The sequence below is a fragment of the Zonotrichia leucophrys genome, chromosome 2, assembly GCF_028769735.1.
Source record: "Zonotrichia leucophrys gambelii isolate GWCS_2022_RI chromosome 2, RI_Zleu_2.0, whole genome shotgun sequence".
NCBI classification, from domain to species: domain Eukaryota; kingdom Metazoa; phylum Chordata; class Aves; order Passeriformes; family Passerellidae; genus Zonotrichia; species Zonotrichia leucophrys.
The window spans coordinates 43,921,955-44,066,133 of NC_088171.1; the positions used below are offsets into that span (position 1 = coordinate 43,921,955).

General features: G+C 37.9%; 3 protein-coding genes across 19 annotated transcripts in view; 2 read left to right on the forward strand and 1 right to left on the reverse strand.

Moving 5' to 3' along the window:
• Positions 1-14,948: 14,948 nt before the first annotated feature.
• On the forward strand, positions 14,949-77,499 carry ATP2C1 (ATPase secretory pathway Ca2+ transporting 1). 8 transcript variants are annotated; one of them, XM_064704771.1, is made up of 28 exons: positions 32,505-32,595; positions 33,126-33,354; positions 46,989-47,099; positions 48,010-48,126; positions 49,685-49,774; positions 52,523-52,558; positions 53,465-53,526; positions 53,881-53,989; positions 55,726-55,881; positions 56,442-56,510; positions 57,213-57,288; positions 57,787-57,853; positions 58,906-59,030; positions 60,258-60,355; positions 61,778-61,873; positions 61,984-62,073; positions 62,795-62,899; positions 64,566-64,722; positions 66,020-66,190; positions 67,179-67,276; positions 68,820-68,870; positions 69,648-69,814; positions 71,398-71,466; positions 73,149-73,265; positions 74,027-74,174; positions 74,798-74,893; positions 75,686-75,827; positions 76,668-77,499. In XM_064704771.1, exons 3-28 carry the CDS (start codon positions 47,031-47,033, stop codon positions 76,802-76,804), a joined length of 2,718 nt encoding a protein of 905 aa, XP_064560841.1. In that variant the 5' UTR covers positions 32,505-32,595; positions 33,126-33,354; positions 46,989-47,030; the 3' UTR covers positions 76,805-77,499. The 8 variants fall into 8 exon arrangements, with proteins under 8 accessions (XP_064560835.1, XP_064560842.1, XP_064560841.1 ...); XM_064704767.1 differs by having other exon boundaries at positions 32,506-32,595; positions 33,126-33,276; XM_064704769.1 differs by having other exon boundaries at positions 32,563-32,595; positions 33,108-33,276.
• A 3,843-nt stretch (positions 77,500-81,342) lies between these two features.
• ASTE1 (asteroid homolog 1) lies at positions 81,343-86,460 on the reverse strand. The gene is made up of 4 exons (XM_064704773.1): positions 85,133-86,460; positions 83,364-83,574; positions 82,111-82,306; positions 81,343-81,856 (listed from the first exon to the last, which is right to left on the reverse strand). Exons 1-4 carry the CDS (start codon positions 86,450-86,452, stop codon positions 81,562-81,564), a joined length of 2,022 nt encoding a protein of 673 aa, XP_064560843.1. The 5' UTR covers positions 86,453-86,460; the 3' UTR covers positions 81,343-81,561.
• Positions 86,461-86,550: 90 nt separating this feature from the next.
• The window catches only part of NEK11 (NIMA related kinase 11), an 82,126-nt gene continuing 24,497 nt past the window's right edge, over positions 86,551-144,179 (forward strand). Inside the window, exons 1-13 of one of the 10 annotated variants that reach the window (XM_064704775.1) lie at positions 86,551-86,855; positions 89,988-90,243; positions 103,755-103,920; positions 108,954-109,072; positions 113,753-113,817; positions 114,284-114,410; positions 120,557-120,706; positions 120,789-120,867; positions 121,370-121,455; positions 125,245-125,364; positions 126,961-127,054; positions 127,912-128,047; positions 143,030-143,154. In XM_064704775.1, the coding sequence (XP_064560845.1) occupies positions 90,074-90,243; positions 103,755-103,920; positions 108,954-109,072; positions 113,753-113,817; positions 114,284-114,410; positions 120,557-120,706; positions 120,789-120,867; positions 121,370-121,455; positions 125,245-125,364; positions 126,961-127,054; positions 127,912-128,047; positions 143,030-143,154 (1,437 nt within the window). In that variant the 5' untranslated portion in view covers positions 86,551-86,855; positions 89,988-90,073. Of the gene's footprint in view, positions 86,856-89,987; positions 90,244-95,643; positions 95,759-95,894; positions 96,062-96,313; positions 96,438-99,493; positions 99,593-103,754; positions 103,921-108,953; positions 109,073-113,752; positions 113,818-114,283; positions 114,411-120,556; positions 120,707-120,788; positions 120,868-121,369; positions 121,456-125,244; positions 125,365-126,960; positions 127,055-127,911; positions 128,048-143,029; positions 143,155-144,179 lie in introns of those variants that run through there. The other 9 variants (XM_064704776.1, XM_064704777.1, XM_064704779.1 and 6 more) reach the window with 9 other exon arrangements.

Here is a 144,179-nt window from a genome sequence, read left to right on the forward strand (position 1 = left end):
TTATGCTTAACATCTAATTAGCCCATGGTGTCAAGGCTAACATGGTAACTCTGTAGGCCAGACATTTCTCATGGAGAGTAAGGAATTATTTAAAACCATCATTAGGAGCTACAAGGTCTTGAAAATAGAAATTCTGTTCACTTTATCTATGACTTTAGATAACTGTGCTACAGTATTCCTTCCAATTTAGTGCTCATTTCTGGAGTTACTAGGTAAAATAACAAGCTGACATCTGTACTGTATCATATGCTTGATTACCTGTATGCAGAGAATGGCAAAGAACCATTTCAGATAACCAAGTGATTTAATGCTTGAGGGAATTTCCAATAGAATTAATCAGCATCTCGGGACTTCAAACTGTTTGCTTAAGAAGGATGCTTGGTTAATTGAGGTTCACAAACTAAGGTTACATAGAATGCAGAGCAACTTTTAGTAGGCCTTGAAGTGTTGCAATGAAGGGTGTTTCAGAGGATTTTTTGAAAAAAAAAATTTTCACATCTAATAATTTGCCTCTTAGTTCTCCTAATTACTAGCCATTTGATTATCTTTCTTATTGTGTAGGCGAAACTTATCTTAGAAAAAATTATCTTCCTTTTTTATACAAAACAAGGAGTAAAAGTTGGGCCTTACCTACATACAGAAAAACTGAGTAAAAAGTCTGTTTACACTGTTAAGCTACCAGCGCAAACTGAAATGTTTACTGCTGCTGTCTGTAGCCTGTTCATCCAAATTTCATTATTTCAGTGACCTTTCTTGTGGCAGCTGTGTGTAATGTTTGTAAAAGCAAATTTGAGACAAGGGATTTGTCTATATATTCTCATTTGCTTCTACCTGTTTTATTTCTGATGAAAGGTTCTGATTGACAAATTAAGTGTAATTGCTTTAAAAAACAGCCTTGATACATGCTGCCTTACAACTAATACTTTATGAGGTGTTTGTGAACTTGGAGTCAGTATAAATGTCAACATGGGAAATATATTTAATCTTTCTGCACAGCTTCTTTTATCAACCTTTTCCTCAACTATTAACAAATAGCTGATAAAGCCCTCAGGGGAACTTACTGTGACACATACTGAAATTGGTTTGCCCACCGTAGCCCTCCTCTTGCCTGGTGGAAGGTTAATGCTTTAAATTGGTCAGAGAGTTTGAGAAGATGGACTAATTCAGGAGCAGTTACACAAGTGATAAGAGGTCTGACCTCGTCCCACCATCTGGTATGGAATTAGAAGGCAACTCATTTCTCTGGAAATAAGACCTCTCTCCTGATGCTGGGGTGAATTTTGTGATTTGCTAATTTAGATCAATGGCTCAGCTGCTCCAGATGGAAATTCTGACTCACAGCCAGTGGGGCTGCAGGTAAAGTGAGGGTAAAACGTTTCCCACCCATCTGCAAGCTCCAGAGGAATGCTGAAACTTGGTGAATGCTATTCCTGACAAATTCCTGGCACTATTCCTTTAAAAAGACTGTGTTAAAATCCTTCTCTCATAAAATTGATAAGAGCATTTCCATTATTTTCAGTAGAATCAGAATTTTGTGCTGAAGAGGAAGAAATGTAATTTCAGAGTGACTTCCTTGAAAGTAGAGACTATATGATTTACCTAGGAAATTATTTTTCTAGTGCCTGGGAATTTCTGTTTTTCATTTTGGTCAAAATTGCTCTGTTGACAATGTTTATTCATGACATATTACACTATGGGATAGTCTTTGTTTGCTGTGTTTACCTGACAAAAGTGACTCAGTGGGACAATTGTGCTCTTGAGTAAATTACATTTAGGGTAGAATGTTTGAATTGTCCTTTGGCTGAAAGAGCATGGGTGTGCTGCTGATTGTTGTTCATTCTGGCCATTTTTGAACTTAAAAGGTGCTGAGGAGTGCTTCAGCTCTGGAAATACATATGCTTTTGAGGAAAAAAAAGGATAATATTGGAAATGACCTTTTTATTGGAGTTTTGTGACCTAGAAATTCTTAAATATTGCAAGAGTGACAAGTGTTTTCCAGTGAATTTATGGCCATGTTCACAAATGGCATCCTTCACAATGTTATAGGAGGTACTCTGGATTTACATAGAATTGTTTAAGTTGGAAAAGACCTTTAAGATCAAGTCCAGCCATTGCAGACCTGTGCAGGAGCTGTAGAAAGTAAAGCCTTTTATTTGCAGCCAAGATGTAACATGTGCCATGCTCTTGTAAAATGCCTGTTTTCCCTTCTAGTGTCCCCTTCAGCTTTTGGTAGAGAGGATCAGAGCTGAATCAAAGAATGGAAGTAAGGCTTGGTTTTCATGCTTTTCTCAGAAAAGGCATGTGGTAAACATGCATTTTGTTATGTCCACTGTATGTCCACTTCTATGCCACTTACATGTGACCTGTATGTACATAACCACCACTGGACAAAATACATGAGGTAATTTTGCAGCTCAGCTAGTTTTCCTAGTTAAAGGCTGGAATCTAGGGCAGTGAGCAGAAAGGGTTTTTATATATGACTGTTCCCTCATCACTATGCAGTGAATCAGTGGTAACAAAATCCACTTTACAGAACATGATGTTCATTTCATCCCAGTGGCCATGATGTGGCTGACTGGGTACGTGGACTTAAAGATCCTCTTACCCTTGTGTGAGATTTGGCCTGTGTTTTTGGCTGCCTGAGATTCGTATCTGATGAGTAGACAGCTCCTTGCAAATGCATCAGATAAATTATGCACAAACACTCTCTCTTAGGCAAAAAAACCCCAGATCCAAATGCTGCTTTCCTTTCCCCCAAAAGTGCTTGTTTCCATCCACACAATCTTTCCTATCTCACACAGTACATTTATTTTATTTCCATTAATAGGCACTCTGTGCACTCATTTCATCAAGGGAATGAAATAACCCAGTACTGTTGAATGAAATACTGATACTGTAGAAATAAATGCAGATGTTTTCTATATGCAGGCTTCCCAGATGGTTAATTGACAGTCTATACAAATGTTATTTTCTGGCACTGTTAATAATTTTTTTTTGTGATTTTTGTCATAATCCATTTATTTCCAGAATCTATCATTGCATTGACAGCAGGGAGTACAGTGTGCTTTTTGTAAAGTCAGTGTGAAGATTGTTATTTAAAGCAGAGTCCAAGGCTTACGAAGAAGATATCCCAGGAGGTGATAAGGGAAATTGCATTGAGACAACAGAGCAGGAGGTTAGCTTCCTACGCTCTGGAGCAGCAAGATATGAGGAGCAAAACAGAGCAGTAGTAAATCCCAGGGTAATGGCATCATGTTATTTCATGGAATGCCATGGAAAAAACAAATGGAAGGAGAATAGTAATGTCTTACACATGCACTGTGAACATCTATAGGCAAATTCAGTGACCCATGAGCTGAAGATGGGTTTTAAACAGAAAAATGGGGGAAGAGAGGGGTAAGAGACCCTGCTAGCTCCAGTTGTGACTCCACTAACTCCACTAGAAACCCTGTCTTGCAATGATCTCCTGAGAGTATGCAATGCAACTCTTCATTTTCCCACCCAGAACCCATAGCAGCTCAAAGGCTCAAGAGCAATGTTCTGTGTACAGGAAGCCCTCAAGATGACTCCTGACAGAGAGCACCTGAAATGGAATCTTGAGGAAAATGGAGTCTTCATTTTTCTTCAGTGTTTTAAAGCCAGCAGAACACCTGGCATCAGCTTTCTGCATCAGATAGGGGTCTCTTGGATATCTGCATCAGATATCATCTCTTACAAGATAAGCTGCTGTTGGGGAACAGCAACAGCCTGGAGGTGCTCCGAGCAGCTCGGGGTAGGCTGGGAACACACAGTATGTGCCACCTTAAGCTGGGCCTTGTGGCATTTACTCCCAGCTAACTTTGCCAACAAGCTCTCATGCTCGATCCCTGAATATTTTTCTTGGTGTTACAGGGTTTCCTGCACTTCAAAAGACAATGCAACCAAGGCATAATAGCAGAGCATCCTCATCCCATTACACATTCCCATTGCAGAGACGTGGGGAAAAGTCCCTGTCTTTGACAGCATCAGAGGATGAGAGCATTCTGCTGATGTCTTGATCTGTCCCAGCTCTGCAGTGTTATTTTTGAAATTTCCCATACTCCATAGAGTAAGTGAGCATTTCCCAGTTATATGCTGCACTGAATATCCCAAATACAGTGACTGTAAGGTAATTTTCTTTTCTGACTGACAAATTGTGTACTGTTGCTCTATCATGGAACCTTGACTGAGTCTGGAAACAGCATTTGAGCATATTTGGTGTATTGTATTGATCAAATTGGAGAGAAAGCCAGAGAAGGCGTTCTCCATAGAAACACAAGGTTACAGTGAGAACACTGAGTCCTCTTTTGGTGATAAATGGCACTGACACTGTGATTGCTCTGCTCTTGTAGTCTCTGGAGGTGTCTCTATGCAATAAATTTTTTACTAACATGCCCCTTGCTTTCCTTTTTTAATCTGCTCAACATTTTGGCTGCCAGATTTTACGTAAGTGAAACACACTATATCATTTTTTCCAAGAGTAGCTTTCCTAATATCTCTAAGCCCAAAATTTTATATTTGCATATGAGCACAGTAGTATCAAATCATTCAAAGCAATTGATGCTTCTAGATCAAGGTCTGTTCTCAGTTACCAGTAAGAATTCAGCAGTGATTTAGCTACACATATTTATAGTTTCTGCTTTTTAGAGTTATTCATAAAGGAATTCAACAGCCAGAGGAATGATAAGAAGGGGAGCTCATTGCTATAGAATGCTGTGGGCAATTTATGGGCTCTTAGAGGAATTAGAGAAATTAATGCACAAAAAATTAATCTGGGCTGCCACATATAAAGACACCCCTCCTGATGCTAGAACTCTGTGACCTGGAGATTGCTGGAAGCTGATGAAGGTACCTGGGGGAAGCAATGCTGTGTGCCTGCTCTGCTCTCAAGGCAGTGTGTGTGCATCTGCTAAAAGCCCTTGCAGGAAGAAGCCCTCAGGGGACACATCCTCTGAGTGGGTACGGCTGCTCTTGTGAACTGCTTCTGGCAAAGGGTGAGACCTGCAAAGAGTGCCCCCAGAACCGTGACCTGTGGTACAGGAACACAGCAGTAACACAGCAGCACTCCTTCTGTCTGGCAGAAATGGATGAGGACAGTCTCTGCCTCCTGTCAGGGCCCTGAGGGCACCCTCTGCCCCTCCTGGGGGTTTGACACAGCTAGTGCCCTGTGACACAGCTGCTGGTCTTAGGGAGAAAGTAGGTAGGACTCAGTGAGGTCTTTCTTCACCTGCCACTCACACAGGATCTGGTTTTAGGCTCAGGCTCTGGGTCCTCGGGTCCCAGCCAGTCTGCATTGCAGCTGCATTATGGCCATGCCCAGGCTTGGCTGGGGACCCTCCTGATGGGCTGTCCCTGACCCATGAATTGGCTTCCCAGCCTGACCCCAGACCTACCCCATCAGCCATGGACTTGCTGGGCCTGGTTTGCCCCCTTCCAGCCTGCCCTGCTCCCTCCATGAGGGCAGTGAGATGAGCACTGGCTGGTGGGGCCATTCCCAGTGGCTCACAGCTACCCACCTCTCACTCAGGAACTCCCTCCCTTGCTGTGCCACGCCAGTAGCCCACTCTGGGCTGCCATGACCAAGTTGTTGACCCAGTCTGTGATCCATTGTAGGTGATGAAAAGTTGGTGTTTTGCTCCCCTCTGGTTTTTACGCACCTTTAGCTGTGGGGCACAGGCACACCCTCCAGCTTGCCTTTTGTCAAGTGAATCTGGTACATTTGGTCCCACACACTGGGAGAAAAAGTAACATGTCTGACAGTAATATGCTTGATCATGCAGCACCATGATCTTATAATTTAATTACATCTTTACAGAGATTTTCTTACAAGAATTTATAAGGTTGAAGATTACCATGCTAAACACAAAGGTTAAGGGTATTTATGGGCATGGCTGCTCAATAAATTTCAGTAATAATTGTAAGGTGACTCAGGCAAGTTTTGCCTAGAGTTTCTAGAAGTTTGTGAGGGGGTCCTTTTGACTTCAAACAGACAAAGATTATAAAATGGCCTGGGCTGAAACATGGCTTATGGCTCACTTGTAGTCATAAGCTAGGATAATGAAGATAACTCCAGCTACCAACAGTTTGTGTATCAACATAGGCAGTGTTCAGAGTGAGAGAAGTTAATAACACAGCAAACTCTGCAGCTGGGATCTGTTAATCTAATTTGCCTCATGAGACAGAAAATAGGTTGCAGGTTTTCTATTCCTGCCTTCCTTCCTTGAGAATTCATTGGCAGAGGAAGCCAGTGTCAAACAGCCCTGACAAATTATCATTTCTGTGCACAAAACACATAATTCAGGTTTCATCATCCTTTCCTGTCAACAAGTTTCAGTCTGTTGGGGAATGATCATTTCTATGTTAGCTTCTGCCTCTGCTGCACTTGAACCATGTTCAAGCTCAGGATGATAAATACATATAGCAAATAATTTAGACAAATTGCCTCCCTGGTAAATCATCAACTTAAATTAACAAAACTTTAAAACATTTAGTATTGCATCTACTCTGTGATTTTTGTTTTAATAAAAAATCCATTTATTTATCTCTTCAATATGTCACATTTCTGTTTCACCCTCTCTATAAATGTGATGCTTTTTTACTCAAACATTTGGAACACTTTTCCTGTCTTTTCATAGCTTCACCTCATTGGGCCTAACCTCAGAACCTTGAGTTTCTCTCAGGCTGATCAACTGATGTTTCATCCCTTTTATTTTTCTAAGGAGTTAGTTGGGGATTTTCTCTCTAAGTAACTACATGTTGATTCATTTGTCTGTTTATTAATTTTATTTCTATTTGTTTTTGCATCTGTATCTTCCCCTTGTGTTTTAGGTCAAAGGCATTATAAATTAATTCACAATTCTTTCCTTGCCTGCCAGAATAACTGCTTATAAAAGTCTGGTTTCTAATTCCTTAGAGTTGAAGAGGGACCTTTGCCCTGAAGCATACAGTTTGATATCCCAGTCTGCACCCTTTCTAATGAATGCTCCCATTATATACTTACATGTTCAATCTTCTTTTTAATCTGAGTAACATTTGACCCCTGAGATGACATGCAGGAAAAAGAATTCCACATTTTAATCACTTCCTATTTTATTCAAAAGAAAATCTATTAAAAAAACCAGACTTCCTTCCTGTGTTTCAGATGGGCTGTACCTAGTTCTTCCACAGTCTTTCATTTCCCTCTGTGTCTGTCTCCTTCCGGCTCTAAACAGTTTGCATCTTTTGAGTCTTTCTTCGTATAAAAGCTTTTGTAGGACTATTCATGATCACTGTCTGTCTCATGTCTTTCCATTCCTGCAGCTGGTTTTTGTGACATGATGATACATCTGGCTATGGGTGCTCTCAAGACACATCCTTGATTTGTAAAACAGAAAATAATACAGCCCTCTATTATTCTCTAGGCACACTTTTTTGATCATCTGTGCATAATGGGAGCAATAGCTTCTTCTTGATGTCTTTAAAGTGACTGTATATCATCTGCACTAGAGATCCAGGCTATCCAAAACTGACAGATAATTCAATCCTAAAATAATTTTTGGAGTGTGTACAAGGCAGAAAGAAGAGATTGACACGTAGCTACTAGGAAGAGTGTCCTTTGATATATAAACAGATAAAGTCTAAACCAGACATAATTTTTCAGAATCCATTTTCTGAATGTCTTTTTTACTTTCAAATACCATTCTTCAAGTCAGATGTTTGCCAATTTACAACATGAAATTCAGAGCCTGTTGGGCAAGCTTTTATTCTAAACTATCATGCTGGTTCTTCCTTTTAGCTGCATGTAGGTTTCCAACACATTCTTCTTTTAGTCTGATCAATAGATAAATGAATTGCCCTTAGAGACAGATATTTTAAAATGGAATCTTTTATAAAATAGGGTATGGGGGTTTTTTTCAGTAGATGCTAAGAAGCTGAATTATTAATTGCACCTGGAGTTTCAGGTCCTCAGCAATTGGTCCTTACTCTCCACCAGCTTTCAAATGACATATATGCTTTCAATTAGATCCTTTACGTCCTGTCAGTGGCAGGATTCACATTCTCCACTGTAGGATAAGGCACATTTCATGCACTCACATCATCTCCTCTCCTTGCTTGCTTAACTCACATGCCTCAAATCTGAGATCTTCACAGAGACAAGAGGAAAAAAAATATAGAATTACCTAGCAGTAATCTCCTTAAATCATATTCTAGGCTAGGTGTTTTAAGTGAGAGGAAGGGAACCTAAGGTGAGCTCTTATAAAGCTGATATTGCAATCCCTTTCCTTTCCTCCTCTGTGGTATGTAGTATTTCTGTAAGAGAAATGTTCCTAGGGGAACATTTGGAAGGGCCTTGGAAAAGAATTACAGACCATGAGAAGATGGGGAAAAAAGGTCAGTTATTTTTATTTCTCAATTGTTGAATTATCTTGAGAATGGTAGGTACATTCAAAAAGAGAAAAGGTTTTGCATAGGTATGAAGTCACAAGAAAATACAGCAGAAGAAATTGTGCAAGAAGTTTGAGGAGTAAAGTTAAATTGTGAGAAGGGGCTACTTTCACTTGAGTGAAGAGACTCCATACTTTCAAGGAAAAAGTTGTATGCCAAATCTGGCAGAATTCATTTGAATTTCCATGTTATCTTTCCCTAGTCTGATGAGGGGAATATTTTGAAAAGCTAATGCTAGGTGTTTAAAAGTGAATTGCTGGAATCAGGCTTAGTTTGAGAAAGACTTTCCCATTTTCCTACAGTCTCTTATGGGGCTCTTAGCACATATAAGTCTTGTAACCCTAAGTACACTTGCAGATCTAGTCCTTAGTGTCCAGGATGCAATTTCTGTAGAGCTTGTAGTTGAACAGGAGAGAGTTTTCTCAGTAATCTGACCTTGTGTGTCTCTGATTATACCTTAAATGAGTGCTCTTGTTTAGAACCTGGACTGTGCTGTAAGTATTCTCCACCTTAAGCAAACCTCTAGGGGAAGTGCTTTGGCTTAGGGCTCTTCTGAGTAAGATATGGAAACTGTTCAGATGAGTCCTCTTAGAAGGTGGAAGAGTTGTGTGAGAAAAGGAAACTAAGGAGTAAAGGCCCTCTTCTTCCACCCTTCAGGCACTTTCTGCTTGCTAGGAGCTTAGCGGGTTTTTGGATGGGCTGCTACCTGCTTTCGAGTGTTTGAAGGCAAACTTGAGGATACGCTATAGGAACTTGAGGATATAATGCCAACAATGCTATAGGAAAATTAACTGGGCTAGACAGATGAGACTGTGGTGATGTAATGAGTTAAAGCTTGGGTGAGAGGGTAGAGGTGAGAAAAAGCTCAGCTGGCTGCCAGGTTCACAAGCAGTGAACTTCCACCAGGCCTTTCTAGCCCCACAGCTCTGTGAGGCACCCAAAACTAACCCACAGTTCATCAGTGCAGCGAAAAAGAGGTTTTCATGCTCCTTTGAGGCATGTGTGAATAATTAGTTGAACTTTTTTGTTCAGACTAAGTTAATAAGCTGCAGTATATTATGTGTTTAATAGACAAGTGAAAACACAGTGGATTTCTGTTATCTAACTCTACCATGGCTTCTTGTTGCTATGTGTGGGAAGTTCCTTCAGGAAGGATTTGGAAGGAAAAAGCCCTTCTCAACTTCATAAACCTGTAACGTGAATAGAGAATTGCCAGGGCTACAATGTCAGGATAATTAACAATGAAACACCAGTGGTGAGGGAGCTATCAAATGGGATATCTCTGAATCAGTATCGGGTCTGGTATTAATTAATGAAAGCACTAATTAAGGTTTCTATTAAACAATCTGGAAGAGAAAATGAAGCATGCATTGATCAAATTTGTAGAGGCTAGGCTGAAACTACAGAATGATTGATCAAGAGATTTTAGAGCAAGAGGCAAATTTTAAATAGGGTGTGATTTTAATTTAGATAAATTTAAACAATGCACTAGAGGGTGACACTTAATAAAATGGAAGGCTGCTGATTAGAGCTCATTAACGCGAAGAACTAGGAAAGTGGGTAACAAATGGGGCCCAAATCCTAATACCATGGAGCTTTAAAAAGACAAATAGCTTTCCTGGCTGTGCAGAGAGTAAAAGGTAGGTCATTTGTAGGACAGTGGCTATAAGAATATCTATTCTGTGTTTCTAGTGTGGCAATATGGATATAAAACTTCAGCCTGTTATCCATGGGAAATTAACTCTTTGATTGTGACCTCAAGGTTGGCCATTAAAGGAATGAAGTTTTTGAATGCAGTGCTGGGCTGATAGATCTGTGTACACGGCCTCTGAGAGGTACGTGAGCACAGTGTGTTCCATTGACAGCCACCTCTCAGCCGTGTGACACCTGCTCACACACCCTGCTTATGATCCATTGACTTCTGATGCATTCCTTTACTTGGCACAATGCAACGGGAGGAAACTGCTTTGGTCAGGGAAAATGCAGCAGGACATAAGTGTAGAAGTCTCAGCCTCTGTCTATCATCTTATCAACCTCTTCCTTCCTGTTCCTGCAAAACTGAATATTTGACATTATCTTCTGACTGGGCAGGGTAAATCAGGTGAACACGAAGAGCATTTCCAGGAAAAGAAGTTTTGAGAACTGGGTGCTGGGTTTTGAGCTTTGTTTTACAGCTGGGGTCTCTCTTTTCTTAGAGTGACATCATCTAGATTGAAGCCCTGGTACAGTAGAAGTACCATTGCAGCAAGTTGCCTCTCATGACTTTGTATTCTTGGGAAATAAGGAAGAAAAGGGGGAAGCAAACTGCTTCATGCATGCTTGGGAGAGGTAGAAAAAAATTTTGATAATACTTCAGCATCTAGGAGGAATTATGGACCAGTTATCTGGTCCAACAGTTTCAAGTAAGCTGCTGGCAACCAAAGACTTGTAGTATATGTAGTTATTTGATGTCTGTGTGAATGCCTCTACACAAGAGTGCTGTATTATGCTTGAGAAGCATTCTGGAAACTCAGCCGAATTTTCTTGCAATGAAAGGAAATATTTTTTGGCACTGTACCAGCAATGAATCTATATATTTGGGAATCAGTTTACTGGTGACATTTCTTTAACTGTATCTTCTTTCTTTAAAAAGCACTTACTTTTATGCAGAATTAATGATGCCATTTGCATATCCTTAGGGTTTTTTTTATAGTAATAGCTTATAATTGCACAGAATCACAGAACAGCTGAGGTTGGAAGGGACTCCTTGGAGATGGTGTAGTACAATGCCATGCTCAAGCAAAGTCAGAAAGAGCAGACTGCTCAGGACTGATTGCAAGGCTTTGAACTAGTCAAAAGTTGAAGACTCCCACAACCTTTCTAGCATCAGGTTTCAGTGCTTCATCACAGTAACAGTGGTTTAATAAAAAAATAATTATATTTAGGTGGAACTTACTGCATTTCAGTTTCTGCCCATTTCTTCCAGTCCTTTCACAGGGCACTGCTGAGAAGTCAAGCTCCTCCTCCTTCATTTCAGCCTCTCAGGTATTTATTTATATTAAGAAGATCCCCCCTGAGCCTGCCCTTCTCCAGACTAAATAGTCACAGCTCTCTGTTTCTCCTCCCATAATAGATATTCCAGTCCCTAATTATCTTCATGGCTCTTTTCTGGACATGCTCCAGTATCATCATGTCTTTTTTTGGACTCGGGAGACTGTTACTGGACATGGAACTAAAACTGAAGCATTAAAATCCTAGAAAATATAAATTAGTGATGCATATCAGAGTTTGCATTATTCCAAATTTAAAAAAAAAATAAGGAACTGGATCAAGTTTTAACTAGAATTACTAGAATTGAACTAATAAATCCTGCTCAAAAATACAGAAAATCAGATTAGCTGAAAATGTTGGACTAAAATGTTGGACAAACTTTGCCAGAGTTATTGTTACTTATCAAAGCAATGAGGTGGGGGGAGATGGAGGAAGAAGCAAAATCTTATTCTGACAGTACACAAAGCCAAAATGCAATACTTCCTTTATACATACAGGATATGCTTCAAGCACCTAAATTTTCTGGGGATAGAGGTTTCCTGGGGATAGAGGAACTTTGCAATGAAAGGCTTTAGAATGCAAACATGTCTGGCTGAGATATCAAGATAGTTAGAGAAGACAATTAAACAGCTCATAATGAGCAAGAATTACCTGCTGCTGCCTGTCCTGCTGCCAGCAGCTTGCACTGAGTAGTAGGACAAAGTCTGTGTTTGTTCACCAGCTCCTAAATGTGTTTTCAGGGTGGGAGTATTGTGTACATAAGTAGTACCTACATCTATATAATCATACACATATACCTATTCAAATGCATGCATATTTCTGTTTTGGTGCAGGCTTTCTTCACTCCGTGAAAAGAGAATTATTTGCTACTATTATAGGGGATCTGGATGCTGTTTGTGGATTTTGGCTGCTAGTGATATATTTTATTACTGTCATTAGAGAAGCTTATAATACAGGGCAGGGGTTGTCTAAGTGCTGTGTGGGAGATGCTCAATTCACCTTGACTGATACCACAAGAATTAGTTGAACAAATAGGTTAGTGCTGATTAGTTGATACTGGATAGTTGCCAGGCTGGAGCTGAGAAGTTTAGCCTCTGTTGTTTTGAAACAGTTTGCTGTTTTCTGAGCACACAATAGATCATTATTTTAGTATAAATTCAATGCATTCCTTGGCAGAGTCAAAATGTTTAAATTTCTACCATTTTCTTTTAAACAGATCATGGCATGAGAAGTGAGGGCATTTCTTTGGTAAAAACACAGGGTACAACAAGAAACTGTTCTTTCAGGTGTCAGAACATGTTTGGAAATTTTGTCACATTATTTTGCACCAGAGAAAGGAGACTTTTTCACTACAACTCTTAAACTAAAACATTCTGACAGCTGATACTGTTTGTTGAACACCTGTCTTTGCTTTTCTTGGCCTGTTATTGCTTTTCTTAAACAGGGTGGAGGGCAGAAGAACATTTGTGATATGTACCCACTGACTTACTCTTGACAGTGCAAATATTTCCTAGTTAAGAAACCTTTCTCTCTGTTTCAATAAAGACTTTAGGTGCTAATCAAGGAAATGCAGAATTCTGATATTTGCCAAGGTATGGCTCAACCAGGTGATGTTGTCCACACTTGTGAGGCTCCATCCATCTGGATTATTGCAGATGTCTCCCTTTGTGCTCCCTAAGCACCCATATGGAGCACAGAAGGGGTAAGTGTACAGGTGCCTGCTGAAACACTGTTCTTAGGCCAATCTGAAACAAGCCTATGGTCCTCTGTTCCTCTGAAAGAGCTTGGTCATGCACTTCAGAACTTTGCAAAGAAGCAACTTCAGCCTGGTCTGATTTTGCAGGGAATGGCATAAACATAACACTGTGATTTTAGGTAAAAGTCTGAGGTTATACCAAACAAATATGTCCTAATATATGTAATTTTAAAGGAATCACTGCAGCAAAGTGGAGCTCAGTGTTTTTCCCTGCTTCACTATTTTATGCCTGTGGCTTGTGTTTTTCCTTTTTCTATTCTTGTCCTTCTGTTTGTGGGGATCCTGGCTTAGGAGAGCAATTAAAATTCCCATGCTACGATGTGTCACTGATCTTTGTAACATCCTCCTGGCTTCACAGTAACGAGCGCACTTGGCAATTTACAGTGCTGACAACTCCAGTTTTCTTTCTCTGCTGCTCAGGTGGTCAGAATCACACAAGTGCCAACAAATTTTAAAAAGCACAGGAACAGTGATTCTGACTCAGCAGGGCTTTGTACCAAAGTGAGGGCAGGAGAGGTATTGTGCCGAGAGCCCAAAATTGGCTGGCATTTCTGGATAGGAAGTGAAACAGGAAGATCACCTTGTAAGCAGGCTTGGTGCCATCCAAACAGATGGGCTGAAATATAAGCAGCCAAACAGTCATTTAGGAACACAAAAAGGATTTGTTGAAGACACATTTCCAAGCATGAAATGTCAGAATGTTTGCCTCTGTCAAGCAGCAAACCTGAAGGGAGGGATATGTGCAAGTAGTGTGGGATGAGTTAACACTGAAAACAAACATGTAAATCTGTCCTGGATTCTTTCCTGGATGCATTGAAAGATTTTTTGTAGCTGTGAGACCTGAAAAGGAGGAGTGGAAGAAGAGTCCTGCAAAGCAGTATTATTTCCCTACCATATGGATTACTTTCCACAAACTGCTGACAAGGTAAAGAAATTATTTCTTTTGCCTCCCACAAATGTTGATGTGCAGGAGGCACATAACATTCTCTGGCTGGTTAGTCTTTAGCAGCTGTATTTAATAGCTTCAGGATAAATTCTGTAGCACTATCCAAGATGTAAATAATACAATCATAGAATGGCCTGGATAAGGACTGACCTTAAAATAATTTATTATGCACAGAGAAATACCTTAGGAAAGACTTAAAAAACTTGGAGTTGTAGTGAGGACTGAATTGCTTTATTGTAATAAGAACCCAGCTCTGTGACTTCTCTGCATAAAAGGTCAACAGCAACAACAGAGGGAGGAAGACATCCACCCAAACTTCCATAACTCTGAAACTCAAGAACTTAGGATGATAATTGATGGAAATGTGCTTTGCTGTTTTTCCATCCACTACAAAAGCCAGACAAATACTTGTCTGCTGATCGAAAGTGCAAAGTAGAGAAGGGGTCATAAAGACAAATGTAATAACTTGAAAGGAAATGAGTTTGCAGGTAAGATTCAAGGCAAAGCCCCTGGTTGCAAGCTAAGCTTTATTTGAGCTTGTGCTGTTATACTCTGTAACTGGTGCCTTGCAGTTCCAGTTTAGAAAGCGGGGAATGAACGAAAGCATTAATCTGACTGAAATCCACATAACAGGATTGTGTGTGAAACAAAAGTGAAACCAGACAGTGCAGTCAGTGAAATACAGCTTGAGGAGGAGGGGTGAATGTGCTGGAAACAGCAGTTTTCTATCCTCTTTACTGCAGCTGAACAAGCTTTAAGAGGCATCAGGCATTAGGGGGACTAGGAGAAATGAGGAGCTGGTTACTGTTATATGATTTTGCAGCAGAATGTTCTTACCAGAAGTAGAGCTATTTGAGCAGGCTGCCAGGGAAATGATTTGCATTTGGTAGAACTGCCCCTCAGTTCTTGCAGCTCACACTGCCCTTGTGGCACTTTAACACTAGTCATTTGTTGGAGGCTCTGCATTTGATGTTTTGATTTTCACCAGTTGCTCTGCAGAAAAGGATTGTGCAACAGTCGAGGACTACGAGTCTTTGGGAAGAGGAGGAAAACATGCATTCAGAACTACAAACAGGGAAGCAGTAAGAGAAGTTGCCTAAATTATGGATAATCTGCTGCATAAATCTGTCTTCTCCTGTTTCATAAAGCTTCCTATCCATGCATTTTGGAAACTTATATCGACAGTGAAAGCCAAGAGGATTCAAGAAAAGGTAAAAGCAAATTAAAAAAAGCACTACTTCAGTTGTAACCCTGGGGGTGATCTAGCCATATCTTAAAGGGGAGGATCACAAGTTTAGCTGCTCTGCTTTCTAAATGTCAGTATCTGCGAGTAATGGTTCTATTTAGGATTTTATGAGAGCACTGTGAATTTGAAAAAAATTTCTCTGAGAACAAATAATTTTTGATTCCGAGTAAATTGCTGGAGACTTAAAGCATTGAGACCATGAAGCTTTAAGTAGTCATTACCTGCCTCTTGAAGATCACAGAAGCCCATCTTTCACTGCTGTCATGAGCTGTTTTCAGTGTAATTCCAGTTCATCTTGAACCACTCATCTCCCTACTAGCTGTGTAAAAAAAATTGTTAAACTTCCTTATATTTAACATAGCCTTGAATCATTGAATCAGCTTGTTATGATAAGGGGGGTATATTTGACAAAATGAATTTCTAAATAGGTATATAAAATAAATAAAAAAATAAACCAGACTTTCCCTCTTTTAACTATTTTCTAAGCCATAAGCTTTACGCTCTGCTGTTCTCTGTTCTGTAAAGGCTTTATCTTTTCTAAGAGATTTTCATTCTTCTAAAATCAGGTGTAGGCATTGGTCAGTATTTTGGCCCTTTGTCATGTAAATCTGTGTTAAATAAAAGGTTGCAGTCTTGTCAGTAGGGCTTGTAACCTGAATTCTTAAATGTTTTGGTAGATCATGATTTCTTAACTTAAATGCAACATGAATATCCTTAAGAGAACTGAATTGTAATCTGAGGCTGCTGCTGTTTCACAAGGAAATGGAAGCTGTTTTGCATGGGCGGGGGGAGAAGGGGTGAGTCTGGAATGAGGCCGTCTCTGATGAGTTACTGTTCCTTTTCATCCAATATGTGCTGGATATTAAGCTGTGTGATGACCATTCAGAAGAATAAGAGCTATAACAAGAACTGAAATTCTGCATTCCTTCGAAACAGTTAAACTTCTTTGTTCTCTGTGTGCTAAATTATGCTGAATAGCATACTTCTCCAAATCAGAGGTCATCAGGCAAAGAAAGACACATTCCTTTGCCATGATATAGTTTGGAAATAAAAAGTGCCAGGGCTGTAACTGGCAGGGGGTGGGTGGGAGGGAAATCTGCTTTTCCTGTTTTGGTACAGTAATGTTCATTATTTTCTTTCTTGCTCCTAATGTTTTTACAATGGCTAACAGCTCAAGCACTACATGCTTAAAGAAACATCGTGTTCATTCTCCTTGGGTTTGTCAGATGTTGGCAGGGCTGATACTCACCACATAGTAACACTTGCTGCTTTGACTCTACAAACACAGAGTGCAGTTTTGCTCTGGAAGCTGCCCTGCATGGTGTTGAAAATAAGCTCTTTATTTCTGAGGATCACAGTCTTTTATTTAGCAGGGTAAGTCCTTGGGATGGTTTGCTTAACACTGACTGAATGTCTTTTAAAAAACGTTACCAGTAGATAAATGTATTTTTCTTTGAGGGTTTTTGTTGTTTTCTCACTATTCACCATTTTCTGATCTCAGTGGGCATTAAATTTGGGTTCCAGAGAGCTTAGCACATTCTAACTGTGCTATTGTCATGTTCTGTTCTGATAGATTTTGTCTCATGCACACAGTGGTGCTTGTCCAGTCACAGAGGCAAAAATCATAAGCAAAGGATGCATGCAGGGCTAGTTGGCTAATAACTTTTGAATTGTTCAAGATTTATCCTGACAGCTGAACTTCAGAGGATGCACAGGCCAGATGTAACTTAAACATTCATTGGTGGAATTGAATGAGAGAATTAGAGATTGAATTACAGAACTACCTGTAACATGATGTTAAATTTAATCATTCTGCCTGCATAAGGATGTGAATATCCTTAGTGCAATATACTTCTGTCACTGCTGCTTCCACTGCTGGAAGAAATCCATTTAATCAAAACAAGCATTGATGTGGTTATTAGCATGTTAGTCCTGAGACAAAAAGCTTTATCAATATAAAATGAACTGAATGTGGTGCTACTATTCATTCTCTTTACATTGCTTGATATTGTGCACTGAATGTAATGAGGCTTGTTGAAGAACTGCTGTTCACTGTGGTGTTCCAGAAAAGCTATGCATCCTAGGAGACCTGTTCTCTGATCAAACATTTTAAATGAAATACAACATTAAAATAAGTGTAATGGCTACAATCTGAGGTTAGCTTTGCATGCTCACTTTAATGAGTTGCAATTTCCTCTGGAAACTGACAACTAAAACATCCTGTTTACCAGTTGCTTGGAAACTGATCATCAGTAAGAGCATTAGACATCAAATATCTCAGTAAAAACTAAAGCTGGGAAATAAATGTGTATTGTTCAGAAACTATAGATTCTGGAAATTACCAGGGCTTTTCATGAAGTCCAAGACATAAACAGAAGATAAGAAGGACGTGTTATAGATAAGAACATCCAGACTTATACTAAGAAGGATAAACTTGCTTGCTTCAATTATTAAACCATTCAATATGGTTTAAGAAGACTATTTCAAAACTGGCAGTGTATTAAATGTTTCTTTTCTTGGATCAACTTCTGGAATCATTCCTGACTGACCACACAAGGCCCAGGAGCATGGACTTCAGGGAGTATGAGTATGATCCAATAATGGAATTATTTATGATCTTTGAGGTTCTTCTCTTATTTTTAATTCAAACTTGAATGTTTTAAAGCAAAGAAATCTGAAAGCTTTTTAACAAGCCTTATAGAAACGGTATGCAAATGTGTTTTGTGGCTGCATGGTAAGAGTTTGAGAGCAAGTGACATTTTAACAGCACAGTTGAGTTTAGGAGGTAATTCTGGTTAAATGAGGCTTTTATCTAGACCTCTATAGCTTTTTCTTAGGAGAATATGTATTTTTTAAGAGCAATTCTTATCTAATTCTATACATTGAATTTTTCCATTAAAATGATTATGATTAAGTTCTTGGAAGGTGTGAGGTTTTTAATATTAATTCAATCTGAGTAAGGAAATGAAACATGCCACTTATTTTCCTGTCAAACATAAAAGGCCTATTATTTCAACATGTTTAAGTGGCCTCTCTGCTTAGATAAAAAACAATAGAAGGCATGTATGTGGCTTATTTAATGGTGTTTATGCTGGCAGGATTATCTTCTTTCCTTGAAAAAAAATTTCAATTCATTTGGCAAAACAAGAAATTATTTTCTTTTGCCTTTGTTGCTAGTTAGAGTATATCTCATTAACATTTGAGGAAATTACTTTTCAAGAGTATTGCAAGGTTACCTCTTTCCAAAACATGACCATAAAACATAGACTTCCTGTTGAAAATTCCAGCTGGACTCAGATAAAATCTTTTCCTGATGGAAACTACAGGATGCTTTTTTCATTCACAATCAGTCTCCAAAGAGTGTGTGACCAACGCTAAAGGAAATGGAAGAACCAACATTTTGTGCAGAGAAACCACCATCTTTCCTCCTGAATCCCAGCAGAAAATAGACATTTCTTATATCCTTTCCAGCCAATATTTCTTTAGAATTATTGCTCAGCCACACACCAGCCACAAGATGAATGCTAAAGTAATTTCTCTAGCTATTAATTCATGCATAAGAGTGATACCATCAATGAGGTTCTATACAGGAGAATTAACAGATGGGGCTTTGTCCTTTTGGGAACCTACCAAATGAGCTTTGGGAGCTCAGAACTGAGGCAGCACAGAGTGATTTGCACATCGTGCTTGGCATTGAGAGTATGTTTCTTTAACAATTAACACAACTGCTCTGGCACAATCCTTGTTAGCCTCTTTTCTGAAGCAAGTGAACTGTATATCTGCCCCTTTCCCCCAGTAACTGCAGAACTCCTGGATAGAGACTCTCAAAGAGGTGAAACACCCACACGCTTAATGAAAATGAGGCTGGTTGGTAAGAGGGGAGGCATCCTATTAAAGTGCCTTTAAGAGCAGCATTACATCAATGAGATCACGCAGGGGAGAATAATCAGCAGTACTTTGTGTGCTGGAAAAGCTCCCACCAGGTGTTTGCACCTCTCAAATATTGAAAAGAATAATTCCCAAAGCCTATCCTGGAGAGGGTAACTGAGAACATCCTTTACTCCTGTCTCTGGTAGTGGCTGATTGCTGCAGCTCAGGCAGTTTATAATTCAGTCAACCAGAGGACATCAGACTGCTGGAGCCCAGGAGGGACATTCCCCTAGTCATGAGAGAGCTATTGCCATTAGAACATATTTGTCTTTCTCAAGTTTTCCAATCAAATTAATTTTAAAAGCAGTGGCTGAATTGAGAATAGAATTAGAAAATAGCATCTGTGCTGAGTGGCATTAGGCTTCCTTTCCTTCAAATCTCTGTTGTAACTGTGATAGGCAGGATTTGTAGGTCCTTCTAAGGTCTGAGTAGGAGCAGTGTACAGATCCTCTTGTGAGGATGTTCTCCTAACAGAGCTTATCAGATGCTTGCTTGTTTAGTGCATTGTTATTTTGCCTTATCTTTAGTTTTTCCCCAAAATGGCAACTCTGTTCAAGTCAAGGTCTTATCTCAAAGCAGCTGAGGATTTAACACGATCTTTGAGGAAGACACAAAGGATGGGTCTTTAATCAAGGAGAAAAAAGCTCACAGGCTGCATGCAAATAGGATATAAAGTTTCAATCTGTATTTAACATCTGGAATAATTTATCTGTTGTCAGCCCATACTCTGAAATTGTGGTTAGAAATGCTTATAAAAGACTCTATATAGATGAAATAGAAGTTATAGTCCTTGTGCACAGTTTACAGGTGGAAGGTCTCTGTTACATATGCAGTCAGACTAAAATAAATAATTCCTTACAGCTTTAAAATCTACATTAGTTGAGTCAAATTGGCATTGTTCAACTTTGTCTGTAAAGGTAGTTGTTGCATGCCAAGCAACATTGGTTTAACTGAATCTGGCATATGTTTGACACACAATTCCTGAAATTATAGGACTACAGGCATTTTAAAGTACACATTTCATGTGGCAATTTAAGACTTTTGCAAGAATCAGCTCTTCCAAGTGGGAAAGACTTGAGACATCTAGTTAGTTAGCCTGGAGAAGAGATACTGAGGATGCAGCTAAAGGGTCTGAACAGGACATGACTTCATCCAGTGAAAGATCTGGCAGCTTTTGCTGGAATAGCTGGCACTTGGTCTCTGCTCTGAGATGAACAATACCTCAGATTCCACACAGGTTAACCTCTAGCTGGAAGTGATGCTGCCTCTTAGTGTGGAGAGCTGTCTCTCTCAGCAGAGATGGCATCTGTGGCTGCTGGTGTTGTAACAGTGATAATACTTTTATTATGGCTCTGATAGTTCAAGTGCTACTGCTGGCTTACAAAAAAAAAAAAAAAAAAGGAAGAAAAGAGAGAGGCACTCTGGCTTTGTTTTGCTTTTCTAAAGATTTCTCTATCTAAAGAGACATTTGGTGCAGGGGCCTCAGGTTCACAGTGTAAGTTCTCTATGAAATACATGGGTATTACAAATGACATAGTACTTCTCTACTAGGACAGCTAAGAAATCTGTATAGCTATTAATGAAAAGTTATTTGTAATGGATCTATCATGTCTAGTTAATTTTGTTTACAACAGTGGTATTTTTACTTGTTGGTAAGTAAAAACTAATGTATATGTTAAATTTAAGATGACACTTTAAAAATGCTGCTTGCTTTAAATGACTAAGGCACTCTGATTTTTGTGGTTAAACAGAGGCTTGACTAATTTTCCTAATGAAACATTTTCTCTCTTTTCTCTTATTTGTGTTCTGAAGCATAAAAAGCTCTGAGTGCTGTGTATCCCTGGGATGTGGTATCTCCACAATCTAAAATACTGGATTCTCTGGGGCTGATGGATATTATGTTGTTTAATATTTTATGCTTATATCCATTGTGTCAAAACAATTACTAACAGTTCCTTGCAGCTCACAAATTCATTTGGAAAACTCTGAAATTTCTGATAGAGATGGGTAGCTTAGGTGTGTTCTTTGTCACATTAGGCTCTCCTAAGCTCACTTAAATCAATGTTGGAGAGACTGCATCAGAACAAATCCCCATTTGGTCCAATTTGGCTTTGTGCTAGACTTTCTCCTGTAGTCATATAGAAATCCCTGTCAGGACTCTATGAAATTTTCCAAGGATGTATAGATTCTTCATTTTTTTACTCAAAGCAGATTTTTTATTTGAATTATGATCAGTGGCATCAAAGCTTGAATGTTTAGCCTTTTCAGATAAACATCTTTGTTGAATCACCGTCTCATATTTCAGTCATAGGCTGGGTCTCCACTGCTTTGTGTCAGACATGACCAGACATTTTTTCAAGCATATGCTATGTCTACCTATAAAGACACATTTTAAGATCAGCAGGTTTTGGTGTTGCCATAAGAAACCAGCAACTAATATAAACCACTTGAAGAAACCACTAGGCTAAGCAAGGATCCTAATCACAAGGCACTGAGCTTCTGCCTTTTTCACAAAAGCAAGAAGGAGCTGTTTTCCAAACAGAAATCATAGAACTTATCTCGCTGCTGATGGACTGTGGCAGCTCTTGCCTAATGGTTTATTCAAATTCTTATTTTAATATGTTGTAGAAGTACTAATCTAAATGGTCAATGCTCATTTATTTTTGGAGTCTAAGTTTGAGATGATCTTCTGAAGAAATCTTACACCACTGACATTTTAAATAGGATTGTAGTACATTTCCTGAAATACTGTTTTTAATTTAGGCACTTTTTGAGACACAGGTATCACATCAATCAAACAGGGCCAGGTTGGATGTGGCTCTGAGCAACCTGGCCTAGTGAAAGTGTCCCTACCATGGTAGGGAGGTTGGAACCAGATGATGTTTATGGTCCCTTCCAACCCAAACCATTCTGAGTTTTGACAATTCTTCACTCAGGCCAGTTATCAAGAGTGAATGGTGCTGCTGACAGGTGTTGTTTGGGAAGGGAGGGGAGTGGGGCAGGCTGACTGCCACTCCTCAAATCTAGTGAAATGAAAAACCTCAACAGAATACTGTGCAGTAGAAAGCTTATTCTCTCTTTAATCCTTAAGCTCAACTATTACAGCTTTATTTAAATAACTGGCAGAACAGTACATGTAAACACAAGTATGCCAAGGATTGAAAACCAAGAGAAAAAAATTGAAAACTAAGATATATTCAATTACTGAAGCTTTATTTGATTACAAATGAAACAAATTATTTGTAACTAAAAGAAAAATCTGTTTTATCCCACTGTTTCCTCTCTTTTTCATATAAGAATATGTCTGCCAGATAAAGATGGATTAGATTTAATTTTTGGAGCCTTCATGTTAGCATTTCTAATGTCATGAAAAGACAAGGAACCCAACAAAGCAGCAAAGCTTAGGGAGCATTTAAAGTTCTGAGACAGTCAAACAAAACAGATGCTTGGTTCCTGTTTTCCTAACTGAATTTCCTCGGCTGTGCCCTATCAAATTAGCTTCTTGTATCATCAGATGTACTGACCATGTGCTACTGTGAAGAGTTATTGTGCTCATGAGCACTCAGTAACATGTATTTATTTATGTTTCTCCCCAGGAAATTAGACAGAAATATAGCAGCGCTACTTTTAAAGCATATTTTAAAAATAATCAGAGCAGAAACTGCTCAAGAGGCATTAAAAAGGCCCAGGTGAAAATGTTTTTGAGTGTTAGAAATTCCAGGATTGTCAATCACAACCCTTACAAAAATGAATTACCCTTTCAAATTCTGATTTCCTTTCACAGAAATTTCATTTGGCCTTTCTATTCAAGTTTTGAGGTTCATGCCTTCAAGATTTTCTATTCAACTAAAAGGATTAGAAGCTTTTTTTCAGCACAGGCAAACTTCTTTGATATAATGGCACCGTTCCACAAACCAGCTTGTAATATCAAACAATACAATATTAAAGCCCAGGAACTACAAAAGCCTAAACACAGAGAGTTATAGGCATCAGGCTTTGGGTTGTGACCTTCCCCTGGCATTCATGCCATGTCAAAGCCTCTTTATAGCGTTTGCTTTGCATCCACAGGAAGTTTGTTATAGGCAGCAACAGCCTAGGCCCAGCCCTGAAGACAAAGCAGGGAACCTGAATTAGTAAAAAGCAATCTCAATAATAGTGGTTGTTTTTCATAGTAACACAAGGTATTTTCACCGAGGGCTAAAATGAAATAATATTTGCAGCCATCCTATGTATAGGACTCAGAAGTGCTGGCATTGCTGCTGGAAACTTTTAAACCTGACCAAATTTCATGTAGCTGCTCCTTCAGTTACAGTGCTGCAAAAGGCTCTGTGTTTGGGCAGGGCTAATTTCACATGGAAGGACAGGATATCATGCCACAGCTATTTTAAAGGGTTGCTTGGAATTACTGTCACCAATGACTAGGCTACTTCAAAATCATTAAAAAAAAAAATATATATATATATATATAAAGAGCTTTGTTTAAAGAGAAGTGCTTGTGAAGCTTGCATTGCATACCTGCAATAAATCTGAAACTCATCAGAAAATATTTGCTACGAGGTTCCCATTGGGATCAGAAGCCATTGTGTGCAGAGTTGCAAGAATGAAGTCGCTAGTTTTTTTTCTTCAGCCTGGATGTACTTCTTTAGGTGACCTAGGGCTTGGTGAAGGAAGTAGTGGTATTCCTTTTGCTACAAACTGCAAAAGGAAATGCTGTTTTAGAAGTTTTGGCAAGAATGAAAATGGACTTTATTTTTCCTCACCAATTTTCAGCTTCTCTGCCACAGTTCTGCATTCTTAGTGCTTTGACCCTAGAAGCAGTATCTTGATTACACTTTGTAGGATGTAACAGCTGAATTGATGCAAAGCTTAATTTATTCAAACCTAGCTCTCTCTCTTTAGATATTGCAGTGAGGCTATGGTTTCGGATAAAACAGACTTTATAAATAGGAAAAACTGCAACACTAAGGTTAGTTTATTCTACATCCTTTATAATCTGTCCCTGGAAGAGAAAAGCAGCATCACTGTACATAAAGGTTGAAGATGTGAGGCTGTAAACAACCAAAGATCAAATTTTCAAAAAGGAAAAACAATTTGGAGTGAAAATTGTGGGAGACATGAAAGATGAATTCTTAAAAACACCTGGCTTACTGAAATCTGTATCTAATGAGGAAAATACTCCAGGAGTCCTGTTTTGCAACTCCAAGAGAAGCAAAATAATGATTTTGGTTCTCAATGCATACACACGAAAGTAATTTCTGATTAATCCATGTCGCTACTACAATGTCAGAGGCTCCCAATGATTGTTTTGTTTTGTTTTTTCTCTCCATGGATGATTTTCCACAGGTGAATGACTGATGAATCAGAAAGATTTACATCTTGGTATCATTTTATTTCTGCAAATTAAATAAGTCATAGATATATGGCTGGATAGATTTATTATTTGGTAGAACATAATAATAGATAAATTAATGATAAGCAGATTTAGGATTACGTAAATCATAGATATAATAGAAATCACATAAATATAAAATGTACAATATATTGATGTGATGTGTGGTAGATATGTTCTCATAACAGTATCTTAATACAACCTAAGATAATCTTCTGACCTTAAATTTATTACATGACATATGAAAGAAGCAGGATAAAAACCATGCCTCTCATTAGATAACAAAATATTCTGGTCAAGTTTTAAATAGTATATAGGAAGTTCAGGGTAAAAATTTACTTTTAGCCTGAACTTCAAAGAAGAAACAAGATTTTTGCTGATTTATCACTACCAGTTTCTGTACTCTAATTATAGAGTTGTATCCTCAGAACTCCTCAACAGATCCAGATTAGGCTATAGGCCCTCAAAGATGTAATGGGAACTGCCCAATTTTTTTTCTGAATGAGAAATGGTTTTTTTTTTCCTTACTTCTGAATAGGCAGCTGTCATGCTGAATTGTACTGAATGTCCCCACTAGCCAGATGGTGGGGAGGAGGGCCTACGATACGAGTTTCAACTCTTTTTAAATTAAATCCTCCTCTGGTGCTTCTTGGCTTGCTGCAGATGCACAGAATGCAGCTGACGTTGGCTGCTGAATTACTGGGAGACAGAGGGGCACCTCAGGGCCCTTTCAACCTTCCCATTGCAACAGGCCGCTGGAATAAACTCCCAATTTGTATGATATAGCTGTGGGCCTTGTCCCTCCCATATCCACTCCTGTCGCTTTCAGCTGGGGCTGTATCCAGCCTTTGGAGATGCATGAACTGAACATGTGATCTATTATTTAGAGTCAGGCTACTAAACATGGTGATGCTGCTGGGTAATATTTTAGCACCTCTTTTCAAGGCAGACAGGAGCCTTCTGTGAAATGTGTGTTTGTGTTTTAATTCCCTTGTGCTGAAGATTGATATTCATTAGCAGTGGTATGGAGACACTCTTGAGCATTTGCTCCCACCTCCACTTTGTCCTAGCACAAGCTTGTGTATTTGGATAGGGAATGAGGTCAGAACAACCTTGTTAAATTTGGGTACTTTTTCTAAGTGTACTTTACTAAGTTTCTAAATTTTACATAACCTGTGTGTGCAGTTTTTATTCCTCCCCCTGCAGTCTTATTGTTAACTTCGACTAAGAAAGCATCTGAATATGGATTTAGTCTTCCAGTTCACCAGTTGGGTCTATCTTGAAGTTAAGGGTTTCTACAATAGAGCATGTAGTTGCAATAGAAGCACATTACATGAACTGCTTTTATCAGTAATCTATACCAGCTTTAAAAATGTGACTTCAGATCACTCTTTTTAAGACATAAGGGAGGAAAAAATCCTCTGTATTTTTGACTCCATTTACATGAAAGTTTTAGTAATACTAAAAATAAAGAGGTATATGGGCTCTCTGGTAAAACAAAAGTTTGTAACTAGTTCCTCCCAACCTGAAAAGCTGCCACATGCTTTCACTTGATAACATTTTTTGGCTCTGAGTCTGAATAAAATTTCAGAGCCCAACATATTATGCTTAAGTGTGTTATCAAACAAATCATCATATTCTTGCCAGGAGCCAAAATCTTATAACTATGTAAACATCTGTTTATTAACTGCCAGCTCCTCACTGAGTATTACCTTTGCCCTGTTTTGCTCTCACCCATAGTCTTGAAGAAGAATTCCCAAGAGAGTCTTGGCAAGCTTACTTGTCTGTAATATATGCAGCATTCCTGAAATTCTTGGCACATTAACCTTGAATCAATTCAAATGAAATTCAAACTTTGCTGTTGCTGTGGTTTTTTTAGCTGTTTATAGTTTCATTGTTGAAATGTCTTTATTCTCCACCACAGACAACTTGCTATAACGTAACTGAAATAATTTATAAGTAACTGTGGTGCCTTCTTTGCCATGTAATAAATTGCAGTAATCCTTTAGAAGGACATAGGGAAGAGTTTTCCACCTTCTGCTCTATTCAGGCCACAACATGATGGTAGCTGCAGCTGGCAATGCAGAGGAGTGGAGTCTTTGTCCTGTAGTACACATCCTCACAAGGCATTTTGCCTGCCTCAGCCAAGACTTCCAATAGTAACTTGCTTCACAGCATATTCCAATTACAGAGCACATGTTTCTTGGCTGTCTTTTAGAGGCAATGTGAAACCAGATCTTTACTTCACAAAATGTCTCTGGAAACGTGAAGCCTCCAGTAGATAGGATAGAGGCACCTGTGAGAGCTTCCACATTAGCAGTGAAACTTCTACTGGAGTAGTTAGCTTTGAAAACAGTCACTGAGGGGAAAACAGAAAGAAAATAGCTGAAGATCTCTGTGAGTCATTAATAAAGGGAAGGGAAACCTCTCTGGAAAATGTGCAATTAATATTTTTAACTATTTCAAAGTAGTTCAGCTGAAGGAAGAAAATAGCAGGTGAATATTAAATATGTGTGTGAGATGGAAGGTATTAAGGAAGAAAAGTATGGAAGATGAAATGCAGGTTTGAGATAAGTTGAGTGCTATGGTCTGAAAATGAATTAACTTTCTTTGCCTGAAGGATAGATTAAACCTGATTTTCTTGAATGCTCTGAGTATACATTCACACCAGCTCAAACTGATTAAAGGTTTTAATCCTGTCACTGTTTTACACTGCCTTCCTCCACTAGTTCTGGGAGTTCAGCAGTAGAGCCTTTCTTGAGGCAGGCTTTCTTCTTGGCTAGATCAGTCCTCCTGAGCTGGGTTATCAAGAGAGGAAAATGTCAGGGCCAATGCAGAACTTGGCACCAGCAGAAGGGCAATCACAGAAGCCTGATTTTATGTCAAATTAAAATGCTGTGATGCTGTACCCCTTCTCTGAATGTAGAATATTGGTAGGGATGCTGCTTAGGGATGGGATGACACGGTTAAATTCAAGTGCTTTAAAAATCAGTGAAATATAATTTAAGACTCCCATAAACCAAAGTTCTTTAATTAGCATAATTGCACAGTGTCAAGACAGGGCTGAGCTAAGGTAATTTGAAATTGTAGTTATGTTTCTTACATCCTAACATGCTCAGAATTATAAAATTAAATGAGCACTTATTTCCTCTGGGAAAACTGTATAATTTTTCTTCTTTTAAGCTTGAACTGATTTTATACGCACACACACACACACACACAACATTTGGAGATGAGGTGATTGCTTCTATCTGCTATCAGCTGAAAAGCATGGATGGAAAGGATGTGGAGATGAAATCTGCAACAGGCTTTACAAATGATGTGCCATTTAAAGCATGTAAATGAGAAGCTCCAGTATCATTGCTCCCCTGTCCTGACTCCAGTCATACCAGAACTCTGGAGAGGATTGTAAAAGCACCGGTGAGATTTTGACTTCCAGATGAAAGACAACAAAAAATCAGATTAAATCAAATGGAAGTCCATCTTACCAGAAACCAGTTTTCTTCTTCCATGAAAGCTAATTTATGATCAGTGTATTGAGGGATGTTTAAGTTATAGCTAAAGCAAAGCAAGCAAGCAGTGGAGAAGCCTTTTTTGACAGAAGGATCATATACTAGCCCTTTCTGACCCAAACTGAACTCCTATAGAAAGCTTTGTCTATATTAAAATATTATCAATGATATGACTCTGAAAATGTCACTTATTATAATGTATAAATAAATTCCTATGAGATTAACAAAATTTGTAATAGATTTCAGTAGCATTACTCAACTCTGACAAACTTTAAACAAATGCATCTTGAGAAGGATACTATAAAACAGTATTTTAAAAGAATTTGGAAGCTCACTTCGGAGCAACAAGTATTTCAAATGCTGTCATGGTCTGAAAAGTAACTTCAACAAAATTCTCTGCAATAAATCTCTAATCTGTGAACCATACAGTTATAGGTATCCTTGTTATGTTTAAAATACATTTTGCTGCTTTTGGTAGTGTTGTAGCACATGGGAGCCATTGAGATGAAGCTGAATTGATCAAGATCTCAAAGACTAAACCAAATTTGAAGTTCAGCTTGCATATAAACAAACTGCAAGTTAAGGCCTATCTGTTTTATGTCATTAGAGTGAATTCTCCCTTTTTTGCTTCCAAGTGATTGATGGTACTTCCTGGAATATAATGTATTTACTACTTTTTAATTTTTCCAAGCTTTCCAGAGGCCTTTGATTCTTCTGAAGAAATAGAAAAGCAGCTAAAAACAGTGTTTTGGTTGCTTCTAGATTCATACAGAAGTTATGTATGCTTTTTTACAGCTGCCTGTTATAAAACCCAACAAGTCATCAAAACCTAGACAACCAGTTCCATTTATCAAATCATTAGTTTTTAGCCCTGAAAGCCTAAGGAAGAAGAGAAAGTACTGAAGGCAGGAGTACCATGGACCCCATACCTCTTCTACCCTTTTGGCTGTGCCAGAACAACCACTTCTGATTTAGACAAGTCTGTATTCACTCATGTGTTGGGTTATTCCAGACATGAATCAGTTCCCACATGAATTCAGGTGTGGGTCAGTTTGGTGTTGCGGGTCTGAAATAATCTACTGGCTGCCTGCTGCTGACAGACACTTACAGAAGGCGAAGTCTGACTTGGCCATGGAGAGGAGGTAAATTATGAGAATTTCATGGGGAAAAAGACAGGGAGGGGATGGGGTAGTGGTGGTGGTTGGGTGGCAGGAACCCATTTTTGTTGATGCAGAACACTAAGGTGGTGCTGTGTGGCATTGAGACCTGGTAATGCAGCAAGAGAAGGAGAATGCCTTTGGCAGGAGGCTGCCTAAGTTGCCATTGAATGCTCATGAAACTCTGCTCTCCTGAATGTAAACCTATTTCCACAAGGTTTGCTTGCATTTATGAAGTATTATCATGACTGTGAACTAGAAAGAGAAAATGCTAACAACCACAAGTATTCAGTCTTTTCCATCCCAAACCTATCAGTACAGCATATCCTTTCAAGTAGTTTTTTAAAAAAGAGATTCTAACTCCTTAAGGAGTTAAAGGACTGTTTGTGTACATTTTTCTGGTTTGTACACGTATTTTCACTGGAATGATTCTGTTTGGGCTAGACATATTTGTTTACTGGAAATTAGGAGGAGCATTTCATTGCAAGATTTTTTTTTTAAGATTAAAAGAAATAAAACAATTACTGTAGTTTGTGAGTACAAGTGGCTATGACAGGTTACTGTAAGCCAAGCCTGTTTTTAATTTCAGACTTATCTCTACAATCATATTTTAATAATGTGTTTTGGTTTGCCAAATAATGCCTTTGCCACACACTTTAATGAGTCTTCCTGAAGATATTAAGGCTGTCCTAATACTCTTGTGAATCAAGCTCACATTAAGGACGGGATTTTTGAAGAAACAGTTACCAGCAGTTGTAAATAAAATACTTAGAGTTTTTTTTATTAAACAGCCCCTGTCTGCATGTGTGGAATATAGCAGAAACTGTAATATGATTTTCAAGGATGGATACAGTCCCTGTATAATGCTGAAGTGGCACTTCCCAGCTGCCTGGCAGCATCACGGGCTGTAATATTGGTAGATGTACATAATGTGAAAGAGATTAAACCTCAAAGATTAAACTTTTTCAGTTGTTTCTATAGAGTAGGACTTGCTTTTGACTTCTTTTCTTGTGAGATACCTGAACACAGAATGTTTCTTAGTATGCAGACTTTGTCACAGATATTTAGGTCTCATTTGTGAACAATCTCAGTAATGTTCAGGAATTCCCACTCTTCTCTCCCAAACTTTTCACAATGTAAAGAAGTCCAAACATGTTGTGCATGTAGACAGTATTAGGACCAACAAGTTTTGGTTTTTCTCCATGAAATATTTACCTAAGTTTTAATATTTAATGACAGCATATGATATTGAAAGCAAGACCTACCTGTTTTAACAAAGTAACTAAATGGTTATTTTTTTTTTGTTGGCTGCATCAGTTTTGTGTTGAAACTGTAGCATTTTAACTGTGAGCATGCCATGAGTGTCTTGGAAGGGTTCTTAGTTTGCTTTCACACAAATTAACAGAAGTGCTGTCTCGGAGGAGTCACTGCTCCTTGTAGTGGGATACTTCAAGGAGTAACCATGGAGATAGTCAAGTAACGTGGCAACTACACGGGGCAGGTCAGAAATTATGTACTAGGTAATCTCAAACTATTAACCTGCCTGTTGTCATCTTAATTTCCTGAATGCAAATATCTGGAGGCTTTACTTTAGGGCAACATTTCTAACTCAACTTCTCAAAATATATTGACAAATCTATATTGGACTAGCACTCAACATTATCTTCAAAAGAAGCAAGGATGCTCTTTAGCTTCAAGGGGCATGCTATTATGGGTTGTGAGATTCATTTGAAATGCTAAAATTCAGTTCTGTTAAATGCTGCTTATGAACTGACAAAGACTGAGTTTGGTTTCTTCTGCTGCTAAAGAAAAACAAAGCCAAGGTGACAGATCGTTAATCATGAGATGTCAATGCAAGTGCTTTTTTCAGACCATGTTGTCACTGCTCCTTTAGAAATGGGGTGTAAAGCCTACAATTAGCATGTCTTCATTAGATTTTGACCTTGAAATCTGAAAGGTATTTTGTTCTTACTGGTAGTGTACATCATACCTTAAATTAAAATGAATCATCTGAGTGGAAGTTACTTTTACTTAAAAACTTCCCCAGCCGAAGAGTTCAGCAGTGCAACTATAGTTTCAAATAATACTCCTTTGGTGCCAAGATGAACATAATTGAGGTGATAAAGCATTTTTTCCCCCCAGAATTCAACTAGTTATTAGGGTTGGTGGCTCCATAATTGGTAGCTAAAAGCTACCTTTAAAATAGTTACCTGATGTGTTTTAAGATTTTTTTATTGAGTTGATTTTTTTTTCTGCTAACATTTACATCCTATGTTTTGCTAACATATGATAATGTGGTGGTGCAAAACCAAGCGAGGCTGCCAGCCTAGCCTGGCTGTACTGTAACTCTAATAGGAGCTACCTAAAGCCTTAAGATGACTCTGGGGAAATTCCCATTATTAGGAAAAAAAAAATCACTTTTAGGGCAATCAGGTGTTCGAATAGGCTGCCAAGGCAGGTTGTGGAGACACCATCTCTGAAAGTGTTGAAAAGGGGTCTGGATTTGGCAGTGAGTGTTACGGTTTAGTGGTTTAGGGATCTTAGTGGCAGTGCAGGGTGCACAGTTGGACTGGATAATCTTAAAGGCCTTTCTTTTCCAGCCTTGACGATTCTGATTCTACTCCATGTGCGTGACCCCGGTTTGCATGGGAGGGCGGCAGAGCAGCGCTCTGAGGCGGCCGGGACTGACGGGGTTGTTTTCCCACGCCAGGAGGGCCGGGTTTGGCTGCCGGCGCTGGCGCGGGGCCCGGCGGGGCCGAGGGCACGGGCCGGGCCTCTCAGCGCAGCCCGCGGCTCCGCGCTCCCCGCGCCGGCCGCTCAACGCCGCCTCCGGATCCGCCTTCTCGCGGCACCGTGCGGCTGCTGCCCGGCCAGGGGCGAGGTGGGCACCGGGCGGGCGCTTCCATGGCTCCCTGCGGGGGCTGGGCGTTCACACGCGTTCATTTTCAACCGCGGTGCCGCTCGGCTCCCGCAGCCTGCGGGGCTGCCTGGCGCTGCAGGTGAAACCGCTGCACCGTGCGGGGGTACCGGGGACCGGTACCGCGCGGGCGCTGCCTGCGGGGGCGCGGGCGGCGGGCGTGTGTGGGCTCCGCCCGCCCTTCCGCCGCGGCGCCCCGCCCCGTCCGCCGCCTCTGCCCGCGGAAGTGAGCGGAGCGGGGATGCGGCCGCGCCGCCCCGGCACTCCGAGGTGAGAGGCGCGGCCGGGCGCTGGGGCCGGGGCGGCGAGCGAGCCGGAGCCGCCGCTTGCGCCTCCGTGCGCTGCCCCAGCCGCCTCCCCCGCGCTGCCCCGCGGCCTGCGCTACGGTGCGGGCGGGGCCGGGCGGCCGAGGGGGCTGCGGGCGGGGGGCGCTTCGGGCAGGCAACGCTTCCCTTCGCCGCTCCGCTGTCTCCCTCCTGGCGCCGAGGATGCGGGTGCGGGCAGAGCGGGGAAGGGGGGGGTTACTTGGGGTGAGGGTTTATTTTTAGGAGCGAACGCCCCTCCCCGGGCGGGACGAGGCTGTTGGAGGCGCTGGTGGCGAGGGGGAAGCGGCGGCGCTGCTCCTCCGTGTTGCTGGAGCTGCTGGGCGGCTAATCCTAATCCTCATCCTCGGTGGTCTCTGACAGCTCTGCGGGCTCTCTGGGTGTGCGTGTGCTGCTCTGCGCTGGGCAGCCTATACGGCTTTTTTTTTTTTTTTTTTAATGATTTTTTTCCTCTTTTAGCGTTGGTTTCTCTTGCAGATGTTGCTGCAGGTGGGGGCAAAGGGAGCACTGTGATTGCCTGGGATCTTGGGGCATTTCTCTCTTCACCTTTCCGCTCCCGCTCCAGCGCTGCTGTTGCTAAAGACTTTTGTAACTATCGACTCAAGTACAATTTCGATGGAAAATGAAGGTAAAGGTCTCATCAGAGTCACTGACTTCATTGGAGCTAAGAGGATTTTTGCATGCAATTTGGTGACAACTCCTACTGGTGCGTGTGTATGTTATGTTTTACCGTTCCAGGGGTTCGCAGGGTTGCTCTCGTGTGCTAATCTTGTGGTAGGGATTTTGATCTGCATTTCGAGGTTTTAAGATTTGTAGCATCATCGTTTTCCGTTATTTGTGCTGCTGCTTGTTGAAGTGTCAGAGAGATTTTATTCTCTCTTCATATACAAAGTATTTATTGTGCGTTTTAGTGCTCCGTGCGTTTGGAATAGAATTATTTTATTTAGGCAGAAGCTTTTTAGCATTAGTTGCTTGGTATTTTCTTAGATTATACGATTCTCTTAAATTTTTATTTCAGGGTGAGATTGAGGAGCATTAGTTGCATTTTTTGTTGAAATATTTTTTGTATTTATATGTTCTTGAAAATTGCTCAAATTTGCTCTCTTGGACAGTATTTAATTAAAAAGTGATACTGAAGTTTTGAGTACTGAAAAAAGTTGCTCTATTATGCTTTCCCCTTCTTGTCTAGTTTGGAAATTACTTAATCTGGGGAGTTATTTCAGTTTTCTCCTGTTGGCCTTCAATTTATGCTCTGGGAACCTTGAAAGCCCCTTTGCACTGTGACAGTGACTATGAACTTTATGGATTTGTTTTTTTTTTCATTTTGTATGTTTCTCTTTCTGTTTGACTCTGTGTGTTGAAAATCTCTAAAATTTATTTTTATTACCATTTGTATAAGGGAAGAACTATTGATATCCCCCCCCCCCTTATGTCATCACTATTCTCTGAAAATGGGTGGGGATTTAGGTGGCTTCTGGATTTGCTCTGCTACAGGTTGTTACATGACATGTTAGATGTCCCTTTTTCTCCCACCCCTCTCTGAAAAGAGGAGGGTTTTTTTAATTGTTTGACTTAAATGAAGAACTGAATTGAGATTGAGGGCTAGACCTAAGTTATTTTTTATTATTGGATATTTTCCTGTTTTGAATTATGGTTGTCGTGGATGCCTGGAAAGTTGTGTCAGTTGTGAAGTCTAACCCATATTGAAAACTGTGTATGTAGGTTGCTATCATCTGACATTTCAGAATTTTCTTCTAACTTTAAAATCATGTTATAATATTTTAAATTCTACTGATCATGGCCTCCAGCTGGGTATTTGTAAGAAGAGCATGGACCTTGTTAGGTAGCAGGAAATTTGAAGTGCACAGAGCACCTCCAGAAGATTGGCCTTTGTTTTCAGAGGCTGGATAGCTGACAGAAGTGGGGTCAGTGCCTTTGCATTTCTGTCACTGTTGCAAGGGAAAGGGTTTTGAATGGGCAACGCCCAGGAGGGGGGGAAGGCAAGCAGAGATAATACCGCTGAATAGAATCACACTTAAGGGGAAAAAAGTATCTGTGTGCCAAAACCCCAATGGTAGAAGGACTTTTAATGCCTTACAGTTCTGTTGCCAAATAAACAGTGTATCATAGATGGAGTGCACAGTCAAGTTGTGTGTGATAGTGTGGCTCTGTGTTCTGTTCTTCCAAATGCACAAAGATGACATTTCTTATGGAATAAATGAACTATACATAAAAATTAGTGTTATTTCTATGATAGAAATAATACTAAAAAAGGCTTTGGCTAGGGAAAGATACTTTAAAATATGATCAGATGCATATTTCAAAGGCAGAAATAAAGGCTGGGGTTTAGTGAGGGTTTTCAAAATGGGGTAGGCTTATGAGGGTAGGAGAAAATGATGTATGATAAAAAGACTGAAGTGGTTCTTTGAACACATGAATTACTTCTTCTCCACTATTTCTTCTCCCATATCCCTTCATCTCATAATTAATTGAGTCTCCAGATGGGCATGGATATTTACAACTGTGTACTGTCTGTTTTGGTGTTCTTGGTATTTCTGAGCCCTTCTTTTTCTATCACTGTGACATTTTGAGGCAGCTAGACACCAACAGCTTTCGTATTGGAACTTCCCAGCACTCTTGATGTTCTTTAATGTATTTTTTCCTGGCTGCAGCTGAAAAATCTTTGTAATCTTGTATAACAAAGATTGCATTTAGAATATTTTTAAGCTTTTTTTTTTCCCTCAAGTATGTGTTTGGAAAGTCTTTTAGGTTTGGATATTGAACAAGAGATGGCAGATTGTAGGGTTTTTTTCCCTCCTGTATTTGAATGAATATTCAAGATGGGGAAGTGATGAGATGGTTAAGAAATGTGATGTTTTTCAGTGTTAATTCAATACTCATAAGCAGTATTATGTGTTTCTGTCCAGACTAATTGATGTCTTGTCCCAAGACACTGTGGTTCCCGTTTCTTGTGTTGGATTGCTTGAACTTCCACAAAAGTTCATGTTTCTCATGGTAAATGGGGAAGAGAGGACTTCCCATCATAGGAAGACTTCTGCTTGATCATAAGCCTATGATTTAGAGGAATGATGTTTGTATTTCCATTTGGAAAGAGTGAATTTTGTGGCTTCTTTCCGTAAGAGGAGCTTTTTCTTAAACTGTAGGGAGTTAAGGAAATCTTGCATAGACAAGACATAATTTTGTAAATTTTGGATCTTTCCATTGAGACCTCTAGGCCATTTGAAGTAATTTTTTTGTAATGTTTTCTAAAATTTTTTTCTTTCTCTTATCAACATCTTGTAGATTGTGATTTAGGCTGTTAGTTTGAATCAGGATTACCTTGTAGAAGTCTGCCTTTTAGCAGAAAAATAAAGAACAGGTTTCATAGACTTTGAGCTTCTTTGAGGTCAGACCATGACCACAAATACAAATTGTTAAACAGGAGTCCTGTTTTGTTTTCAAGGCCTTTAGGTAGGATTTATTTCCATATCATTAAGACCTGAATGGAAGAGGTCAAAGTAACATTTTTCTGCAAAAAAGATTTTCCCAAAATCATATGGAAGGTTGGTACAAAAAATCAGACGAGACTTGCTGCATGTAATAAAACATTGTGTGGCGATTCAGAAATCCTCTTTACTCCTCATTGTTTTGAGTCCTAGTTAGTTTTAGCTAATCTTCAAAGATGATGGTTAACCTCAACCTATGGTCCATAGTAATTTTAGGATAATTTTGATGATTGGATGAATAGGGAGATGTAAGTGAAGACTGTTTTATTTCTTAGAAAAGGGTATTTTAGTTTTTCATAAAATCCTGACAGATCAGTAATTTTTGTCTTGTGCTGGAAGTTGCTGTGAAGTGCGGTTGAATTTCCTAGTGAGTTTCATGGGTGGTGGTTTTTAGTTTTGTTGGGTTTTTTTAAATGACAAAATTGGGTTTAGTTGCTAAGCTATCAGATTGAAGATCAGTGAATAGATTTTGGGTTTTGGGGGCAGTGAGTTTTAGCCCCCTGGACTGGCTCATCACGGATTAGGCAGCTCTAAGTCCTAAGGAAGGGGTGGAGCTGTGTACATGCCACAGACAACAGAGGGGGGAGGGATGCCTGCGGCAGCAGGGGCTTGAAAACAAATTAAATGGTTCCAGAGTGGCATCATCAGTTGTTCATTAAGTAATATCCGAAATAATCAGATTCAAATTTGCAATACGTTGAAATTTACAATACCAATGTGATGGAAAATGTTGGGAGGTTCTGAAATGGACTTGGTGTTACCACAGCAGTTCAAGTTCCTTTGGGAATGCAGATGATTTCTAAACAAATTAGTAGGTGAAACAAAAAATTTTATGTCCATTGGTTACAGTTTTTTACTATCTACAGCTTGTAGAAAGCTAGAAACTAATACTTCACACTTATGTTGGCACAAGTTACATCTTTTGAAATTGGAGGTTAAGGTGAGAGAGGAGAATTTTTCTCTTTGAAAAAAAAAAAGTGTGAGTTTTTACTCAAGACCAATTCTATTCCTATATTTAAACAGTACTTTGATAACTTAAGTAACTGCTAAATTATTATAGCTTAGAATTAATATGCATTAGAAACATGTATTTCCTTTTTAAATGAACAGTCAGAGTAACCTTTTAATCTGTTTGGTTGATGGAGCATTTGATAGTTTTAGCCTTTTCTTTCCCCTTTTTTCCCCATGCAGGTAACTTGGAAATGTTAATGTGTAATAACCTAGAAGTGATTTAACATGGTGTCACTTTGAGTTCAGATGTTGCAGAATGTATGTTTAGTTATTTTGCTCCCTTTGTAACTTCTTTACTTGCAGAGTCTATGGTATATATAATCTCATGGTGATGCAGGAGGAGCACTGCTGTAAGGAAAATGCAAACAAAATTAAAAGAGAAACGTTTTTTCTTGTTTTTTTTTTTTTTTTTTTTGGTGAAGAGTGACACACATGCAGTGATTTTGAGCATCTTGGGGTGCTTTTCTGTAGGATTGAATAAAAGGGTCTCCTTTATAGCTGAAAAAAGATCCTGCTTCTGAGCTGTGTTCCTGCACTAGTGTTGTGTTGTCTCTCATGGTTGTTGAGTTTGTCTGCCTTGCAGGCTTGGCAGAAGGTCAGCCCAGCCCTTCCTTCCCCTTGCCCTTGTTGGGCAGCTTTCTTGAGCTGGAAAATTGGATGTGTTCATGAAGTGTTCGGGTAATGTGGAAAAAGGTGGGGGACAGGAGTGAGACCTGTTAGCTTGACTCAGTTCCTGACATAATCACGGCTTCCATTCAGTATCTATTCACCCACAGACCATGGTGGAATTTTGCAAGAGTGGCATAAGTTAATAAATAGATTTTTAATTGTGAGATCTGCTTTTGATCTAGGGTAAGAGTTCAGATGATTCCTAATTGACATTGGGTGATAAAACTGACATTTGCAGTGTGGCTTGTAGAAGGCAGAAGGAATGATAAAGTTACAATGCAGAGAAGAGAGAGAAAACAAAATGCAGTAATCAAGGTATAAATTAGGGACAAGCATCTGTTTCTAGTTATTTGTTTTGTAAACATTCTGCTCCAAACAATTAGAAAGGATAAAATGGATAATGGGTTAACAGATGCCACCTACAGAATCTTTTAAAGAGGCTTCTAAAATATTTTTAAATCAAAAATTTTCTGCATGCATAGTTCACAAAAAAAAGGAAGAAGCATTGTGAATACACTGTTGCTGCTTTCTTGATACTAATCATAAGAAAATTTATTACCATAAGTGGAGTAATTATGCATTGAGTTATATTTGCATTTAAATTGACACTGACAGTAGTTTGGTCCTGAGAACTGTGGTAAACAGTAAGTTCAGTATTTTTTTACTTAGAAATTTATTTTATTGCATTATGAAGAGAGTGCATAGCTGTCAAAGATATAATCAACTGTGGGATCTTGAAGCTTCATTATTTTAAACAAATACTGAGGGAATATTTGTATTGCTGTTTTTGCTCAATGCCAGTACATGGCAACTAGATTCTGCATGTCATGGATACATTAACAGCACATCACAGGGTGATAAAGCTCTTCATTTTAGTGTTTGCCATTCAAGTGCCATCCTTGATTCAGAGAAGCTCAGCACTTCAGAGTGTTATGAGATACAAGCAGGCTTTTGGAGAGCAGCCATATGATCTTATTTCTAAGCTTAAATGTTCTCTTCTGGAAAGTCAGTGACTCTCTGGCAAGATAAATGACTGGTACTTAGACCCCAAGTTTTTTGGCCTTTAACTTGTAAAGGGCTTCCAGTGAATCAGGATTTAACCTGAAGCAGGAGCTATTTAGAGTCAAATGAGGTATGGCCAGCAGGGCTCTCTTCCTTGGTTGCTGAGTTTCTGACCTGATAAGCTTTGCTTTCATCGTGGCACTGGCATTGATTTGCTAATTTGGTGCGTGCTTTGGATTGTTTGTCTTTTGTTCTTCTGATTAGTAGGTAATGACAAATGTAAGAAATGTCCAAGCAGGCTTTTCCAGTGTTCAAGGAGTTTTTTTGAACAGGAAGATTGAAAACTGAATATTTTGGCCAACCAACTATAGATAGGTCAGGTGTGTTTGTCAATGCCTTTGTGGTAAAGCTGATGCCATCTCCAGTCTCTCAGCAATGAGGCTTTAAACCCACTGTAGTACATCCTCGAGAGTATGCATAAATGCTCTAAATGGTAAATCTTTTGTAGAAATGAAATAGAAAATGAGTTCGGCATTCTTAAGTTTCCCTGTATTGTACATTAAATAAGCCAAAGGAAGATAAAGTGGTGTGGGAGGTTTAGATAGATTTTTTTTTTTTTGCCATTACTCTGACAGCCAACAGCACTGCAGTCAGGTTGAGGTATGATTATTTTTGTGAAATGTTTTCTCTAGCTAGAGAGAGGGCAGTTGTCACTCACAGGGTTTGCAAGATTACCACACAGTGTATGCCGTGATTACAGCAAACTGCCCATCTTTACTCTTTGCTGGTAGCCTCAGTTGAACTAGATGTCCTACTTTGTTTGTTAAATTAAAGAAGACATGGGGAAACATGCTGAAAGAGTAAAATGTATTCCAGGTATGGAGACATGTTTTTCAGAGAGTGTTCTTGGACAGTATTTTTAGGACTTGAGAATAGTTCTTGAGGCTATTGTAGAGTTAATAAATTGCATGATAAATGGATCATCTTAGTCTTTATTACACTGCCTGAAGTAGATGGGGTTGGGGAAAGGTCGCTTAAATATTTTATGACTTTTAAGGTAGGACAAATGTTGAGATTTAAAATGGTCAGTGCCAGTATTTGATTTCTGTTTCTTATTTGATCAGAAATGCCAAAGTTGTGTGTCAAAGAGTATGGTTCTGCATTATGGTTGTCTCTTGGCCTTTGTGAAAGTCCTGAGCACTGCTGAAGTGGTACTGGGATATGAGGCAGGGGTCTTTTCAGGGTTACAGAGCAGCTTACCAGGTATTTCTCATAATTTGGGTGTTTATATTTCTTTGGTTAATGGGTGGTGTCTTGCCCTTTTTCTATAAAGTATTATGAAATGACACACAATAGCAAGGGTCTGAAAACTGTGACCTCCCAGGATAAAATTACTCTGCAAGGAGAACTCATTAATGCAAATCAGTGTTTTTCTTTCCTTCTGGCTTTTTTAGAGTCAGAACTTTTCTGTGTGAACTTCCTTTGATGTGGGGGCTCCTGGTAAATGTTCCTGTTGAATAGGAACAATTTTTTTTTTTTTGACTGTTAGAATACAGGACTGCTGCAGCTGTTTCCCCAGAAGTGAAAAATCATCACTCTTTTCCAGAGGAGTACATTCAGTAAAAGATAGTAGACAGTAACTTCAAAGCCTTCAAAAAGTATTTCTTTTTCTGAGCAAACAGTGCCTGGTAGAAAACAAGAGGCTCATTAGTTTGCAGACTTCAGTCTTTCATGGGGTGGGAAGGGACAGCTCTTTGCAGTGACAAGCAAAACATTCTTTTTGCAAATTGGTCGTGGGTGGGTGTTTGTGTCAAATAAGTGTTGGCCCTTCTTGTTCTGAAAGCCTTATTTCCCAAAGAGGTGTGTGTCAGGGTTTAATGCTCTCTGAGCAGGTTCTTTTGCAACCCGCATAAGGAGGGTGCAACATTGAATATTTGGGCAACAAAACAGGTGAAGGTCTGAAGCACAAGTCTCACAAGAAGCTCTGAAGCACAAGTCTCACAAGAAGCAGCTGAGGGAGCTGGGGTTTAGTCTGGAGAAAAGGAGGAGGAGAGGGGACCAGATTGCCCTCTAGAACTGCCCAAAAGGAGGAAGTAACCAGGTGTGGGTTGGTCTCTTCTCTCAGGCAACTCATGACAGGACAAGAGGACATATCCTCAAGTCATGCCTAGAGGAGGTTTAGCTTGGACATTAGAAGGAATTTCTTCCCAGAAAGGGTGATTAGACACTGGAATGGACTATCCAGGGAGGTGGTGGAGTCACTGTCCCTGGAGGTGTTTAAGGAAAGACTGGATGTGGCACTCAGTGCCATGGTCTAGTCACCATGGTGCTATTTGGCCATTGGGCCCTGATCTCAGAGGTCTTTTCCAGCCTAATTGATTCTGTGATATCAAATGTGTGTGTTTGAAGATACTTGATGTTGTGGGCTTTTTGATTTAGCAGAAGGACACATGCATATGATGTTTACAGTACATTTTATAAGTATAGTTTGTAATTAGCAAAATGTAGGCATTTCAGTACACAGTTCAGTTGCAGTACCAATGTGATTCCCATTTCCTGTCTCTGTAATATGTGCACCATTGTCATGCTGGGCATCCCTCGTCACCAGAAAGGATCATGTGGGTTGAGACTCCATCTGGTGCTCCTGAAATTTTGTGGTTCAGTGCATGTGGTCACTAAACAATGTGAGCCTGACCAGCATGGGGGGGATGCAAACTCAGACATTAGCATTCTTTTGATGAAATTGGGGAGAACCATTCACACCACCAGTTGATCCACTCAGCTGACTGAGGTGTTGATGCAAAGCAAAGGCCACCCTCCTGTCCCACTGTGTAGAGGCCAAGTCACCCTCTTTGCAACAGCAGTGGTTTGTCACACCCTGTGTTATTTCCTGAGCTTCGTGGGCGCCTCAGCCTCGCTCATCTCCTACAAGCCTTCTGTTACAGGGCTCTGTGGTCAGTCACTGTACTTGAGTAGAGTTTGAGGCTCATTTGAGAAGTTGCTGGCCAATCACAGTTGGTCTTCATGATTTAATCACACACAAGGTACAAACAGTCTGTAAAGATATAGCCTTTCTCAAGATATCTTCCAATTTTATGCACATAATTTAAGTATAAATAAATTAGTTCAAAAGCCAAGAATAGGACAGTAAAATCAGAGTTTACTTAAGGTAAATATGTAGCTTGACTGCATTTATAGTTTGTGGACTTGATTGCACTGAGTTTTATTTATTTTATTAGTCTCTGTGTACCACACTCAGCTGCTTCTGCCTGCTTTTTCTGCTAGCAGTACTGGGTAATTTCTCTGGAGATTTAATTCCTGTTAAAATCTGGTGGAGTCTCACAGATAAAATCGAGTCATTGTCGCAACCATGTTGAGTATTGCTGGTTTCAGAATGGTGTGAGGGCTCTTTGTGTGCTCCTGTCTGCCTTATCTCTGTTTTTGGAATCCTGCTATTGCTTCAGGGGCTTGCTTCTGGCTGTACAGTTGGTCTAGGATTTACTGTAACTATTAAGTGTGCCTAATGCCTTTTTTTTTTTGTGTGTGTGCTTGGCTTTTTGTGTCTTGTCATCACTTGGCCGTGGTTCTGTGGCTGGGACTTGTATTGAGGTTCCAGAAGCACTTTGCCTTCTGAACAAGAGGGGGAGGGAAAGATGGCATAAACATCTAGTGAGATGGGTATTTTTAAGGGCATTGTTTGCTAGTGACTCTGTGGAATCACTGTTGTGATGCTGAGCAATGATCTATTGAAATAGAGAGCTTGATAGCTTAAGAGAGATAAGATAGTTCTGCTTTAAAGAAGGCAGTTAAAAATGTGCATCTCCAAAACCTCTAGCCACAATGTCCTAATCAGCAGGAGAGGAGTGATTGTTCATATCTGATGGAACTGACAGAAAAAAAAGGATTGCTTCCATTCTGGGTAGTCTTTTCCTTAAAGATGCATTTGGCAGCCAAGAGTCTTTGCCTAGTGGGAACTGTGTGTCCAAAGTCTGTGTGCATCCACAGGAGAGTCAGATCTTTGTGCCATTGACATCTAGTTATCTCTAGTTCTGGGTGTTTTCAGGATTCCAGACAGTGCTGAAGAACACTTGGTATTTAAGTATCTTACTGCATGCATGGGTGTCTGTGTTGCCCCTGTGCACCTATTATCCACACTCTGGATGGTACAGACTTGGAGAAGAACATGCTTTGTAGGATCTGAGCTTTTTAAACCTTTCAGTGTATATCACACACAGCTTGATCATACAGAAAGTTCAGGAAATGGGAAGCTTGTATGTTTTAGTCTGGTGTTCAGTGAAAGACCTTTTATTTTGTTGAGCACTACTGGTTTTTTTTAGTATGGGGAAGGCAGATAAAAAAAGAAAACTAATTCTTACCGTGCATGAGGAAGTCCTTATTCTTTTGGGATCCCAGTAAAGAAAGGCATGAAAAGCAGATCACTACTAATAACTGAGAAAAAGCAATAGCAAGGTATAAAATCATCTGCCCTTTCTGATGCTGGGGATCCTGAGATGATACAGCTTTGGAAAGATCTCTGGTCAGGGCATAGCACATGTAGATCTTGTTTGCTCATTGTTCATTAGTACTGTTATGGGGTTTTACAGTACAGTCATCCATCCCTGATGGTAGTTAAATCTGGAATCAGAGCTTTGAAGTGTCCCATGGACAAAGTGCTCTAATATCCTTACCTCATTAATAAACCTGCAGTTCCTGAGCAAGGTGCCTGTAATATTTCAAGTGGGAAAGACCGCACACTGTACACATACTTAAAATGAAATGCACATTGATTAGTTACACATTGATTAGGTGGACATTCATTAATTGTGCTATTGATTGGACACAGCATGACTCAGTAACGATCACACGGTATCTGTGATAATCACGTACCTGAATGTGGGTCACTGACTGCTCACACAGTAATAATCTTACAGGCAGATCATTACAAATGAGTTGAAAGGTCTTTGCAGTACTTGTATGGCTTGAAAGGGGTTCACTTTTACAGGGATTGATGGGACAGATTCAGACAGATTTAAGTGAGCTGTTCAGATGGACCTGAAGATTCAGAAGGAATCTCAAATAATTAGAATTTCTTTCAATACCTCAACTTAAATTTCATTTTTTTGTGAACATCGGGGATTTTTTTTCATTTTTGTGGTTCTCTATAGTTTTGTTTCTCAACTACCTTTGTGTTTCATACTTGTAGGTCAGTTGAGGAGCTTTATATAACATTTGGAGGGCTTTATATTAGCTAATTAGCCAAAGTGTTCTGGTCACCAGTTTGTCTAAAAATAGATTTTGCTATGAGGGTGTTCTAGATTTTTAGACTGCTCTTGGTGAATATGGGTCCTTTCATTTTCTGAGCAAGAAGAGCTGAAATTGCCCTTAAAATAATTGTGAAAATATACTGATGTCAATGAGCCCTACTGATGGATAATGGACTCATCCTGCTAAGCTTAGAAAAGCAATGGTAGAGGTAAGCTGTTGGTACTTCATATTGGTCATGGTAGAAGGAAGTTAGGTAGGCTCTTGTAGCCTATGAGAAGGAAGAAACACTAACACATTGCTGTTAACTAGTTGACTAGATTTTTCTTCAGAGAAAACAGAAGGGAACTCTGAATTTCTGGTAGTCTAAGCCTTCCAGGCAAATTTGTATTTATTTTGATAAACATCCTTTGGTCACAGTTCCATGGTCGTATGATTGATGCGTATTTCTTGGCCTAGAAATGATGCTGTGTACCTTGGAAGTGGTCCAAGAAAAGCCCTTCCTGAGGCAGTGGTGTATTTTTGTTAGTTAGCATCCTGCTGCTTTGTTCCTTGGTGGAATCAGCTGCAAGTGGGGAATGGAAAGCTGTAGACATAGAAACCTCAGTAGTGATGTATGTGCTGCCTGTATCCAATACCTGACATTGGCCAGCATAATTTCTTAGTCCATATTTTCTTTATCCATAAAAAAACTTGGCCTGCAATGAAATACTGGACTATTTTAAGGTATCAGCCGATGAATGATGGAAAATTAATTGCAGCATAGGATGGAAAGAAAATCTGCTCTATGTGGGTTGTCTCCAACCCAGAGCACTGTGGTTCTGGGAATAGCTTCTGTTGGGTACCTTAAAGGGTGTTGTGGAGGCCCAGATCTCTGGTGGGCAGCAGTGCAAAGGGCTGCAGAGAGCACTTGCCAACAGAATAGAATAAATAGTTTTTCTAGTTTTGTGGAAGTAAAAGATGCATACGAACAGCAAAATCATTTGTTTGAATACAGTTACTGTGGTCCAGCAGATAGCAAGCACAGCTGTTTTTCATACCTAAATCTGTTGGTGTAACACACTTTATATTTTGTGAGGGGAATAGTGATTGATTTCTCATTGGCTAAGCAATTGAAATTTAATTTGTGTCAGGGTTAGACATTTGAAGCTGTTCTTTTCAGAACTACAAATGTAGTTTAATCTCTAAAGATTGTAGAGGGTTTTTAGAAATTAGATGAGGATCCATGCAGAATTATTGTACTATGTGTAATTCTGCTCTGGTGAAAGAAGCTGGTTATAAAAAGACTTTCTGAGCCTTTCTCTTTCTGATTCTATATCAGATTTTCTCTGTAGATTTTTCCACCACATACAGAGCAGCGTTCTTTGTAAAAGGGGGAGATAATGTGAGTGAAATACATTCAATATGACTGGCTTTTTTCAGTCTATCACAAAAAGGTTGTCAAAATAAGCTTTGTTGTTGCACTGTAGTTCCGTGCTAATGAAAATTTATTTTGAAAATAAATCTGGTCTCTGAGAGAGCCTTAACATTTCTGTTTAAGAATATTTAAATTCTTAAAATAATGTTTAAAAACATTATTATTATATTATAATATTATTATTCCTGAAGCCCTTATTGATAATATTAGAGAAATGACCAGTTATGTGTCTTTTTTGGAGTTGTTGTTTGTGTTTAGCAGTGATGTCAGTTGTTACAAGGAAAAAGATTTTTCTCAGCACTAAAATTTGTAATGGCTGTCAGTTCATTTCTGCCTGCCCTTACTGGGAAGGCGTGGTTGCTCAGCATTTTTGTTGAGCATGTGGAATCACTTTGGTCAAAGTCATATGTTTGTGGGCTTGTTTTGGAGCAGCACTTGGGCTTAAGAGTTTTCTGCCCAAAACTGGTGTTTGGTAGCTACAAAGAAAATGAGCTACAATAGTAGAGTACATGGCCAACAGCATGCAATACTGAAAACGAAGATTGCCATACCTTTTCTGGGACATAAACTGCTGGAATCTCTTAATGTGTTGTCATCTTTAGGTACTTGTGTGTTAAGTCTCAGCACCCATGGAGGAGTTATATACAATGCAGTAATTATTTACTAAAGCATAAACCTGCCAGTTGAAATTCTCTGCAAGTACAATGTGAAAGCCATTTCTGTGGTCTGCATGTTTGCATGTTAGGTCTCTTCCAGTTAATGGTGGGGGGATGTGTGTGCAGCATCAAGTGTTAATTGTGGGCGCAGTGAGACAGTCAGCAGGAAAAGAAGAGTATTAACCCAGCTTCTCATGTAAACAAAAATCAGAAACACTGAAGTTTCATTGAATATCAAAGCAGTGCTGAGCTATGCAATCAATGTTGCTATTGTGTTTTTCTGCCGTTCACAAAATTTTAGCTTCCTAAAATTACAGAAAACATTACTTTTTATAGCATTGATTTGAAACTTTTGTACTGTAGTCAAATTTTATGGCTTCACTTACATCTGTACTCTTGTTTGAGGTTTTCTTACTGGTGTTTCTCCTTTGTTGATGTACAAGAAAATGTAGATAGGCCTGCTTAGAGCACCTTCATTAATGACTAGAAAGTAGGAGCAGGAAGTGAAATTTATCTGGGCTGACTTTCTGACTGGATCTCGATGATAATGAGCTAAAGGATTATTAAGGTATTTTGCTGTTAGGATCTTTTCCATCAGTGAACATATGACAGAAATTACGGTTCTCACGTGCATGCCCTGGGTTTTATTATTGCAGGTGGTAACTGCATGAAAATAAGATAAGTTGTAGATTTTTAAAATGCAATGTTTATAAAAAACTGCCTTTGAATGGTATAAATACTTAATTGTTCTGGCATGTGTTGTTTAAAATAAAACATTAGCACTCTCCTTCCCTTCAGACTTTGGTTTTGTTTCTAGGTTGCACGTCTTCAAAAAATCCCTGATGGTGACAATGAGACAATGATTCCTGTACTGTCTTCAAAAAAAGCAAGTGAATTGCCAGTTGATGAAGTAGCAAGTATTCTGCAAGTAAGTAAATTTTTCATATCAAAAGAATGTACTGATGCTAGCAAGCAATATGTTTGATATTTCTTAAGGGCAGATCTTGCAATTGAATGTTGATGCATTATCATGCAGTTTCGTGTTAGCTATTACCTGCTTCTAAAAGCAAGATGATTTTTAAATTGTTACTAGAAATGCTTTAATCTCTTAATATTAAAAAAAATTCAGACATTTGCAGGAGGAGTGAGATTGAATTTGAAAATGTTTGGATTTGTCTGCTTTGAACATTGCAATTTGTTAATAAAAATCCTAGAGTCAATCTTGCTATAAAATTCTATCCTGAGTTTTTCTTTTTGTATTGCTTCTATTTCCCTAAGGAATCTTTAATGTTCTTAATTTATTTTGGTAGCCTCCATCTTAAGTGGAGAAACAGGACTGAGAAAGCTACCCACTGACAGATTTATGAACCATTCAATCTGGGTTAATTTTCATGATGGATGGTCTTTTTTCATTTTCTGTATGCTTGGCTGTTTGAGGAGTACACCATGATGAATGTTGGTCACTGACAACTCGAGATTTTGAAGCTATTGCAGTCATTTGGCTGAGTCACTGAACTCCTGCCATAACCCTCGAGAGTCTGAAGGATGCCCACAGTTTGGTTTGTTGTAGAGTTTTTTGCAGGGAAGATCAGCAGTCGCTTACAGATGTGAAGCAACATCTGCTTCCATATTCTTCTGTGAATTTTTGATTGAATTCTTTAAATACTGACAGAGTTTTAAAATAGTACTTAGCTTTTATTGCCATACAAACAGTAGTAGCAAGCTTGTCTTTTTGATGTTGCCCAAATTGATATAATTGAAGGCTTTGTATTTTGGTGTGAGAATTTACCCCAGCTTCTCAGTGTAATTGCTGTTTCAATCTTTGTATATTTTAATAGGCTAATCTTCAGAATGGCTTAAAAAACTGTGAAGTTTGTCATAGACGGGCATTCCATGGATGGAATGAATTTGATATTAGTGAAGATGAACCACTGTGGAAAAAATATATATCCCAGGTGAAGATTTTTGTCCTTTTTGCTTTTTGGTTTTAATACTTTTCAGTAGTTTTGCTGCTCATTTTGTTTTGCTTAGCTTTTGTATACATGAACATACTGTGATAAAAGTGGGAAAAATCTATTTGAGTGGGAAACTACAGCTTGTAAAATTTATATCTAATTTACCTATTGAAAAAGCTTTTACTTAGGTGTGTATCTATAAATATCATGGTGTTTTGATGGTGATTTGTTCTTAAATGTATGTTCATAGCTATCCAAAGAGTGCCATTCATAACTAGCCTGAGGGCTAGAAAAGCAGAATAAACTTCCCTGTAGTCAAACTTGGTCCTGAGTTGTACGAACATCAGAGAACAATGCATTTGACCGTTGGTAAATATTTAAATGGAATGTGAAATATGAAGAACCTGATAGGAAATCTCAAAAAGCAAAACCGCTGCCTTTGATCTGAGGGTGGAGGTGGGACCAGCCTTGATTCTGGTGTTGAGCAGAGCTGGCAAGAGTCAAGTGTGAATTTGTTTCTTAGCAGTGTGATATATCTCAAATACATATATACATATCTGATGTGAAAGTGTCACTACTTTCTCCTGCCTACCCGTCCCACCTCCCAGCTATACAAGATATTTGCACAGAGGATTCTTCTCATGAATTTGTAATGTTAAACATTTTGATCTGTGTTTGCTGTGCCTTGGCTGTGCAGCAGCGCAAGCCTGAAGTTGCACTCTGTGGTTGACTCTGTGCTCCTTGGGAGAGATTAAAAAGACATTCAGTGCTGTGATGATGGTAATGATGGGAACACATCCCAGCCTGCTGTATGCTGGCACTAATGCTTTATTTTCAAGTGTGTAGGGTCAATTACTCAAATACAACAGAACACTTCCAAGGCATATTGCCCAGGACTATTTTAGATGGGATTTATTAAGATTCATACTTGCTTTCAATGTGCTTATCAGATCTGCTTTTGGAATGTTCTTCAACTGAATTGTAGGAATGTTCTTTTTTATACTGTTTCTCAAAAAAATGAGCAGGTTAGCAACCAGCTGTCATAGAAGAAAGATCCGTTATTGTTTTAACCTTAAAAACTGTGGAAATCATATGATATAACAGGAAAACTTTTATTTTGTAAAAGAAGAAATCATGAATTGAAAGTTAAGAAATATATTGCTACCTTAACAGTGATCAGTTGCTGGAACAGTATCAGTCTTTTACCCCAAAGACATTTTGAATGTATTTCAGGCTTCTTTTTGTATGTTTAAATACAGTATAAACAGTTATAGGAGATAATTCTTTTTGCATTTAAAATGTGGATAAAGAAATGTAAGAAACATTTTCTTCCTCTTACATATTGAATACAGTCTATTCAAGGTCTTTGATATTTAAAAGAAAATGCCCCAAGTAAGCATCTGAACTGTAGAGTTAGCTTTTCTTTGCGCTGCTAGGTTATAAATATTTTAATAATGGAATAATATGTTTCAAAAATAGATCTGGTGTGCTCTGAGGGGTAGGTAAAATGGCCTTTCTGTCAAGAGTGTGGCTGAATTACTATTCTGTTTCATTTCAGTTTAAAAATCCCCTTATTATGCTTCTCCTGGCATCTGCAGTCATCAGTGTTGTAATGCATCAGTTTGATGATGCTGTCAGTATTACTGTGGTAAGCAATTAAAATTCTGTCTTGGTTGGGAGTACTTGGGAATGTGTGACTTGGGAATGTGTCATGATGCTGAACACACATGTGTGTTCAGCATCATGAGAGTGCCAGTGTGGGGTGGAATCACTTGGTTGCAGTTACTGAGTTGGATTTGTGTGCCATCGTTAAATCCATTTGGTTCGTGACTGCATTTTGGTTTTTTCCTTTTTCTTTGACTGAGAGCAGCAATACATATGAAAATAAATCCATGAATAGCTTTTGGCTGCTTATTGTATCTTTTCTATTGGTAAAATGGCTGTTTTTAGGCATTTGTTCAGAGAAGTAATTTTTGGTGTGTTCTGTATAATTTTAATCTAAAATTATGCTTTAATTTCAAATTGAAGCCAACAAAAACCTTCTGTGAATTTACTTGAAAGATGTAATCTTTTAAAGCATGAAGTAAAACCTGAACTTTCTAGAAATCACAGAAGAAAGACAGAAGCTGAAATAATAAATTTTTGTAGAAGGTTGCAGTTAAATAGGGTGCTGAACTCGTGAGCCAAATATAGTACTCACAACTGTTTGTCACTGCAATTGGCACAGAGAAGAAAACTGTAATCCCTTTGACCTTTTAGGGGTCATAGGTGGTGACTGAAAATCATGATTTCTGTATGACTAGAGGCACGTCCTGGCTGGGGTTTTTTTTCTGTTTTCTCTTACCTCTGTACTTTCTGTGTTGACTTTACTTTTGTACATAATTCAGGGTCACTGGAGGTTTGCTCCTAACCTCTCTAATTTTTTATAAAGAATAATTGCCTTTGAAAGACAACCTGTGTGACCTCTTAAAGATGAAACTTGCAATTTTGAATTTGAGTATAGCATTAGTTTGGAGTAGTTTGTTTTGTTCCTAAATTGGATGTAGGTAAAGTGTTGTATTATGAAATATATTTAATTATTGTGGCTGAAAGTTGACTTATTTCATGTTTTTTCCCCTTGGTTAGTGCCTTTAATTCTATTTCTTAACCCTCCTGAGCAAGGCAATGAGAAAAAACCAAGGCAGTGAGTGTAAGAGAGCAGTAATTTCTGCATTCTTTGGTACAGCCTGGAAGAAATCTTTTAATAGCCTTGTGAACATTGGTAGAAATATCTTAAAATACAGAGAAAAAGTGTGATTGAGTTAAAGATATAGCTGTGGGTTTTGTCTAACATCTGACTAACATGTACCATTTAGTCTTGTTATTATCAATAATGCCCACTTTATCACCCAGTGTACATTTGTTTTATTTCATTTTCAGATGATAGTGCACTTTTTCTATGACTATGCATTGTGTTCATAGCCTTGGCAACAAAACTCATTTGCTGCTAAAGATCAATGACATATATTACTTTTGGTAGCATTGCTGCCTTGAGCTGCTTCTGCCATCCTTTTAGCCCTGCTAGTATAAATGTAAAACCTCTTGATCTGGACTGGGAAATGATGAAGATTAAAAGAAAAATAAATTCATTAAATACTTTCCATTTGGCTTCTTAATGCAGGCCATTACACACAGACACAAGCTGAGAGACTGATGTGAGGCTAGGAATGCAAAGCTTTTTCAGGTAGTGTGCTCTGTGGAGTGTAATATAGCCTCCAAAAACCATGCAGCTGTGGTGGAAATGGAAAAGATGAAATATATATAGTTATTTCCTCATATTCAGTTGGTGAGGCTAATGTTACTATCACAAGTAAGGTGGTTTTATGTGGATTTATTTAAGAGTTCAAGAGAGTTGTTCACTTGCAAAATGGTAATATCTTGGTTATTTTTAGTAGTTGCTGTGTGTACTTGAAAGGCTTAATTAATGGTTGTTGTGTTACAGTTCTGGAAGAAATCAGTGTAACAACTCAGCTTGAGTAACAAATTCAGTTAATGAAGCAAAACTAAATATGAGAGTGTACTGAAGGAGAAGATGGGACTTGCTCTACAGTGAACTCTGATCTTTGTTGTTTCCTGAAATAGATTTATTTCATTTGCTCACTTTCACCTCACATGCTTAGAAGCCCTGTAATGTTTATGTTAAAGTGTTGCAACCAGAATTGTATGTGATAGAGGGGACTATGAAGGCTGCTCTTGAGGCCTTGGTACTTATCTTGGATTCTTCCTTATGAGCAACATTTTTTAGCTTTTTTGTTTGGGATCTCTGACATCCTGTCTGGGTTGTGCCCGGTGTCCTGTTTCACTTTGTGGGTGCCTTGGGCAGAGTTTCTGAGGCTCATCCTCCTCTTGTTCTTGCTAGGATGTTTTATGGCTCCCGACTGGTTCTTCAGCTTGCTGCCTTTTATCTAGTCTTTGTGTTATCTTGGTATTTGAGTGAAACCACATCTGTGATGCCCTACAGTAGTTAACACACCTTTGTTCTAGTCACAGAAAACACCAGTCAGTTTTTCTGTTTGTGTCATGGGTCTCCTTCAGTCGCTGTCTCTTACTCACTGCTTAGAAACAGGAAGCAGAGGCAGTTTTTCAAGTTTGCTCTCTAGATATTAACCTGATTTTACTAAAAATAAGATTATTGCATTCTTGGACATCACTGAAGCAGGTGCAAATAGATAATGGCTTTGCTTTTATGACAGACCTGAGAGATACAGAGTGATTTTGAGCATGAGAAAATGAGTTTGTTTCCAAATCATCTTGTTAATATGTAGTAACAACTATGACTGAGCAAAATCAAATATGATTGCTTACTTTCATGGTCATTTGGAATGCTTTTATCTCACCCACTTCTGTTCTCTTGCAGGCAATAGTCATTGTTGTTACAGTTGCCTTCGTTCAGGTAAGACAGCTGTTGTCCAAATAAGATCATTGCTTTTATGTGAATTCCTTTATTAAAAAGACTGAAGCAGTTGTCTTGGTGCATTGTGCTGTGAATGGCTGAGTAATGTGCTTTCATCCAAGTCTTTGCCTTTCCTGAAGTGCATGATTTTTCCTGCTTTAACCATGTTGACATTTATGCACCTATATCAGTATTATACTCAGCAATAAGAGTACTTATAAGTCCTTGTGATAAACAGTGTAGAAGTACATAAACATCTAACTTCATAGAAAAGATTTTGAAAATGTAGCTCTTGCTTAAGTTTTGTGCAGAAATGGAAACAAAGATTGTCTTTGTTTCTCAAGTCATAAAAAGTTTTCTTTTTGTAAATGCACAGCTTTAGTCAGGGTGTGCCCAAACCAGAATTGCTTTGTCTGTTTGTACTTTATATCTTTAATTATCTTAATTTTGTAACCTGTTTGTCCAGTTAAGGATGAGCTGTGTTACCTTGGCTGGGGGGGGACGGGGGGGGGGGGGGGGGAGCGGGCTAAGAACATGAACACAGTATTTTTGGTACTCATTTGTTAAAATGTAGCATTCAATAATGTGTCAGATCCCTGAGTTTAGAAGCATTCTAGTAAGTATTACAAAGACCTGAAGATATTGAAAGAAAATATAAAGGACCTCTACTATTTTTTCAGAAGAAATGCATATAGGCAAATCTGTAAAAATTTTCAGTGTTTGGACCATATTTGCTTTTTGACCTATCTGACATAGAACTTTTGAAAGTCATGTCTTATCTGTTTGGAATATTACTTAATACAACTTTATTAATGAAATAAATTTCAGTAGCTGTATTTTATGTTGTGCAAGTTTTCCCTGTTTAAAACTATGATCTTATTTATTTTAAAAAAAATGTCTCTGCAGGAGTACAGATCAGAAAAATCTCTTGAAGAGCTTAGTAAACTAGTGCCTCCAGAATGCCATTGGTATGTAGTTTTGTCCTTCAAGTCCTAAAGTAAATCATAGGAAGTTTAATCTGAAATGAGTAAATGGGAAAGACTTTACTTAGCTTAGTTCCTTTGTGTCGAGTTTTTATGCTGACATAGAACTCACTTTGCTTTGGTTTATTTTAAAGATTGTTTTATGAACCTAAAACACTACACTGTGTGGTTGTGTCTTTGAACCCTTCCAGTGGTGTTACTGGTGTGTAAGCTCTCAGAAACAAGCAGCAAGTTAGAAATATTGTGCTGAAATGTGTAGCATTGCAAGGTGCAATGTGTGAATACTTTTCTCAGCCAGGATGCCAGAGAAGTCACTCTCCCTGCTCTTTGTGCCTACAGTGTGCGAGAAGGTCGGGTGGAACACACGCTTGCAAGAGATTTAGTGCCAGGGGATACAGTCTGCCTGTCAGTGGGAGACAGAGTCCCAGCTGATCTACGGTTATTTGAGGTATATTCCTAACTTGGATTTAATGTTTAGTAACTTTACTTTCTGTGAGACAGAGGGGAAGGGAAGATAGCCACTGTGTACTGAAGTGCAGTAAGTGTTCTTGTTTGGAGTTCACAACTATCTTGATAGAAAATTTGATACAATTACTTTCCAAATGTCACATACATCCTTAACCAATGTATGTTGTTTCTTACTGTAGGAGAGGAGAAAGCATTTTTAAATTTTATATATAATGTATTCTAGAAAATGCTGTCTTTTCCCTGTCAATGTTAAATATGTAGTAAAAACATTGTTTTCTGTCTGAATGCTAAGATATTTTTCATCTGGTTGAAGGTGGTTTTCACTCTTTATTTGCATTACATTTTGAGGTATAGTTCCACTGTTCTCCAATCGTGGAATATCAGAAAAACTTGTGAAACTGCTGGTGAAATCTTTTCTCTCTGACACTTTTTCATCAGTGTGTGTTGTATCTTCTAGTTTACTGAATACTTAATTTGTGGTATTAGCATTGCTGGAAGTGCTTGAGTTGAAGCAATTGCACTATAGCAGTACTTGAATGTTCTCTAAAAATGAAGTGGAATATGTGTGTATATATATATATATATATCTGTCATATTTTGGTGGCCTTAGTTGAATAATGTTATTTTTCTGTCAGATTGGGCATCCTCAGTTTGCTCAATATCTGGGCCATCTATCCTGTTAAATAGTGTCTGGATATAAAAATCTGTATGCCCAGGCTATCCACAGCTGATAGTTAATTAATCAGTGTTCATTTCATGACAAATTCTAAATTAACTAGTTGACAAATTTGTTTGGATTGTGTTGTTTGCCTCTGTGGTGTAGTTGGTACTTGAGTGGGTTTATTTTTTATGACTGCAAACACTCTGCTTCCCTTGGCAATTGTGCAGTCCCTGCATTGTTATGAAACTGCTGTTGCAGCAGCACCTACTTTCCTGCTCGTATCTGATACCATGCTATGACAGCAGCATGCTCAGGCCTCTTGCAAAGCAGAAATGGAATTAGAAGTTTCTCAGCTGTCTGCAGCCCTTCACTACAGGAGAATTTTTATTGTAAACTATTCTTGCCGATCATTCGAAAATAAGAGCATGTAATCTTATTTTCTTCTGGTGTCTACTGGGTTTAAAAAGAAATTATATAGAGATCACATTTTCAGAGAAAGAACTAGATTTGTTCTGCATGTTCTCATTGATGCTGTCCTAGAAATCTGTAGAAATGATAACTAGGCACTATTTGCTTTGGGAAGGCATTTGTACAAATGAAAACTTTTCTTCACTGGTCTGACTTTTTGGAGACAATCTTGATTTTTAAAATGAATTTGCAGATCTTTTCTGGCCTAGGTTTTCTGTATGTTAATGAGTGGTCCATCAAGTTTTCAGATCATCCTCTTTTAAGCCAGCATATTGAATCAAAAACTAACGTACCTATAACAGTGAAGGCTTGAAACACAATTCCTTTTGGTAGTGGTGATAAGTATTTCAGAACTTGTGGCTAAGTTTGAACAGTAGCAAAGTGGCATCTTCATCTTCCATCTTTAACTCAGGTGAGAGCTTTGTAGGAGTGCTTGTTGCTCAGTTGATCCTTAAAATATTGACATGTCCTTATCATATTAATAAATTGGTTATATTTTAATGGTCAAAATTGTGAAACTTACCATTTCACTTCCAAAAACTTACAAAATATTGTCATTTTTTTTTTAACCTGTTTTGTTTTCAAAGGCTGTGGACCTTTCTATTGATGAATCCAGTCTCACAGGTGAGACAGCTCCTTGCTCTAAATCTACAGCTCCTCAGCCAGCAGCAACCAATGGAGACCTTACTTCTAGGAGCAATATTGCTTTCATGGGGACATTGGTCAGATGTGGAAAAGCAAAGGTAAAATCATTATTGAGAGAGAAGAATATGTTCCATGTTTTAACTATTTGAAGGCAGTTCTTAATTTTTAAGTTTACCTCCTGGTGATTAGTGTGATACTTTGCACAGTTTTTCTCACTGCTGCTTTTTGATACACTAGTTTAATAAGAAAACTATGGCCATAAGAGCTCAAATTCATAGGGAGCAGATGATGTGAAACTCCTCTGTCTAGGTTGTGGTGCTTTACTTCTAGAGCTGGACTCACGTGTTTGAAAATGTGTAACAGAAAATATGATTCTGGCTAGTGTTAGGTGTTACCAGTTTGAGGTTTGCTGCTGGTAGTTAATAAGTACTTCAGCAGTGCACAGAAAAGCAATTTGTTTCACTGAGGCAAAAGGCTTTTTAGGAAAAAAATCCCTGCTTGTGGCAAGAACTAATTTTATAAACCAAGTTAAAATGTTTATTGGGCTAAATGGCATTTTTTCCATGATTGGAGTCAAATCTGTCAATAAAAACGACTAACATTAAAACTTCAGATTTGATTTGGTTTTATCTTTATGTTGTTTTTTTGGTTTTTTTAGGGGATAGTTATTGGAACAGGAGAAAACTCTGAATTTGGGGAGGTTTTCAAGATGATGCAAGCAGAAGAGGTAAGAGAAGATATTTAGAAGTAAAGACAGTTTGAAAGTGTGTGTTTCATTCATTAAAACTTTGAATTTATTCTGTAGGAACTTAGTTAAACATACATTGCTGTCAGCATTTCCCTTTCCTCTAGTGAAGCAAATCTTTTAGCTCTTGGACATGAAAATAGTAATTGCATGTGGTGCAACATAATTTCCATTGCTGACCTGAAGATACTAACTGTGAATATAATACTCTGCACCTGTCTAAATATTTACATAGCTTTCTGTTTTGCTACATTGAATTTTGTGTAGATGATTAAAAACATTCCTTCTGAAATGTAACTGGCTTTCCAGGGCTCTAATGCCTGTATTTTGAAAATCAGATTTATTCTTGCTACCAAGAGCTTTTTTGGTCTTGGAGGAAGTGCAGTAGCTTGTAGTTGGCATGATGTGTTGTTTTTTTAATGAAATTTTTTATAAGACCTTTTATATTAGGTTTTTTGGAGATATCACAAAGCCCTAGAAGAATATTTTCTAATAAATATTTGATTTCATTGAAGTATTTTTGAATCTCATTGAATTCTGTGAAAGAACAGTCTGTTTTCCTAAAGTAAATGTATGGAAACATAGGGTATAACTGCATCTTATCCACTGACTGACTTGAATTTTGCATCTGTGAAGTAAAATGTGGTTCATTTGTTAACTGCTGCTTGTTTGCCATTCATCAAGGCTCCAAAGACACCTCTGCAGAAGAGCATGGATCTCTTGGGAAAACAGCTTTCCTTGTATTCCTTTGGTATAATAGGTAAGATAATTTATGTAGAATAATTGCAAAATATTATCTAAAGGAAACTAGTGTGGAGGCCTGAGAAATGGAAGACTAAATCTCTAAATCTTTTGGCTCCTGATTTCGTTGGTCACTTTGAGTTCATGTCACTAGTCATCTGCAAATTGCATAATGTGACATAACTCTAATCATAAGGGTGTTCACTTGCTTCTTCCTGCAAATGTACTTTAATGACATTTTGTCCTCCAAATGCTTCCTTTTAAATTGCAGTGTGTCTTGGATTCTGATTCAAGGTGTGCGTGAGTACCTCACTTAAGGATATGATTGGGCAACTTGACTGGCTAAAGTTCTCTTCATCTTTGCTATACTAATGGAATCATGACAATGAAATAAATAATGTTTTGTAGGTAGTGCAGTAGTAAGCTTTGTTCTGGTTATATGAATTTTTTTCTTGTCCCCATGAGGCTACAGTACTTGCTGGTTTTACATTAATCCCCTTGACTGTTTTCTTTATAGGAGTTATTATGCTAGTTGGCTGGTTGCAAGGAAAGCATATCCTTGATATGTTCACAATTGGTGTGAGGTAAGATTTATGTTGTGAAATAATGCAGATAATTTGTTACAGCAAGTGTTTGAAAGCTAGTGATCTATTTCATAAATATGCTTGCCTACACCGCTCTTAACTTCATGTAATTTAAAATGAAAATAGCAAAGCAAGTTCTTACATATTTTTAATAATGCAGTGTGTTCCTCTTAGTCTCTTAAACTTTACATTCATATGGTGATTTCTGACTGTCTTGTGGAACATCTGCAAACAGGCAGTAGAGTTCTACAATTTGAGTTTTTGTTGCTGAGTAAATAAAGTAGCTGTAATTTTACAAGGCACATGACAAAGTTATTGCAAGCTTTGTCATGTAGTTCAATAACTCAACCTCTGCTATATTATGCAAACTTAATCCCAGTGTGTTTGCTGAGAACAGCACTGAATTTAGATGGTCTAACTCTATACTCCTAGAAAAGTTATTGGGTTGCTGATTACATGGGCATAAGTGCTGTGCTGTAGGGTTTCTTTAAGTGACAGGATCAGATTCTGAAGAATTATGCATTTGTGGAGGGGAGAAAAGAAACTCAGGAACTGCATCTTTGAGCATTTACGCTGTCATCAAGTTTTTTATTTGTTTGTTTTTTAAATGACCTTCAAGGCCATTCCCTCACTTGATTTGCTGCCACATCATGATCTGGCAGTAGCAGTTGTGGATCAGTGGTGGCATTTCCCAGTTCTGTTTAGTGCTGACTACACTTATTCTTCACAATCTGGGCTGCTTTGCACAGCCTTAATTAGTGTTTTGTGTAGGCAAAACAGATGTCCAATTGATTTCTCCCTCTCCCCTACATTTCTTCATACTTTTGCATAAATAATGAGCAGAAATGATTAATTTATTTCATTTGTTGCTGTCTTCAGCGGGTTTCTTATAATGAATGCTATACAACTGGAATCACATGGTGACTCCTTTTCTGTTTTAATCTCAGTGACCAGTCAGCTACAGAAACAATGGTCTGAATTGTAAATTCATCACTACTGTGTGTTCCTGTGTGACATTTGAAAACAGATCTGTGTATTTACTTTCATTACAGTTTGGCTGTAGCTGCAATCCCTGAAGGACTCCCAATTGTGGTAACGGTGACACTGGCCCTCGGTGTGATGAGAATGGTGAAGAAACGGGCTATTGTAAAAAAGCTGCCTATTGTTGAAACTTTAGGTATGACTAGACTGACTTAGAGATAGTGTTTTTGGTGTAAATGTTAGGAAATACTGATGACTAATGAGGAAAACAAAGCAGGTATTCTTATTTTGCTAGCAGCATGCTGGCATCTTTAAAATATTCCTGAATTGAATGTGTGTTACCCTGGAGCAATGCAGGGAGATGTCTCTGTAGGCCTTCTAACTACTCCTTTGGAATAAATAAAAACTCTGCCAGTTAATAGCATGTCATGCTAGCAATACAGTAAACTGATTGTTTGCTATAAGATGTTCTTGTTAAGACTTGTAAATTTTTTTTTAATTAAAACTTTCTTGGTGTAAATTTAGGAATGATATTGACAGTTGAAAGCAAATCCATATTTGAATATTAGAAAAAGCTTTGTAATCGTAATGCACCTTCAGGATGTTATGCTGCTTATATTGGAATGTAAAATCATTTAAAAACTTTAAAACTCAAAGAAGTTCTGTGTGCAGGTTGAGTCAAAACATCTAAAGAGCAGAATATGGAAAAGAAATAGAAATACTAAGTTAAATAAATCTGCTGCTACTGAATTCCTTTTTGCAATTTGAAGATTGAGAATTTTTCTTCCAATGCCTCTAGCAGTTTCATTAGCGTTGCAAAGTTTTTTGATACTTGTACAGCTCCTGCTGTCATGTCTAGAAATGTCAAGATACTGCAACAGTCTCTCAGAATCTCCATTCCAGAGTTAAAAAGGCATATGCAAATCTCACATTTTTGTAATCTCTTCAAGCTTATTAAAATTTGCAGGTTTATTAGAAAGTCACTTGTGACTTACTAGTAGTGACACAAATATAATGGCTGGTGTTAAGCATGTGTTGTACTTTTTAGTAAAGAAGAATGACTTCTGTAAAGCAGGTTCCTAATATTTCTCCTCACCAGGAATCACAATTGAGATTTCGGTAATGTAGCTTGAGTTACAGCAGAATAAAATAAAGGAGAGGTAGTGAGACACATTTTGTATAAATTGTGAATTTGGGATTTAAATTAGTTTGGAGGGGTTTTTTTATTTATTGGACAAACTCCCAAAGAGCCTTGTACAATTATTCATTATAAGTTGAAAATTTGCTGTTTCTCACTTGTTTTTATTCACAGGCAGCTGCAATATTTCTAGAAATTTGCTCAGCTTGCATACTTTTCTCTTTGTTAGTTACTCTGATTGTTCTAAACAAGAATTGTCTTATGAATGTTAATTTGTTATTTCAGGTTGTTGCAATGTCATTTGTTCAGATAAAACTGGAACTCTGACAAAGAATGAAATGACTGTTACCCATATTTTTACTTCTGATGGGCAGCATGCTGAGGTATGTGGTGTGACACCTAGACTTGAATTTGCCTTTTTATTTTGTTGTGTGTATCAGCTGAAACATGCTGGACTATACTACAGGTAAAGCATCAGTTAAGAAAGCATAAATTTATTGCACTAAACTCCTGTCCCTCAGTTCATTTAGTATGCAGTCTTTGAGCTGTGCTATCCAAGCCTTCTCTGGTTACAGAAGCATTTTTTTATAGATGTTAAGTTCTTACAACTTTTGTTGACTACACAGAATAAGAGACAGATGCTAAGATACACAGACAAGCTGAGAGATTGTGTTTTTCTTCTACAGGAAGTTGAGGCTATTTTGCTGTTTCAGGTATGAAGAAAACCCCCTAAAATTTATATGTTCCACGCATTTAAAGTGGAGATATCCAACTTTTTGCCTAAAAGACAGTTTATTGTGTGAACTATTCATACTGAATGTGCATTTTCACACTTGCTTTTTTATAATGGATGGACTTGCAGGATGGACGTGAAACAGTGATTGTTGAGATAGGGAGTTGCTGGAAAGACCAATGATGTAAATCTACAAAAGAGAAGCAAAAGCAGCGAGGTGTGGAACTGAATGTGGGTTCATAGGAATGTTTTAATCAAGTTCTGAAATTCTCAAACTCCTTGACCTGGGTTTTGTTTCCACAATAGAGTTAATAGACAATCTTGTAATTTTATTCTGCAAGCAAAAATACTGACATTTTTTTCACACTGTTTCCTATTATTTGCCTGTACTTTCTTATATATCCTGATACTTGTATTTTTGTTGCTAGAAGTCTTTATGAATACTGCTACTAGCACAGCTGCATCTGGGTCAAATCAGCTCCTTTTTCCTAATGGAAAGAGAACTTAAAATGGCTGTGAAATATATTAGCTGTTAATGCTGTAGATATGAGGGCTTTTTTAGGATCCTAGTAGGATGCCTGCTTTTTATGCACTAAAAATACAATTTTACTGGGTTTAACACCTTCTGAAGTATAACTGAGAGGCTGTTCAACTGTTTCTTTTTTTTTTTAATAACTCTGTGGAAGTAGGACTCTGCTCTGTAATTCCATTCCCCTGCAGGGGGTATGCATTATTAATCAGGGTAGAGAAAAGTAGGAGAAAAAGTTAGAAAGCAGAAGAAAGAAGAAAAAAGAAAGCAGGCCTAATACTATAAGGAAACAACATACGCTACATTTATTTATGCTGAGGAATAAAATTGATACTGTTAAAAAGAAATTTGTCTCTAATATATTTTATTGAATTCAGACTGCTGCTGCATTAGTAGCTGAGTAAGAAGAATTCATGCACACTGAGTAAAAGCAGCATTATGAATGGCCTTTTGCATTTCTTCTGTAGTTTATTATAAAAAGCTGAGAGCAGTTAACCTGGTGAACACTACATTGCATGCTGCCTCTGGCTGCTTGTCTTGCAGGTTACTGGAGTAGGTTATAACAGGTTTGGAGAAGTGATGCTCGATGGTGAAGTTATTCATGGTTATAACAACCCATCCATTAGCAAAATTGTGGAGGTAAGGTCTTGGTAAAGAAAGGTGAGTTTTAACTGATGATGTAGCACGAGAGCTTTGCACGGCATTTACTTTGTGTTCTGTTTTCTCCCCTTTCCTTCCTCATCATTTAGGCTGGCTGTGTGTGCAATGATGCCTTGATTAGAAACAACACATTGATGGGGAAGCCAACAGAAGGGGCTTTAATTGCACTGGCTATGAAGGTGTGTACTTGATGGTGCTTTTTGGATTCATGGCAGGTGGGAAATGTGTAGAAATAATTTGTGGCTTTGTTTTTCTCATTTTCTTCTCTTTTGGATCTCCTAGATTTGTATTGCAACTGCTCATCTCCTATGTTTCTTTCTTGTAAATCTTGGGCATTCTGAAGGATCAGAAAAAAAAATTTACAAGTGAAGTAAAATCTCTATTTTCATCTTTTTGCACTTAGTACTGTCTTTTCACCTGCCACAAACTGATTTACCTGTTGAATATTGATTGTACTGTCTCTTTCCCAGTTTCACATCAGTAGCAGAGGGAAGGTGGTGACTGATGTATTGGTGACTGCAGAATTTATAATGCCTCTCAAGTGCAGGGCTTTTGAATTGTAGACACTGTCCTGAAGTGTTTGGGTTCTTTTCTGTTGGGAAGGGAGCGGGGTTGTTGTTGGTTTTTTGTGTAATGCTGTGACACACCCATTACAGCTACTGAGAAATGTAGCAAGGCTCATGCTGAAGCCTGAAAGAAGTTTCCAAGTGTTTTCAGTGCTAGTTTGCCAAGAAGTCTATGTAAGTTGGAACAGTGTGCTCAAAAGGCAACTTTGGAGATGAAATTGTTCTTTAATTAAGTGATGTTTGCTAACTAAGGTGTTTCAACAAGTCATCAAATTTCATACCTGTTTGAAAAGAAAAGGTCCTGACATTGTGGTGATGCTTCTGTTTTATACAGATGGGTTTAGATGGAGTCCAGGAAGACTACATAAGGAAGGCTGAATATCCCTTCAGCTCAGAGCAAAAATGGATGGCTGTTAAATGCATTCACAGAACACAGCAGGTAAACTTCAATCACTGTTTCCATGAGCACTGGCTCTGTAGAATGGATATCTACCTTGTTTAATACCTTCATTTTTCGCTTCAGAAGTTTTGGAAGGCTGGCAGTAGTGCACAGTCCTAGAAATATGGCTTGATAATAGACACAGCTTTAGTTTCAAGCTCTGAAGTAGAGAAAAGGAATCACAAGAAATAATTTCCATAAAAGACATCCTGGAAGATGATTTTAAGTGTTTTGAAAACAGTGACCTTGAATGTATACTTAACTATTTCTCCTTCCTTCTTTGTTCTCAAATATCCAAAGCAATTCTGCCAATCTTCTGCTGTTCCAGTGCTGCATAGTTACATAATGAATTAAGAGCAAGAATATGCATTGATGTTCAATAGTAAAATTTCATTTGTTTTGAAACAAAGGGTTTCTGGTTTGATGCAGACATCACATCCCCAGCTTTGACAAATTTTATTGATGTCAACACTGGCATGGATTATCAATAAAACCTACTCTTTTAATCTCTTTTTCTGCCTTCTGGTGCTTTCACATACATATGTGCATTCATGTTTCATTTAGATCCATATAAATGTTTTTGTTACAAGTATTGACATAATCACTGTCAGTCTGATAACCGGAGCCTTCTAGACAGTATGTGCAACAACAGACCTTATATTAGATTTATGAAAAAAATCTTGCAGTACTTCAGATCAAAATCAGGCTTGCTGACAGTGTTCCAATATCACTGTAAAATCTGCTTTGGAAAGAAGGCACTTGACTCTTTTTAGCTGTAGGGGTTATATTGTTGATTATCCATGTCTTTGTAAAGAGCACAAATTGCTATAAGATTTTAATTTATGTAAAGACTTACTGTGTCTGTGTTTTGGAATCAGCAGTTTTAAAAGAATGTTGGAAAATTGATAGTAGATTGAAAAAGAACATAAATTATTTGAAGACTAAGAATATGCAGTGGATTTAGAAACATGGAACTCTCTTAAGCCTATCATTAAAGATTGAGGTAACTTGACTGCTGTGCATATGAATAACTTCACAGGAAGAAAATAGGCATATTAAAAAAGAGCTTTTTAGTTCAGCTGGAGAGAAAGATGAGTGATCAGTGATTGGAAATTTAGCTGAGGCAGCAGTTCTTAATGGAAAGGGAGGGAGGAGAAGGAATGAGTTGATTTAGCATTGGAGTTAAGTGTTTGAGGTAGCTGGTGGACTCTCAGTCCCATGATACTGTCATATCAAGGCTAAATGCATATCTGGAAAATATTAGAGTTACTAGGCCTTGTACAAGAATGAGGGGATGTTTAATGACCTGTGCAGCTGGTCTGATGAGGAGCTTAAGGTCTTTCAGGTCTAATGTCCTGTGCAGGTTGAATTTCTGTCCTTTGCATGGCCTCTTGGTCTGTAAACTGTGACTTGCAGTGCCTGTGTTCTGAAATGAGGTACTGATTACTAGCTTGGCTCTTTTGACTTTACCACTCTTGAATTTACACTGTCTAGAGACACTCAAAAGAACAGATTTTTATGTTTAGAAGTGTAAGTTTGATTTGCATTATGTTCTTAAGGTTGTTAACAAAAGTACACGTCATTCTTATGCATCCATGTGTATGTGCTTGTGTATGTGTGGTTATGGATGCACACATGTGCACACAGCAGCTCTTTTTTCTTTTAGGACAAGCCTGAGATTTGCTTTATGAAAGGTGCTTATGAACAAGTCATTAGATACTGCACATCCTATAACTGTAAGGGACAGAGCCTACCCCTGGTGCAGCAGCAGAGAGAGCAATACCAGCAAGAGAAGGTGTCTATGGGTTCTGCAGGGCTTAGAGGTAAGGCTGTTTCAAAAGTCTGTCAAAATATCAATTTCACTTAAATGGCACTGCTTGTTGTTAAAAAAAAACCTAAACCAACAACAACAAACAAGAGCAACCCAAAACACTGGGATCTTCTTTTCTGTTTAGTTGGTTGGGTTTTTTTGTTCAGTGAGTGCCACTGTGTTTAGTTTTTAGGCCTGTATAATACCATGATTAAACTGCAGAGGATGAGAGGGCACTGTTGCTTTCTCTCATCTCTTGCCTATGACCATAACTGAACAGTACATTGCTACTTAATGGCTTCCATACCTTATTGTGGATGCCTGTGGTTTTTTTTTTTTTTTTTAATGTGAATGTGTTTATTTGTCCATTACTTTGGCCTCTCTCACCTTCATGAGTTAGGCTAGCACAACTGATTGCAGGTCAGGAGATGCCATTAGAATTATCTTCTGTGTTAACAAGCTGTATAGAATTTTAGATAAAACAAAATATTTTTCACAGGATGATTGACAGGAGTTGATTATGGGCCAGGATTATACATGACTGGCTTTCTTTGGCCTCTGTGAAGAGATCTCTAGGCTGTTAAGTCCGTGCACAGCTCTTTAAATTTTTAATTTTATTTTTAAAGGGAGCCACAGAGTACCTTTGCTGTACTCAGTGGCTCAGGAAATTCCCAAGATACAAATTATTAGAAGCTGAGAGGATATGCTAGGAGTGGTAATTTTTTTGTTGTTGTTCTATTTGAACAGTCGTTTGTTCTGTCTGTCAAAAAAATCAAGGGTAATGTTTTTGAAAAGAGCAAACTTGCTTTTTCCTTACAATTCTAATGACATTTAAATATATTTGAATTAAGAATCCTACTTGAAAAGACATTTCAGAAAATATTCAGCATGTACTCAATGAAATCTGCCTCTCAAAAGGTAAAAAAACCAAAAAACTATAGCAGAAAATAAATATGTAAATGATCCTCCCTTTCATCCTAATGCATAAAAGAAATGCACAGAGAAATCACAAAGTTAGATGTGGTTCTCTTTCCACACAGTCAAAATATAAACACTTTCAGATGAGAATAAATAGGAAAGTTATCTTTAAAACCTGGCTGTTTGGTAAGGAGTTCTTTAGAAGACAAGAGTGTACATAAGTAGGCTGTTGTGAATGCTCAGCATTGCTACTACCAAGATTGAAAAAAGGGAAAATATCAATTCCAGCCCTTTGCTTTATGCTGGCTTGTTAGTTAGAAACAGTTGTTTTAAATGCTGATGTAAACATTAATTTCAAGTCTTAACATTTTTATTTCTTTTTCTTCTTAAAGTTCTGGCCTTAGCTTCTGGTCCTGAGTTAGGACAGCTGACTTTTTTGGGGCTTGTGGGAATAATCGATCCCCCGCGGACTGGTGTAAAAGAAGCTGTTACTACACTCATCACCTCAGGAGTTGCAATAAAAATGGTTACTGGAGATTCACAGGAAACTGCAGTTGCCATTGGTATGAGCAGTTCCCTTCCTTTCATATTTTCTTGTTTTCTGTTAAGCTAATTGTTAGGAAGTGTGTGTATTAAGTCTTTAACATTTCTGAGTTCTGTATTTTGGGTGAATGTATGGCATGGTGGAATTAGCAGGGAAAAAGACCCAAAAAACCCACAACCCTAGCCTGAAGTGATACTTTGGTTTCAGCTTGAATAGCAGCTTTTCTAGTTTGGTTAACATGGCTTTGGCTGTTTGAAACTGTATTTTTTTCATGTTGTTTACTTAATACATATGCTTGATTTCTGATTCTTACTGTTACATCACCACCAGCATCCTGCCTACCCTCAGCTTTGGGTGCCTGTCTCTGACAGCAGGGATGAACTAAAAGAGCCAGTGACAAGGAATAATGATATCACTTCAGTGCTGTCTAGTAGTTTTGTCCATATAACTAAGTTTGAACCTTAAGTATTAGTAATAAATATTTAAACAAACTACTTAACTTCTTTTTACAATACAGTGCATTAAAGAACAAGCACTTCAGCCAGAATGAGCATTTTTTACAAACAGGATGATTAGCAGCTCAATGTGCACATGAAGAGTATACCCCCAAACTCGGAGTATTTTATCAAAGGTTTTTTTCTTTTCCTTGTCTCCCTCATGTTATTTTTCATCTTCTGTCATGTTATTTTTGAACTGTAAATTCTTTGAGATAACTGAGCTCCTCTATTTGTTTATATGACACCTGACAGAATCAATTACAGACCTTTAGACCTAAAAAGACTAAGCAAATAAATATCTGATTTAGGATAGACTTTGTAGCGTGTTGTTATTACTCAGGAGTTCATGTAATTTACTCCAACATACTGAATCAGTAATGTAGTAAGATGTTCTGCTCCAGGTATTTCAAATCTGAAATGCTGCAGAAAATATTAGGATTAAAAATAGAGTACTTAATATCTTAAAAGGGTAAATTATCATCATAAGGTTTTTTTATGATTTTTTTACAGCTAGTCGACTAGGATTGTATTCCAAAAATTCACAGGCAATCTCTGGAGAAGAGATAGATGATTTGGATATTCAGCAGCTTTCTCAAATAACACCAAAGGTTTGTTTTGATGCACTACTTACTGAAATGTGGCAAAGGATACATTTACATATTGAGAAATGCTTGTTTTCTGTGGCAAACGAAAATATAATTTCTGAGTGACAAATAATATTGTTCTAATAAGTATCTTTTTTCTGACATGACCAATATAAAAATCTATTTTGTTCAACTTACGCAGTTATCTTTTTAGATATCAAAAAATAAATTGCTTCTGTCTCTTTTAATGATTCGGGGGTTTTTTAATCTTTAACTTTCATTTTGCCACCTCTTACTGAACTTTTTGTATTATTAGGCCATTTTACTTCTGAGCAACTCAGTTCATTTATATAATCTTAGAGTCTGCATGTTCAGACAGTGCATTCTTTTGTAATTTGTAAGACTTGTCCATGTTTCTAATTATTTTGATCAATCTGAGGTCACAAGTTGAGAATTTTGAAGGGGTCTATTTAATAAGTTACTGCTTAATACTTTTTTAGTTATTAAATAACTAAATGGATTAACCAATGTCCAGGTTATGAATGTGAAGACATAATCAAATGCAATAGAGGTTCAAGTTTAGCCATGTTGCAAAATTCTTGCAGCAAAATGCTGCTCTGTTTGCAAAGAACTGCAAAATTAGACTGCAGCATGCTTGAGCCTGGTGTAAGCAAGCCAAAAGCCAATATTTGCAAGCAAGAGATGTGCATGTCAGCTTTCTGTCTTTTCTTAGTAACTCACAGAAACTGGGAAAAAGCAAGAATTATGTGGCAAATAGTAATTTTTAGTTTATGTGGTTTATATGTTCTTAAGGGCTGTCCACATTAAATAACTGAAATAGATAAAAATTTACTTACACGTGTTTGACCTTTGACCCAATTGCTTTTCTAGGTGTTTGCTTAAAATCTTACTAGGAATTAAAATCAACCAATAAGATTGATAGCTGTATACAGTCTAAACTGATTGATGAGAAATCCAGCTTTTTGTCAGACTTCTTGAAAAGGAAAAATGCTAACTGTATGGAGTTTATGGAAAACTAAATTCCACGTGTTCAAATTTCAGTTTACAGAGAAGTCCAGAGACAAGAAAAATCTGAAAATTGGTCCTTCCAAGTCAGAATTTTTGATTATCTTTAAAACATCAATTTTTAATAATCTGCTGGAAACTAGTAAAATTGAAATTTCCTGAGTAGCTTGTTGCTTGTGCTGACAAGGAGAAAGGATGGGGATTGTAGAGTCAGTGCCACAATTGCCTGCATGAATTTAGTCAGGAAGGCCAGCAGCAAGCCATTATACCTCAGTTGCTTTGTTATTTTAGAAGGCTTTTAATTTGCACATTCTGTCTTGAAATAAGTAGCACTAACTTTGTTACCAGAACACACTTTGAATCTCCTCTAAAATTAATGATTTCATTCAATTAAAAACACAGCTCACTGGTGCTTCAGCATAAGAGTTAAGAAGAACACAGTTGACCTTGGTTGTATTTTTTACCCTCTACCTTAAGAGAACCCAATGCAATTCATTATGTATCTGAAATTTTCACCACTACTTCATTACTTTTTTAATAGGTTGCAGTATTCTACAGAGCCAGTCCCCGACATAAATTGAAAATTATAAAGGTATGTTACAGAGAGGTTCAAATGCTGAACTGTTGTTGTGGGTGTTGCCTGTGCTGCCTTTACTTAAACTGTAGTGTGCTACAGTGTGTCAAGATGAAATCAGAAATGCATCTGATTTGGCAGTGAAGTGTACTTGAAAATATTACATAGAAAAAATGCATAGTGCCCACAAGGAATGGGTAGGTAACATTGTGCTTTCTTCTATGTAGGGAGCTGGGGATTGATTTTGATTTTGTGTCACATTGCAGTTGAATTGACTAGGAGCTTGAAAGAGCCATATTTCTGATACTTGTCAGATGGGATAAAAGGGAATGAATTTCAAGCCATGTCTGTGGCAATGCCTCTATTCAGAATTAACAAAAGAAGGTAGCAAAGAAGGGGGGACTCAGTGTAACAATTGGAACAATCAGAAAAGTAACAATAAGGAGAAGTCAAAACACTGAGACCATAGGGATGCATGCATGACTTATGAGAAGGTGATAATGGTAATATGGAAATACAGTATCTTCTTTCTCTAGAGTGTTTTCTTTTGCCTAAAGACAGAGTTTAAATACCCTAGCTTTAAAATTTAGGCTGTGAATATACAAACTGAAGTTTAACCTAAAATCTTGTATAAAAGCTATTTAGAACAGAAGCAGCTGCTTTTTTCTTTAGGACATTACAGTGCAAGTATAAAAAATGGGGGAGGGGGAGCAGTGACCCAAACCTTGTATCTACAATAACTTTATAGGATGAGTTATTTCAATCCCTGATTTAAGTTTTTTTCCCTCTCTTTAGTCCCTACAGAATAATGGTGCTGTGGTAGCTATGACAGGAGATGGAGTGAATGATGCTGTTGCTCTGAAGGCTGCAGATATTGGTGTAGCCATGGGACAAACTGGAACAGATGTTTGTAAGGAGGCAGCAGATATGATCCTCGTGGATGATGATTTTCAGACAATAATGTAGGTGGCCTTTATGTACATTTGTACTATATAACTTTAATGAGATGTTGCCTGGGTTAAACGAATAGAAAAATAGAAGTTTCCCTGAACTTGTAAATGAGCTTGTAGCTGCTGTAAATGAGTTTTCTGCTCAGTGAGGAGTAACATGTTTGGAAACATAATTGAGGTGAAATTGTGATTCTGTTAGCGGATAGTAGATTTCATTCAATTTTGTACTTCAGAAGCATAAAACTAATAAAAGAAGACAGAGCATTCCACTCAAGATTTAAAAAAATTACATAGATCTCTGTTTGTTTTCAACTCTTAAATGTGGTGATTTCAGAAAAGGAAAAAAATGTTAACTGTTTAGATTTCACAGGTGAAACCAGGTAATTAGTATCTGGTAACCAGCTGTTTGTACTTGTTCATTTTTTTGGTTGGTGTATTTCAAAAAGAGCTTAGCTAAACTTAATCCTGGTTTGACTTTAATTCATCTGACTTTTGAAGGTAGTGATTGTTGACAGAGCTGAACTGCTGTCTGGCAAAATAGCCTTCATTTTGAAATTATACATCAATCTCAGGACACTTCAGTTCCAAAGTATGACATTTAACCCTTGGGAAGAAGTGAAAAGTACAGTATAAGAAAATCTACCTATGTAGCAGTATGTCAGAAGATGATCTGAGGTTGTCACACTAATTCAGCCAACAGAAATTTGGTGTTATGCAAAAACACAACAGAGAAGGGAATCATTTTAACGTAGGCAGAAGAGTACATAGCAAGGACATCTGTAGTCAGTACTTTACATGGGCTTGGTGAGGTTTTTGCTGGACTCTGTTATCCAGTTTTGCTCATGTCATCAGGAGAATTCTCAATAGGAGAGAGAGAAGAGTGGTGAATGCTAAGGAAAAAAAGAAGTATGAACTTCCATAGTTTTACATCTTTTCCCCACCTTTTAAATTATTTTTGTTTTAAGTTACCAAAGGGATGCTGTTTAATTCTTGTGGGAGTGTAAGAAAAAAATCAGTTTTATTTGCAACAAAGTAGATGTGATTTGGGTACCAGAAAATCCTTTTTCACTGCAGTAGCTGTGATAATGTGATAGGCAAGTTGTGACACGTGCTAGGGGTTGTGAAGATGGTCTGTACATATTTCATTCTGGTACAGGAAGAATACATGGTCCTCTAAAGCCATGTTGTATTGCTGTGTTTTTTTTTAAAGTATGTGGGGGGGAGTTGTTGGCTTTTTGGGTTTTGTTGTTTTGGTTTCTTTTTTTTTTTTTTAATTATCCGACTTGATTTAGAAAGATTAAGGATGGTGGTGAATTTTGAACATAAAGGAGATCTTACTCTAATAATTACATTTTCAAAGTTAAGCATCTTGAATGATCATAAATAACTTGTGATTATTCACAATCACAGAATAGTTTGGGTTCTTATAAGTCAAGTTGAAAAACAATGACTACCAAAGTTAAAAGAACCTCAGCTCCATTTGCTTCTTGCTGGTTTTATTGGTGCTTAAATTAATAGCTTTTTTGGTTTGTTTTAAGCTTTTTTTGGCAGTAGATTGATTTGTCTTGTAATGTAATCTTTGTTTTTAATTGCAGGTCTGCAATTGAAGAGGGTAAAGGAATTTATAATAATATAAAAAATTTTGTTAGATTTCAACTGAGCACGTAAGTTTGAAAAGCTGTCAGTATCAGAAGTTTCTTGTGAATGAATCAAAGCATGAAGCAGATGCATTAATTCATGTTAATACTGTAAATATTTAGTAGGATGCTGATATACTGTGCTTTTGAGTTTTCACTATTTTGTGTTTGGTGGCTTGTTTTAAAGACCCAGAAGGTAGTGCAATAAACAGACATGTAACTTTGTCATAGTTCTTCCTGTTGGGATGTGTAAAGTGGGTTACTGAAGGGATCATGAGAAGCAGCAGAGCTGCCTTTGGGTCTCTGTTTGAATGGGAAGCTCATAGTCAGTCCCTCCTTAACCAGTACATGGATTCAAATGGGGGAAGCCAGGGGATCAGGAGGGTAGTTCTTCTGAAATCCATGTATTGGTTTGTGGAATGAGCTAACTATATGAAGGTGAATTCCTTTTCTTGCACGCAAGGATTCATGTGCTAGCTACATAATGTACATGTAAGGCAAGAGGACAAGAGTTTATTAAGCCTTAGTTTCAAATTTTTTGTGAGTTTATCTGATTGGATCTGGACTCAGGGACATGTTTTTTCTCTTCACCACGTTGTTCGTGTACTTTTTTGAAGCCTTCATGACATTTCAGAGTGGTCTGAAATTTGCAGAAGTTAAAAAAAAAAACAACCAAATCTAAAACCTCTTATAAAACAAACTCAGAAAAGCTCCACAAAAGTCCCAACCCACAAACAACAAATACCACTCAAAAAAACCCTCCAGAACAACACAAAATTCACAACAAAAACTCCCAACACAACAAAACCCAGAAAAGACCAATTTGTTTACCTACATAAACACTGTAACAATTGGCATATACTTTCAGTCTTACCAGCTGTCCTGTCTGGTCTTACCAAGACTAGCCTAGGAATCTGCTGCTGAAAAATAACTAAGCACAGATGTTCTAAGAAAGTGTCCTTACCTGTTTTTCATTAATCAGTTACCCTTTGGTTTTGCTGTCCCTCTTTGCAGGGAGAGCATAATAGGGTTCAATACAGTGCTAAATTTGGAATTATTGTAAGCCTTACTTTCTTCTTCTTGGTTATGAAACCTCTTAATCTTACACTGAGAGCAAGTAGTGCATATTTGTTTACAGAGGTTTCTAATGCTGAGCTTGCAGCCAGCTAATCTGTTTTTCAGTCTTTGGCCTGCCTTCTCATCTTGCTAGTAATGAGGAGTGGTTGTAGGTATTTTTAGGGAGCTTGAGTCGTACCTTGCCTTGACTGACCAGTCAAACCAGGGACAGGTGCACAGAGTGTGTTTGTTTACATCAGCAGTGGAAAAGCAGTTTGTTTTTCAAAACCATGTTTAGAAGTTCAATTTTGGCACAAGAAAACTATAGGACCCAGTCCCCCATGAAAGAATCAATTAGGTGATGGTGAGTGATAATTCTGAAATGTTACCTAAAAGTTTGGGAGGTTTTAAAATGCAAATTTGTTGCCTTTTTATTGCTAGAACAATGTTGTTTTAAATATGGGCTTTGTCAGAATGAGTATTTGAAAGGATTTCATGCTCTATCTTTAAAGTTCAACAACATCAGTCATGATTCACATTGTCAAAATATGTATCCACTCTTAAACAGTTGAAATGTTGATTACAAAGCAGTTATCAGTGGATCTTCAGAAATGTTCAATGCTGACAGTTGTAAAAATGGATTCTTTCAACAGGAGTATAGCAGCACTGACTTTAATCTCACTGGCTACATTAATGAACTTTCCTAATCCTCTCAATGCCATGCAGATCTTATGGATCAATATTATTATGGATGGACCTCCAGCTCAAAGGTAAGTAATTACTCTTAACTCTGTTGGGTTCTGTATGCATTTTATTTCAACAAGGGAAATGGTTGCTCATAAAGGGAACTGTGAAGTGTTAAACTTCAGTGAGATGTTTCAGAAATAGCAAACTTTTTTCTACAACTCCCTGAAAGGTGGCTGTAGTCAGGCGGGGATTGGTCTCTTTCTCCAGGCAGCAGCTGACAGAACAAGAGGACACAGCCTTAAGCTGTGCCAAGGGAACTGTAGGTTGGATATTAGGAAAAAGTTTTTTTACAGAAAGAGTGATGAAGTACTGGAATGGTCTGCCCAGGGAGGTGGTGGAGTTACCATCCCTGGATGTGTTTAAAAAAAGGTTGGATGTAGCACTTGATGTGTTAATTGAGGTGTCAGGGCATGGGTTGGATGTGATGATCTTGAAGGTCTCTTCCAACCCAGTGCATCCATGTGAACTTTCTCTGTGAACTCCAATGTTTGTAGTATGTTTCTGTGTTAATTCTATTTAGTTTGCTTTAGTATCTAATTATATGGGGGCAGCAAGGTTATCTAAAGATCCATGGATATGCCCATGGAACTTGTCTGCAGGGTTCTGGCTTCCCTCTGGGTTCTTTCTCTGACCTTCTTCACTGCAAGTAGATGGTGGGGTGAGAGATGGTGAGGAACTAGAATTAAATCCTCTTTTTTTCAACTCAGAAAATCTAATGCCTAAGTTAGAAGCAGTGAATTAATTTTATGATGATAAAAATGTAAAATGTTCTTTTAATTGTAAGCCTTGGGGTGGAGCCTGTGGATAAAGACATTATTCGAAAACCTCCAAGAAATCTGAAGGACAGCATTCTGACCAAAAACCTGATCATTAAAATACTGGTTTCATCAATAATTATTGTCTGTGGAACACTGTTCGTCTTCTGGAGAGAGGTATGACAAAAGTGCAAAACTTAAAGTAGAAACAACCTAAATTAAAAGAAATCCTTTTTATGCCAGCAGTTGGAATTCAGAGTTAATATGAGCTTAGTTGTGAGTTTTGGCCATGCTTATTTAATACTAGCAGAATAGAGAGGAAGATTTTCAAAACAGTTGTTCAAAAGCAAAATACACCTTTATCCCCGATCTCTATTTTAACATGGACTTTTTCAGGTTCCAAATCTACTTTGGAAACTTTGCCCATAGAAAGTAATTATGTAAGTCTTCTAACCAGATTATTATGAAACAGCCATTTGACTTTGTTTTCCCAGTAGAGAAAAATGTTATGTGAACATTTGGTAGTGCATCATAGAATTCCTGCTATTCCATGTGCTAGAATAAATGTTGGTCAGGAGGCTTCATTTAATCATAGCTTGGAATTACAAATTTTTATAAATTACAGGTGATTTCATGTATGGTTTAATAAATCAGCTTGGGGCAGACAGCTTCCTTTTGCTTTCATTCCCTAAGTGGTAAAACTTATTGTAGAATTGTTGTAATAATTTGTTTAATTGACTTTGTTTAATTGTGGAGGGTTTAAAGCATGCTAAAGCCATTTCATTTTATTTTGTTGGCAGTTAAGAGACAATGTAATAACACCACGAGATACAACCATGACTTTCACCTGTTTTGTATTTTTTGATATGTTCAATGCTTTGAGTTCTAGATCTCAGGTAAGTGATTCATACTGTCCATTTACACAGTATTAACACAATAATCAGAGTTTTCTTTGAGGGAAGATCTTGCTGTGTTTGTTTCTTGTGTGTTCCTGCAGATTTACTTCACATCTGCTGTTAAACTCAGAGTTTCATGTATTTATTAGGTAGAATTTCTTAAATTACAGATAAATTAATTACTTAATTTGTTTCCATGGTGGTATCCTGACAAAAATAAGAAAGTTGTTATTAAGAACTGAAGTGTGATGTTCTTTTGTATTGCTGTGTATACTTGGTTGGTTTTTTTTTTCTTCCTGGAAATTCTGTCAGTTCAGCAGCCTTACCAGAAATATCTTGAAGGCCTTAGCTTTTATATTTTGTAATTCTAAACCCATAGTTCAAGGAAAATTTCTGAAACTGGTCTGTGTTTTTTTATCTGTGTATATTTTTTCGTTTTAAGGAAACAAGTCTGAAATTTTGTGAAAGTATACATTACTTCATTTACTGTAATTTGCAGTCTTATCTGTTATGGAATAGTGTAGTGGTAACCTTTTTCTGATGAACTGTACTTGTGGAATAGTGAGATCAATATGCAAGTTCTTGACTATGAAGACAAGACTTGTACTTTATTTGCCAGGGAGAAAATGCAATTAGCCTGTTAAAGAACTTGTTCTGGATTATCTAAGAGGTCAACAGCAATACTTTATATTTTGCTAAAAGTCTGGATGAAAAGAAATTGTAGTTTCTTGTCTAGAAAATCAAGATTACATATTGTTGTAATCTTAATGTAACATATGATTGTTTTTACAGACAAAATCTGTGTTTGAGATTGGACTTTGCAGTAACAAAATGTTCTGCTACGCTGTCCTTGGATCTATAATGGGGCAGTTATTGGTCATTTATTTTCCTCCACTTCAGAAGGTTTTCCAAACAGAAAGCCTGAGTGTCTTGGGTAAGAACAGTTCCCTTTTCAAAACTGTCGATTAAGGATTAAGTTATAAATGTGGTGTGGTTCTGTAAGATCACTTTCTGTCTGTTTGTATACAAATAATACAAAGCTTGCTGATGCTTTTTGTTTTGTGGGTAGGGGTTTTGTTTGTTTCATTGATTTGGTTTTTAGTTTTTTGAATCATTCTAGATGTTTTCTTTAGGAACCATTATTTAAATGCATATGGTACATAACTGATCAGTGTGTTCTTAAATTTATATAAAGGTGCTTATTTATTTGGGAATTTTTAATATAAATTTTGTTGCAGGCAAAATTACTGACTTAGTAGGTTGCTGAGCACTGCTAATTTAACTAGTTCACAAATTTTTTCTGTAAATATAAGCACCTTACTTAGAAATCCAATCCTTTAATATTGATTGCATTGTCATAGGGTAAATGAAAAGGAGAATTTTAAAAAGCCATAGATATGTAATGCTGTTGGCAAAGGTTTATTTCTTCTGTAGTTTTCTGGATTTAAGTGATTGTAATGAAATACATGTATTTATTGTAGCATAATTTCTGATTATATTACTATTATTTTTTCAGAATTAAGTTAATTATGTTGCTGAAAATAAGTCTATGAGATACTGTAAAAGCTTTTAGTATCTTGTGTGTAGTTATGGTTTGTGCATAAACCATGCATGTTAATCTTCTGGGCCTGCAAAATACTGAATTTTGCTTTATTTCTCCTGAACTTTCCCAATGACTGGGAGAAAATTTGAAAGTTTTGTAAGTCTTGTTCTTTTTTGTGTCTCCCCTTAGCCTTAAATAGCAATTTTAAAGAAGGCTAATTATCTTTTCCAGATTTACTGTTTCTTCTGGGACTCACTTCCTCTGTGTGCATAGTGACTGAGCTAATAAAGAAGTTTGAAAGAAGCAAGGAAAAGATCCAGAAACGTGGAAGTTCTTCTTCATCAACTTCGTCTTTTCTTGATGTATGATGCATATTGCATTCTTGTGTTTGCAGACTTAGCGATTGCTGTCTAAAGATGTTGGAGAAAGCAAAACACTATCTGGAGGATAAAGAAATCCTGAGGGCTTTTGACAAGTCCTTTGTTTCACTGGCTAATGAGGAACTACATGTTTCAAGACTGTTTAGAATTTAACTTCCAACTGTGGAAGTAACAAATGAAATTATGCAACTTTGGTAACATTTTTCCTCAAACATAAATTTACTTTTAAGATTGAATGGTATTGTGGGGGGGGAGGGGGCAGGGATTAATTTAAAGAAAGATCTAAGCCCAAGTCCCATTTTCTGCACTTAAAAGATATAACTGTGTAAAATCCTTCTCTTAGATATAAATATTTTAGTTTGTTTTTATTTAAAGCATTGTACTATTCTACTTTTATGGTGGTGGGACTTTGCTACTAATACAAGGATAAAAATATTTCAGAGGCATTCCACTGGGTTTAGAGTCTGTCACAAGAGTGCCATATTCTAGCTACTGTATTTATTTACTTTATCCTGCAATGTGTAAGCGGCTCAAGTACCTTGTGCTACAGTTTTTTTGTATCCCAAGTTTGGTTATTTTTTTGCACAGGATGTGACCGCTGTCGGATCACTGTTTTTCTTTTCTTTTTCTGTGATTGAAAAGCCTATACTGCAATTTGAAGTAAATGTTTGCTTTTCTTATAAGTGTGTCGTGTCTTTGTTTTAAAAGAAACTGGCATTTACATGAAGTGAATGAGCTTGTTTTGATATCATTGCAGATACAGGCTTTGTTTCATGTCTTGTTCCATATTGACTTTAGCTTGTGACTGTGAGATCACTTGAGTGATTTATAAGACAATAATTATGGAGTGTACTGAATTAGAAAATTAGTGCAATAATCCTGGCTGGGCAAAAAAACCCCATCCCTCTCTCAAAAAAGCTTCATTTTCCTTCCTTCTTCTTTCCTTCCTATTTGTAAAAACCCTCCTTTTTCCTGGTAGGGTAACTTTGAATTTTAACCCAGAGAATTACTTTTGGAGCTTGAAAAGCATTATAGTGGATTTGTTTTGACATTGTAAAATTATTTTTAATATATTACAATGTCTGAATACTTTAATATTCACTACTTGGAAATAGTGCTTTCCTTCAAAATAGTTCCTTGCATTTCCTGAAAGGATGATGAGATGACACTGATGACAACAGGGCAAGACTATCACCTAAAAGCATATTGAAAAAAGGATGTCTAAAGGTCTCTGTGGAGAGTCAAAGACACAGTGGTATTTCTTTCCCTTGTAAACTTGTGCATGTGGATCTCTCCTCACTGTAGCCTGAAAATGTGGCACTGGCTCAGGCCCATGCTGTCATTTGAGGAGGTATTGTCATGAACAGACACTGGGGTATTTCTGCAGTTGCTATTGAGACTTGCCCCACATGCCATGCTCAAAAGTGCAGTACAAATTTCCTTGTTAATATTACTGGACTTGTAATTCTTCCTTTTGCCTGTGGGACTCCTAGGAAATTTGCCAGAAAATGGGGCTGCAGACAGAACATGAATGCACATTCAGTCTGCTTTATACACGCAGTTCATCCATGGCTCCTCCTGACCCTCAGTATGCCCATAACACCTGGACTGCCAATGTGCTGGAGATGTGATTGTGTGAAGACAAAGATCTTGCACTACTTGGCCCTCTTCCTAGGGCTGTTACCACTGAGCTGGGCGGGCCTGAACAACATGACCTCTGACAGAGGTCATTAAAAAGAAATAAAAAAGATAAATCTAGTTCAATGTCATTTCTTACAGAAATGCTCTCATGTCTGTTCAAGCTAAAGTTTCTTTCATACAGCAGTTCTGCCGTTCAGAAGTTGGACAAATTGGACAGTTTTTGAACAATTACTGTCTTTGGCAAGTGGGGCTGTAGCTGTTCAATATTGTAGTGTGTTCAGTATTCCAATACAATTTCAGTACACAATCCCTAGTATTCATTTGTTAATAAAGACAGATAGTAAAATCTGACAGTGCATGCTGATGAAGAGTCTCGAACAAACTTTGGTTTTGTGAAGGGACAGCAGCTATAGCTTTCACATAGTAAGTCTTAACTTGTGGTTGATACTCTTCCATGGGATTTGACTGCTTTGTGCTCTGCTGGTCTTGGAGTCCCAGAAATCTAGGTAAGTACAGATGAATGCTAGATTGTCATCTTAGCTTGGAACTGTCATTGCTAAGTCTTTAAACAAATGTTACCAAGTGCCCCTTTCCCAGCACAAGTCCTACTTTCTGAATAAGGTATGTTATTCTAGACAAATAAAATTTCAGTCTCTTAAGAACGATTTTGCCTTATTGCAGGGTGGGCTTAGTTGAATGTAGTTCACTTACATTTGGCAGAAGTTTTGGTGCTGTGTTTTCCAATGGAAGGCAAAATACTATCAATTAATCTAGTTCAATGTCATTATATATAAAACATGCCTGGACTGAATTCCATTGCCATTCTTCTGGCTTGTCTTGTGATTCATTAGCACCTTACAGCAGGTTAGAGATTTTTTTCCCAGAGCAGTTGAATCAATAGTGGGAACTTTCCATAAAAAGAGGCATTTCTTATGGTGTAGAAATAAGCAACAACCAAGGAATTTACCTGCTTCTACTGAAGCTTGGAATAAAGGATTTTGGTTTTAATAAGCAAAGGCCCTTTATTTTTTAATTTTCCTACAAAGAAGATGGAAGACCTATAATGAGTCAAAAAGGAAAACTGTAATACTTTAAATTCTGCATGGTAACCCTAGAATCAGTAATTATTTTCTTCAGCCTACAGGACTGGGTTTTGCATGAATCTGTATCATTCAATTAGCAATAAAGAACAGCTGAATTGAGAACATATTTCCACTACAGTAATTCTTAATTGAGTCAGCTTTCCCAAAGGTGTTCTCAAAATGCCATGTGGTCACAGCAGTGTTTTTAATCCCAAAATGGAATATTTGACCTTATTCTAGTCTTTTGAATTATCTAATTGAAAATATGGTTTCTTAGCAACTCTCAAGGATTTTTATGATCTCCAGCAGTTTTCTGATATGGAATTCAGAGTAAATGAAAATCTCTCTTCTCACCAGCACTAAGAAAGTGGAATCAAATACACCTGCATTTTTATATTTAAGACTTATTTTCAATGCGACTATTTCTGATGATTAAGAACTCTAGGGAATTACAAGCTTGGTAAAATAAAGCATATGAGATCATAAGGGAGAAGAGAATGATTTGGACAATAAAGAAATTCAGGTTTAGTTAGTAAAATCAATAACTGTAACCCCTTTCAACTATTAAATAGTAGTCATCTGATGGCAATGTGATGCTGTAGGCTGCTGTACATAGAAACCTATGGGGAAATGGGTTGTGAGGCTCTGGCTTGTGGTTGGGTGTTCGTGCCATCTGCTGGTAGTTCAGTAAGTAGCAGCTTTTCTACTGGAAAAAAAGTTGCATCTTGCTAGGACAGGCTGTATCTCAAAACTAGTTTTCTCTTTAACATCTTACAGATCTATTATTTTCTCACTGACTATATTTGGGCTGTATCAACACTCAGCTGTACAGTATAAGAGATCTCTCCTCTAAATCCTAAGATACTGTGAGTTATTTCCATGGGAACAGAGGTAACAGGGAGCATAAGCAGGACTGAAAACTTGAGCACACAGTGCAGGAATCAAGCTTGAATTTTGCTAAGTTATGGGCAAAACTTTAATGATTAGAGGTGGAAGTCATGATTTTACTAAATGCAAGAAACGAAGTGGGTTCTTGAGACGAAAAAGCACAAATGTAATTATGTTTTACATAGGAAAAACCACTAGTTTCTTAAGAAAAGTATTTATATAAATTGACTAATGCTGGAAAGTTTGCTAGTGCAAAGCACTGAGAAATAGATTACGTAGGATTAAAAAAATTGGTTTTCAGTATTACTGTGTAGATAGCAAGGGTTTATGAAGTAATTAGTGTACATAGGGGAAGTCAGAACAGGTCTGGTTTTTAATATAGCCATTGTAGAACGAATAAGAGTGACAACAGCTTTAATAGCAGAGGATTGTACACAATTACTGTGACAACTACTGAGAATTAGCAAACCCGTAGAAACTTGCTTCCATGTGACAGCTTTGTGTGTGCATGTAACTCTTTCTTTAACACATCACAGGGGGAAGGGGAGAAATAAAATCTGAAGTTTCTCCCTGAGTATTGTCACAGCCTGCAATACTGCAAGCATAACTCACTCAGTTGTCACTGAGCAAAGCTATCTCTCCCTGCCAGTAAAAGTACTCCACCAGTAATGACTGATTTTACAATATTTTCAGATCTGCCAGTTTCTATTTTAATCTCAACTGTTAGACTGTGACCACTGTGTTCCTCAAACACAAACTTTAAAGTTGGATTGTTTGTAAATGAAGTGTTCAGGGAGATGTGGCAGAGCCAACTATAAATGTTCGGGAAAAGAATTCCTCTAAAATGCTGAACAACTTTGCTTCATTTTCAATTAGACTGATACCCTTAAAGAAAAACAAAACACCACAACTTTTAGACAGCATTTCTTTTATACAAATTTAAGTTACAAAATGTAAAGTTACAAAATGCAAGTTACAAAAAGGTAAATAAAAATCCCCTGAAGCAAGGTTTTTGGTAAAGACTGAATCAGGAACTTGTGTGAAAACAGTTAAGCAAATTCCAATACAGTCACATATTTTATTGTTACTTCTTTCATCAGCATGGCATTAGAAGTTATTCCAAGAACAGTGCTTTCAGTCATCCACTTCCAGTGCTGCAAACCTGTTAACATTGCATGAATGCTGAGTTTCTGGCACAGCACGTCGGGTGACTGTTTTTTTCTTACGAGATGCTTTCCTTTTTTTGCAGGACTCTGATTTGGTCTTGGTTATCTTCTGAAAGAAGTCTGGAGAGACCACTGACTCCATGGTATTTAACAAAACCAGATAAAGCTGAGCCATTTTTGGAGATAAGAGAAACAGATTTTCCACTGAAGGTGCTGATTTAAGCTCTTGATACAGTCTGTGCACAAGGGTCCCAGTGTAAAGCCTGCCCAAAAGAAGGATAAAATCTGCATTTAGAATTGCACCTCAGCAGGACAAGTACAGAAAGATGTTGTTTGATGACAAAAACATACAGTATCCAACAGTCAACTCCTATGCCAAATGTATTTTTCTTTATAACTCCTTTTAAGAAGGGAGTTTTGCTGTAAGTAAACCAAAGGAGTTTGACAGAGAAAATAAAACATTCATTCCACCAGGGGAGGGGCTTGTGTGGAAAGCAGATCTCTGGAACAACCTTACCTACTTAGGTCTGGTTCAGAGAGAGGAGTACCCAGTAGCTGGTTGAGATACAATCCCATCTGAAGACAGCACTGCCACTGGCAAAAACTGTGTGCAGCATCTAAATCAAAGTCGTTATTTTGCACTTTCTTTTCCTTCCATTTTAGAAATTCGTTATATGCAATGCTGTCATCTTCAGCAGGTAGAACGGTAGGATCTAGGTTATAAATAAAAAAATAACTTGGAAATAAATGTTCTGCTGTGAACAGTACAAAAGGTATCTGCAATATATAGAGTAATGTCTTCTCCCTGGTTCTACCTGAAAGGAGAGTGTAGCCCAGGTGGGGTGGTCTCTTCTCCCAGGCAGCAATCACTAGGGCAAGGAGAAATGGCCTTAAGTTGCATAGGAGAGGTTTAGGTTGGACATTAGGAGGAATTTCTTCCCAGAAGGGTGATTAGACACTGGAATGGGCTGCCCCAGGAGGTGGTGGAGTCACTGTCCCTGGAGGTGTTTAAGGAAAGACTGGACATGGCATTCAGTGCCATGGTCTGGATGACAGGGTGGTTTCTGCTCTGTCACGGGTTGGACACTGATCTCAGGTCTTTTCCAACCTAATTGATTCTGTGTGATCAAATCCAAACAAGCTTTCCACCTCACTACAACCCACCTGGAAACCCTGTCAGTCTGGTTTCTATAAACCAGAACTTAAAGAAACTGTATAACCCTGGCATGCATCATCTTTGCCATTAAATGAAGGACTCCTGGAGGAAATGTCCATAACCCTAACAGGTATAAACATTACTGAAGCAATTTCTGTGATTATTTCATATTTTCAAATTTGCAATGCATAGGCAGAAAAAGTGTGCCTGGGCAACTCAGCATTTTTAAGTACAAATGTTTTTAGAAAAACTCATAAACAAAAAAGATATTGGAATGCTTCAATAGTAGTTTTGTGATGCCTGAGTACATTAAACATATTTTTAGTAACTTTTATATCTGAATTAATTTTGATCCTGAAGAAAGTACTTATGAAGGCAAATTAATGTTTCACAATGTGTTGAAGTACTGTTTTACCTATATAAAATGTTAAATTGATGGTTAGCACTTTTTCTTTGTGCATATCAATGTATATAGTGTGGCACCTCAGGATATAGTGCAAATCAAGGCTAATTCTTCTAAATTTGGACAACTCCCTATAAGTGCGGAAAAATAAATTATGGTCTGGATTTTTGTAGTAGCTGAACACCTGAAATTGTATTCTTTGGAGACATACCTGGATCATCAGTTGTCCTCTGCAGTTCTCCAGAAACTATCATTAGAAGCAGAGCCTTTAATTGGTTCAGCTTAACTTTTGGTTCTGAACAACGTATCCAGTAACACGTTACAGCAACAGGGAGTTGTAAATGACTTGGGAAAGGTTCTAGGGAACTCATTTTCACTCCCAGAGTCTCCAGCAAAAGCATCTGACGGCATGAAACAGGCACCTGAAAATAAATTTAAAAGTGGAGGTAAGAGATTTGATCTGTTGTGAGCAATTTGTAAAAGACCAATAAGTTCCAGGTTAAATTAGTTACCGTTATACGTTTTTGATAAAAAATTATTTCAGTTTCATAGATATTCTGAACAGGAAATATTTTTTTAAATACTACTTAAGACTTTTAAAATGACACAGTTAAACGTCAGGGAGAAAGATAAAAGTAACTGGTAAGTAATTAATTCCTAGCACATGTTCCCTTTTTGCTGAGCCATTTAACTTTCAGAAAGTGGTGTTGTAAGCTTTGTCCATAACTCCATGCATGCAGAATTGCAGCAGGCTGTTCAGCTGCAATCTGAGTGCTTTGTAAACCTTGATTAAGATTGTTTTGCCTACTCTTAGGCAGACTCCCACAACAGCAGAGCAACTGAAGTCAGTTTTGCCTGGAGTGCTTTAAATGCTGAATATTTCTTCTTCTAACCTTTTGTTCAATCGAGATTTCCTATATATTCACTAAGGAAAATTGTTGTAGTAGCAAAGCTCATATTCATTAAACAAACAGCACATACACCAATGCTGAAGTAAGGTGTCATTAATGTCTCTCAGCATGAAACTTGATTTTTTGAAACTCTTTAAGTGTTGCATATTATTTAAAAGGTGTGTGCCAATAACCTATATAAAGTAACCTGTACTTTGGACCCATAGCTATCTGTAGCATTTAATGGGTGTAACTGTGATAGACTTGGTTCCTTTACAAAGGAGCCACCAGCAAGTGATAAAAACATTCAACATTCAATATGTCAACAGTCAATCTGACTGCCAGAATGGATAGAGCACATGTGCCTTAAAAATGCAGAATTAAGACACACTGATTGTATTTCTGGACAAACAGTATGCAGAAATTTCTGCATACAAAACTTCGGTTATGCAACTTCGAGAATGGGAGATTACTTCCCATTATGGCAAGAGTTACAGTGTTAATCATTAGAATTTACACTGAAGTGCTACAATGGTGACTGGAACTAACCTAGTACAACTTTCCTGTGGTTTACAGGTGTTGCTCAGGTGCTGTTCTGCTCTGTCTGGCAAGCATGAGAGCCGTGTTAGCAGGAGCATACTCGGGGCAGGTAAAGCTGCTGGGCAGCTGTAGCATTCACACCTGGAATAATGGCTTCTAGTAAAAAGGCATGAGTCAGATTTTGTTTCAGAACACTGCTCTGAAACATCACACAACTTGATCAAATACTAATTAGGTTTTGTAGTGCTAAAATCAGACTTTCCTAAACTACATGAAACTGAAATCCTTTCCCAAAAAAGCAAGTATTAGTTTAACAATATATAGGATGAAATAAGGGCTTCCAATGAAAAATGCAGGGAGTATTGCATATACACACAGACTACAACTTCTCATAATTTGTCTTAGTACACTTGGAGGGGGCAGGAAGGAAAGGAAGTGAAGACAACCTGATGTAGCTTCATATCACAGATACTTCTGTGTTACAGTAGTTACTGTTTTTGTGTCACTCGTGACACACTGTTAACTATGATCTGTTGTGACAACCATTTACCTCCATTAACTTGTCCAAAGGAAAACGATCATCACAAAAATCTGGGGGTAGGCTTGCTGCTTGAACAAATGTTTTTTTAAGTGTCTTTTGGCATCTGTCAAATTCACATACAACGGGCAGCTCGTTGGTCTGCTTACTTGGAGAGGCATCTTCAGTACTGTGAGACACTCTCAGAAGCAGTCCATAGATAACTTGTCGGATGGGCAAAGCTGTGCCATGAGCACTGGGTCTCTGCATGTTCTCCACCTGAACGCGGAGGAAGGTACTTCTAAGGATCAGGGCATTGATGACGAACGGGGCCAGCTTACCTTTCGCAAAAGCATCAAGTACCCACTGCGGCACGTCTGCTTTCCTGGCAGCCTCGCACTCATAGCTCCCATTCTGAAAGAAGTCCTCGAGATTCACGTCGGACGGAGCATAGTCCTCCATCGAAGTGCACAGAATCTCCCGTATTTCTTCCCTCTGGTGTTTCTTGAGGTATTTCAGCACGTTGTCCACGGCCTCGGCGGGCTCCGCAAACTGCGCCAGCCAGCTCAGCAGCCCCTGGAGGCGAAGGTGCCTGCCGCCCCTGCCCGCCGCGCAGCCCCTCGGCAGGCGCACCTTGCTGAAGAAGGCTTCCAGCGCCTCCAGGCCCACGAAGTCGTTGCCGTGCATGACGGCGAAGAGCGGGAGCAGCGCCTTGCTCAGGCTGCCGAAGTGCCCGCAGAAGCGCTCGGCGGAGAAGCAGCGCGCGGGCACGAAGCACCCGTGCGGCGCGGCGGCGGCGGGGACGCGCACGCTCCGCCACTGGAAGTGGGACAGCGGGCAGTAGCCGCCCGCCAGGTCGAACACGAAGAAGTCGCTGTCGAGGGAGAGCACGGGGCAGCCCCAGCGGTTCGCCAGCCCGGCGATCTCCCGGTCGGCCTCGGCGAAGCACTGCACGAAGGGCACGCCGAGCCGGCCCAGCGCCTGCACGAAGGCCTCGCGGGTCAGCAGCGGCGCCAGGCAGCCGCCCGCGCCCCGGGACAGCCCGTGGGCCGCCCGCAGCTGCTCGGCGGCGCGGCTCCGCAGCGTGGGCAGCTTCCTGTCCTCGGCGCCGCGCCCGCCGTCCAGCACCACGAAGGGCGCCACGCCGCAGGCCCGCAGCGCGCCGAAGAAGTCGCGCACGGCCGCGGCGAAGGCGCCGTAGTCGCCGCCGCGTCGGAAGTCGGCGTCGGGGGCGAAGCAGAGGCAGTGGTAGAGGCTGCTGCCGTCGATGACCAGCTTGGTGTCCCGCACCCGCAGCTCGGTGAAGAACACGCCGCGCTCCTCCACGAAGCCCGTGAGCCCGTGGACGCCCATGGCGCCGGAAGCGGTGCCGGCAGTGACCCGCGCAGGGGGGAAGGTCCTCCCATCCCTGATCCGCTTCCTCCCGCTCCTCCCGCTCCTCCCGCCGCTGCTCGGGCGCGCGCGCCGTCTCCTGGCGACGGGGCCGCCAACGGCGCGGGACGGGCTGGGAGCGCTGAGGGCCCCGGGAGCGGCGGCCGCTCCCGCCCTGCCGGCCCCAGGCCAGCCCCAAGCTGGGCACCCCCAGGCACCGCAGCCCCGCCGGCGGGACGGCCGCTGGAGCGGCGGGAGGCGGCGGGGACGTGCGGCACAGGGAGTGCCGCCTGTCCCGGAGGGGTGAGGAACGGGGACGCCGCCCTCGCTCCTCGCTATGTGGGTACTACCCGGTGTTTTGAGTCTTGTGCAGTCTTGAAACAAGGTAATAACATCCCCGAGGTTATGCTAGGGAATCTCAGCTTCCCGAATGTGCGCCAGGGAGATGCTAAATCTGACAGTCGAGTGCATTTGTCCCCCTTTTACCACCGTCCTCAAACTCCTTTGCTACCAGCACTAATAATAAAATTTAGTTATCATTTCTCTAGGAAGAGTAAAAAAATCGGCTAAGTGAGGTGATGTTGCTGTAGCCTTGGGTTCATAAAGATGCTGCAAAAAAGAAGAATGGAGCCAGTGTTAAAAAGTTAATTTTATAATTTTTTTCCATTAAGGAAAAAACAAGGAAAATCTCTCTTTTTTTTTATTTTTTTTTTTTAATTTTCAAAACATTTAAAGGAGCAGACCGGTGAAGTCATCACCAGGAAAAAAAAATCAAGGTGGTAAATACTGAAGATATTTAGAGCTAAAGACTTTAGAATTCGTGCTGCAGGGGAGGAAGGGTGGCAAATGTTAATGTAAAACAATGGTTTGTAAGGAATAAAAAGAAAACCTGATAAAATTGAAAAATGGCCTTGATTGGCAAAGAAGGGATTATCTTGGAAGCAGAAAATGTCAGAGTATCTTAGCTGTTGCTAAAGAAACCTGAAGGTTAATCTTTCTTACAGAAACTAAGAAAGGTCAGGGAAGAAGTTGAGATGGTTTGCACTCAGCATGTGTAGGTGGAGCTATGAAACCCTAACCAGCAACTTTCCTTTAGTTTGAAGCACAAAAAGGAAGATTTAACTCTAGCCAAGGAAGAAAATATTAAAAAATAGTGAACCAGACATTGTAATTGCATTGGTTGGCATCAGCAGGCTGCCTGGCTCTGGGACGGGACTTGGGAATGGTGGATGGGACAAAGGAAATTCCTTACCAAAGATACTGGATAGGGCATACTGAGATTTGTTTTAGGAAAAGAGAGCTGGGGACTTGATTGCTTTGGGTTATCAAACTTTATTGAAGCAATTGATGTTGCTTCTTGGGAAACACCTGCTCAGTGGGAGGTGGGCACTGGTAGTAAAGGAACACAAGGAAGGTTGGGCTAAAGGTTTGAGTGAGGTAGGAGAGGCTGTGGTTCATGTACTTGTTGAAGAATCCATCAGTCTTATGGATGAGTGAATCTTTAAGGTCTGTTGGCTCCTAAAAGGCATTTCTTCCAGAGGCAGTGCTCAGCAATCCACCTCTTCTGTGCCACTAAAATGCACCTGTGATGCCACAATGGCAGTCACTGGCCCCTGCCTCATAACACTCTTCAGCAGTAGACACTAAAGCATTTCACAAAGTTACATGATAATTATTACTATTGTTATATAGGGAGGGAACTTGAAGCATAGAGAGTGAAAGGTGGGAGGCATTATTAGAAATAAAGCATAGAAGTTAAACTCAGTGAGCTACTTGATCTTAAGCATGGTTTTGTTATGTAAAGGTTTGTCATACATTCTTAGGCCCAAGTAAGTAGGAAAATTTGAGCTGTGTTAAATGACTTCAGAAAGAAAAAAATAAGTATAGATAACTCAGCAGAATTTCTAAGTGCACTTATTTCTAAAGGAATTTATGAAGGCATAACACAGTAATTGTAAGAATATAACAGTAAATGAAAAGTGCATAAGCTTTCTAGAATTGACAATATAATATTTTATGGAGTTCATCTTTCTGCCCTCTGCTCCTCTACACCTCAACAAGATCCATTTGGGCTCCTTCAGACAGATTTGGAGTTACAGAGAAATAATTTTCTAGCTGATTTTCTTTCCTTAGCATTGGCATTTCAAATTTTTTGTCAGTGTTGCTGAAAGAGAATAAAGAAACAGTATTAGGAGTGCTGTAGTTTAAAAAACATGCAGGATTTGTATTATTAAGATGTCCTGTGGTAATTAAAATTTATCTGTGTTTCATAACATGCTGACAGTGCAATGTCAGGCTTTTTGGTACAGTGTGACAGCAGCTCAGCAGATGGGTATGAAAATAGGTTCTTGTGCCTGTACACACACAAACACACACACACACAGACAGAGAATTTGTTGTTGCAAGATACAAATCTGTTAGCTTAATTTAGGCTCTGCATTCATTTGGCAGAGAAGCCAGTGACTTGTACCCTAAAGTTGTACAGCTTTTAAAATTAGGCAGTTTGTCTTTGCTCTTCCAAAACCACCACCAAGACAAGGAAAATCCTGTTTATGTGCTTGCCTTGGCCTTGAAATGATGTGGTGAGCAAGGCCAGTGTGGGCCTGCTGCTCTGCAGTGCTGGTGGGTGGTAGCAATAGCAACACTGATCTTGCAAGACCTTTGCTTGTTCCAAAAGGATCTTCCAGCAGAAGGATGCAGGTAGCATTATATAAAGTAATGAAAACAATATTGTTTTGTTATGTGCAGTGAAACACCTCCCCTTTTTCATTTGGAATGAGGAAGGCTGAGTAAACAATGTTACTCTGAGCTCGTGTTGAGCTGTTGAAAACCACAGAAATGCCAGAGCTTGGCCTTTGCAGTCCTTATGTTTGCAGAATTAGGACCTCAGTTAGACAAGAATTCCCAACCAAAGCTGATTAGTTAGAAAGGTTGGAAAGGGGAGTTATGAAAGGGCACAGTGAAGGAGAAATGAACTTTAGGCAGAGTTGGGTTTGATTGGAAGTCTTGCAGATTTTCTGTAAAACTGATTTGCAGAAGATACTAATAGTGAGTCATGGTGAAGCTGTGAGGTCAGCACAGGAACAGATGGTGAAATCTGAGGGGTAAATATAAGAGCAGAGAAAACAGAGATGGGAGAGAATCAAATTAGGAGTGGAGGTTATGCTTCAATATGTACAAAAATCTTGAAATTAGCATCCTGAAATGCAGATATTTTTGGTGTCAGGTACTGTGGTGGTATAAAGACAGGTGGTGAGGAAGAGTGCCATATCTAGGGGAACTGTGCTATCAGTGAATAGTTCAGTGAATTAATTTAAGGTTCATTTAGAGGAAGACTGACTATGTCATCTACTTTATCTGGAGTTTGTTTATCAAGTCTGCTGCCTGCAGTTTAGCACCTAATGATTCCACTTAATTTGTGTTTGCTGCAAGCTGGGACTGTAAACACTGCCACAGAATTAAATGAGAAGTTTAATAAGAAATATACATTGACAAATCAATATTTTTCTGTTTCAAGTGATTTCTGTGAACATCCATGGAAGAATAAAAGGATTTGAAAGCTACATCCATGAGAAATTTGTGTAGTTTTTGTTACACAGAGAAATGCTGAAGTTTCAAGAAACTGCTAAGCATGTCACTGTTGCCAGATTTAATTCTGCTTGCTCAGATGCTGTGATTGCAAGAAGATACACTATTCAGAGGAAACTTGGCAATGGAAGCTTTGGAAGTGTGTATTTGGTTAATGACAAAAAAGCAAAACAAGGAGAAGAATTGTAAGTAAACCCTTCACATGCTTTAAATAAAAGTGTTTGGAACATATTTCTTGCTTTGTAGATATTTTCTTTGTATTTGTGTCTCATCTCTCAGTTTGGTGTTACGTTGCAACCTTAACTGTCTAACTTTGGTGAGAATGTAAGGTAGAAGCAGATTTTTTTTTTGATAACTCTTAATTGGATGCTTTCAGGAATTGATTCTGTGTTACTGTAAAGACTCAGATTGTTGGAGGGGTTTAAAAAAAAATCTGTACAGTATTGATGACCTAATTTTATAACTGAGTTGTCTGAGTACAACCTGAGAAGGAAGAGGTACAGAAATTCCAGTAAACACCTTTCTATTTGCTGTATACCTAACTGGTAGAAAGTTTGACTTTTTTTTTTTTTAAATTGCCAGCAAATCTTGATTTTTTTTAGCTTGCCTGAATTTGGAGAAGTCTCATCAGTTTTATTGATAAACCCTTTGGGATCCTGAAGCCACAATGAGAAAAGAACATTTTCAGAGTGTTGACATTCCTGTGTCTGGGTTTGATGTTGGGTGGATTTCCTGTTGTGTAGAACTGTTTGTCTACCTTGATAGTGATACCAAGTGAAATTTAACTATAAATATTTTTGTTTTATTCAAAAATATTTGTAAGGCTCTTTGTCTATAGTCAGAAACATCTAATCAAGTTGTTCCTCAGCCAGAAATATGTAATTCCTTTAAAAAGGGGGGGTTTACTGGTCCTTATTGATGGACACATTACTGAGCACTTATATGATTAAAGGGCTTTTTCTGATTCATTTGAGCCTCGCTTTTGCTACTTATGGCTACCCATTATTGGCAATATTGCTTTAGTAAGAGTGTAACCAAGAGATAATTCTGTCAATTGTTTTCCTTCTACATCAGTTTGCAGCATCTCAGGTCCTTGGATTACTGTTAGTGTCCTCTAAGCTCTTAGCTTTATTTCACATGGCTTAAACAGTTTTGACTCTCTCACAGACTTAGCTACACTTTTCTCAAAAAAGTGTTCTTCAATGAAATAGTTCATTAAAACCAATAAACCAGTATTTTTCATTTTATTTTTTATGTTAAAAAAATGGGATGACAGGAACTACCTGAGCTTCTAAGACACTTCAGAATTCAGCTGCTACTAAACTCATTCTTGCAATATTAACAGTATAGTGAAATGTGGGTCTCACACATTTGCTGCTATAGCACAACCTGCCGAACCTCAAAACAAGGAACATACCATAAGCTTTTAAGTGGTTATTTTCATTTTTTTCTTAAGAGTTTTGAGTGACTGCCTTGAACAAACATTCACTGCCTGCAGCATTTCATGCCTGCGTTTTGTTAGGGATGAGCTTGTCTGTGCTCTGCTATCTTCAGGACAGAGACTGAATATCAAATGAAATGTTTTTGGTTTTAGTTTTAATTTTTTATCAGTTTCTTTTTGTGACCACAGTACAATAGAAATACATCGGCATTTAACCAGCCCAAGTGCTCTGAGATGCACATTGCTGTGTTTAAGCCTTCCATCACGAGGGGGTGCTCGCCTATCACAGTTCATTCCTTCCTTGCCTCTAGCGTGAATCGACGAGGGAATCCCCCCAAATTTCTGCCACTTATATGCTAGTGGATGACAAAAATACTGTCCCAGCTGAGCATGAAAGCACAGGCTATTTATCATTATATTTATGATGATATAGAGTGTAGGATTTAGAAATGTTGGTTTCTTAAGGTGTTAAAATATACTAGAGTCATATTTTGATACTGCTTTCAGATAATCTCATATGGAACCGTACTGGTTGCTACTTATGTTATAGATATTTTTGAATGAAAATCTATGTGGTTAAAAAGAATGATCTTAATACAGCTCTGAAGGCACTTTGATAGAAATAAACCCACAAACAACAGAACTGTGATTTCTGCAGAATTAGAATTTTATTTTTATTGTTTCAGAGATGATCTAGAATGTGCTGAGATGAATGTTATATACAGTGTAAATTCAGCCACAGATAATTTCCTGAAAACTACAATAGTCCAAAGCACTCTGAAAAAATATAGGAATAAATCATAGGAGTACTAACTCTGAATAAAAGTCACATATTGCTACAGGAGCTGTTCAGGGATATCTTTCTTGATTTTCCATTAGTCACAGTCTACAGGATGAGTTAATGCAGAGACTAACAGTGATTATTGTCTGATTTCAAGTATGCTCAGCAAAGCTTCTGCATGATTCTAGGAACAGTTTTAAGTTGTGCCTTCTATTTTGTTACCTCTCAAGGATCATATCTGTGGTGAGTGAAGTGTTATGCACAGAGTTGCTTCAGCTGGGAAGAAGAGAGAGTTGATTATTTGGGGCATACCCCAAACGAACAGATTTATTTCACATAAGATTTTCAGGGCTGCTCAGGCCAGCATTGCCTGCCTTTCTAAGAAGTACATGCCATCTTCATGCTTCTCTCCAGTTCTTTGTATGGATGGGATGAGGATTATTGCCTTCCTCAGACCATACTAGATCAGTTTGATATGGTTGACTTGTCTAATCTATAAACAATAAGTTATGAAGTACCACAAGTATAGTGCCATATGTAGATCCCTTACTACAAGTCCCTCTTAAGTGTTGCATTCTATGACACATTCCTTGCCTGTAGCTTTAAGTTCCTATCTGTTTTTTTTGGTTGGTTGGTTTTTTGCTTAGTTTTTTGTTTGTTGTTGGTTGTTTTTTTGATTGTTTGTTTTTTTGGTAAATTTTATTTTCTGGTGGAAGAACTTTTGTTCCTGTTGTATGATTCTCATTGAGTATGACAGGGGGTTAAATATCTCAGATGCAAGTCCCTGCAATTTATGTGAAAGCAGCAGAGTAGATAACAAAAAGAATGCCCTCATGGAGAGGTCAGAACCTGGGAGGTTCTTCACTATGACCAAAGTCTCTCATGTACTGAACAATCTATACAGGAGAGAGATTATCAATTTCTCCCCTTCTTTTGGAAGCAACTAGATCAGAATTCATATCTTAGACCCTAAAGTCAGTTAAGCACAAGAGACACATCTGTACAAAGCAAGCTTCTTAGTTCCAGTTTAGACAGGATGTCTTAGTTTGTGGATTATTTGATATTTATTTGTTCCTGGACAGTATGGCTCTAGATCTAACCAAAGCAGATAACTTGGTTAGGTTATAAAGAAAGTAGCAGGATTGTAGCAGCATTTTTGCATCTAAGTAATATTCCTGCAGTCACTTCTATGCTAGTCCCCCTGAATATTTTCTCTGTTAATGAAAACAGGTAATTATGGTTAAAGACAAAATGGTTTGCAGCAGAGATAAGTTCAGCACTAGCCTTGAAGGACAGCGCCTTCACTTAAAGGAAATGAATGTCCTGATCAATTATGCCGAGGGAAGCTCTGGGTTAAGTGCCACTGATTCATAACCAAGTATGGGCAAGCAGCTGAAGCACACAGCAGGCAATAGGGGCTGCTAGTTCATAAATATTCACAAGGTATTTACGTGTCCCTGTGGTGGAAGGGACATGCTGACAAGAGCCAAACTCCCTGGACTGCTCCACTGTGTGGAAACTGTGGGGTGTCAGCTCAAATTCTGCATCTGATTTGCATTATAGCTTTAATCCAGACTCATGCTAGGATTCCTTGGAAACTGTGGGCTTAGCTGAATAATTTATCATGTGACTTTCAATTATTTATGACTTCTTATAACAAATGATATAAAATCTAAAGGTGGGAGCGATTTGTTCCTTATGAATATCCAAGTGATAGTCAGCAGATTGCTGTGTTATCAAATCCCTGTGTTTGCTGCCTGTTTGCTTCTCTGAAGGTATTCCAATGGAATGGTCATTTGATGCTGAATTGATTAAAACAAACAAATTACTCCCTGCCATTTGTTGTGTGCATATTCATCTAATTACACTGCTTTCCTTTATTCTTCTCGTTTGTTTAATAAAAAAACCCCAGAAAGTAAAACTGGAATTTATTAGGGCACTTTGGATTTGTGAAAGAATATTCACAATCCTCTTGAAAACGGATCAAAGGTACATTTGCTGTTGGACCTTCCTGATTGTGGTTTATTTTTAAATAAGCTTTTCTTAGTGAAAAGTGCTTGGTTCTGTCATGTATACCTGTGCTTTTTCATGTAAGGCTCAGCTGCTGTGCCATGCCTGCTGATGGGGTACAGTCATGCTTGGCCCAAATAAGAGACCATAAAAGCATTGACCTTGTGGATTTAGCCTTGAGAAGTGAGCCTTCATGAGCTTTCCACTTGAGTGGCCAAGCATGACTTTGATATTCTGTGAGCAGTGTTACAGCAGTCAAGGCCTGGAGCTGAGTGTCCGAGTAATTTCCTTGCTGAAGCTGTGGAAGGGCAGCTGATGCTCTCATGCTTTAGTTCAGAGTACACCTGCAATGGAGGGAGTGAAACTGTGAATGTTTTCCTTCAAGTTTAGCAGGCAGTCCCAGCTATGTCCACAATGATTTCAGATCTAGTGCAGGCCAGTACAATCCTGATTCAAAGACAAGTTTGATAACCTTGGACTCACCCAAAGCAGCTCTCAATGGAATCCATGTGGGAAGGTGCTTTAGTCCCTACCTCCTGCATCCCTGTCAGTGCCCAGCTTTTCCTGCAGCCCAGCATGGCACAGTAGGGCTCCTCCAGCTCAATGGAAGAAAGTTTAGGACACTCCTGTGCTGGATGAGGTTCTGTGGGTGCTGCAGGGTAGCTTGGCTTTGAAGCACAAGACGTGAGATTTCAATCTGTCCAGGCTGGTGATGGATTTGTCAATTTAAAGTCAGGCTGCAGTCATTTGCACAGGCAATTACTGTGTAAAATTTTCTAGTTCCCTCATAACCAAAAGCATAAAACCCAGCATTCTGTGGCTTCTTTGGAAGCAGAAGATCCATACTGGAGCATGTCGAGACCCTTTGTTTGGCTTGTGTAACACAGGTGTCTGTGCAATCCTCCTCAGTGCTGTCTGATACAACCTTTACATCTGCTCAGTCACCTTTATGAGCTTTGGTGGTGTTTATTTTTAAGGGGTTTTTTTGTACTGCTTTCCTGTTAGTAACCTTTTTTAGACTAAGTATGGGAATAAATCACACAGGACTCCATTTTCTTCATGGTGGAAAAACACCATTCTTCATTCACATAACTCCTTTTTATAGAGTTTTACAGACCCTGTGTGGGGCTCTAATTGTTTAGAAGTTTTCTTGCCAATTATTTTATTTGTTAGTAACAATTTGTTTTTCTGTATTGATTGGTAACTCAAACTCTCAGTGTATACGTGCAGGGAAGTTGTTTGTGAAAGATAGTTTTCATTTTTCTGTGTAATGGTGCAAAATCAGTTTATGCAGGTGCAAGTTGTTTTTTACCCAGGAATAGCTTGTTATGTTAATGAATTGCTCACAACAGGGTTGCTTTCACATGGGAACTTGCAAAATGCTAGCTTTGACAAGGCCAGCTACTAATTCCAGGAGGGCAGGCTTGATTTTATGAAGCCTTTATGAATTTTCTACCTTACTGCAACAGTAAGTACCCTACTTTTTCTTTTTCGGTGGTACTTGTCCATTTGACTGGGGAGGATTCTAACTAGGTCTTTAACATATATAAGTGGGAGGCAATGTGCCTTGAGGGAAATACTGCTTGGGTTTACAATGGATCTTGTCCCCCACAGAGCCGAGCTCCCAGGAGCTCAGTGCTGCAGCACTCACCACCTTCTGGTCTGATGTGCAGGCAGTGAGCAGAGCTGGTGGATGAGTTCATTGGTTTGAGAATTGTTTACAAATAACGTTTTCAACATTGGGTGGAGAGCTGTGCTTAAGGCATTATTGGTAAATTACCTTTCTTTGAGGTGCATGGCAGAGACAGAATTTAATGATTTTGTAATTAAGCAAATGCCTTGAGATCGCTTCTGTCTCATTAATTTGCTGAAACTAATTTTCATGCATTTGTAAGCTAGTTTTAGTAAGAAAATGGGGAGAGGTGCAGTATTATTATTTAGGTTGAGCTGTGGCCACCTGCCTCAAAGATACTGTAGGTGTTTGAAATATTTGAATATGCCTATCTACTGTATCTTCTTACAGGCTACCCTTGTTGGCAAGGTGTTTCCTCTCAAGCCTGCACCAGGGTGGTTTGAAATTCTTCCATGCAGAATGAGTCTCCAGTTTTTTGTTGCATTCAGTACATTGTAATGATAAAACTGCTGCAGTGAGTGGAATAAATTCTGGATTTGCTGGACAGTCTCTGTACTTTTCCCTATTTTTTTTTCTGTTTTGTTGCTGTGCTTATGTGACTTACTAGTAACTGTAATTCCTAGTTCATTGTTTTGCTTACATCCACAGTGTGCCCTTCAAGTGTTCTAAAACTTTTTAATGTTGCTGGGTAGTTGCTTAAGTTTTGAATTGCATGTGATTCACTGGCTGTTAAGACCAGAGTATCATATTCAGAAGGGCTTAAAAGTATTAAAAGATTTTTATCTAACAATGGATGTCATATGCAATTAATTTCCTCAGCATTGCTTGATTCCCTTTGCCTTTGATTGTAGACTGTCTAGTAATGTGCTTTTGTAAATCTATAAACCATGCTTTTATCTTTTTCTACAGTCCTCTCTTTTTTTTTTTTTGGTACTATAGATACTTGAATGCATATAAAAAATAAACATTGAAGGAGATGCCTGATGGAAAGAGTCACGTAGGGAGAGTGAATTTTCTCATTAAAGTTGCAGCAATTACTGTTTAAATTACTTTTGGGAATTAGTTCCTCTGGAAGGACAATACTGTTGACATAAATATCCTTGCAACAGTGAAAGGAACATAATTCTGCTTACAAATATATTTAAATTCAGAAGGGAACCAGTTAAATTTTGCATTAACAAGTGTTTTAGTTGAAGTTATGTGGAACGCATTCTTATAGCATTTTTAGTATATCTGGTTTCCCTTCAGAACTCCTCTTGTTCAAAATAGTCTGTTTTCTGTGAACTGATGAATATAGATCATGATATGAGGATCTTTCTTCAAAATTTCTGATTGAAACAAATTTAAAAATTCAAATTAGTTCTTACAGCAGGAAAATTCTTTTTTGGCAGATGTTCTGCCCAGGTGAAGAGTTATAACATGGCAATTATGAGATGTTTAATCATATTAAAAAGCTTGAAGACAAAATTCTGCATTCAGTGTTGAGTTCTGTGATGGTGTCTCCTCTTGTTTGAAAGCAACTGTTAATTAGCAGAGAGCAGTTAATTGTAAAGTATATTGTCTGTGTAATGAAATCACAATACTGGTTTAGAAGATTTGTTGTGCAATTTAAGTTTTTCAAGATACAGCAAATAAACCAATTATTTAGTCCTTGCTGTATTTCTGAAAAATCCCATTTAGGTTAGGGACAGCATGATGTTTACTTGCATTCTTAAGCAAGACTGAGCTGTAGGAAAAAGGTAGGCTGAACAGTAGAGGGGGATAATGCAACATGTAACCCTAAAGTTTCGCTAAATAGAAGTGCATTAACAGGTATTAGTCAATATTTCATCGTCATTTTTAGTAATTTTTCTGTTAAGACACAAATTTCTTCTATTTAATCACAGTCTATTAGTATTTGATTTAGAGCTGAAACATATGAATGGACTATAAATGTATTTACATTTTATTTTTCCATTTCTCTCTAAGAAAACGTTCTAATTTCAAAAATATGGCTTTAGAGAAAAATTCATCCTTTATTAATCAATGCCTACTTTTATTCTGCCTTTTTAAATCAATGTAGATGGCTACCCAAAGTATCCCAAAGAATTATTCACAATAAATGCATTTTTATATCTAAATAAATAATTCAATTTAATCACTTGTTTGGTTCTATGGAAGATAATACAGTTGCTCTGCTTTGCCTTTTAATTACTGGTTTTTTTTCCAAAATTAGCACATATGGTTGACCAAAAATAATTTAAGTTATGCCCCTTTGTATAAATTACTTTCCTCAGTGCAGAAGAAAATGATAGAAACTTTATTCCTTGAGGCTAACTTATTTCAACAGTATTCTCTTTCTAGAAAATATATTCAACATTTTTTGGGATACTAATTAGGAATCGTTAATTTTCAAATAAGCATAAACTGTTTTCATCATGAGTTGGCCTGTTCAGTGTTAGTGCATATGTTAGAGCATTTGAAAATTTGGCATCTTGAAAAATATTTGTAAATGCTGTAATTGTGACTTGCTGATGGAAATGGAGAGTGAATCATCCATTTCACTTGCAAATTTAAGAAATCTCATTGCCATTCAAAGATATTAAAGCAAGGTTAAATTAGTTAAAGTGCTTATTCAGAAAATGAAATTATATTTAATCCATCTGCAGATATTACAGTGCTCATATAGTGATTGAATCCATAGTGGTTAACTCGAGGATTAGTTCTCAGTGTCTGTGAATGTTCATGAACAGTGAATAGGATGTTTTGGGGAACAGAGAAAACGAGTTGCTGCTGGCTCTTCTGGCATAACTAGGAAGTCAGTAATGTCCAGGGGGATGACAAGAGAAGTGCAGCATTTGATTGAAGAAGCTATGCAGCAATACTTGGTATTGAAAAGGAGTTATGGCTTGACTAATAAATCCACAGTGGGCATGGGAAGCCCAAGTTTCAATTCAATTTTAGAAGTTCTCTAGTAATGTTTGGGTCTGAGATGCTTTGGATAGTAAGTATGTATATGTAAAGAGGAATACCAAACAGCACTTGTTTGATTTTCACTGGAAGTGTGGTAATCCTCTTGATTTTCCCAGAGAAGTCAAATACTCTTCATTTACTGTGTTTCTTTCCTTAGCTAAAGCTAAGAATTCTTCTAGATAGTACTGATTAGTGTATGCTGGCTTATTGTATTTCATGGTTTCACCAGCTTCCTCTTTCTCTAACAGATAGAGGCATATCTCTAAATTATCTGGCCACACAGACACTGGTGTTCCAAATATGACGGATAAAATGTAAAGAATGACCATTTGAATTGCTGTTGCTAAGTTGTCAACTGCAGAAAAGTAGTAGTAGTAATGGTGGGTGACTTTGCTCTGTCTATAGGCATGTGGTGCCTTTGTTACCATATTTCCCTTACAGTTTTAATAGTGTGGAAGCTTAATGCAAACTTTCTGCATGAAGGTTGTCTCCTCTTCTTTATTTTGGTTCCCATTTGCAGAGCTGTACCTTCTCTGTTTGCCATTTGATAAGTAGAATAGAAGGCATCATTAATTAGACAGGAACTCCTTTAATTTCTTTGTTTGTGACCAATTTCAGATCCAGTTACAGATCCAGTAAGAGGTGATGCATTTTTACTGAATTGCACCTGGTCCTTGTACTGAGGAGTTACCAGGGTGAAGTGGCAGTCCTGCAAAGGTCAGCACAGAGAGAAACAGAACACACAGTTATGGGTTATGTTGCAATTCTCCATAGTGGCAACTCAAAACCTAAATAAAATTGTAATTAACTGCAGTTAACTGAAAAATTGCCTTTGTAAAATGAAGCTGTTTAATTAAAAGCTTCAACTTTTGATCATATATTCCTAGATCACATATTTTTCTGTTATTTTATCAGACCTATTTATTCTTGAAATTAGAAGAATTATATTTCTTTTGCTTCCTTCTCAGCAAGCAAATTTACATAGGCAATAATTCATATTGCAGTTTACTCAATAAACAAAGTACATTTTGAGAAACACTGCCTTTTAAGAATGGCATCTGATCCAATAAACCAAATTATATAATAATAAAGTATGTCACTGATGTAAACAAATACCAGATGGGTTGTAAAAGATCAGTGGAAATAGACTGAGATAAACACTGCTGTGGTGTATTGTCAGTCACTAGTATAGCTCAAAAAGGGATTCCCACTCCGTGCCTGAATCCTGGAGGGTTCCACCTTCATGTTTGTTTTTCCTCTTGCTCTAAGTCTCGCTCTCTTTAGAGAGATTAGATTTTTAGATTAGATTAGATTTTGATTTGATTCTTTTCCTCACTTGCTCCCCATTATTGCACTTTCAGATCCAGTGTTTGGCTGCTTTTCAAAGTGTAACAATGCAAGCCAGCAAGGTTTTGCTGATGAAAATCAGAAGGCGTTCCTGGGGAAGGAGTGTGGGCCTGTTGAGGCATGGGCACTGCAGAGGCTGGGACATTGCTTTCTGTGTTTTGGGTTGTGACAGTGGGCTCATCTCTCCTGTTATTTTCCCACCCTGAAGGGAAGGATGTTGTTACCTGTACCAGACCCAGCTTCCTCCAGGGTGAATGTACATGGTGACAGTTGGATGTGGTTCCTCTTCAGATATGGATGCTTTCATAACAAGGCTCTTTTAGTTGTGGTCAGTTTGAGATAAAGTGTGTTTCCATTATTGATTGAATTATAAGGCTTTTTCCACACAGTTAAAATCTTAAGGATGTCGTTCTGCATTTAAGATATCTGCTAACCCTTCTGTAATAAAGTTTTCTAATTGTGTGTTCATTGACATTTTATCTTGTCTTTAGATACATGGTCTAGTGGTGGACTTGACAGTGTGAGGTTTGTGGTTGGACTCAATGATCTTAAAGGTCATTTCCAACCTAAACAATGCTGTGATCTGCTTATGTGTTGTATTCTACACTAAGTGAAATCTATAATAATATTACAATTAAATTAGCATATCTCATTTAGCATTCCATCAGAAGGGATAGTTAAGTATTGTATTTGCAGGATATCCACATTTTTGTGGCTTTACCTGGTTTTCTGTGTATGCCACCTAGATCTCCATTTTCTTTGTTCATGTGATGAATCTGAGTTCATGCAAACATCTTTAAACCTTTTAAATCCTGCTTAATACTTGACCCAAAGTGGCAGAAGATATAAGGGCAGATATTTTGAAAAAACTTGACTTTCAGGTGGCTCTGTATACTCCAGATGGAGTCTTAATAAAATCTGAACACGAGAGTGTATTATTCCCAAAATCCAAAAGAAATGCTTGTGTAACGTGTTTCAAAAGGTTTGTTCAAAATACTTCAAACAGTATAGAAAAAATAGTGAAGTAACACAATGCAGGCACATTTTCAGCAGTTAATCTGCAAATACCATGTCTGAATTATGAGCAATGATGGCTCACTCTTTATTATTAGCCAACTATAAAAATGCAGTTTGGATCATAGAAACAGAAATGTTTTGTCTCCTTCAGAATGTAGAGATGGATATTATTGGTAGAGAGGAGATGCAGTCAGGATGGTTTAGCTAAGAAAGGTTTGTTGTTTTCTCATTATTACTAAGCTTTTATTTGTGGATCTGTCAGCCTATTTGACATCGCAGGGGTGCCAAATTTGAGTTATCTTAGGAGCCATATAAAGAACAGAACGTGCCCATTTTAGTGCCTGTTCAGGTAGAATTTACTTGTGTAAATACTGAAATGGGGTAGAGTGAATTTAAGCACTCTTTAGGTGTTTTATGTATTAAAAAGTATAGTTAGTTTATATAGATGAGCTTCTGGCAGCAGACTTCTATTTTCCTTGTTTTTCTTTTGGAGATAATAGAAAAGAGCCACTTTAGATCTGGAGGCTTCTCCATTTTCTCTGTGAGGCTTCTGAGTCTGACATAGCTTCTTTGTCAACACCTAATGAACACGGAGTTTTTTAAGCATACATCTTAAATTTTTAAGTGTATTTACTGAAATATTATAAAAATCTTTGCAGAAAGTATGAAGTCTAGTTAGTTTCTTCATATTTAATGCAGTAAAATCAAACCTTCTCTACATATAGACACTGTACACACATATACCAGAGGCATGCAGATATGCCTAATCTCGATTGCATCCAAAAGTTTTCTTTCTAGAAGCACATGCCTTCCAGCTGTGGGTATGAATTAGAATTGTGCTGCAGAGAACCAATACCTTATTTACAGGAAGTATGTTTTCTTGATTTCTTCTTCTGGGAATTAATTTAAATAAGAAAAACACCTGTCATCTTGTGTGACAGCTGATGACAGCTTTAAGATCACTGAGTGACTAAGATGACAAGCTTTCTGTACACATCAACACATCAGGCTTTTATTGCTGTCTTGGGTATGCAAGAAACTTGTATTAAGTGGTCTTTAACAAGGACTCATCCTGTTTGTCAGTTCTGTGACATGATTTTTATGAAGGAAGGGGTAAAGGCCCACGTCAGCTGAAGATGAGGAGATTGCAGTAGGTATTGCCTGTCTGTGTTCCGTGAAGCTTGTCTGCAGAGAAGATGGAAAGATGGAAACAGATCAAAGGGCGTGTTTTTTCATCGCAATTCCTGATGGGGATTAGGCAAGTTTATGTGAAAATTCAAACATTGCTAGTCAGAAACTGATTGTTCAGACTTAGGAAAAAATTTTCTTGCGAAGAAACACCGCTTTTATTTTCTTCCCCCTTAGATAAGATGAATTATTGTAGTTTTATTACTGTCATGTTTAACTACTGTAAATTTACAACCATGCTCTATTGAATGGGGAAATTACTAAAAGCGCTGTGGAAGCTACTCTTCCTGAGTCTGAAAGTTGCCTTTCATGTATTCAAAAGTTTGGGGAAATTCACCACTTTGCTTCAGTAAAGAAACATTACGTTCTCTAATAGTCTTCAATATCTCCTTCAGAGAAGACCCATCCTCTATTCTTCATTAACTGGTAAAGTAAATGGAAATGGAATGTGTTGTATTGTCTTTTTTAACATCTTGTCAGGAAAATCTTGGCAAAATGTGCCCTTTACTATATTTTTCCTAATATTTTTCCAGGTCAAATTAACAGTAAACAGCCCTATTCCAGCTTCTGTATAGAACTGCAAATTCTCCTATGGCACATTCATGTGTTAAGATTGGAGAATATTAAAAATCCCTATATTTGCCCAGCATTTTCCATGGGTTTTAGGATCTTCCTAAACAAACTTTAAATACTAAAGAATTAGAAATCATTCAAACAGTATAATTAGATTCCAGCCCCAAATCTGGATTTGTATTTTTCACTTATGTGCTCAGGTGAGGGACAGGCTGATCTTTAGAAAAAAAAAAAATGGACACAAGCCTGAGTTTATCACTGGAAAAACAGCCACAGAAATATTACTCTCTGCAATTTTTCTCATGCCTCCATGGAGAAACTTGGACAGAAGCTGCAAATGCAGTTTTTTGCTACTCCTTATTTCATATATGAATCTTGGCCATATGCTCTGAGTGGGTTTGAAATCACTTAGATTTAATTTTTGTTTATGTTTGTTATTATGCAGTAATCCATAGCACTGAAAACATGTTCTTAAGAAAATAGTGCAGTAGGTAATTAGTGGGAGAACTATTTCAAAACAGTATTTTTAATATGTTGCTTAATCTATATGGTGACTAGCATATTTGTTTGATTTTTTAATGTATTCCCATTCTTTACCCATATTTGCCTCATGATTTCTTGTTGCCAATAGTTGGTCAATGTTACTAGTTTAAATTTAAGGAAATTTTGATGGGATTTTGGATGTTACATATTTTTATATATTTTTTGTTTTATTAATATAAAGATTTCCTCTTTTTTTCTTTTTCTCATCCAGAAAGGTCCTAAAGGAAATCTCTGTTGGAAACCTAAAGCCTAATGAAACAGTTGAAGCAAATCTGGAAGCACAACTACTCTCCAAATTAGACCATCCAGCCATTGTCAAATTTTATGCAAGCTTTGTGGAGCGAGATAGTTTCTGCATTATCACTGAGTATTGTGAGGTGAGACTGAAGAAATTTGAAAGCATGTGTGTATTAAAATAGGGTCTTCTAAGATGCCATTTTATAAAATGTTTTAGTTTGAATTTTAGTCTTTATTTCTTGCTTATGATGTCATCTGCTCCTTGTTAGGTGTGTTCCTTTCAGATAAGGAATGTTACCTGCTCATGTGAGACTCATAGACAAAGCACAGAAGAAGAAATAGCTAATTTTAAGTGCAAGTTCTTTTGGTCTTACAAGGGCTACAAGAAAGGCTTAAATGCAGACACACTGCCAGATCTGTGGAGAACTCAGAAGGGTTGTACTGCTTGTGTTGATCGATGAGAAGGAAGGAAATTGTGGGCGTGGGGGCATGAAATAAAATCTGGTACAAATGAGGAAGGGAAAATTCACTTGTAGTTTGGAGGTGATTACAAGAAGCTTAAGCTTGATCACATGGATGATGAGTTTGGCAACGTTGGTTTTATAAAATGAAAAACAGTGGGAGTCAAAGACCGGAGTATAGTGGATACAACAAATATTAAAGCAGGATTTTCTACAGTATAGTTCCCATTAATTTTTTGACTGCAGCATTTGGTTTAAGAACATTTTGCTGGGATCTGTCTTAAAGCTTTCAAATAAGAATTTAAGCATATTTAAGCCAGTTTTTTAGTAGTTTATATAAAACAAGCTCCCACTTGGTATTAAATATAAATTAAAAAAAAAATCTGTCATACATAAAGTGATCTTTTTTATGAAACTGTGAAGCAATCTCTTCAGTTATGCTTTGCTAGACATGCTGAAAAAGCTTTGGAAGATAATGAACTTAGACTGCTAGGTTACCTGCACACAAATCAGATTTGACTTAACTAATCACACTTCTTCAAGAATTTAGCTTTCATGGGAATAATTAAACAAGTACCATTCCTGTAATTTATTTCTTCCTTGGAAGCTTTCTTTAATGATAGTCAAGTGCATATTTATTACTGGGATATTTAAAAATTAAATCTGAAATGTTCAGTTCTGTGATACAATCTGAGTACTTGTTCACATAGTATTTTAACACATGCAGAAGCTTTTTGTGCCATTCCTTGAATGTCTGACAGCTGGGGTTTAAGAATATTGTCAGCTCTTTGAGGAAATCCAGAGCTCAGGACTGAAGGATTATTCTAACTCTTCAGCTATTCCCATCCACTCATAGTTTTCTCTCTAATAGCAGTACAAAGTGACCCAATACCAGATCAGTTAAACATGTAGGAATAAAGAAGCCTATTTCAGCAGCACAATAGTGTCTTTTCTCTATCCCTGCTTTTTGCTTTTTACTCTTTTTTTTTCTCCATTTGGCATAAAGTTGTAGGTGAATAAGAAAGAGCATGATATAGCACAGTAATCACAAGCATCACTCCTTGGAGCTTTGAGTTTTTTATGCAGGCAATATAAACTACCTAGCATGAAAATGTTTTGGTACAGGGATACCTGAGGATCTGGGAGTCACAACAGGTGTGAATGTATTACAGCAAGGCAGGTAAAGGAAGACAAAATGGATTCGTTGGCTATGCACTGAATCTTTTCAATTTTGAGTCTGCTAGGTGAGGTCAGGATGACACCTGGGCCAATAGGATGTGCTTCTAACTTTCCCCAAAGGACAGGTTCTGTGGTATCATTGCATTTATGCTATTACAATATATTTCATCGATGTTCAGTACACAGCAAAGTTGCACATAGTGCTAGAAAGTTTCTTTTCTATTTTATTTGGAGTATTTCCAGAAGGTATACTTTTGTTTTTACTTATCTATTGCTTGCCTTTGTACGTGGTGGGATTTGGGTGTTTTGACCTAAAAGATGCCTGTTTAAACCATCCATAAATTGAGAATGAGAAAAATGTAGTGCTACCTGATCCTTGCTTGGAAGTCTAGTACGTTCAGTTTCTCATGCATAGAATAATTACCAGATTGGCAGTAATTGCTACTCTTGGGCAGGCTCAAAACAAAGAGCACACATTAAGTTGGCATGGAAACAGAACTACCCCCCTGAGCTCTGCTCTGTTTTCTCCAAAGGACTGTGACTTATTCATTAGCCACGGTGCTTTGTTCATTCTGGCGTGAGTAGCATGGAGGGAGCCTCCAGTGCAGCTGCCCCGTGCTGTACCTTGTCCTGTGAAAGAAAACCAGTGAAATAAAATCATTGGTCTCCATGGCTCAGCTTGACATCCTTTATTATAACTCAATTAAATCAAAATTATAGAAAAGTATATTTGTTCTGTTTTGATCTTATTTGTTGAGCTTCTTAGACACTTTCCCCAAATCAGAATCTTATGGGTAATATAAACATTATCAGCTAAGACTGATTTCAAACAAAAATGCCTTAATGAACCTTGCATTTAATTTTGTAGAACAAATTTGACTTCAATAATATACAGGTTTCACAAAGCACTGTACTTTTAAAGTAAAAGTGCTTTTTGAAATTGCATCATTTTAATGTATTATAAGGCAGAACTCCTTGTACTTTTCCGCCAGACAATTATTTATGTCTCTTGACTGTGGTCTCAGCTGTGATGTGAGTACACATATGCTGAGGAAATCTGAGCAAAAGGAATAACTAAAGCAGTCAATGCCTGTTCACGTTATCAGCTCTAGATGCTAAGCTGTTTTAGATAATTTACTGTTGTGTTTGATACTCTATCTGCAGCTTGGAAACTCCGTATGTACTTAATTTGTTAAATTGTTGAATTCCTTATGAACTTTGTTAGACAGACCTTCCAAAATGCAAAATTGGGTTAATAAATTTTTTCAGAGTTTCACAGCAACAATACTTCAGCAAATCTTATATGATGTGTTTTTGTTTTGCCTGTTTTAGACAAAAAATCAAGGGTAAATGAATTGTAGGACATTGAGGTCACTCTTCTCTGCTTGAAGATAAACAGCTATGCAGTTATGTGAGGGCACATATAGTGCATTATTCAACTGCTTTTGTTCTCCTTGGACCTTTTGCAGGAATTGTCCCTCAACTTCAGAGTATTCACTGCCATAACTCTGTAGGTGCTGCACTTATTTTTCTTTGTGTTTTTCATGGCAACGTGTTATTGTGAGAGGGGACACGTTGGGACAGGGAGAAAAGATGATTGGAGCCTGCTGCACTTCATCTCTCCTCACCTGGATAGTACACAGTCCCCTGAGGCCAGCAGCCAGCTGACACATGTTTGAGTGGTCCCTCAGTCCTGGGCTCTGGATGGGTTGGGGCTTCTGTCTGAAACAGTTTATTTTATAATAATGACTCATTGTTTTTGAGGTGCATGAGTAGCCTCAGCCACAGCCCATCTGGCTGCCATGCAATGGAGTACCCAGCAAGAATTTTTCTTTCCTTCCTCTTCTCTGCTGCAAGCAACCAGGGGGAAGCTGCTGAACATTTGGAGTTGCAAAGGGGAAGCAGCTGCTGAGAGTCCCAAGTTCCCAGAAGAGTTTCTCTCTGGGCTGCAGTAGGGTGGCAGATGGAGAGCTGAACCCATATTCCCTTCCCTAGTGCATGAGATGATTCAGACATTTCAATTAAAAAAATGGCAGGACATTGTCAGGGAACGCGTTTTTGATAGATGACAAAACAGATTTGCTTTGTTTTAACACACTCACTTTGGAATGTTGTAACTTAGAACCAGAAATCCATAGAAATTACTGTAAACTCGTGTCAGAAGCACACGAATATATAGATCTGCAAGGACAGAATCTACTTATTTTGTAGCAGCACTATGAAGCACTGCGGTGTTGGGAACAGAAAAACAATGCTGAAGACATCATAAAATGGTGAGAGTCAACAGTGCAGAGGAATACAGGCATGATGATGGAAAATGATGGTACTGGTACAGTTGTACAGGCAAAATAGTTTCTTGTATATGGCACATAAAGCTTCTGATTTTATGTAGAATATATAATGTAAAAATAATGCTTTATGACTAATAAGCTGTCCTGATGTAAGGTAATTAGTCACTAGAATGTAATCAGAATCACAGTCCCTTTGCTCTGGGGTTAGCTACCTCAATACATTGCTTACCATTAATGTGTGTGCATTCTTGTAGATGAAATGAATTTATTTTATAAACTGGATAAACAATCAGCTGACAACCACTTGTATTTTTTTGAGCAAAAAGAATGGGTTTCCTCGAAGTCTCAAAATCCTCTTTCATTGTGTTGTTGTACAACTGGTATTTCCAAGTATCTGGATTACAGTTTTCAAGTAGTCCTTTTCTGGATATATTTTCTGGTTTATTGGCACTCCCTGCTGTGTGTCCTATTGTTCCATTCCTAATGCTACTTCAAGATCAATTGTTTTTTTTTAATGATGTATCACCATAATGCATGCTATGTATTCTTGGGGCTTTAAATCTGCTTTGCTTCTGGTAAAAGTTTGAAAGAGGGCAAAGAATCATAATTAAAGAGACTGTATTTTAATTCTTGGGAGAACAACATGGTTGCTTTGATGCTGACATGATTATTATAACATAATAAATGAGTGTCACTTTAGTGTGTAATGTTTGACTGGAGTGGAAATACTTTTCTCAAATTTATTAACTTATTCAGACCAGTTGGGGCAGATTTATTTTTCCTACCCAAGTGTCTATGTCATAGCCAGTCAATATAGGTCCTCATCATAAATCTTTGCAGAGAAACAGTGCTCCTACGACATGATCCACCCCTTCCAAAGGTAGACAACCAGATGACAGAGATAATTACACTAAACAGGTGTGTTTTCCTTTGTGTTTCCTGTAAACTTCTGGGGTCACCTGCTCAAGTTGGGTGACGTGAAGGAAGAACAGTTGGAAACTTTGGCAATCTTGTGTAACATTATGAGAAAATAACAAAGTGAGACTGATTGATAGCATTTTGATCCTCACTTGTGTATGCTTTTGGAGCTGGGAGATTTCAGGATTCACGTGCATGTGTTGATTTTACAGATCTACATGATAGGATGCCTGAAGGCCTAAGGAAGTAGAGTCCTGTACTATGATGGAGATAGCATTTTGAAAACTTACTTTAAATGTACAAATATGTTGTGGTATTTTTCAGGGTGGAGACCTAGACTTTAAAATTCAAGAGTACAGAGATTCTGGGAAGATGTTCACTCAAAGTCAAGTAATAGACTGGTTTATACAGCTGTTACTCGGAGTCAACTACATGCATGAAAGGTACAGTCATTTGATATGAGAGCATTTAGCTTGGGAGGGGAGTGAATGGACTTACTGACTAGTTGGAGGTATTCAAACAGAAATGAAATTTCTGTTCACCAAACATTGTTAATTTATGTCAGATACCTCAAGTGCAATTAACTATCTACCCTGCAGGATCATTGTGCATTACATCTTTTAGCAGGACAATGGTAAATGTCTTCCAGCATTTAGACACGCTTTTTTTCAGAGCCAAATGGAAAATGGAGCACAGTAGAAATAGTTCAATATTCTTAGAAGAAAATGGATTAAAGATTCAAACGAAGTAATCTTTTTAAAGGGGAGTCAAGAAGCCTGTCCTGCATGTATTTAATGTGAAGCATCCAATAGATAGAAGCTTGATGGACTCCCAGTAAAATCAGTGGAGTTACACACATGTGTTCTTTGAGATGTCACTTTTAACAGCGCACCAAAGATGAACTTCAGAAATTACAGATATGAGGAGATCACACATGGTAGGAGCAGGGATAGTGTGTATAGATGAATATCCACCTGGTCATCTCCATGAGTTTAGCTCTTGCCTGCAGTGTGATTTAGGCTGGCTGACTGCAGTGATGGAAAGATTTCCCTTATTGCCTGTCTGGTCCCTTTCTGCATCATCTTTTGCAAAGATTGGGAAAAATTTTCTTGCCTGAATTTTAGGTGCAACCAAGCAGTAGGTAGAGAGGTCGCCTGTTGTCAAGAGCAACCATTCCTGAGTTGAGCTGAAGTTAAGTGTGTGGGAGGTGTTTGACCTAAACTGATGGATGCCTAATGAGTTTTTTGCCTGTGTCAGACTGTAGAGGGAAAAGGGCAGAGTGAATTGCTGTCCAAGATGCAAGAGCATTTTTGTTCCTAAATGCCAATTTATCTAGGCCTTGTACATGAAATGCTGCCATGCCAGTGATGGGAGGACACAAAAAGAACTCTCTTGGGATGCTGTGCTCTTCAACATTCACCTCAGGCCAAAAGGACAGAGGGAAATGGACATAAGAATCCTGACAGTTTAACTAAACTAGCAGTGTGATTTAGTTTTTTTTCTCCTTTGAACATCAATTTATCAAATTTTATTAAAATTTTGGTCTGCTTTTGGTAAAATCCTTGCTTTAACATACATGTTTAGAAGATGCATTGTGCATAATAATTAAAACTTGACAGTTTTAATTTATATGTATTTGTATTTTGTGTTATTTGGCTGTATGCATATAACATTTTCCTTATTAGTATAGAGTCAAACAGTAGCTTAAATGGAAAAGCTTAGGCTTAAAAGAATTTAAAACTACCGACAGAAATTTGAAATACTAAAACATAATAACTCTGTTTCTGTGTAGAAGAGTCATGCATGATTTCTTCTGTACTGACATGGAAAAAACCTCTAATATATGTGTGAATTTTGTTCTAATGCGAAAAAAGCTTTTCCCTAGAATTAGAGGCTTAAAATGTTTACAGCCTGTGGGTTGGTCCTTCCCCATGCCATTCCTAAGAAAACTCAGATTTTGTGGATGTAAGTTTTTTTTTTTTTTACCAGAGCAGCAAAAATTATTATTTATGGCTTTAAGCATAGACTATTCACTTATCTTTCTTGCACAATCACTTATCCTTCTTTCACAACTTTAGTTCCACAGTTTTTGAAAACTCTTATGCTAGAAACTTAATGTAATTTTTTTTTTAAATGTGAAACTTGAAAACAAAGTTATCTAGAAATAAACAGATTTAATCCTTATCTGTCTTTGATATAAAGAAAGGGAGAAGTAAAGAGAGATAAGACCATTGAGCTGTGTTATCTTGATGGAGACCTTTAGCATGAAACCATCCTGTAGTGTCTGTACACATAGCCCATTGCATGTCAGTGCACAAAATGAATCCCACAGCAATCAGGCAATGAGGCCATTGATTGATTTAACCTCAATTTGAATAAGGCTGACCATTGTGTTACCCGTAATTTTGCTAACCTTTATGAAAAATTTACAAACATGGATTTTTATAAGGTTACTCTTTATGCAAACAGCAGATAATGCAGGATACAGACTTACACAGAGCCTCTTACTCTTCTGCAGAGTTCTTTAGACAGAGGAAGAGAAATTCATTGTGCATGATTTCACAGCAGTGATGTACTTCAGCTTCCCTCAGCTTCACTTGCAGCTCATTGTGTTGCAGGCAAAGCTTCATTCAAGGAGGCTGCCCACTGCTCAGGGCTTGCCCTGTTCCTTTGTGACTTTGAGCCAGCAAGCAGGAACTCTACAGAACATAGGGATGGGTATATTTACAGCCCAGATTTAGAACTCTCCTCAAGTGTTAATTTCTACCCAAAATAACTACTCAATAACCACTTCACTGTGCATCAAGTAAAGTTTTGCTGGAGCCCAGTTAATTCATGTTGCCTTTATAGGTCTGTCTTTTCCTACAATAAAAACATGGCTCTCTTTCTTTAACTGGATTTACAGTGCAGGCTTGATATTAATTTCTTTCTAGTATTAAAGAATTCTTTCCAGGTAAGATTTCAGCTGGTACCTTGTTTATCTTTAGACATATCATAGCAGAATAAGTTGCATTGAAGTGAGATATATCATCATGGAAAGCTGAAAAAAATAATCCCAAATATTTCTTTGTCATATTAATATATGGAAGCATCTTGTAATTTTTGGTAATGCAAATGAAATACATAACATTTTCATCAATATATTGCAAGATTAGAGTAGCATTACATTATAATTCAAACTAATGTGACTCAAACATCTTTTTTCATCTCCTTTTCAAATAATATGCTACTGAAATCTTTCTGGATCATTCTTTTACTTCAATATGCCTGTTATTAAAATAATGTATATTCAGGAAAGTTTCAGTTTCAAAAAGGCTATGGTTATATTTCTACAAAGAAATACTATTAAAAGAAGGTTGAAATCCACCAATTCTCAGCAGCAATGTGCAGGAATAATTTAACTCAGTGAAAGCAAATTCTTTTAAAGGCTTTGTGTGATGAATGGTAAGGAAAGTCCTTATGAATCTCAATTAACACAGCAAGATTTCTGTAAAAGTGTGTGTATATGTATATATACAGACAAATATATACATACTTATGAAAGATTAATAAATATCACCTTAGTTTAATTTCCTGTGTGATGTATTGTATGAGTCTATGTGTATTGTCCACAGAAGTTGTCAAATAGAGAACAAATTATTTATAAACAATATTTTATAAATATGGGTGGAGGAATATTGAATAAAAATTTTGTTTTTCCCAATGTGCAAACCTTTTTCTAATGAAAGGTATTGCTTGCAGGACAAAAAAATTGAAAGAAAAAGAAGTGAAAAAAGTTTACTATAAGAAACATGAAGAACTCTTTTCCTTCACCCATAAAATAGAAATTTTTGGTTTTTATGCCCAGTCTGTGTACATACAGCAATGAAGCCTAGTATTATTTTTCATGGGGTTTTTTCTATTTGGGAACTGAGTATATTAAATTGCATATTTTTTTCTCCTCTTGCAAAAAATATTTTAATGTGAGTTGTGGACAAAACTGACTATTCAAATTGTGCTCTAGAATGCATATGTTCTAATCTTAATGTAGAAACAATTTTGGAAATAATTTCATTATGTCAATGCCCATGACTTTTATAATTCAAATTTGAGATAATAGTTGAGGATTGCTCAAAAATTGAGTACCATATTTGGTTTTTCTGCCCTCAAAAATCTTAGAGCATCAGTTTCTTTCTTTACATGATCCAAATGGCTGAATGACTATTGTATTTGCATTAGCAAATACAGTTTCTGTAGCCAGTATGTACCAAGTGCTATTCTAACCTCCTCCTGAGCAGAGCTGATGACTAATCCTGTGTGTTAGTAATAATTTCAAAAGTGGATAAATTCTAGTTTAGGTGAGGTTATAGGCAGCAATGCTTTTGGAAGCTTTATTAACAAGAATTAATTTAGAATATGTTTTGTATACCACAGAGATACTTTGTTTTCCTAAGGGGCTTCAGAATTACTGTCATGCATGTAGACTCATAAAAATTAAGAAGATTCTGTATATCCTTACATGGTGTGTAGCTTATAAAGTTTTTTTTCAAACTCTGATGAAAAAATAAGTCTGTAAAAGCTAATTGTTCTGCTCCTTTTCCTTTTCATCTTGTCTTCGTAAAGTTCTTTCATCTTCCACAGTGTTACTGTAAAAAAATTGAACTGCTAGCTTAGGCTATATACATATTTGCCTTTGAAGTAATAGGTTTGCTCTGCAGGAGTCTTCCCTTAGCTTTGAGAAGCTCTTATTGCTGTTTCTCTCATCCATTATTCTCTTGTGAGGCACCTCATTCTCCTGGCAGAAAATAAGATGTAATGCTCTTAAGATGGGTCAGGTAGGAAGACTTGTCTTTCTCCCTGCCTCTGCAGCTCATGCTATGTCTGTGTCTGTATTCTTCAGCTGGGATCCCCAGGTGTATTTTTATTATCCTGCTTAGGCTCTCCCCCTGCATGGGGGTGCCTGTGAATGCACCTCTGTGAAGCTCCTTAGTGCCATTGTCCATGGATTATCACTGGCAGGGTTAGACTCCAGCAGTGGTGGGCTGGCCTTTCTAAAAAGGGCTGAAGTTAAAAACCTGAAATACTGAATACATGACTCTGAATGATTCGAGTTGGGTAAGGCTGAATTTCCTTTTCTATTCCAGGCGGATACTTCACAGGGATTTGAAAGCCAAGAATATATTTTTGAAAGATAATCTTCTTAAAATTGGTGAGATTTCCATACTTTTTGAAGATATATTTTCATGTGATAGAACAGTGCAGCAGACATTTTGTCAATAAGGAGATTTAAAGAAAATCATGTCTGAAATAGCATTTTGATTTGTAGTCAAATATATATTTGACAGTCAGACACAGGAGAGGCAGTGAAATCTCTAGCCTTGAGAATGCTTCAAGCTTGGCTGGATCTGGACCTGAGCAGCCTCATTTAACTTTGAGCCAGGAGTTTGAATCAGATGACCTTGTGAAGCCTCTTCAAACCCTTGTTGTTTGTGATATTATGCTTCTGTAGTGTTTTTATTTTGAAGAATTGCAGAAAATAGTTTTTCCCATTGTTTTTAAAAACTAGCAGAATTTTCTAGATGTACAGTCACTTTATCATGTCTCACAATAAACAAAAAAAAATGTATACACATATGTTTATATTAATAGATAATTGTTTCTACTGATATTTTTAGGAGACTTTGGAGTTTCTTGTCTTTTGATGGGTTCATGTGATCTTGCAACTACTTTTACTGGGACACCATACTACATGAGTCCAGAAGTACTGAAGCACCAGGGATATGATACAAAATCTGACATTTGGTGAGTAGTCATAATGCTATGTTAGTTGGATTAGGCATTTATCTCCACTAAAACTGTTTCAGGACATTGGGATCAAATGTTGCAATCCGAAGCCTTGCCTTTTGTGTTAAGAAACATGCAGCTGGCTTTTATTCAGGGTTAGCTGAGACTTTAAAGGAGAATAAGATTCAGGTCCAGTCTCTGATGTGATACAGGATGGTTGTAGACAAAGTTCAGGTTTTCCTAGGGAGGGGGAAATCTCTTTTTTTCTTGAATTGAGATTGATGAATTGAAAGAAGCAACTTTCTGTGAAACTTTAGATGGATGAGCAAAGAGTGACTCTGGCTGAGAGGATAGCAGAAGGACCTTCTTAGGAACTAAATTTAAGAACATTAGCTCATGTTAAAAGCAAGAAAGTATTTGAAAGTGGAGCTAAAATGAGAGTTACTGTGGTGTTAGAAGAAAAACAAAGAGGCACTCTGTTTTAGAAGAGGCTCAAATGTAGAAAGAATAGTGTTAGTTCTGCGTTTAGATGGCACAAATTCTTGAGATCAGGACTTCTGAGGTGATGATTAAAGGATCAAGTTTGGGAGCTGAGGTCTGTTGAAAGACTTTTGGTACTTTTAGGTGTGCAGGTACTCTTCCAATTCTTCTAAGACGAAGAAGGATTTTTTTGGAATGGCAAAAATATTATGCTTGTTTATATGTGTGTCCTAAAGCATCTCATGTTTTAAGATTACAGTTAAAAGTATTGAGTTTTCAGATTTTATTATAGTAATTTGTTTAAGAAGTTTTGTTTTTTTTATGAGGTGTTTCATTGTTTGGGTTTTTTTTCTGTAGGTATGTGTATCAAAAGATAAATTTTTTTGATAAATATTTCAAACCAGGAAAGTTCCTGCCTAAAACATTTGGCCCCTGAAATATAGTTTGATTGCTTGATAATTTACTCTAGCTTTATCTCAGTTCTGCCTTTTCAAAATATCCTTGTGGCTGCAGGATATAATTCTAAAAGCAGAGAACAGTCATCTATATCTTCAAGTGGTAGCAACCATTTTTCACAGTTGACATATTCAGTCCACACAACGGATATGTCAGGAATCTCATCTCATGGCCTTTGTAGCTGACTGCTATGGATTTGATGTCAGATTCTCTCTTGTTCATTTGTAGCAAATATCAGGTAATACATGTAGTCAATAAAAATATATTGGGAGAAGATTTCAAGTGAATAGACAGGGAAGCCTGCCTTTTGTGCTCTTCTACTGTAAGGAATAATTTATTGCAGTGCAAATAGAAAGTAAAATACATGTTGAAGTTCTATTGTGGTTAGTAGTATCAATCCATATAGGTCATCCAAGTTGTACAGAGTAAGCATAATCAGAGTTTGGTCCAATACTTTTACAAGTCCTGTGTTGATCACACTTTCAAAATTTACAAAAACACAGAAAAAAGCCTCCCATCCCAAACTCAGTAGCTACCAGCTTTCTGCTATACTTTCTGCCTTCTGTGATCTTTCCAAAGCATTACCAAGAGCACTCACTGGAGGATGAAACTGCCTTCAACAGGAGCTTCTTGGCTCTCACCGTGAGGCCAGTGAGAGCCAAGAAGGAGGAGGGGGTATGCCCTGACTCAGTACTTCCCCAGCCCACAAACCCCTGTTTTGCTGAGCCAGGAAACTCTTCTGATCAGGACTCATGTGTTTGATTGATACTCTTATCTTTTAATCTTTTAATAATGATTCCATTTGACTTTTTTTCCACTGTCCCCATTTAACAGGGGCCAGAAGACAAGAGGGCACTGAGCTCACAGGAGAGCCCACCCTGAAGGCTCCAGGTGGGATTAAGTCCTTGGGCCACTGTGCAGGAGGTTCTGATGCTCATGAAGACTCAAAGACTCATAGAATGCTTTGGGTTGGAAGGGCCCTTAAAGATCATCTCATTCCAACTCCCCTGCCATGGGCAGGGACACCTTCCACTAGATGAGATTGCTCAAAGCCCCATTCAGCCTCACCTTGAACTCTCTCTCAGTTGGAAGTTGTTACCCCTTGTCCTATCATTACACAAATTTGTAAAGAGTCTCTCTCTGGCCCTCTATCACTTCATGTGCTGCAAGGTGCTCAAAGGTCTCCCTGGAACCTTCTCTTCTCCAGGCTGAACAACCCCAACTCTCTCAGCCTGAATCCATGGAAGGGGTGTTCCAGCCCCCAGATCATCTTTGTGTACCTTCTCTGGACTTGCCTCAACAGGTCTGCATCCTTCTCATCTTGAGGGCCCAGAGCTGGATGCAGTACTCCATGTGAGGCCTCAGAATGGTGGAGTAGAGGGAAGAATCTCCTTCCTCAGCCTGCTGGTTCCAACCAGGATGGGGTTGGCTTTCTGAGCTCTCAGCACACATTGCCAAGTCATGTTGAGCTCTTCATCAAGCAACATCCTCTAAGTCCTTCTCCTCAGGCTTGCTTTTCCATTCTCTGCCCAGTCTGTATTTGTGACCTAAGTGCAGGACCTTGCAATTTTCCTTCTACTCCATAAGGCTGGCACAAGCTCACCTCTCAAGTCTGCCAAGCTCCCTCTGGATGACAGCCCTTCCTTCCAGCATGCTGACCATACCACGCAGCTGTCAGCAAACTTGCTGAAGATACACGCAGTCCCTCTGTCCATGTTGCTGACAGAGATGTTAAACAGCACAGTTTGTTGACCTCTGAACACTTTCAAAGACTTGCCCAAGTCTTTTATGTGTGGATGAAGTGACATTCTCTCTTTAGACTTGTCTTCCTGATCTCCAGCAGGATTCAAAAATTTGCACACAAAAATTCAGACTTACAATGTTCCCATGTTAAACACAATATAATGTAAAATATCTTCTGGAAAAGACAATTAATGCTGTCTCACCTTGTTATCATGATCCTCTCACTGTTCATTTCAGTTCATTGGAAAGACCTTAATTTCTGCTGCATTACTGATGTGCTCTAAAGAGACACTGTACTTTTCAGGTTCACTGAAATGTTCTGCGACTGGCTTTTCAAAACTGGCTTGAATATTCACAGTGCAGCAGCTGGTGCAAGAAGTACTGTCCTTTATAGCCCAAGGTCATTAGATGGGAAAAAGCTTCATGTTTTACAGTTTTTCCCCATGGAAGTTCTGCAGTTGGTCTCAGAGAAGTGGCAGCATTTATGTTTTATTTTATGTTGAAGTGTCAGGGCTGTAGTTCTTTGTTATTCCACGCTTTATGTCAAATCTAAATTCACAGGAGGCAAATTAAAGTTGGTTCCCATGTTTTCCCCAGCATCCCTGAGCCTGGACTGGCTGGGCTGTGAGAGAAAACCTTTGCAGATGACACAGTCTGGAGTTTCCTCCTTTCCAGACAAGAAGTTTCTTCAGGGAGCAGATCTCAGTTCAGCAGCTCACCACCACTGCTTCCATGGGTGCTTCCCGCTGTAGCTCCGGCAGATGGAGCAGAGTCAGAGCGGTGCCGGCAGCTGAGCCGAGACAGGGAGAGCCGCAGAGGCCAGGCTGGGCCAGGGCTCAGTCACTGCTGTGTCTCTGTGTGTGTCACTTAGAGGTTTGCAAGTTATCTAATATTTATATAGATACACAAATAAAAGAAATTAATTGCAAATAATTTTGTGACCATTCACTGGTAGCCCAGCCCAGCATGGCCCCAAGGCGCTGCTCTGCCGCTGTCCTGGTGTCCCTTCCTGCCCTCACCCCCTGTGGTGACACTGGTGCTGTTGGGGCTTGGCCAACATTGCCATGCCGTGCCTCCAGTGCTGTGGCAGAGACAAAGTGATGTCACAGTGACATGTAGATCCATTGTACCCCGTCTTCCATCAAGTACTGTCAGAGTTTGACAGAGGATTTGTCTGTTGTGTTTGCATAAATTGGGCTGCCCACACCACAGATCTTGAGGCTTTCATTATATTGTGCTTGCTTGTCTGTGCTATTCCCCCACTTTGTCTTTTTCTTTAATGTTAACAATCCAAAAATGAAGCCATGTGAAGGCTGAGGGGATGGGGCTCAAGAAGACAGCACAAGGAGTTCTCATTTAAGGGCTGATCAGTGAGTATTGAGGAAATTAAATTCACAGACATATTCCTCACAGACTGAAGCCAATGAATTCTTAAAACCTTCTGATATGATGAGACAAAGAGATATAAGCCTTAGTAGTATGTGCATTTACATTATCTGACTTTTAAAGTTGAATTTAAAGCTAGCTTGGATCTTATAACCTTTGAAGAATTGTAATGTTTTTACCAAAGATCAGATGTTAAAAGGATGACAATATTTATGTAAGAAACTTAAACCTCAAAAAAACCTCAGGGTATTTTCTCCTAAGAGGGAGGAGTTGGAGGTCTGTCAGTTGAGATTGGGGAGAACACACTGAAGCCTGTCCAGATGCTCCATTTTATGATGTAATTGAGCATAAGTAGCTTCAACGTGAACTTGTCATGCCACAATTTTGCTGAAATTATGTGCTCTTCGGGAACCTTGTCAAACCCATTCGTGAATATAGGGAGTTGTCAAAGCAAATGTGCTGGCTGGCTGGTTTAATGGCCATTTTAGAATTTTATAACATTGGCACTTATGCAGGCTAAGATTATAAAAGTAATTAAATGATATGTTTGGATCACGTGTGGATTGCTTATGGGAACTGGGAAGCAATTTCCTCCTGCTCCTCACAAGGTGCTTAGAGCAGAAATGTAGGAACACAACTGAGAAATGCAGTTTTGAGCCAAAAGCTTGCCTGCTATTTCTTTGGGTGTTTGCAGCTCAGCAGCTCTCTTGGGAAGAAATGGCCTTGTTCAGGAACCCAGGGCAGCATTTCTCAGCTTAGGAGATATTTATTTTATTTTGAGGATTTTGATCCTGCAGAAAGAAACTTTTTTCTTTTTCCTTCATTTTTCTTTACTTTTTTCCCCAGTTTTTTTCTTTCATGGAACAGATGGGATTTTCCCTGGATAGCCTGTTCACAGCCGTGGCTGCAGCAGAATGCCCTGGGCATTCTTTTAATCTTTCTCCACCTCAGGTGTAGTCAGAGTACTAAACTAGATGAATAAATCAGCTTCCCTGATGTGTCAAATCCTGTGTTCCTAATGGCTCATTAAACAATTTCTAGCTGCCAGAATCAAGCAGCTTCCAAAACATATTGATTCTGCAAAAAGGAGTTACAGTACAGTCTGTCAGGTTGGGATTTTCCTTCTTTTTTTCTTCTCTCTGGCTGATTTCCATTTTTATTTGATGCTTTCAGATGCTGTGTGCATAGGGTTTTGGTTTTTTTGTTGTTGTTGTTCTTTTTGCTTTAAGTATTTTCTCATGTAGTAATTATCTTGTTTCAGAGTCCGAACATACATCATAAATACAGATTATCATCTGTGTCTTACTGTTTATTGATTTTTTAAGTTTGAAGGCTGTTTGACAGCCTTTGACAGTTAAATCTTTAAAAACCTAGGCAAGCATTTATTTACCTCAGTAGCTGTTCTTTAGCTGGTTCTTAGCAAAAATGCTCTGCTAATGGTTTTCACATACTTGCTTGAGAAGTACCAGTGAGTAGAGCCCCCTCAATTTGCACTGGATGAAGAGTCTGGCTTTCAGCTTTAAAATTGTTTGCTCTTGTTCTTTTATTGCCAGATGGACCAAAAAAAACCTCCTCTTGTTTAACCAAAATGAATAATTGAAACTTTATTCATTATTTACTTTCAAAGATTTTTATACTGCTTTCCTGACAGCCATTCACCCATACATATTTCTTATTTATATTTCTTATATTTATGCTTTATTGTCTTACTTCTTCTGGAATCACAGATTAAATTATAAATACCACAATCAAATACAAAGATATTTAAGCTGGTTGCTACGATGACCCTCAACTTATATCTGGCTCTTACCAGAATTTTCTATGACCTTGATCAAGTCAATCATTGATCAAGTCAGAAGTCAGCATCCCTGACTGGAGAAAGACCTGAGCATCCTCCAAGGCCTGCAAAAGTCAGCTCCCCTATTTCAAAAAAATATTCATCAGAGAGAACTCAGCTGAAGTTCAAACTGTTATGAATAGTCATTATATAAAATTATTATGAGAGTGTTTATTTTGAAATGTTCAGCTTGGTGACCTTTTATGATGGCCATTAGGACTGGTGAATAATACATACTATTCCCACTTGTTTGTTCTTCAAGGTCTCTGGGATGCATTTTGTATGAGATGTGCTGTATGAACCATGCATTCACTGGACAGAATTTTTTGTCTGTTGTGTTAAAAATTGTTGAAGGTGAAACACCTTCTCTTCCTGACAGATATCCAAGCAAACTGAATGCTGTGCTATGCAGGTATGTTATTTTCTTGTTTAGCAGGTTTTTCAGAAAGTTTGGACAATTGATCAATTATTATATTTGGTTTTTAATGTTTCAGCATGTTAAATAAGGATCCTTCATTGAGACCAGCAGCAGCAGAGATCCTAAAATTCCCTTATATTGATGAACAATTACAGGTATGTAAGAAAAAGCAGTAGCTGTACACTTGCCATTTGAGTATGTATTTTGCAGAAGCAAAATGGAGGCAGGGAAAACATGGTGAGAAAAAAAGAATTTGATAGCTCTTGATGGGAGCATTAATCCAGGGGACTTTCAGAGCTATAGTACAAATATGACTGAGGAAAGAAGCCTTCATCACTTGATATGCTGAATGTATCCCCTCTTAAATGTTATGAGCAGTAAGAAAACCAGACATTTATGTATAAAAAAATGTAGATCACTTGGGCCTGGGTACATATATCTCTAAACTGTTCTTACTACTCATAGTTTTAATGAAAAGCAATGTCTTTTGCTCTTTTTGCCCAGGCTTCAGTGCCTGTATTATTTGGCTTTCTGAAAAGGTGGGGAAGGAAACTGCTTGGTCAGTTTTTATGTTAGGATGGTATTGGGTAGTAGCTGAGGATTCTGAATAACTTTAACATCAAATCTTGATGCCCCTTCTGTTTTATTTCCCTGCAGAAAATACAGTACAAGTTCACAAACATGACTGTGAAAGACAAGGCACTTAACTGTCACAAAGAATCTGCTCCTATTTTTGGTGCTGTGTAAGTATTTCAAACAGTTTTATGGGCAGTAGTATATGAAATTACAGTGTTGCCAAATAATGTCATCGACTTGTGTCTGTCATCACTTATGTCAATCTCATAGTGCTTTATGTTTAGACAAATCTATTCCCTAGAAATACAAGAGCAACCACTCCCGTTAAGGAGATGCATAATTAAAGTTTAGGGAGTAAAAAATGATTTGCAGATGAAATATTTTTATTATGTGACTGTGTAAATTGCACGTGCATGTGCATATGTTGATGTTAATTTAGTACCAGCTGGTATGTAAATGACATTTGTTCTGAAATTTTGGAGGTTTAAGCTGTCATTTTAGTTAGGTCATCATCATTTATCGTGCTGCTGTTTCTGTAGCTCCTAAAAATTGAATGTGAAAGCTGTGTTTCCAAAATGGCACCAGACTAAAAGCGTGCACACTTAAACTAATATTAAACTAATGCCTCTGTAGGCTACTGTTATTTTTGTCTTGTAACTTCTGTGAGAAATCAAGAGTGGTGATGTTTCTTGGCTCTTACAGCAGCAGTGTCTTCACACATGATCTCTCTCTTAGGCATTGAATATATATTGAATTTAATAATTGCATTAAATTACAATGCTGCAATGTTTAAAACAAATTCTAGCATGGACATTTTCATTTTGCCTGTGTAAATTAGCTTTGCAGTTTCATGGCAACTCGCCCTCCCCTTTGCTTCCCATCCCTGAACTTTCTGTACAGGTTTTGTTCTGTTGGGAGCTAGCTAGAGCAAAACCTGAAGTTTGTGATCCTGTGAGGAAGCAATGAACATCCATGTTTCTTGTTTCATTTAAATAATTGTCGAGATTTTAACAGCTCTCTGATGTTTGTTTTGAATGATTAGGTAACAGCAAAATAAGAATTGTTTTAATAAAGATTAAAACAATCCAGAACTGGCTGTGCCTTTGAGGCAATAGGACTTTGACCTCTGTTTTTGTGACCTCTGCTCTTGTACAGGACCCACAGTTTTGCAGCTGTGATCACTTTGCAGATGCTGCCAATTCTGCAGCTTGCAAGCCTCCCTTCAGGAGAGGTGACCATCTTCAGCTTTTCCAAGCAAAGTGTAGTTTGCTGTCAGTAGTAGGAAGAGAGAAGAGTACAGACAGTTGAAATCAGCATAGCAAAACCTTTTATACATAATTTCACACAGTTTAAATGCTGTCACTGTGTCTGTAGGCTCTCATCTCTACAAATTGTGTTTGTAGTTTCTACTTGTCACTTCTATCCTTAATGTCTCTTGTTGACAGATGAGTCTCTGTTTTTTTGTGAGGACAAAGTTTTCCATTTTGGTACAAATAGGTACCTTTGGTATAAATAGTTCATTGAACTTTGCAAGCCTTGATGTAAAATAAAATAATAAATATATATATTCAAGTAAATTCAATTAACTGTGAGAGGATTCCTTCCTTTTCAAATTACATATAGTTAACTACAGAGATGCTCCTTAGAGATATACTGTAAATTGTTTTGGGGCACTGAAATGTTTCCCAGATATTATGCCATGAATGTATGAATTATATCCATGTTAATATATTGTATTCATATTAATATAATTATATCCTTATTAGTTATGAGATATAGTCAGTATTTAATGCTTGTTGAAAAATAGATTATGAAAATCTTCAAGAAACTTTTAATTCTTGCCTTTATCTTGTGAACACTATTTCAGATTCTCTGTAAGCACCAAAACCATTTTATCTGCTTTGGGGAAGCAGTATTGTTACTTGCAGAATGTCTATCCAGACTTCAAATATCCTCATGCTTCTAGAGGAGACTGATAAAACCACTTTGTATTTTTGTAAAATATGTACTGCATTCTATACCTGATCCATTGTCATTAGCTAGAATGTATTGAGTCTCATCACCTTTCAAATGGACATCATTTTCTGACAGAGCTAGCATGTGGAAAGGACATTTATACAAATCCCAGAATCTGTAAGTATACTCTTTCAGAAGCAAGTTTGTGGTTTCTGAGAGGAAGAGCAAGTAGCTCTAACTACAGACATCATGCTCTTATACTATTGCTAGAAGAAAACAGAAAGTCTGCTTCTGTGCAGAGGTCCAGAGTTTCTATAAATCATGAAGCAATGAATGTCTATTTATCTTGAGGTTTTAAAATTCAGGGCATCAATCAGAGAAAAAATCGCAGGAGAAGCCTTACTGTAAGTTATCCTCACTTGTACTGCAGTGTGATTATTTTTGCCCAAGTGTTTGGAATATGCAAGAAGTCATAATCTTATAATGACTCTCATTGTACTTATGAGAGCATTAGCTGCCACTATTGTCACTGGTAAGTAAATGCCAAATAATTCCTGCAATCCCAGATCTAAACAGGTAAGCAAAATGAACTAAAAATGCATGAAAAATGACAGAGAGCAGAAAAAGGGGAGGAGAAAAATATTAAACATAATGAATTCCCCACATCTGCTGTCTTGCAGCAATACTCTAGTCCCAGTGAGTGTATCAATACTTGCTTGCTGTGGTGTTCTCCTCAACCATTACCACTTTATGTTTACTTTTTTCTCACCAGGAATGCTTTTTGCCATGCAAAACAAAAAGGTTGAGTCTAGTTTGTTCTGGCAAAGGCCTCTGATGGCATATTTTAATCTATTCTCACTCAAGTAATAAATTTTAAATATTTAAGTAAGTATAAGGCTGTACAGGTTCAGTTTCAACTTGAATGAAAAATTGCCTTTTCCCCCATGAGATTATTTTAATTTAAATTAGAGTTTTTTACAGGAGACAAGAAATATGTCTACATTATTCATACTTGAAGAGTTAGTTCCATTCTTATGAATAATTGAAGTCTTCTTGTCTTTGTCCTTAATCTTTCATATTTCACACTAATATTCATATCTTTGCACTATTTGAAAAACATAATGAATCTTCTCTGCTCATTTATTAAAATCCTGATTTCAAAATGATAGTCCAGAAGGGGTGTTACAATTTGTATAGTTACAAACCTGGCCTCTTAGATTATCAGAAGTGAATTTATCTCATAAGAGCATAAACAGTAATTTTAAATGAATACTTGGTATTATAAATACATGGTATAATAGATATATATTGTGTAAGTGAAGGGAGACTGCCAAGGCATTTCAAACTAGGGTGTAATTTTTGTTTTAATTACTGGAGGATGTGAGATAAAAATCTGAGATTAGTATCCTTTTTCTGATAAAGGAATAATATTGCTCTCCTTGGTTGATAAATACAGCTGAAATACGTAAGTCAATAATTCATGCTCAGCTTTCAGAGATGGTCTATGGAGACCATTTTACCTGTGAACTCTTATTATTGATTTGGACCAGAAATTCAAGAGGAGAACATTATAATTATATCTGTCATTAAGGACACATAAATATTCTCATTTATTCCAGACAGCTTGTAACAATCAATGTAAAATGTACAAGCCATATTACGGCTCTCATTTAATGACTGCCTTTGTACTTGGAATATGCCCAATAATGAAGCCTGACAGGGTAAATATTTCACTGTGCTTCAATATTTATTCTTTTAAGGAGATGAATCTGCCTTTTTCCATCCTCACCTGAAATGAATCACCCTCTTCACAAATCCAAGTTTAAATATTTCAATTTAAAGAGGCATTTGCTTTCCAAACCCAAGTCTATTTAGTCTGCTATAGTTCCAGAGACTTTCTAATTATTCCATTTGAAATGTCACTGTGTTTCAATATCCAGTCAAAATACTGACTATTTACATTTTTATATGAAGATGGGTTTGCTTGCATTCAATTTCAGGCAGAAGAAAGTTCATTTGCAAACTCTGCAGGAACTTTCTGAAGTTCAGAAAATGACACCGCGGGAACGAATGCGGCTGAGGAAATTAAATGCTGCAGACGAGAGGGCAAAGAAGTTGAAGTAAGTTGTGCCCTAACCATGCAATTCTCCTCACCCAACAGTCTAATGGGAGAGTTAGAATTGTAAAGGTAGAAATAAAAATAGTGTGGGTCTTCAGCTACTCAAAATCAATGAGGATTTGGGTGACAATAAATGACACTGATTATTTATGTAGGAAAGAAATTAGAACATTAGACCAAAACTGGTGCTTCGAGTACCATGGTTCTGGTTAAATAAATATGTGAGAGATTTTCAAATGTCTTACAGTAGGAGGCATTTTTTAAATGACTGTTGATGTTAAGAATTGCACAGTCTGAGGAGTCAGACATTTAGCTGCAATCCAGCTTTTGTCAATTGTTTTGGCCTCAGAGGTTGTCAAAAGATCAAATGGGGATAATGGACATGTTGTAAAGTGTTTATGATTGATGTTTTTTTTCATTAAGTGAGGCATAACAAAATGTTTTGGAAGAGACTAGGTACAGTTTCTGATGAAATATGAGAAACAACTGGAAGACTTTGTTGGGGGTTTTCGAACAAAAACCAGAATATACTGCTTTGATGACACATTTGAAGCGAAGAACTAAGACCTTCATGTCCTTTTGGAAAGTATGTCTGAAGAACACTTGTGTCTGATTGGCATACATAAATTGATTCTCATTTTAAAAACCCCTCTCCTTGAACTGAAACCGCTGTATAAAAAGTATTAAATTTAACACCTCTTCTGCATGGTGCTTTCAGTAATATGGAAAGCCAATTCTTCTACTAATATGAAATTGGTAAATAGTAAGTCTGTCTCTTTCAGTTTTTAAAAATTAATGGAAATCAGAAAATAATACTAATTGCAAATACAAATAAATACATTGTTCTAGTTTGGTTTTCAATTTCATTGCTTTCTCACATTTTGATGTTTTCTGATGAGATTTTCATATTTTTTCTTTCCCCCAAAACCAAAATGAAATATATTTGTTTTGTAATATGAAGGCAACATTAATATTCAGACCTTGTTCTCAGTCATGAACCTTTAAAATGGATCAATATTGAGCTCTAGATCATTATCAGTTGACTCTGGCTGAAAATCTAATAGCAATAGAGATTGGAAACTATGCAAAAATTATACCTTCTCAAGCTGGAGATCTGCTTCCAGCAGTGCAAATGCAGAGATGGGTGGGAAGGGAATGTATTAATGGAAGTTGGAAAGACTGCTTAATGTATCACCTCTCCTGAGTGGCTCCACACAGAAACTCACAGTTACCAACTGGGCCCTAGAGGAAGAGTTCATAGCACACAGATGTTGCATGCCTGTTCACAGCTGAAAGGTTCCTGCACTACCTGGTGGAATAAAGCCAAAAGTATTTGGAAGAACTAGAAAAGACTGGGACTAATAATTTACTCTTTCTTAATTATGTTATGCAAGTTGTGAAGGTAAAATATGATAGGGTTTGGAAATAAGGTCTGAAATCTCCTTTTGTGTTCATGATAAAACCTGAGTAGATGCCATGAATATTTGGCAACATGAAAATCTCAGTACAGAATTTGTTTTCCCATGTCTGCTTTTAGAAGATCCCTTTGTGCATGCCCTGATATAACATTCTAAATACAAGTGTTCTGTATTTACAGGCAGCTGGCAGAAGAAAAATATCAAGAAAATATCAAAAGAATGCAAGAATTCAGGTCCCGTAATTTTCAGCAGCTGAATGTCAATGTCCTACACGTAAGTATGGGCTGTTGCTTTGGAGGTCTCGTTTTTGTGCACCCAGTGTATAGCACTTTTCTGTTTCCCACATGCTTTCTTTAGCACTAGAGACACAGGCCTGTTCTGAGACTAATAACTGGGAAGTGCATCAAAATCTGAACTGCTTAGCTGAACCAGTTGATCTGTTGAGGCAAAGTACATTCAATTATTCAGATATGATTCAACAAGCTCTCTATTCATTATACAGTTTTATTTTTTTCGGTTACCTTTTCCTAATTTGCCCTTAAGTCTAAATCTGCTCTCTGAAATGTTTTTACTGACTGTATGACATTGAAGTTCAAAATACATTTCTTTTCAAGATGTTTAGTTGTAATCCTTTAAACATTTTATATTTGGTGTGGCTGAGGGTTCTTTTCATTTGGCTAAGCATATTAGCAATTCAACTGGCTTTCTAGTAAGAATGAAGCCTTGGAATGACTCCCGGAATAAGTTGTCCTTTGCTTTTAAGCAATCTGCAACAGAAGATGAGCCAGTTCAATTCTAGCACCACATCCTATTGTAGAAAGAAAAGGGTCAGTTTGGAAATAGTTGGTGAATGCATCACAGAAATAATTTTTTGTGTGCTTGGTATTCTATCTTTTCTTTTGTGTATCCTCTGGTTTCTGTTTTCCATTGTGTGGAGAAAAAAATATATATTAGACTTGCTTCTTCTTATGGCTGAGTCACTATAATAATTTACAAAAATGTTAGGATTTTATTTTAGTATTTGCCTAATGCATGTTCCAGGAATTGTGTAGATCAGGGCAACCATTGTATTGTGATTGTGCTGAAAGCTCTATTCCTGTTTCTCCATGCTCTTTCATCATTTGACTTAGGAATCTGCTGAGCAGACTTCAAAACACCTCATTCATTCTCAGCCAGCCACTATGGGCAACCATGTGTCCACAGGCCAGGATGAACCAAGAGGGAATGGGACAAGTGAACTTGGCATGTCTGAACTTACAGACCACGGTAAGAATTCAAAATCTGATGTTAAAATGAAAATTCCTGGCAAGAAAGATTTGTCCCTTGTAGTTTATATGCAGTGGGGAAACTGCAGCATAAAAAGTGGTAAGATTTGTAAAGTTGTCAAAAAATGGCAAAGAGAGAAGGACATTAATCTGGGTGAATGTATGTACAGCAGATGTATAGCAAGGTTACATGGCAGAAGGTCTGTGCTCCCAAAGATTGAGTGACCTGTGAGTGGAAGTAGAGGTGAATGTACTCCCTCCAAAGGAGAAGCTGAATTAGGAGGAAATAGCTTAAACCTTCCACATATGAAATGATTTGCATTAGAAAAGCATTTCCTAAAACTCACCTTTCTAGTGAAAAAAAGAGTACAAGAATTCAAAGTGTTTGCACCTTTGGTACACTTTGATGCCATTTTCTTTATCTTTAACAATGAGAGGAGCAGATGGAAACTCTTTAAACTCTGCTTATCTATATTGTCCACAAATACTTAGCTATTGTCTAAAGAATATGAAGTACTATATAACATGTTTTTCTGTTATAGACAAAAAATAGTCAAGCTTTTTGAAAAGTGTCAGATTGTAGAAATCTTGTGGTCAATGAGGAGAATATTTTTAGGATGACATTTATATGGTTTTGTCTAAAATGTTCTGGAGTAGTGTCTTAGTCATACATTTAAAAATTATTGTGTGAGCACTATTATGGTGAAACATTTTTAATCAGATTAAAATCTTGCAAATATGCATCAATATACTTTAAAGTAGGAAGACTACTTTAATAGCACTGCCTTTTAGTGTTGGTTTATGTGCATCTGTGAAAGTATAGGTCATTAAATTAATGGCATCAGAATCACTTTGCTTGTGGTGGAAGTGTTTTGGGGTTTTTTAATAGCAAATGGCTATTTTTTTCTTTCAATGTACCCTCATTTGTGTCTGTGTGGTTGGCTTGCTGTTTCACAGCACGAGGAGAGATGGATGACCTGTGTAGGAGAGAACCCAGCTTCTAGAAATACATCCTGAGGGGAGGGTGAGGAAACGTGCAAAGGGAGGACTGAGAGAAAGCAGTGAACGTGGGTGAGAGCTGGGCTGGGAGAAACACACACAGACTCCTAAATAGAAACAGAACAACATGCTTGGAAGGAAAGAAACTGATTTTTCTGCCTTTAGAGGTCATTAAGCTTTTAAACTATAATGACAGGAATGAGATGCATTTGTATCTGTGATGCAAAAGCTGGGTCAGCCCATTGTGCAAAACTGAATGCATGTTTAATTGCTTGTGCCAGAGTCTCTGATGGAGGAGTGGTGGGTTCATGACAAAAAAGAGTTGTGGATGAGCAAGAGAAATTACATGGTTTCTTTTCTTTGCTTTCTGAATACCTTGTTATTCCTGAAGCTGATGTCAAAGCTTGTTCTTATTCTATTCAGTATTCATGCTCTTCTTTTCTTTAAGCATTTCAGTGCAACCATGCATATCCTACATGTCTAATTATTAAGTTATTAATTGCACCTTTGCACTTGAAAATGTAGAAACTGTTCCAGCTATTGATTTTCCAACAGAATTTAGTTCTTGATCAATGGCTATACAAGAATAAAAGGAAAAAAACACTTATAGGAAGGCTATAAAATGGTTTTAGCAAGTTGTCTTACGTGTTAATTAATCTTGCTGACCCTTATTATGTTAGCAGAAGAAGTTAGCCTGTGAGAACCAGACTAATAAGCTCCTAGTTACAACTAATCACTCAGAATATTTGGAAAGGAGAGAAAAGGCAGGAGCAAGTTTTAAATTACCAGGGCAGACCTAAAATATCATCTCAAGAAGAGCTGATGAGGAACAGCTAGGGATAGTAGCCCAGACTCCGCAGGTGTGGGGGAAAGTTCTGAGTATCTGTGGCTCATAGCCTGCAATCCTAAAATTTGCAATATGAGCTAAAGAGAAGAGCAGGGTTTGGAGTATTGAAAGATCAAACTATTAAAGGATTAAAGAAAGAAATAGAGAATAAAACACCTTGCACTCCTCTTTCAGTGAAAATTATCTAAACCATTATTGAATCACAGTTGTATGTCATTGTGGAAGGTGTCAAATACAAAGCTTAAGGTATAGCTTTAGTGAGTAGTTTTGAATACTGTGGCATTCTGAGTCAGATTTAGTAGTGGTGGTTACACTTAACTGAAAGTCAGGAAAAACAAGGCAGTGTAGTTAGATAAACAAAACCCAATGTGTCAGTTTGGGGTTTTGGACTTCACAGAGGACAAAATTTAGCAATGGCAAAAGTATTTAACTGCTATAGACATCCCTGGGAAGTTTAAGCTTCTCTCCATGTTTATGTAATCAGCAATGATATTCTGAACATTTTTATTTTAACTCTTAGCCTTGTAAATTTGAGAGACATTTGAAAGAGTTCTTTGAAATCACCTACAGCTGACCAATTTGTTAGTCTTCAAGCATATTTATTTCTGGAATATGAAAGATGTCAGTGAACCCTGTGGTTTTGATGTGGAGATGAACTCATTGAACTACAGAAAAGCTTCCTCAATACTGTTTACAACTGGTACAAGTTCTTGAGAATCTTAAAAGAAGTTATCAGACTGTTATTCCAAAAAAGAAATGTTGCAGGTAATGTAAATACTGTTTCTTTAGAATTGTTAAGATGCATTGCCTTATTGCCTTGCAGCTTAACTACTTCTCTCCTCCTGTGCATAAACCTCTATAAACTTCTATACTGTTCATATGTTTTAACACTGGTCACTTTTAGCATAGCTGGACCTTCCATCCTTATTATCTCCTTAAGATGCTTCCTAGCTCTTACCTCAGAATCTCTAATAGATTTTTTTGGTTTTTAATGCCCTAAGTTTTGAACTCGCAACTCTGTTCTTTGAGTTTCCTCATTTTCCATTATTCCACTTCTCAGGGTCACCTAGTGTTTGTTCTTCTATTATCCTGGTTCTGGGACTTGGTCTCTCTAGCTGGCATGCATACTAGAATGAAGGATTCTTTTGGTTTGGCTATTAATTTTCTCCACACTGCAGATTTTCAGAGAGGTGGGCAGGATAGCATTACTTGCAATACTGAAGATTTAAAAATGCCCTTTAGACTTCTATTTCTCTGAAGGTGCTATAATAAGTTTCTGAACAGTTTTGCATTTTTAATCATACTATCTAAAATAAGCAAATATTCTCCTTATAAAAGACAGACAGTGGAGTGGCTAAGAAGGACCTAGAACAAAATGACTTCTGTGATTACTGTTAGCCATATTAAGTAAATAACTGAAGCATGTTGATTGTATCATTGGAACAGTAAATGTTTTTACTATATTGTTTCAGCTAGTTAGACCACTAACATGTTCCTTAGAAGACTAAACCTTTGTAAATAGAAGAAAATGAAAAGCATTTTTGCTCATTTGCAAGTCTTTTATCTAATAGTTTTAATCTGCATTGAGTTTTTAAATTGGTTAATTTGAAAACAAAACTTAAATTATTTTTTGCTAATGAGATATTTATGGAAAGACAAATGTTTTATAGTTGTGTTTAATATTAGTTGGAAAATGTTGATATCTCTGTCTTATGTGTTCAGGATTTTATGGAATTGTCATCATACAAATAATTTAATTCTATGGCAGACAGTGCAGTTAAGTATATATTGTACTACTAGGAACAGTTTTCGGTTACTATTGATATCTTTGTGTCTCTTCCATCTTCAGTTTCTCCAAGTACATGCAAGAGACAAAGGAGCTGAAATAAGATTTGTATAGAGATAGTACACAGAAACACTGAGCCACTGTCAGTGTTGAATTCAAATATTTGTGTGTTGAATATACATATATATTTATACATCTGTACATTTTGTTTCCAATGAGCAGTGTAAAATGGAATAGCTAATGAATAGTATTAGGAATAGCTCATGGTTAATAACTGAATTCCCTTTATATTTTGATTTGGATGTTTTGTTTTCTGCTTCATTTCTCCAGTTCATTTTATTGATTAATTATTTCTGAATATTAAAAAGCATATTTTGCAGGTCATGGCAATGATGCAGGAACAAGCAATGCAGAATGTGTCAGGATAAACTTGTACCTATGTTTCCTGTTCTTTCTGAGGGTTAGCTACAAAGTAAATTATTCATCTTCTCTTGTTATCATCAAAAAGAAAAGCCACCTAGCAATAAATTGCTTAACATCACACACCCACCCACACACCCCCCTGTCTCTTAAACAATTTTTTATAGAAGCTATCTCCCATTTGGACTAGGACAGATAGGTCAATGTGTATTTTTCTGGAGATTATTGCATTTTCAGTGCATATACTTATCTTTCAATAGTGGGTTTGTGAAAATACTGGTGAGGCAAATTATATTGTAGTGCTGGCAACCAGAGGTCAGTTCATCTAATAGAAAAAAACCCAACAAAGCTGTGAAAAAGAACTCTGCATATTAAACTGCTCATTTCCATTAACGATAATGACTGCAGCTGGAATAAAATAATTCATTTTATAAAACATAAGCAAAATATTACCAACAAGATAATAGGACCATCCATGACCTACAACCCAGCCTGGCTGCTATGGATGAATATGGTCAGTGTCTTCCTCTGCCAGTTAGAACAAGGCAGCTCCAGCTGGGCAGGTTCATCACATGTTTCATGTTTAATGATGTGGTCTCCTATAAAGCTACTGGAACCATCACAAAAACAATACATTGTTTCCTAATATAGCATTATAAATCTTCTTCATCTTCTAATGTATCTGATTGAGATTGTCATCCACTTTTCTGATTCAAAAAGAATAACCAGAGACCCCTTATCCAGAGAACTGGATATCAACACTTTAGGATGCAGAAAGTCATCTTTGCCCTAAGTTTTCCACTGATAGACCACCTCAGCTTTTTTTGTGTGCTACTACACACTGGGCTAGGTAATGGCAGATCTCTCTCTGCATCACATTAATTATTTAAGTGCAGGTAGTTTCACCTTGGTTGCAATGTCTTCTAACAAAGCCAGATTTTACAGCATAGTTCCTCTCAATTCTTTGTACAGATATTGAATAAATTAAGAAACACCACTTATGGGGACTTACTGTAAAGAATCCAGAGAAATCTCTATCAGACCCTGCATTGTACCCATCTATGTGGGAAAGTAGTGTGGAATCTCAGAAATTTCTTAGTTTACTACATAGAAAATCCTCTAAGTTGAGGAGTTGAGTCTTTGCAGCTGAAAATAGCATGAAGAGCAAGCCATAATCCTGTTATACAACAGTAATAGCTAAAGGTTCAGGGTTTCTGATTCAATTTCTACAGTAGAACTTGCCTTGAAATTGGCTACAAAATCATAAGCTGTATCTAAAAGTGCTTCAGGATAATTCAGTGCAATTCCAGATGCAACAAATCTGCCATGTCCTTATGATCATTGTTGATCCTCCTGGTTTGGATCAGCATTTACAGTTGAAAGATAAACTGGATACAAAGCTACCAAAGGCCCAGACCTTTTAGAGGAACCATAAGGAGAGTTAAATTCCACAAGCCACACTCTAACAAGCATGAAAACTTAAAACTATGCACTGGCATTTGTGGCTAAAATTGTAATTTTATATTAATATCAATCTCACAGCTGATGAGACATGGTAAACAAAGGTGGAGAGGATTTATTTTTTTAAAAAGATATTCAAGAAATTATATATGTATCTATATTTTTAAGGACTTCTCTTTATTATACCACTTCATTGCCTGGAATGAAAGAAAGCCAAAGCAGAACAACACTGGACATAAGGGGCACTAATAAAATATTATATCCTGCATTTTTGGATTGCCAGATGGGGCTTCCGTTGTGTTCACATCCATTTTTGTAGGACTCCCAACTCTTCATAAACTGCTACTGCAGTTAATAAACATGGTTTTGTGTGGGAAGGGGTCAAGTTAAAAGAGGAGAATAGCTTCAGTTAAATACTTGTGGTATTTAAATTCTTTGTGCAGAAAAACAAAGTAACAAATTAAAGCCATATGAATAAAGGGATATATTATATGATCTCTCTGATCTCTATTATATTGTTTTTTATTTCTGTATATTGCAAAGATTATAATTTGTTGAATTCATTAGCTTAATATTTTGAAATACATTACACCTGGCAAACCCCTGATTTCATTACAGTTTCAAAATAGCTAAGTAAGTTACTGTAATTGTGTGCATTATTCCTATGTCTCCATGGCTAGTTTTAAGTTATGGATACATTGCTTTGACTTTCAAGTGGGCAAAGTTCAGCTGGCCCTCAAATAGGAAATGTTCACACATTATAAAATACTCTTCTTTTTTCCTAGCCCATTTTTTTTACAAACTGTGTTGAAGGATTTTCAAGGTAGTTTTGTAAATCTTGGAAGGTTAAAAACCTGTAATATTTCTGAGAAGATCTTCCAGCATCTTTGTGTGCACACCTTTGTTTTGGTGCCTGTAAAATTGTACTTGTTCATACTCAGGGGTAACTGAGTAACACTCTTTAAGATGACCATACAAGTGATCACACTGCTCAAAGGCTTTAAGGAAAATCAAGTCTTGTCTTGTTTTTCAGTCTGGCAAGTCAAAACAAAGCAGAATAGTACTTAGAATAAATGACATTATGCACCTTTCTGCATTATTCTTGTTACATTATCATTTTTACGTTATCCTTTGTAACCAGGAAATCTTGTCTCAATTAAGAGGACAGAATTGCTGTGAGTTCTGCTGTGGTTAACCATTGGTTTTCTCTTCCTTGTGGTTACCCTACTTCCAGGATCCTAAGGCTTATTCCCTGACTTGCAGCAATGATAGCGTGGGATGCTTGTGGGGAGAAACTCACTGGTTTAGTTCTGGCATTTGCAATTCCCAGTCCTACACTTGTCCTTGGAACATGGGGTGACAAACTCCTGAGACTCTTGCAGGATCTGAGGGTGTAGTGTGCTCCTCTGACCTCCTCATCTGTCTCTTGTTTTCATTGCTCGGTTTCACACTGAGCCCAACTTGTCCCAGATTCAATTAAAGCAATACTAAATCCGCTTTACTATAGCAAAATCAAGGTTTAATGAAGTTTGCCAGTTATACCCAGAAAGTGAAAATTTAATCACTGCTTTTTTTCCTTTTTTATCATTGACTAAAGCATTATTGTTCTTATTTAAGAGGTTCTTCCCTTGAAGTATTGCCTTTGGAGAGCAGAAGTTGAACTGTAGCCCAGAGCTCCTCAGGAAATCTTTTCCAAATCTATCTACTTTTCAACATGCCTAGCTACTAAAATATTTTCATAGCTTCACAAAAATTCATAGCTTGCTTCTTAAAAGAAGACTTTCACTTGCAGATTCACAGAGGGAAGCTTGCAAGAGTGAAGTCTTTACACAGCAGTTATGTAAAAAAAACCCAAACACTTTCAGTATGGGGAGAGCAAATTATATTAGTGTATAGCTCCTGCTTTTTTCCTAATCTATTTTTTAGACTGGTTTATTTTGGCATTGATAAAGAGAGTCTATTTCAAAATTCACCTTGGTCAATGACTACAATTAAAATTATTCTGTCCTGTTCTTTTTAAAAATGGCACAGGAATTCCCTTCACTCCTTCCAAAGTATTATGTTAAAAAACATTTATGAAACCCTCTGTGAATTTAGGAAGCAATTAGAAGCAAGTGCGCTGAGATTGTGCTAGTCAAAAAAAATACTGCATGCTGGATTCTATAGCAGATCCTTCCAGATAATTTCAGTGTTTTAAATCTTTCTTAGAAAGATGCTAGTTTCTATTCCAAGTTGTCCTGCATGCAGAGCAGCATAGCTTTACACTGCAGATTGGACACGAGGTTAAACTGATGTAAAAAAAGATGCACCAGGATTTTGCTGCAAACAAAGCATCAGTGAATAGAATGGTGTTGAAAAACATTTTATAAGGACTCCCAGTCCAGCCCCAGTTGCAGTTTTATGGCTTATTTAACCAGCTAGAGGGCATTTCTGGGGAGCTGAGACAAATTATATGGTGATACAAGAAGCTGGAGCAATTCCAAGTGAGGAAGAATTTGCTCTGAAAGAAGCTGTAAGTGCTGAATTAGTTTGTCTGTTCTGTCAGTTTAGCTTTCACTGCATGTGGCTGTCAGACAACTGGGAGGAGGGAATGAGAAGGTGACAGCAGTGAGGATCTTGGTTGAATTCTCCTGCTGTATTTTCTGCTTCACAGAGCAAAGTGTGCCCCTGTGATCTTGTAAATATGTGCTTTCACAAGTGAATTTCATCTAGGGGTATAAGGGCTCAACATCTTTTTGCTTGGTTGCAATCATTTGCTTGTTTTTCTTACTTGTTCAACATGTAACTTATATTATTGCTTATATCTAAGTAAAATGCATTTTGCATCTTTGCTACATCCAGATTCTTGTGTGCACAACTGCTTACACCAAGGTTGTTTCCGTTTGTTTTCTTCTCTTTCTGTAACTTCTGGTTATGAAAATAGCCTCAATTTAAATTTTAATCATGGCGTTCTTGAACCAAATCTCTGGGAGAAGGAAGAGAGTCTCTTAAGGGGCAGATTTTGTGTTAACATGTGGACTTTTTCCTTCCCAACACTCTTGTCAGACTGAAAGGGAAAGTGTCAGGAGATCAGCATCCACCAGATTCAGGACGAAATCTGAGTTTTTATTGGAAAGTACGCTTTGATAAAAAAAGGTTTAAAATAACTCAGGGAGTAAGATAGTTTTGAAGTTGATGTCATTAGGTCACTTTTTCTTCAATTTACATCTCTTGGTCTGTTCCTGCTGGAAGCAGTGCAAGTAGTAGGGCAACTTTTAAACTAATAAGGACTCTTAGGCATAAATGAAATGGCTTCCAAACCTCACTAAATGCTCCTTGTTATTGACTAAATCACTATGTTGTTCTTTCTCTTTGTTCACCCCTCATTGCTAAAAAGATTTCTGAATATTTGGAAGATTTTAGGTTTGCTGAACTTTTAAACCATCTCTGAAAGGCAGCATGGCTTCATCTTCATTGTCATTGCCTACCAGAGCTCCCATTTCTGTATATGTGACAACTAGGAAATCAGAACAAAAAACAACAAGTTATTCAGAAAACTAGGGAAAAATGCAATTAAATTCTTCCTTCTTGCTGTTCATTTTTTGTTAACCACATCTTTTAATGTCTTCTATTTTCCTCTCATGCTCTGTCTCTTTACTTACTGAAAAAATACCAGGTAGTAGAATGTTTAGGGGAAAAAACTGTGTCCTTCAAATAAGATATTTCTCTTAGAAATTTAATTTTGTTCAAAAAAAAAGGTAATTTTTCCTTGGATAAACACTTTGAAACTTGCTACTTTCTTTCTAACATCAAGTAGTAGATGATTTCCATAAGGCCACTCAGATTTACACTCCCTGTATGTCTTTTTCCAGCCATTTCATAATAGGTAGTTCTTCATTCAGTGACACCCATAAAATAATTGAAACTTTTTTGCTTTTTTTAAAATGCAAAGAGGAGAACTAATAAAATATTACTGTTTAAATTTGGTTATATTTCTAGTTCTCATTTAGGAGAACTCATTTTACTTAATGTAAAGCTGCTCATGGCCATGTCAGAAGATGAGTCCTTTAGTGCTTCTCCAGAAGGATTGTACAGAACTTTCATGGGCACAAAAATCCTGTACATCTCCTAGTTAATTTCTTAAATGTATGTTCTGAGAGTCTGTTTCTGCCTAGTTTAGAAGAGATGGACAAAAAGATTTCACTGTCTTTCTGAACAATTAATTTTCAGAGCTTGAAAATGCATTTATCATCTATACCTGACCAAAGGATGGTGATTCTCTTTGACTGAAACTTTAAAGTTCAAGGGTTTTGTCTTGCAGAGGGAAAAAAAAAAACCCACCTCAAACTCCCAAATCAATCTGACTGAGCTTAGATTATAATTAAGAAGTTATTTTATTTTTTCTAATCATATGGGTATTGTCCTGAGCTGCAGAGTGTCACAGAGCCCTTCATCTCCTTTGTGGTAGAATTTCTCACTCAGGATGATGTAGCTCAGGGAAACGTCTCTGTCTTTCAAGCATTTCTCCTACTGACCATGCTTCATCTCCTTATGTTTTCTTCCTTGAAGGCAGAAATCCCTTTCTGTTTTCTCCCTCTGTGGTAAGTGATGCACAGCTCTCTGTGAAGAGACCTGCCTAGTCCTGAGCACCAGCTCCTCTTGCCAGCTCCTAAGTTTCTGCTTAGCTTGTTTAGTGTCTATGTTAAATATGTGTGCACAGACAAATAGATCTGGGGAGACTCTGAACTGTTTGTGGGGAATCAAACAACCACAGCATTATAGAATAATTTAGGTTGGAAGGAACCCCTGGCAGCCTAGTCCAACCCGCTACTCAAAGCTGTTCTTTTCAGATCAGGCTATTTAGGTGTGTGAGATCAAGTTTTGAACACCTCCAATGATTGATTGACCTCTTGAAGCTTCTTTAAGCCCTGTTCCAGTATTTGATCACACTCCTTTTCTTCTTTTTTTTCATGATGTCAAATTGGAATTTAGGATGTTCCAGATGTTTGTTGTGTCTTGTCCAATCGCCATTCAGCTCTGTGAAGAGACAGGCTCCATCTTCCTTTTATCCCTTCATCAGATCCTCCTTTTAACCTCTGAGCAGCAAGGTTTCCCCTTTGCCTTCCCTTCTCAGGGCTGAAGGGACCCTGCTCTCACAGCCCCTTCTTGCACCCAGCCTGGTGCCACTGTGGCATCTGCTCCAGTAGGTAACACCTGCTCCTAGGGAATCAAACTGGTGTTTGCTGATGCATTTCCACAGAAAGGAAAGGATCAAGGGCACCTTTGTGGTACTGATGGGGTCCTGCCAGGACCTTTGTCCTGGCCCTGTCTCTCAATTTTCTGAGTTCTCTGTGTCAGTCTGTGGTAGCAGAGGTGTGGTAACATCAATTTCTGGTGTCCTGGTTCATGTCACCATCTTAGGAGTCCATTATGTTTCATGGCAGCGTGTGTCACAGCAGTTGAGTGATTTGCTCCTGGCTTTCCCCTGTGTGATACTGTGCAAACTGAGGAGTGTAACAAAATGAAAATGTAGCAACTTTTTTCCTTAAGGTAAGGAATATGCAGCTGAGCAAATCTGCCTTTTTCCAGAGATGCAATGAAGCCTTTGGATCAAAAAGTAAAACAGTCCTTAAGAGTCAAGTGTGACTCTGTAGCTGTGAATACAAATGGTGAAAATTTACATGTTACGCCATTCTGTTTTCTTTTTTTTCCTTCTACTGTTTTTTTTTTTTTTTTCCTTTTTATAAAAGTGGTCTCCCTTATTGTCTTCTGCATCCTCTGGAATGTGGGAATACTACATCAATGCAACAATGACAAGTATGAGTTTCAGGCAGAAGAAAATTAAAGATATTTATCAAAGTATTTTCATCTCTTTGGAGAAAATTGTTGTTGCTGAGTTACCATGCTATCTGAAGCAAGCTCTGGTGGATTTAAGCAAAATTTTACAAGAATCACATTCTTCTGTTTTCTGTTTAGCTTGTCTTCTTGGGAAATAACTAGGCCTTTATGTTTTTTTAGATGGTGGGTTTTTACCCTTCATTCCACTATTAGCATCATGTTACCGTATAGAAAGAGATCTAAAGAGGAATAGTTTTATTCAAAGTTTGTTTTCTTTCAAATATCTAACAGCAAGTATCAAGTGTCTCAATGCTATGCCTAAGCCATCTAGCCATACCAAAGCAACAGCTGAGTTTGTTTTGAATTCTGTGCTTTGTAAGCAAATAAAAGCTGTTGTGACTGGCCTTGGTGCAATACTCACAGCTGGATAAAGCACAAGGTGCTTTCAGAGACCAGCTGAGAGATGTGTGGTGTGAGGGGGCAGAAGCAGCTCCACAGATCCTTCCCTGTGCTCCCTATGGAGAATGTAAGGATGCTGTATCAGAGATGCTCAGCTGGATGCCAGTCCAGCTGTCAAAACAGAGGTGGAGTCCCCTGGGTTCTGCAACAGTGGTTTTGTTTCCTCTTTCAGCACAATAGTCTTGGCTTTGCCCTTGCTAGCACCACTTCTTTAGCCAAGTACCTCCCAGGCAGAAATAAGCTTAATTTCCATTTTATTTATCAGAACAAAGGACAGGGTCAAGGTCCTGTCACCAGAGTCCATGCCAGGCTTTGCAGTGGTCAAACAACCTAGCCCAAAACCCAACATCTTTCTTAAAAATACTTCTCTGAAAGCACAAACCAAAGAATTTTCTTCTGCATTACATTACTAAGTGTGCAACTTCACTAGAAATGTTTAGGAATGGGAGCAGTAACCAGCCTTTTGTCACCTGGTTTGTGGAAATTGGAGGTGTATGTGAAATCACGTGGAATTATGGGAAGACTCAGGTAGCAAATATTCTAGAGGATGGACTGCAGACATGGAAATGGAAGCTTGTGGGGCCTGAACTCCCCTGACAGTGCCTGTCCTGAGCTGAAAATAGCAACTCACTAGGCCAGCACAGGTACAGCTTGCCAGGCTGATTTATGGTGTCTGCTCTGCCAAATCCACCTGATCTGTTCCTGAAATTGGTCTGATCCCGGGTCTCAGCTCAATAAGCTGTTCTGTACTCAGCTAATTCTGCAGAGAACCAGAGATGTCTTGTGCATCTGTAATACAGGAGGACTGGGAGCTGGCTCTACTTTGGTAAGATTCAAAGAATTGTTATATGGGAACAGTTGAAATAAATGTGTAAATGCTTTGAAGGCTCCTTCTTTCAAGATGCCAGTCATAAAACCAAAAAGTTTTAAGAACTTTGATTAAATAAATACTAAATTCCCCTGCACTGGACATGCAGTCTTCTTTCAGAAAAGCCACTTGGAATTGGTTTCTGAATTGGGGCCAGTAAACTTGTACACCCTGGGACATCTCCAGCATCTGAGCTAGCATTTCAAATTGTATTACTGAGCTCAGATTAACTGGCTGTCTATGAACAGCTGTCAAACCAATTTCACAAATGGTGAGGTGAATAATTCCAACAAGGATGCAAAGGCTGTCATGGAAGTGGAATGAAGCCACTGCCAGCCTCTCTGCATAGTTCAGGGACATCCCCAGTTTTCTGTGGTCATGGGCTGCTCACAAAGTATAGAGTTTACAGCAGCCAGAGCAGACATTTTAAAGTTACAGTGATGAGTAAAAGGACTGATTTTGATACCTTGTTTGGTTGGTAAGGGGAGGCTTGCATTTTTTTAGTACAGCAATAAACAAATGCAGAATGTGGGAGGAGATGACTCAGAAAACACCAGCATAGTCTGATGTTTGTATTACAAGATAATAAATGGGCTGTTTTATATGTATGTGAATGCACGTAGACAGAATGCAGATGAACCTAATAAAATTATCCTAATCACTGGGATGACAGCCTCTCTGCAAGAAAGAAAAATTGATCACTCACATGGAAAAGGAGATGTATCTTAATTTTGGGATGTTCTTTCCATGTAGAAAGGATGATATTTAAGATTCTCTTTTTAATAAAGTGCTGGACTTTCTGTCAAATGGCACTTTGTAGAGCTCAAGCAATTAAATAAAAGCTTTCTTTGTGAGAAAATATTTTTTGATTGGGTATGTTCTTCTGGAAACTCAGGTATTGATTAGTTGTTTGTTTGTCTGTTTTTTCAAACTAAGAAAGGTGAAAAATAGAAATAGGAAGGATTAGGATTAGAAATTGTGACAGTGGAGCATGGGGCTTTTATGCAGCTTCCATTAATACCTTAAAACAGAAACCTGAGTAAAAATGTGTCACCATTTTGGAGCTAAATCAGGTTTATAAAGAAAGGAAGTATTTTTGAAATTACTTTGGAGACAATAGACATAGACCTTATATCTCCACAGGAGAGCTTAACCACCTAATGCTGCAGATAGCTACACTATTTTTTCTTAGTTCTGTTTCTTTCACCTTAAGGATTAGAATTATTGCTCCTGCCCAAACTCAAATGTCTTTTATATGGATTTTAATTGCGTTCCCCTGTTTGAATCCTTTTGGGTTTTTATCCATGTAAAAAAATTTAAAAATCTATTAATAATTTTTATGTCATATTGTTTGAACTTTATTTAAATGCAGTAAAATAGAAGATAGTTCTTATTTCTCTAAAGGGGCAGTCTTAATTGAGGAGAGTGGTTGAAATTAGCGTTAGCTAAAATTATGACAATGACAGTGATGATTTATGACAGCTGAACATTAAATATTTTTTGTCTTTAACTAACATTTCTTGTAGTAATATCCCCCTGAAGGAGATGCAATCAGACTTCAAGCTGTTTCACTAATTCTTTGGTACAGAGTCTGGGATGCCAAAGGATTTCACCCAGTGTAGGGTGGCTGGAGTGTCTTTCAAGCTGTGATGAATGTGTTGAGTTTTAATACCAATTATTGTACTTCATGGGCTCATTGGCTACATTAATATTGCACTCACTGCTATTACTAAAACTTGTGATGGTAATAAATTGAGAGGGCATGACACCCAAGTAGGCATTGCTTGATTTTATACTAGTTTCTTTTGTTTTATTGTAGTTTTTCTTCAAGAAAGTTTGGAAAAATATATACATTTAATTTCTCATATATTTCAAACATGTACCAGATAAATATTATTTTCTATTTTAGCTTAGCAGTTGTATTCACCCCAAGTTATCTGTGTTAGAGAAAACAAAACTCAGTTATAATTTCAGCTCACAAAAGCTGGATTCAATTCAAAACTGGCCCTGCTTTGACTTAATGATGCCATAAGGTCACTTCCAGCCTGATTTATTGTATATTTTAGAGATTTCAGTGCAATATCAATATAGATCCCTTAGGTTGATTAATTCACACATGATGACGATTTGCACTTTGCTAGAGACAGCTTTAACCCTGCTTACCATATCACTAAAGACAACATTTTACTCTGAGAACCTATCCTTTGCTTTCAATTACAGAATGCATTGCTACTGACATAACACTGGTGCTATAAAGTTCAGTTCTATCTTTTTCAGATCATTCTTTGTTCCTCTATATATGCTATAAACTCATTATTGCCTTTAGAGATCCCTGAAGACCCAGAAATTGCAGAAGAATATTATAAAGATGAGTTTGAATCCTGTTCAGAAGACAGTGAAGAGGAGGAAGATGCAGAATTTTCATGGACAGTCTCTAAGACAAATCAGCAGGTAAATGAGACCTTTGAGAACCCTGTATACACTTGATGCTCATTTTCCATGAGAAAACTGAGTTCCTTCGCAGAATTAGTCCTACTGACATTGCTGATTTTTTATTTTTTAGGAGTGTGTGTATATATCAATACCATGCATTAATTATATGTGTATTGTAAGATATTGATGAGAAAGATTTTTGCATTCCTTCAAGATTAAAGGTAATAATCCCATGAATGCCTTAAGGTAGATTATTGCCAGAAACCATTCTTGTGACTCTAAAACACTCAGAGTGGGATCCTCTCAAATGCCAGCTGGGATTTAAATTAAATTAGAGCTGAAGGTATAGTTCAAGCATAAAGTCCAAGTTCCAGCTCTAATTCCCAGGCAAAGATAGTCATCTCTACTTCCTGCCTATATTAGACATATTTTCTAGGACAGTGTGATGAATGATGAGCCTGAACAGCTGCAAGACTTGTTCAGCAAATCTGTAGACTTTTCCACCTCACTGAAAGTGTCAGTGAAGAGAAAACTTATTGCTGAAAGGCTTAAAGCAGCTTTATCAGTTAAGGCTGCCACAAGACAGTCACGGATTGCAGTGTGAAGGTTGAAGATTATTGCAAAAGGCACCTAATTTAGATCTGATCAGAATGAGCTGAGATGAATCTTGTCTCCAGTGATCAAGTCTCCGTGAAATCAATAAACCTAAGTGCCTGAGGCAGTTCTGAAAATGGATCTTCCTAAGGCATTCAGGAACTATCAATTTCTCCCATGGGCCTCCAGTTTCAAGCATGGCCTGCAGTGCCTCTGGATGGTACTATCTGGCTCTGCCTAGGAACAGGAACTTTATTCGGTGATCATGTGCAAAGTTTGCAGAGCAGGGTGTAATGTCTTCTGCATCTCAGGGAACTGGCCAAGAAGACTAATACTCTTCACTAAATTATAAATAACTTGTGGTTTTTGAAAAATATGAACTAATAGCTTCTTTGAGATGTAGTTTTAAGGCAAAAATAAAGTGTGAGAAATCAGAACTCTACTTCTAC

Excerpts from the sequence above, each read along its gene's own strand:
- ATP2C1 (XM_064704765.1), top strand. The coding sequence starts at position 15,278 with ATGGATAATCTGCTGCATAAATCTGTCTTCTCCTGTTTCATAAAGCTT. Across the intron at positions 59,031-60,257 it reads GCCTATTGTTGAAACTTTAG|GTTGTTGCAATGTCATTTGT; the intron begins GTATGACTAGAC and ends TTGTTATTTCAG. Across the intron at positions 74,175-74,797 it reads TGTTCGTCTTCTGGAGAGAG|TTAAGAGACAATGTAATAAC; the intron begins GTATGACAAAAG and ends TTTTGTTGGCAG.
- ASTE1 (XM_064704773.1), bottom strand. The coding sequence starts at position 86,452 with ATGGGCGTCCACGGGCTCACGGGCTTCGTGGAGGAGCGCGGCGTGTTC. Across the intron at positions 83,575-85,132 it reads CTTTGGACAAGTTAATGGAG|GTGCCTGTTTCATGCCGTCA; the intron begins GTAAATGGTTGT and ends ATTTATTTTCAG. Across the intron at positions 82,307-83,363 it reads GAGGACAACTGATGATCCAG|ATCCTACCGTTCTACCTGCT; the intron begins GTATGTCTCCAA and ends TTTATAACCTAG.